The sequence below is a fragment of the Gossypium arboreum genome, chromosome 3 (assembly GCF_025698485.1).
Source record: "Gossypium arboreum isolate Shixiya-1 chromosome 3, ASM2569848v2, whole genome shotgun sequence".
Taxonomy (NCBI): domain Eukaryota; kingdom Viridiplantae; phylum Streptophyta; class Magnoliopsida; order Malvales; family Malvaceae; genus Gossypium; species Gossypium arboreum.
The window spans coordinates 129,600,430-129,744,410 of record NC_069072.1 but is presented as its reverse complement, the minus strand read 5'-3'; the positions used below and the strand labels follow the sequence as shown (position 1 = coordinate 129,744,410).

General features: G+C 33.8%; 1 protein-coding gene and 1 non-coding gene across 2 annotated transcripts; both read right to left on the bottom strand.

The window, feature by feature from the left end:
- Positions 1–24,764: 24,764 nt before the first annotated feature.
- LOC108475934 (uncharacterized) lies at positions 24,765–98,874 on the bottom strand. Its single transcript, XM_017777938.2, has 62 exons — positions 98,494–98,874; positions 97,818–97,899; positions 97,561–97,664; positions 97,274–97,369; positions 97,120–97,167; positions 96,315–96,365; positions 95,863–95,966; positions 95,568–95,685; positions 94,501–94,602; positions 94,161–94,361; positions 93,810–93,970; positions 93,471–93,629; positions 92,381–92,473; positions 91,918–92,269; positions 91,492–91,605; positions 75,821–75,916; positions 75,685–75,752; positions 71,244–71,364; positions 70,942–71,166; positions 70,586–70,813; positions 70,380–70,489; positions 70,128–70,224; positions 69,738–69,836; positions 69,504–69,644; positions 69,300–69,368; positions 68,059–68,520; positions 67,527–67,973; positions 67,306–67,419; positions 66,914–67,098; positions 66,675–66,783; positions 66,457–66,600; positions 66,009–66,284; positions 65,253–65,927; positions 64,837–65,049; positions 59,970–60,073; positions 59,579–59,874; positions 59,416–59,500; positions 58,168–58,872; positions 57,735–58,053; positions 57,340–57,498; positions 57,090–57,253; positions 56,793–56,973; positions 56,423–56,689; positions 56,102–56,308; positions 55,759–55,813; positions 55,224–55,354; positions 54,634–55,137; positions 53,665–54,489; positions 53,484–53,560; positions 52,046–52,496; positions 51,812–51,898; positions 50,681–50,836; positions 50,396–50,580; positions 49,304–49,840; positions 48,477–48,654; positions 48,239–48,381; positions 48,020–48,146; positions 47,370–47,591; positions 25,828–26,184; positions 25,442–25,594; positions 25,013–25,297; positions 24,765–24,866 (listed from the first exon to the last, which is right to left on the bottom strand). Exons 1-62 carry the CDS (start codon positions 98,506–98,508, stop codon positions 24,765–24,767), a joined length of 12,741 nt encoding a protein of 4,246 aa, XP_017633427.1. The 5' UTR covers positions 98,509–98,874.
- Positions 98,875–120,782: 21,908 nt separating this feature from the next.
- Positions 120,783–120,889, bottom strand: LOC128290941 (small nucleolar RNA R71). The gene has a single exon (XR_008280720.1). It is a non-coding gene; the product is annotated as a small nucleolar RNA R71 (small nucleolar RNA).
- Between the last annotated feature and the right edge of the window lie 23,092 nt (positions 120,890–143,981).

Sequence of the window (143,981 nt, the reverse complement as noted above, 5' to 3'; positions counted from 1 at the left end):
AAAAAAAATTGATGACACATCTAAAAGATAAGTTAAAAATGAAGAAGTTAGACACTATTCTTTAAAATAATTTTATTGGAAATTTATACATTTTTTTAGAATTTTTAAAATTGAAAAATTTATATATATATATATAATTATCTTAAATTTAAATAATACATATTTTATGATAATTTTAAATTTAATAAAATATTTAAAATAAATTTTAAATTTAGTTATAAAGAGAAATTTTTAAAAATCTAATGATAACAAATTTAAATATTAAAATAAACAATATTTATCTTAATAATAATTAAATAATATTTATATTTATGATAATATTTTTATCTATATGATAATTTATATATTTTATTTTTTACTATTAGGTAAAATTTTCAAAATTTATTTAACTCTTTCAAATATTACTTAAGATTTTAAATTTTATGTAAATTTTAAACTAATTATTATTATTCAGTGTCAGTTAAGCTATTTATATCAGCTTTGACCTTACATCTTATAATATATATTAATAAAAATATTAAAATGTATAACATTAATATTAATATAATATAATATTTAGATATTTTTATAATTTTATATTAGATATGTATAAAATAATAAAATATTATTGTTTAAAAATAATAAAATAATATATATAAAATAATAAGTAAGTTATCTACATCAACTTTGAGTTTTGACTTGTATCAAGTGGTGATTAAAACTCTTGTCGACACTCGTTTAGCACATATTTAAATCATGTTACCCCATCAACCCTAATATTGTATAAAAAATAATATTAAAATATATAATATATAATCTATAATCTATATATATATATATATATATATATGTATAAGCAAAAGTTTGAATTACTTTTGAACTAATGAAATATTATTTATTTTCCATCATATTATTAATTTCATATTTTAAAAAATATAAAATTTAATTTAGAATTATTAGTGTAATGACTCGATAGTCACAGTGTCAAAAATGTATTTTTGAGACTTCATTTTTGTAAATTAGACTCGTAAATATTTCTAATAAATATTTACAAAGTTAGTTGTGTGGTCAATTAAGTTTTGGTTTGGTGAATTTGCATGAGTTAAGAGTAATTAGGTATAAGGATTAAATTGTATATAAGGTAAAAGTTGAATTATAGATTAAAGAAAATTAAAAGGACCAAAGAAGCAATTATACCATTGTCTTTAATGAGGTGGATGAAAATATTATAAAATTTTAAAGTAAAATATATATTATAATATTATATAATATTAAATCTTAAGTATATATATTATATTATAATAATAAAATAAAAGAAAAAGAAATAGGAAAGAAAGAAAGAACAAACGAAATAGAAGGGAAAAAAAGAAAGAAAAGGGAAGAGATCAAAGTTAAGGGTTTCAAAGTTTTAAGTTCAATTGGTTAGTCAATTTAGTCTATTTTTCTTGTAATTTTTAAATTTTTGGAATTCTAATATTAAATACTACCCGACCCATGTCAAAATTTTAGAAATTATTGAGTTTTAAGTGTTGTCTATGTTGAATAATTTTAATATTAGGGATAAATTGATAGATTTTTAAGCTATAAATGAAAAAGGATTAAATTGTAGAACAAATAGTAAATTTTGCGTAATAGGGACTAAATTGTGAAAATTTTAAAATTTAGGAATTTACGTGAAAATATGGAGTTGAATTTAGTCTAAAGTGGAATTTGTATGAAAACAAAGAATTAAATGTGAAGAATAAAAGTTAGTCTCGGTTTAAGGACTAAATTGGAAATTAGGCAATATTTGAGTAAAAATTGAAATATTCAATATGAAATTGAATTGTGTTGTATTGATGATTTTTAATTGTTTTAATTCCGTAGCTAATGTCTTACTAGAACCCTCGACTAAAAAGGGGAAAGATAAAGTCGACGAGGAATAGCTCGGAATTTTGAGTTTATATTTCTATAATCCGAATTTAGTTGTTAATTGTTATAATTCAATTTAATGTGTATGATAAGTGTTGAGGTGAGAATTATTTTGTTTTGCAATTGAAATGGATTGATTTATTATGTGATGAATTTATTGAATTTATATTGATTGAATTGGTATATATATTGAATATATTGATTATTTAAATTGAAATGAATATTGGTTGTATTTTAAAAGTGAATTGGAACCCTATTAACTGTATCTGGCTGAGTCGGATATAGATGGCATGCCATAGGATTGGAAGAGTTCAAGGATTTCTTCGACTTCAAGTCAATGAGACACTGGGCGTCAATTTACTACTTCGGATTAATTCAATGAGGCATTGGGTGCCACTTTACTTCGGTTTAGCCAATGAAACACTGAGTGTCAAATTATTACTTCAAATTATCCGATGAGGCACTGGGTGCCAAACTGATGTGTTTGGTTGGATCCGTGTATCCGTCCAAGTTCAAGTCGTGTTAATAGGGGTAATTAATTGAAATTGCATTATGATTGATGTTAGATGATATGTGTATTATATTGTGAAAAGCTATTTATATAGCAAGTATGAGAAATGAGATGTGGTGAAATAAATGAAATGTGATATGGTTATTTAATATTTAGATTGTATATTTGTGATTCCATATATTTTGATATTTGGATTGTAACAGCCTATTTTTCAGTGAAATCGGAAAAGTAGTTTCGGGACCACAAATTCGACCCGAAAATAAAGTTTATTTTTATTTTATTATATGGTCCGTATTATGATAGACATGTTGTGTGAAAATTTTCATACGAAAATTTTATTGATTAAGTGTTTAATTACGAGAAGGACTAAATCGCATAAAATGTAAAAGTTAAATTCTAGTAGCTATAAGGATTAAATAACTATGGAATTCAAAGCTAGAGGTCCTTATATGGTAATTAGACCATTAAAGAAAAGTATGTAGATTTTTGGTGACTCATCCATGGAAAAATTAGCAAAGAGTAGGGACTCAATTGGAAATCACAAAAATTAAAAGATGATAATTAATTAAAAAGAAATTATCATCTTATTTTCATGTCTTCTTCCCCAAAATTTCTATGGAAACCCTAGGAGAGAGGAAGAAAACTTTCCAAGCTTAAAAAGGTATGAAATCAAGTCCCGTTTTTAGTAATTTTTATATTTTTGGAATCGAGATAGTCTAATCTATCTATTTGGGGGACTAATTTGAAAAGTTATCAAGGTATGAAATTTGGGTCATGGATGAATATGCTAAAAATTAGAAATTTATGGTAGAAAATGAAAGGTTGTTGATAGATAAACAATTTTTACAAAGTAATTTTTGATGAAAACATGATTCAGGGACTAAAATGTAGGGTTGTGAAGTTTGATGAAAAATTTTGAATTTTTATAAATACATGTACTATAAATTTTGTAATGGGATTTAGGTTAGGCTTGGAATAGGGAATAAATTGCACAAGTTTCATTTTCCGAGTTTAGGGATGAAATTAGAATTTATGGAAAAGTTGGGGCAAAATGGTAATTTTGTCTAGGACGTAAATTGAGTCCAAATGAGTGTGAAATATGAGAAATTGATGATTAAAGCTATTTATATAGATCCGGACAACTCACATTCGAGGTTAGATCGAGGAAAAAAAAGGTTTCGGATTAGTAGATTACTTACGCGAACAAGTGTCGAGGTAAGTTCGTGTAACTTAATCGAGCATGTAAATATGTTCAATTGAATGTTGTGTTGTATGGAATGTGACTTATATCAATGTACATTATTTGAATGTTATAATGAAAAATTTAATACATGCTTGAAATGGTGAAAAGGGGGTTAAATCCCGATTGAATATTGAATTCCGATGAATATATGTGCTTTTTCGAAATGGATGAGGTCCTGCATTTGTTGCTGACGAATTTAGCTCGGACGAGTAATCCTGTTGATCTCATTATAGAAAGGATTTAGCTCAGATGAGTAATCCTGATCTGATACCTCTCGAGTATACGTTATGACTAGGGTTTAGCCTGAATTGGTAATCCTAATTAAGCTCTTCTAAGCATACGTTATATAAAGGATTTAACCTAAACTAGTAATCCTGTTACACGATATGTGGCTAAAGAGTGTGTTCCTTAATTAAGTGCCCTAATGGGTACTCTTGAATAAGAATTGGTGGACTATTGAATCGTACACCTCGAGTGTACTACTTGAGCATCAATCAAAATTTTAATGATTCAACGGACACAACTCTTGACATGATATGAGAATTTTGAGATGAAATGATAATGACTTGAAAGAATATTGCATGATGAGCTCATCTATGTTTACTTGATTGATATGAAGATTTTGGTGACTAACATGTTTAATTGAATGCATGTGTTTAGACAAATTTTGCTAATGGATGGAAAACATGATATTGTATGCTTAGATTTAATAAACGGGATTGGTAAGTTTAGTTTTTGTTATACGAACTTAGTAAGCATGTAATGCTTACTTCGTTTTATTTTCCCTGTTTTATAATGCTCGGAAGCTCGCGAAGGTTGGAGATCAGTGGAGCATCGTCACACTATCAACTAGCTTATTTTGGGTATACATAGTAAAATCATTTTGGTATAATGGCATGTATAGGACAACTGACCATTAGTGGCTTGAAAATGATGTTTGTAATCTAGCCATTGGAATGACTAGTAATGGTTGTTTTGATATACTTGTAATGTCATGCTATGGTAGCTAAATATATGTTAAGTAGTTGATCAAATTATGTCTAACATATGGAATATACCAAGGTAAGATTATAAACATGTATGCAAGCAATGATATGCCTTGTTGAATGATGGAATTTGCTTAATTTAAATGCTTGAATTGGCTGGTATTGGATGTGAGTTTTACGTGCAGGTCTTGGTGTGATTTTGGGTGAGAAATGAAGCTAGAAATGGCTTCATTTTGTCCACACGAGCGTGTGTCTAGACCGAATGTGACACACGGCTGAGTACATGGGCATGTGGTTAGGCTGTGTGTCCCATGTACCTTAAATTTGAGAAACAAAATGCTCAGAATTGAGCACACGGGCAGAGACACAAGCGTGTGTCTCAGCCATGTGTGTTACACGGCTTAGAACACGGGCGTGTGTCTTGGCCTTGTGAAACTTGCACCTAATTTCGAATTGAACTAATTCACCACATAGCTTGGCACACGGGCGTGTGGCAGGGCCGTGTGCACAAGTCAGAGAGTTACAAGGGGTCAAACACGGCCTGCAGCACAGGCGTGTCCCTTGGACCACATGGGCGTGTGAGCCCTGCACATTGGAAATTTTTTGTAATTTCACAAAAAATTCTTAAAGTTTCCGATTAAGTCCCGACCTGATTCTATTGCTCGTATTGGGCCTCGAAGGTCCATTTAAGGGACGTTTTGAAAAAAATCTCTGTTAATTAATAGTAATTTACGTAAATTAATTGTAAATCTTCTGAAAGTTTTGGTAATGCTCCGTAATCCTGTTCCGGCAATGGATACAGGTTAATGGGTGTTACATGGATTATAGAAATACCACTGAGTTTTTACTCAGCGTACGTTTTTGTTTTTCGTGCGCGGGGTAAGTACTTAATTTTGATCGCCAATTCAGATCCAACAACGGTCCCGAACTCAAACGTGGTGATGTTTATCCTTTTGAAATGTGTCGACATATACCTAGGGTGTCTAATTAATAGTTATTTTGTGGATTGATTGTAAATAAGATTATAAGTTAATATTGGTTGGTTATATACATATAAATATGTGTTTATGTTTGAGGTCATATTATGACATGTTTAAGTTAATGTTCGAATGAATATGAATTAGGCAAAATAGACTGAATTTGACATGTTTACAAATTGGATTTGATTGATGTTTTATTGACATGTTTTGAAGATATAATTGTGGTACCAATGAGGGTACATTGGTTAGGTACCTAGGATGATTGTTTTGACATGTTTTGGATGTGATCGTGTTTTGAATTGGTTAAATGAATAATTTTTGAGTTGCTTATTGTCCAAGCTTGCAGGGAATGGTAAAATTATAGATTAAGATGCATTTTGAGTCCACACGGCCAGACACATGGGCGTATGACTGGATCATGTGAGACACACAGCTAGCACACATGTAACACCTCTAACTTACATTTGTCGCTAAAATAGGGTTTCAGAGTATTACCGATCGAACAAACATAATTTCAAACATTTCATATTATATAATATTGAAGTCAAAACCAATCAAACTCATACATTTTTGTTCCTTATTTGAGCCCTCGAGGCCAAAAATACGTGTTAGAAACAAGTCGGGACTAATTCGGAAACTCGGAAATTTTTTCGCGAAATATTAAAAATTTTCAAAGCTGCAGGGTTCACACTGCCTGATCACAGGCTGTGTGACTCACACGGTCAGGAGATAGGCTTGTGTTTCTGGCCGTATGGGTATTTGAAATAGGGATACACGGTCGTGTCCCAGCCCATGTTTATACCTGTGTAACTTTCTGACTTGGGTCACACGGTCAAGCCACACGCCCCGTGTGCCAAACCGTGTACCCTTCCGAAATGGCTTCGCACGCCCGTGTGCTAGCCGTGTGTCTCATACGGTCCAGTTACACTCCCGTGTGTCTGGTCGTGTGGACTCAAAATGAACCTTAAACAACAAGTTTACCATTCCCTGCAACCTTGGACAATAAGCAACTCAAAAATCATTCATTTAACCAATTTAAAACACAATCAAACACATCCAAATTATATCAAAACATACATCTTATGTGCCTAACCAATGTACCTTTATTAGTACCACAATTATATCATCAAATCATATCATCAAAGTATCATTCAAGTCTAATTTGTAAACATGTCAAATTCATTCTATTTTGCCTATTTCATGTTCATTTACACATTAACTTAAACATGCCATAATATGACCTCAACATAAACACATATTTATATGTATATAACCAACCAATATTAACTTATAATCTTATTTACAATCAATCCACAAAATGATTAATAGTTAAACACCCTAGGTACATGCCGATACAAAAGGATAAACATCACTACATTTGAGATCGGGATTGTTGTTGGATGCTGAACCAGCGATCAAAATTAAGTACCTAACCTGCGCACGGAAAACAAACCGTGTGCTGAGTAAAACTCAGTGGTATTTTTATAATTCGAATATTTAAAGATAAAATTTACAATATACAATTGAAATATGAACACATATTAATATTTATTTATTACAACAACCATATCATATTTCATTTGTTTCACAAATATCTCAATTCACATACTTGCTATATAAATAGCTTTTCACAATTTATTTTCAATTCACTATTTCACTTCCATTTCTCATACCATGCCATGTCAATATCAATCATAAAACTTTATTATTCATTTACCCCTATTAACACGACTCATACTTGGACAGAAACACAAATCCAACCAAAATACACCAATTTGGCACTCAGTGCCTCATCGAATAATTTGAAGTAATAATTTGACACCCAGTGTCTCATCGGCTAAACCAAAGTAAATTGGCACCCAGTGCCTCATCGAATTAATCCGAAGTAAATTGACACCTAGTGTCTCATCGACTCGAAGTAGAAGAAATCCTTGAACTCTTCCAATCTTATGGCATGCTATCTATATCCGACTCAGCCCAATACAGTTAATAGAGTTTAATTTCACATTTCAGATATAATCAATATCCAATACTGATTTTTCATATAATCACATAATTACACATATATTCATTTCAATTAAAAAAATCAATCCATTCAATATATATATCTGCTAATTCAATTCATTCAATCAATTATCAAAATATCAATTACTCACCTCAACACTTACCATATACATTAAATAAAAATTACAACAATTAATAACTAGCTTCGAATTATAGAAATACAAACCAGAAATTCTAAGCTATTCCTCATCGACTTTACCTTTTCCCTTTTTAGTTGAGGATTCTAGAATGACGTTAGCCACAGAATTAAAACAATTAAAAAAATCATCAATACAAAATAATTCAATCTCATAATTAATATTTCAATTTTATTCCATATTTGTCTAAATTTCAATTTAAGCGCCTAATTTCATTCAAATTCTACTTTAAACTAAATTTAACTCCCTAATTTCAATTTTTATTCCACATTTTTATTCTATATTTTCATTCAAAATCTACTTTAAACTAAATTTAACTCCCTAATTTCACTTAAATCCATAAATTTCAAATTTTTCACAATTTAGTCCCTATTACTCAAAATTTATAATTTATTCTACAATTCAATCCTTTTCATTTCTAACTTAAAATTTATCAATTTAATCCCTAATAATAAAATTATTCAATATAGACAACACTTAAAAACTAAAAATTTCTAAAATTTTGACATAGGTCGGGTAGTACTTAACATTGGGATTCCAAAAACATAAAAATTACAAGAAAATGGACTAAATTGACTAACCAACTAATCTTAAAACTTTGAAACCTTTAGCTTTGGTCTTTCTCCTTTTCTTTCTTTCTTTTTTCTTTCTTTTTCCCTTCTGTTTCGTTTGTTCTATATTCTTTGTTCTTTATCTTTTCTTTATTTATTTGTTTTTATTATAATATAATATAATATAATATATATTTTAACTTAAAATGTTATAATATTTTCATCTTTATGCCGCCTCATTTAAAGACAAGGGCATAATTGCTTTTTTGGTCTCTTTAATTTTTCTTTAATCTATAATTCAACTTTACCCAATATACAATTTAGTCTTTTTACCTATTTACTCTTAATTCATGTAAATTCACCTAACCAAAACCTAATTAACCACACAACTAACTTCGTAAATATTTCTTTAGAAATATTTAAGAGTCTAATTTATGAAAACGAAGTCCTAGAAATGCATTTTTCGACACCCGTGACTATCAAGTTGTTACAACACGGCGTGAGAGGCCATTTCAAAAGGGCACATTGTTTGGCACACGGTTTGGCACACGGGCGTGTGGCTTGGCCGTGTGACCCAAGTCAGAGAGTTACACGAGCTGGGACACGGCTGTGTGTCCCTATCTCAAATACCCACACAGCCTGAGACACGAGCATGTCTCTTGATCGTGTGAGTCACACGGCCTGACCACATGGCTGTGTGAACCCTGCAGCATTGACAATTTTTTAATTTCGCAAAAAACATTACCTGAGTTTCTGAATTAGACCTGACTTGTTTCTATCATGTATTTTGGGGCTCGAATAAAGGGCAATATGTATGAGTTTGATTGGAATATTATATGATATGAAATCTTTTGAAATTATATCTGTTTGATCAGTAATGCTCCAAAACTCTATTTAAATGACGAATGTGGGTTAAGGGTGTTACAAATTAGTTAAAAATTAAAATAAAATAGAAGTTGTGATAATTATACATTTAAAAATAATTATAATTTAATAGAAATTATGATAATTATACATTAAAAATAATTATAGTTTAATAGAAATTGTGATAATTACACATTTAAAAAATTCAAATTTAAATTACAATTATTAGTTAAAATTTATGCTAACTTTAAAATAAAATTATTACTTGAATAGGACTATAGGCATAAAGTATTGGAAAAAGTTGTGATAAATATAATTATAAATATAATTATTAGTTTAAAATTAAAAAATATTGCGATAATTTTATTGATGTCAAATAAAGTTATTACCTTAATAGAATTATAAGTATCTTGATTATCACTTAATTATACTTATAATTATCACTTAATTAAACGACTCTATCCAGCTCAAAATGGCTTGAGCAATATCCGATGGTAGTTGTAGAGTAAGATCATGGGATGATGTTTTAAATAAAAAATCAACCCTCCCTTTACTAGATTATCATATAGATCTGAGGCGATGTGGTTATAAGATCCACAATGCAAAGAGGTAATTTGAAATTCTTGGAATAATTTTATCTGGAGAAATGCAACCTATCAATTAATGCCAAAAACTAAACTTACCCAAACAGAATTGAAAGAATGGAACAGAAAAAGTTTCGGCAACATCTTAACAAGGAAAAAAGAATTACTCCATGAACTTGAGATAGCATAACAAAGACTTGATGATGAGGGGTCAACTTTGAAAGAAAAGATGTTGCATTTGGAACTCAAAAGTATTCTAGAGAAGGAACATACCCTTTGGATGCAAAAATCAAGGATTAATTGGGTGGCAAAAGGTGAAAGAAATACGAGTTTTTATCATGCAATTGTAAGTAAAAGAAGAAAAAAAATAGAATAGTGTGCATAAAAGATAAAGGAGGAGAGTTTGTGTACATAAAGAGACATAAATGATGCTTTCATTAATACTTTGAAGTTCTTTTCAAGAGAGAGGGGAAGAAATCAAAGAATTCCTTTAGGGACTTGACATTCCAACAATACCAGAGCATTTAAAGAATGAAATGGCAGAACCTGATGTTAAGGAAGTTGTGTTCAGTATTGGACTGCTAAATGCTCCTGGCTCAAATGGTAAACTAACTATCTTCTTCCAGGAAAATTGGAAAACTGTAGGGCCTCATAGTGGAAGCAGTTTGTGAAGTCAATCACTATCAAATATGATCCTATTTTGTCTCATGGTAACCATTAAATATTCCTTCATGAAAAGGCAACCACTTTCAAATAGTGATCAAGTCATCTATTACAAAGATGGATAACCCTTTTATCAACCATGTAATGCCTATGAGAGAATATCATTTACTCATGTCTCGGGCTATGAATTCCACTGTTGTGAATGACGCCACATACTGTAGAAGCCATACACCTAACGTACCAGCTTTCGGTTCCTTATTTATTTGAATTCAGGCTTTTACTTACGTCAAAATGCACGAGTCACGCATACATAGTTCGTTATTCATTTAGGGTTTAGGCATGTCACACTATGAACGTCAAAAGTGAATAATATAAACGGATTTAGGATCTATTCTGCTTGGGTCTTGTTCGATGCATTGTTAGTCCAGTCTGTAACACCCCCTACCTGTATCCGTCATCGGAACAGGGTGTGAGGCATTACCGGAGCTTATCGAATCATTATTAATTAGGGGAAAAAGTAAAACAAAGTAAAACAAAGTAAACATGTAATATTTAATAAATTCGTATAACATGGTAATTAACTTATCGCTTCTCTAAATTCAACATAATTATGCAAAGCATAATTATTAGAATTGATCACAAGCCCTAATACCTATTCTTATCACATTGTTAGTCATATAATTCATATAAATATCAACTTTCATTAAATTTCTCATATGCATATACTTTTACACATCATTTATTCACATAACTTATAACAATCATATCTATGTATTTTAAATACGCTTTCATAACAATTTGTCTTGATTTCAGACTATCTCACATTGGAGCTTTACTCATCAAAACCTTTGAAATACTATTTTTATACAAATAGTACACTTGAGTTACACAATTCTATAATTTTGAACAAACACATTTATAAAATATATTCCATGTTCATATATATCATAGTCTCATGTCTTCATATATCAAATATATAACCATCATTTTCTTGTGTTTCAGATAAATACATATAACCATACATAAGCATGACATTCACTATTTCTTCCTGTCTATCACAATTTCAAATGACAGATTCATGTGAATGAGCTCAATAATAACCATGAAAATACTTACCACATTCTTTCACACATGTTTCACTTATAACATATTTTTTTTATATTTGGCTTGGCATTTACTAAGCAATATCAGATATTCATTTATTAGACAATATCTGTAACGCCCCCACGCCCGAAACCATCACCGGAGTCAAGCTTGAGGTGTTACTAAACTTATCTTACCTTTTAAACAACTCTAAATCACTTATTTTAATTTTCGGAATAAACTATTTTTCTGCGTCATGGTTACTTAAAAATTCATTTCTCGAGTTTCAAAACTCGAAATTAAGATCCGTAAATTTTTCATGAAACTAGACTCATATATATATCTACTAATTTTTTTCTAGAATTTTTGACTCAGCCAATTAGTACAGTTTATTAGTTAAAGTTTCCCCTGTTTCAAAACTCGACTGCACTGACCTCTTCTTACTACGAACCATTTTTTTTCCTGTAAAAAATTCATATGACTAATTCGTTTGTTTCTCTCAAAATTAGATTCAACATGAATTCTAACCATATAAATTATACCTTCTAATTAGTTTTGTACAATTTATGGTGAATTTCCAAAGTTGAAACAGGGGATTCAGAAATCGCTCTGACCCTGTTTCACTAAAACTCAGATATATCATAAAATATAATACTTTTACCTGTTTTGCTTATTCCATAAGAAAATATACATAATAAGCTTTAATTTCATATATTATTCATCTTCAAACTATGTTTCTACAATTTTAGTGATTTTTCAAAGTTACATCATTTCTGTTACTTGAATCTGTTTTTAGGTTACTTTCACATTTTCATAATTTTCATGTGATAATCATCATTCAATCATACATATTAATAAACATGTATATCATCAGCTATTTTCTTAGCTAATCACTAGCAAGTATTTACACATCATTCATTATTCATATTATACCAAAAGTAGCTAAGTTTTTATACATGCCATACCCAAAACAAAACATCTAGTTATACCGAGTTATTTCTTTGATAGTGTGATCGGCCTCTGACATTTCCTTCGATCCCCGAGTGACTAGATAAGTACTATAAGAAGAAGAAAATAAAGAGATTAAGCACTAGGCTTAGTAAGCTTACAAGCAAATAAATCACAACATTCAACATAATGGATAATTATGCATAATATCATCTAACATCATAAATTTCTTTACTTCTCAATTTCTATCTTCTTCTTTATTCCCTTACCTTCTTTCTTACGACCTTTCCTTTTCATAAGTATAATCTACTTTTCCTTTGCTGTTAATTCACTGTAATTTAACTCGTATCCTGACCCGTTGAACCACTCGGAATACTAAGGATACTAGGGTCGTTCTGTCTATCAATATCTCGCCAATGCCATGTCTTTGACATGGACTTACATGAATTATTCTGTCTCCAATGCCATATATAATATGGACTTACATGGCTCAATCCTGTCTCCAAAGCCATATTTCTAATATGGACTTACATGGCTCATTTCGATTCATCTGTCAACCCTAATATCCTAACATTCCTAGGGTTCAACCGGGCTTTCTAACACTTTTCCTCTGTCACTTCACCTTAAATTCGACTTTAAATATTTTCATAACATAAATATATAAATGCTGAAATTTACAATAATAATGTAAAATAAAAGAATATTGCATTTATTTACTGTAAACTTACCTTGATACAAAATGTGACTAAACCTTACAATTTAGTCCTTTACTTTTTCTTTTCCTCGTTCTTCTTTGGATTCTTGATCTATAATATAAAATATTTCTACTCATTAGCATTTATTTGATTTCTATTTCACTTCAAAATTTATGCTGTTCAAAATTCGAAATTGCACTTTTACCCCAAAATTTACAGTTTTTACAATTTAGTCCCTGCTCAATTCACCCATCAATTGAACTAATTTTTTTTCTAAATTAACACTTTTATTTTATCATTATAAACTATTTCACAGCCTTTGATATTCTGAATTTCAACACCAACATCTAATTCACAATTTTGCTCACAATTAGGTCCTAAATACCATTTTCTATCAAAATGACTTAATAAAACAACCTTAATATGAAATTAGAACTTCAATTTCATAATAATTCATCATAAACTACCCTTACTCAGCCAGGGTAACTTCCAATTTCACCCACCAAATCAAAAACTAATGAATTAGATGATTGGACCTAATTGTAAAAGTCACAAAAACATAAAATTACTAAGAAATAGTAAAATTGAACTTACATGGTGCAAAAATATGAAAAACCAGCATAGGAGACCTGCTACGGCATTTACGGCTGAGAAAGATGAAGAAATGTCTAGATTTTCAATTACATCATTTTTTTAACTATTAACTTTTATGCTAATTCCAATTTTGTCCCTTGTTCACATTGTTTTCTTGCTTATTTCATACCCAAACCGTCCAGCCATTAACCTTTGGGTCTAATTGCTCTTTAAATCCATCTTTTTAAATACTTAAGCTATTTACTCACAATTTAACAAATTTTGAGCTATTTTCAGTTTAGTCCTTTTTAATTAATTAGCTATCCAAACATCAAAATTTTCTAACGAAACTTTAATACTAACTCAATGACACTTCATAAATATTTATAAAAATATTTATAGCTCGATTTTCAAATTTGAGGTCTCGATACCTCGTTTTTGACCCGTCTGACCTAATAAATTATTTTAATTCACTAATTTCACCATTTCACAAATTCTTCTAAATTCTTACTTGACTCATAAATATTAAGTTACTATCTTGTTCAATCTTATTTGTCTGATTTAGTGATCTCAAATCACCATTTTTGACACCACTGAAAATTAGGCCGTTACATTCTACCTCGAATTTGTGGTTTCGCAACCACTGTTCCATTTAGGCCCTATTTCGGGATGTTACATTTCTCCCCCCCTTTAGGGATTTTCATCCCGAAAATCTTACCTGTGAAGAGATTTTGGTACTATTTTTGTATAGCCTCTTCGGGTTCCCATGTAGCCTCGTCTACCCCATGTCTATTCCATAGTATTTTCACAAGTGCAATACTTTTGTTCCTTGATTGCTTTACCTCTCGAGCTAGAATCTTTACCGGTTCTTCACCGTAAGTCATGTCTGGTTGAATCTCAACCTTTGTCTAAGAAATCACATGTGACGGATCTGAATGATAACGGCGTAGCATAGACACATGAAATACATTTTGAATCTTCTAACTCAATCGGGAAAGCTAACCAATATGCTAATGGTCCGACTCTCTCAATCACTTCAAACGGTCCAATAAAACATGGACTTAGTTTGCCTTTCTTGCCAAATCTGAGAACTTTCTTCCACGGGGATACTTTCAAAAAAAAACTTTGTCACCAACTTGATATTCGATCTCTTTTCTTTTTAAATCGCATATGACTTACACATTCAAGTCGCTTTTAAACAATTTCGATAACTTTCACTTTTCTTCTTTCTTTAACTAGATCAACCTCGAATCCGGCTTTCTTTAAGCTCATCCAATATAAAGGTGTGCGACATTTACGTCCATACAAAGCTTCATAAGGTGCCATCTTCAAACTCGATTGATAACTATTATTGTAGGCAAACTCTACTAATGGTAAATATTTTTCCCAAGCGCCTTGAAATTCCAAAGACACAACATCTAAGCATATCTTCAAGTACTGAATAACTCTCTCGATCGACCGTCGGTTTGAGGGTGGAAAGTCAGTACTAAAACTCAACTTTGTGCCCAAAGCCTTCGTAATTTCTTCCAAAACCGTGAAGTAAATCTTGGATCTCTGTCTAAAATGATCGATAATGGTACCACTGTGTAGTTTGACTATCTCGACATATACAACTCGCCAACTTGTCAAGTGAATAATCCATCTGAATGGGATAAAATGAGCCGACTTCGTTAACTTATCAATCACAACCTATATGCATCTTTCTTTCTCGTGTAAACGGCAATCTGTCACAAAATCCATAGTAACTCGATCCCATTTCCACTCGGGGACTAGCACAGTCGCAATAAACTGAAGGTACCGATGTTCGCCTTTACTGGCGACAGATCAAACATCTAAAACAAACTCAAATGTCCTTTTCATTCCTACCCACCAAGACATTTTTTTAAATCATTATACATCTTTATACTACCGGATGAATAGACAAAGAACTACTATGTGCTTCTGTAAAATCTTTCGAATAAGCTCATCATTCTTTGGTATGCATACCTGTCTCGGAACATCAAACAACCGCCGAATCGATCTGAAAATCGACTCTACATCCGACTCAAGACCGATCTCTTTTGGTTAACAACTCATTGTCATTTTTTTGAGCTTCACAAATTTCTTCAAGAAACATCGGTTTAGCTCTCAACTCAGCTAAGATAAAACCATCATCGATAAGGCTAGACTAGTGTTCAAAGCTCTTAATGCAAATAAAGATTTCTACTCAAAGCATCAAGAACAACGTTTGCTTTACAGGTGATAATCGATCACTAGCTCATAATCTTTAATCAACTCTAACCATCTTCTTTGCTTCAAATTCAAATCTTTTGAGTCATCAAATATTTCAAACTTTTGTGATCGGTGAATATGTGGCACTTCTCACCGTACAAATGATGTCTCCAAATCTTCAACAAGAAAAACAATGGCGCTAGCTCTAAATCATGTGTCGGATAGTTCTTCTCATGTGGCTTTAGTTGTCTAGAGGCATAAGCAATTACCTTCCTTCTTGCATAAGTACACAACCAAGTCCATTCATGGACGCATCATCAAATCACAAACTCCTTACCGGTTCTAGTTGCACTAAAACAGAGCTTTAGTCAACAATGCTTTTAACTTGTCAAAACTCGTTGACACTTCTCATCCATTCAAACTTGACATCCTTTCGCAGACAATCTTGTCACGGGTAGCTATCATGGAAAATCCTCTATAAATCGCCTATAATATCCGGCAAGACCAAGAAAACTTCTAACTTTTGATACATTTCTAGGAGGCTTCAAATCAACAATGGTTGAAATCTTGCTCGAATCAACCTTAATACCTTCACCTGAAACAATATGTCCAAGAAAACCAACTTCTCGTAACCAGAACTCACTTTTGTTGAACTTGACATACAACTGATTATCTTTCAGAATCTGTAAAACTGTTCTCAAATGCTCTACATGCTCAGTCTCATCATGAGAATAAATTAAGATATCATCAATAAACAAAACTACAAACTTATCCAAGTACGGTCTGAAAATTCGGTTCATTAAGTCCATGAAAATGGCAGGAGCATTAGTCAAGTCAAATGGCATCACAAGGAACTCATAATGACCATACCTAGTCCGGAAGCGATCTTCAAGACATCGACTCTTTAACTCACAACCGATAATATCCGGATCTCAAATCTATCTTGAAAACACAGAGCTCCTTCAATTGATCAAACAGATCATCAATTCTAGGCAATGGATACTTGTTCTTTATGTTACCTTGTTAAGTTGCCGATAATTTAAGCGAATCTCATCGATCCGTCATATTACCTTGTTTCAATTCCAGAATTCCTTTCTCTTCTGGTCAATAAACCTCTGACTGATGTACTTTTTACGAAATTCCTCCTGAAAGAAATCCCAAGTGACCCTCTCCTTTGGTACAACTGATACAAGTGTCTTCCACCAGTAGTAGGCTGAGTCTCTAAGAAGTGATACTACACATTCCATTCATTCCTCGGGTGTACAAGATAACTCATCAAAGATTCTGATAGTATTTTCTAACCAAAATTCTACTCTTTCTGCATCATCATCTTTTCTTGCTCGGAACTCTTCTGCCCCTTGTTTCCTGATTCTATCAGCTGGTGGCTTTTCTCTTATCACTGTACCTGTAATTGGGGGAGCTTGAGCTACATGGGTAGCCTGAGAATCATGAGGGGGTGGAGGTCTAAGCTACGGATTCGCATTTAACGAACTCGGCAAACAAATCATTCAAAGCTTGGAAGAGAGCTTCTCGAGTCACTCCTCCCTGATTAACTGTTACTAGCCTATTCTCAGATGGCGCTACCCCTTCTACAGGAACAGGCGCATTACTTTCTACATCATCATCACCAGCTCACTCGGGATCCATTACAATAAAACAAAATATTTAAAAATCGTCAGGAATCGTCATACTATCAAAATACAAGTATGGCATGTATAGCTAGACTTTTTCTCACACTAGCTGTTCCGAGAACCGACTAAACCTGCTCGATACCAATAAATGTAACGCCTTACGCCTGAAACCATCACCGAGTCAAGCTTGAGGTGTTACTAAACTTATCTTACCTTTTAAACAACTCTAAATCACTTATTTTAATTTTCGGAATAAACTGTTTTTCTGCGTCATGGCTACTTAAAAATTCATTTCTCGAGTTTCAAAACTCAAAATTAAGATCCGTAAATTTTTCATGAAACTAGACTCATATATATATCTACTAATTTTTTTCTAGAATTTTTGACTCAGCCAATTAGTACAGTTTATTAGTTAAAGTTTCCCCTATTTCAAAACTCGACTGCACTGACCTCTTCTTACTACGAACCATTTTCTTTCCTGTAAAAAATTCATATGACTAATTCGTTTGTTTCTATCAAAACTAGATTCAACAAGAATTCTAACCATATAAATTATACCTTCTAATTAGTTTTGTACAATTTATGGTGAATTTCCAAAGTTGAAACAGGGGATCCAGAAATCGCTCTGACCCTGTTTCACTAAAACTCAGATATATCATAAAATATAATACTTTTACCTGTTTTGCTTATTCCATAAGAAAATATACATAATAAGCTTTAATTTCATATATTATTCATCTTCAAACTATGTTTCTACAATTTTTAGTGATTTTCAAAGTTACATCATTTCTGTTACTTGAATCTGTTTTTAGGTTACTTTCACATTTTCATAATTTTCATGTGATAATCATCATTCAATCATACATATTAATAAACATGTATATCATCAGCTATTTTCTTAGCTAATCACTAGCAAGTATTTACACATCATTCATTATTCATATTATACCAAAAGTAGCTAAGTTTTTATACATGCCATACCCAAAACAAAACGTCTAGTTATACCGAGTTATTTCTTTGATAGTGTGATCGGCCTCCGACATTTCCTTCGATCCCGAGTGACTAGATAAGTACTATAAGAAGAAGAAAATAAAGAGATTAAGCACTAGGCTTAGTAAGCTTACAAGCAAATAAATCACAACATTCAACATAATGGATAATTATGCATAATATCATCTAACATCATAAATTTCTTTACTTCTCAATTTCTATCTTCTTCTTTATTCCCTTACCTTCTTTCTTACCCGACCTTTCCTTTTCATAAGTATAATCTACTTTTCCTTTGCTGTTAATTCACTGTAATTTAACTCGTATCCTGACCCGTTGAACCACTCGGAATACTAAGGATACTAGGTCGCTTCTGTCATCAATATCTCGCCAATGCCATGTCTTTGACATGGACTTACATGAATTATTCCTCTCCAATGCCATATATAATATGGACTTACATGGCTCAATCTGTCTCCAAAGCCATATTTCTAATATGGACTTACATGGCTCATTTCGTTCATCTCTGTCAACCCTAATATCCTAACATTCCTAGGGTTCAACCGGGCTTTCTAACACTTTTCCTCTGTCACTTCACCTTAAATTCGACTTTAAATATTTTCATAACATAAATATATAAATGCTGAAATTGACAATAATAATGTAAAATAAAAGAATATTGCATTTATTTACTGTAAACTTACCTTGATACAAAATGTGACTAAACCTTACAATTTAGTCCTTTACTTTTTCTTTTCCTCGTTCTTCTTTGGATTCTTGATCTATAATATAAAATATTTCTACTCATTAGCATTTATTTGATTTCTATTTCACTTCAAAATTTATGCTGTTCAAAATTTGAAATTGCACTTTTACCCCAAAATTTACAGCTTTTACAATTTAGTCCTGCTCAATTCACCCATCAATTGAACTAATTTTTCTAAATTAACACTTTTATTTTATCATTATAAACTATTTCACAGCCTTTGATATTCTGAATTTCAACACCAACATCTAATTCACAATTTTGCTCACAATTAGGTCCTAAATACCATTTTCTATCAAAATGACTTAATAAAAAACCTTAATATGAAATTAGAACTTCAATTTCATAATAATTCATCATAAAATACCCTTACTCAGCCAGGGTAACTTCCAATTTCACCCACCAAATCAAAAACTAATGAATTAGATGATTGGACCTAATTGTAAAAGTCACAAAAACATAAAATTACTAAGAAATAGTAAAAATTGAACTTACATGGTGCAAAAATATGAAAAACCAGCATAGGAGACCTGCTACGGCATTTCGGCTGAGAAAGATGAAGAAATGTCTAGATTTTCAATTACATCATTTTTTAACTATTAACTTTTATGCTAATTCCAATTTTGTCCCTTGTTCACATTGTTTTCTTGCTTATTTCATACCCAAACCGTCCAGCCATTAACCTTTGGGTCTAATTGCTCTTTAAATCCATCTTTTTAAATACTTAAGCTATTTACTCACAATTTAACAAATTTTGAGCTATTTTCAGTTTAGTCCTTTTTAATTAATTAGCTATCCAAACATCAAAATTTTCTAACGAAACTTTAATACTAACTCAATGACACTTCATAAATATTTATAAAAATATTTATAGCTCGATTTTCAAATTTGAGGTCTCGATACCTCATTTTTGACCCGTCTGACCTAATAAATTATTTTAATTCACTAATTTCACCATTTCACAAATTCTTCTAAATTCTTACTTGACTCATAAATATTAAGTTACTATCTTGTTCAATCTTATTTGTCTGATTTAGTGATCTCAAATCACCATTTTTGACACCACTGAAAATTAGGCCGTTACATTCTATCTCGAATTTGTGGTTTCGCAACCACTGTTCCATTTAGGCCCTATTTCGGGATGTTACAATATCAAATATTCAAATTATTCTTTAACATATATAACATTTAATTCAAACATGAATTTATAACATTTTTTATTTTAACAAAGTTTAACATTTACCAAATATAATCGAGCATGTGATCAATTTATGCATAACTCACTCACATATTTTCCTCTTCCTACTCTCCATTCCACATCCTTAATGTATATAATACGCTTATAAGTAACATTATCTATAATTTCACTATTTACTTATATTTATATTCCAAAGCTGTCCATTCGTGTTATAGTCACTAAATTATTTTTAACTTGAGCTATGGAGCTCCAAATTAAGATCTGCTAATTTTTCCTAAAACTAAACTTACATATATTCTTACCATAAAATTTTTAGAATTTTTGGTTTAGCCAATAAGTACAGTTTATTCTTTAAAGTCACGCCTGTTCTACTGTCTGACAGTTCCGACCCTTCTTCACTAAAAATTAATTATCTCCTCGTACGGGATTCGAATAATGTTTTTGTTTGTTTGTATTGAAAATAGACTCATTTAGGATTCTAAAGATATAAATTTAAGCCCATAATTATTTTTTCTCAATTTTTTATGATTTTCCAAAGTCAGAATAAGGGAACCCAAAATCATTCTGACCTTGTCTCACAAAATTTATTATATCTCATAATTTACAATTCCATTGCTTACATCGTTTCTTCTATAAGAAAGTAGTCTCAATAAGCTTTAATTTTATATTTTATTAATCCTATTATTTGATTAATATGATTTTTTGTGATTTTTCAAAGTTAGACTACTGCTGTTATCCAAAACAGTTTTAATGCAAAATGTTGATTTTCATTTTACCCCAAATTTCACAGTTCATACAATTCAATCCTTGCTCAATTAATCCCTCAATTGAGCTAATTTTTCTCAATTAATAATTTAGTCTATCATTTTAAACTACTTCATAATCTCTGAAAATCAGAACTTTAGCACTAGACCCTTAATTCCAAACTCTTTCATAATTAGGTCCTAAAATCAATTTCTATCAATTTTAGTTGATAAAATCATTATATATCAAAATTAAAGCTTCAATTCTATATTTATTCATCATATGATTCCAGAACTCATCCATAGAAACTTTAAAAATTAGCCATGGAATCAAAAACTAATGACATAGTAAGTTGGACCCAATTGTAAAAGTCCAAAATCTTAGAAATTTCAAGAAGAAAGCAAGAATTAAACTTACATGAAGCTAGAGTATGAAAATCAACTTGAACCCTCTTCCATGGCTGTTTTTCAGTTGATGAAAATGAAGAGAATTCTAGATATTCCAATTTGGTCCCATTTTTATTTAGCTAATTTTGGCAATTTTCTAATTTTGCCCTTATTTCACCCATTTCCTGATTTTTCTCAGCTATTGCCACCCAAAATATCTTCTTTGGGCTTATTTGCACTTTAGGTCCTTCCTTATTTGACAATTGAGCTATTTAATCCTTCTAGCAACTTTGACCCCTTTTTAAATTTAGTCCTTTTTATTTAATTAATCACTCAAACGTCAAAATTTTCTAACAAAATTTTAATATACCTTATTAACGCTCTGTCAATATTTATAAAAATATTTATGGCTTGGTTTATAACACCGAGATCTCAATACTTTTTTTCTCAATTTCTTGACCAAATAATTCTTTATAAAACACAATTTACTATTTCAAAAATCTTTTAAAAGCTACATTTGGCTCATAAATATTAAATAATATAATCTACAAGTTCATTTTTTAGATTTGGTGGTCTTGAACCACTATTTCTGACATCGCTGAAATTTGGGCTATTACACAGTCAGTCACATCTCTCTATCTTCTAGGAGTCATCCGCTCCGATGCCCAAGATAAGGTATCTCCCTAATTGGACTTGATAGACGATATATTAGTCTTTCAATTGGTTTGCTCATTTTCGATTAGAATAAGGACATGTTTAGGTTCGTCTACTAATACAAGTTGTCTTTCCGTACTACGATCCAACCACATAATACCGCTCAGTATTAGTTAAACATTTAGATAACCAATGAGCAACATTTGCTTTTATTTGCTTTGTGTTCAAAAACCATGTGAGGGCAATTATACAAATTATATTAATGTAACTAATGAATTTGCTTTATTAACCAATCTGTTCTAAAAAATTACAAGTTTATATTGATGAAAATACTACACTTAGGGCACCAGAAGTTATTAGTAAAGTGTATTGATCCATATGGGATGGTAGTTCTGTGAATTAAGATGTATTGGTTCGAAAAATTGATTCTCTGAAAATTTTTTATATTGGATGGGGACAACCAAATGAAACCTTTCGTGTGTAGGATATGATCAATCATATGATTGGTTGAAGTGGAACTTGACAAATCAAGGTGGTTTTGATAGAAAAGATATTGATTGGAAGACTCTTTTTTCTATTTTATGATGGCTTTTATGGAAGACCGATAACAATTTTATCTTTGCTAGAACACATAGTTCTATGCAAGAAGTTGTTGATACGAAAGTTTTATGGGCAAGAAGTTGTACAAGTTCAAATACTGCTCAGATTTTGGCCGCTTCTACAGTCACGTCTACACATTAGTGTCCACTTGAGATAGGATGGGTCAAACTCAACACAAATGAGGCGAGTTCGATATGTGGTTCAAATGCTTCGGTTGGGGGAGTCTTTAGAGATTCATCCGCGAGTTGGTTATGTGGTTTCTCTATGAGCACTGATAAGAATTCTATTTTCAAAATTGAGTCAATAGCCATTTAAAAGGGACTTTCTATAGCAAGGGAGTCAGGTTTTAGGTAGTTGGATTTAGAATGTGATAACGCCATTTTGGTGGAGACGACTCCTAGTTGGAGGTGCGGCCAGTAGCAGATTGCAAGAATTATGGCTAATTCATCAACTCCTATGTCGTAATTGGAAGGTGCAGATTTGTCATATCCCTTGGTCCCCGAATAAAGTTGTTGATCATATGACAAAGATTGCAAATGACTATAGCAATAATGTGCAAATATTTGAGGATCCTCTGAGTTCGATTCCAGGGTTGCTGTTTGATGATCAAAATAATGATGTCGCTGCTATGCTTTAGTATTTTCATTTTTCTGTAATAGCAATATGTTGTTTCTTTCTACTAAAAAAAAAACCCAATTTCAACATATACAAAACCCAGATCAAAAGCATTAAAGGAGTGAATTGACTAAAATTATGGTGAGGAAAGCTTTAACTTAAGCCCAAATTAATCATACTCCAAACTACATTTTTTTTAAAAATAATGTTATTTTACATTAATTACATAAAGTAACAAATGTATTTTATGTTGAATATATTAAAATATTTTAATTATTATTTGAAAAAATATTATAATGTTTGAATTGATAAATTAATATATTTTTCATTACATTCAATAATTCAAACAAGACATATTAGGTGCAATTAAAACACAAAATTTAAAATAAAAGCTAGTTTTATTTGGGGGGGGGGGGAGGGATAGATGTTGAATAAGACTTAACTAGCGTGGATTTGGGATACTGAAAATTTTATTGTATTTGACGTTCTTCATGAAATTAAGGTTTTCAAAATTAGACAGGCGGTTAAACAGGTTAGGCCACTAATTTGTCGGTCCGAATAATTCAAATGATTCGACTAAATAAATTATTAAAAAATTATAAAAAATAAAAATATTAAAAACGGTTCAATCAGTCTGTACCCCAAACAACTTGTCTAAAGCCTTTCTTCAAATCAATACCCTAACTAATTTCTGATTCAACTAATCAATACAGTCTATTTAGATAACCATGGAATCAAATTCCCTAAATAAGGCTAAAATATCATGAAAATTAAAAAAAGAAAAAAGAAAAGCATCAAACGGATTGACAGATATGAGCCACAATTGTAAATGGTGCATTGACAAGTGATACCATAGAGATGTACAAAAATTGTAAAAAAAAAAAAAAAAACTATACATTTGTTAGTGTTGTTTAAACTTTGGATTGGCATAGAAGATAACTTGGTGGAAGGAAGATGCATATCCATGTTTCTATGGGGCAGTGCAAACTAACCATTTCATTAATTCCTTCAAAACTGCAAAATAAGTGAATCCTTGGTGGAAGATGAAGGCGCATTCGTCTGAAAGCTCATTCAATGCTCGAAAATGGATGCTTCAACTTCGTACCTTAGCTTAAACCATTTTTATCGGCAAAAAGTCTGTTGCCATTGATTCCCAAGTTAGTTGTTGCTGTTGCCAAAAGTTGATAGCATACGCACCACCTATTGAGGACACCAGCTGCTAGCAACTTCTTTAGGGATCATTTCAATGGCAGTGCCATCAGTAACTGGAGAATATGGTTTAGTAGCCTTCTTCAGTAGCTCCTGAATCAAGAAAAGAGTCTTAAATCTTTACACTGATGATCCAAGGTCATGCTGTACTTAAAATGGCATCAAACCATCATCTATGCTTACACGTGAACAAACCGACGATGAACATATATGAAATAAAAAGTGATCCAGAAACTAACCTTTGAAAGGTTTCTTCCATATGTGATCATTGCTCGTTCAACTGAAGAGTAAACTTCAAGGGTCTGATGAGTACCTCGGTTGCATTTTATGACACGAACTTGCTCTTTTGTTTCTGTTGGTTTAGCCTTTAGATGGAGTACGAGCCGCGAAGGTGGAGCTTTATGTAGGTCTTTCTTTCCCCGAGTCAACTCCATTGTTTTCAGATCATCCCACGGAACATCCCACAATACTGAACATGGATCCCTCATAGGATTGAATTTCCTCTGAGTGATAAGAGAAGTTTGCTGAAGAAGAAAAAAAATGCAATGTATCCCTTGAGTTTGACCTCCACGTTCAGAAAAACACAAAAAATGAAGAAAAGAAAAAAAAGAGAAGGTAATGGTCAGCCATAAAATATTTCCACTTTCCAGCAAAGTTGATTGACCTACTTGCAATAATATTATTCTCCGATGGGTAACCATGATAATTTTTCCCTTTGGTAGCATGAAATGATCTTCATATGCATCTGATAGTGCAAACTTTCCACGTACTTTGAATATATCAACAAAGAAAGAACCTGATTGCGCCAATTGCAATATGACCTTCAAGATGAACAGAAAAGCCAGTAGGCTAAAGAGTAGTACTCAAACCACAAGCAGGTGATCACCAAATAAATTTCAAAAAGAAATAAAATAAAACAGACAAGTTGAAAACAGCAAGAGCAAATGGATGACCAAAATTATAATGAAAAAGGGTCTCTTCCAGTTGTCCTACTAATGTATTTAAAGCCAACTACACCAGAGTACTGAGAAGAGGGAATAAAACATAAAAGTACCTGTCCTCGTGCTTTGTACTCATCATACGGCCGAAGCAAACTATCACCAGTAACTGCACGAGGCAGCCTCCTCCGGAGGATCTGTTCATCTGAAGCTATAGCTGATGCTATCTTCAATCTCATAGCATTTGCTCCTTCAGTAGTTTTTGACAAAAGATCCAGAACCCCACTCACAGGCTGTGCGGCCGCTCCTATTATGCCTTTTCCAACACCCTGAACAAAGCCCTCGACACCAGAGCTTTTTGCGCCTTCAAGAGGCTTTGTTAATATGCCTGTAACTCCTCTGAACAACCCTTTTGCTAGTGCTCCACCCCCTTCTCTAATAACATCACCTAAGTCCTCTACACTCTTGCTCTCCTGTCAGAAAAAGATCAAATTGGAAAGAAAATGTGAAAGTTCCGAGATGGTTAACTGCATAGCATCGACACCAAAGAAGAGCCCTATTGGATGTCTATTGGCTTTACTATATAGTATCCTAGTAACAGCAGAATGAGCAGGAGAAAAAGAAAAAGAAACGGTTGACACTCAATTAACTGCACTGCCATATTGTTGAGGTAGGGAGAAAAAGAAAAGAGGCGTTAGAAACTGAAAAGAAAAATTCTGAATTCAGTCTAGTGTGTTTGATGAGAAAAATACGTAGATATTTATTAGGGATTAAAAAAAACCCGATGGGTTCTGACCCTACTTGATCAGTTAGAGTCGGATTCTTTTTAAAAAAAAGTTAGGTCCGGGGTAGATAGGGTCGGGTGAAATTATAAAAACATTTGATCAGGTTTGAATTTGAGGTAAAATCCATCTCGCTCCATCCCAAGATATTTATTAAAATGCCTTTAATATATATACATATATTAAAATTTTTCTTTCAATGAATAAATATATAAATTAAAATAAACAAATTAACATTTAAGTCTAAATTAAAAAATAATTCTTATTTACTTTAAAATAAAAGTTAAAAGAATTAAAAAAGTAATCTCATTTGATTCAAAATAAAAATAAAACAATTAAGTTGAATTCAAATTTAATTAGAGTAAAGTTGGGTCTTTCATTAAATTTCGAGTTTGGGTAGAATTTATTTTTTTAAGATTCAAGATCAGAGCAGGGTCAAAAAATTGGTCAAACTTAGTGTCAGGGTGGGCAAAAAGCCGCCCCAATTTCATCCTTAATATTAATAGTACATATCCTAGGCTAATTATGGAAATAAGTAAATACGTAATCAATAAAATATCTACAAAAATTCTGCTCCTAATCTCTCCTAAAATATGCCCTATATCCAAACCCTTATTACAAGGAATAAAGCAGTGAATAAATCCCTAAATTAAATCCCTACATTCAAGGGATTTGTAGTTATAGATTTCCCGCAATTGCCTTCAAGTTTGTGAATAAATATTCTCCATTCCTAGCTTGAATACAATAGTTTGGAAAATTGAGCTACTAAAGCCGTTGGTAAGCTTTATATATCAATTCACTCTCCAACTTCTCTTCGATAAAGTGTTTGTTAATTTAAATGTGCTTTGTTTGGTCATGTTCTATTGGGTTGTGAGCTATTCTAATTGCAGGTTTGCTGTCCCAATAATTTCATAGGACCATCCCACTTAATTTTCAAATATTTTAAGAATGATCTTCAACCAAAGTAGTTCGCACATACCTTGAGCCATTGCTCAAAATTCAGCCTTTTTACTTTACTGAGCTACTACACTTTATTTTTTCATGTCACTAGACTCCCATCAAAGAAGGTGCAAAATCTTGCGATTGATCTTCTATCAACAATTGATCTAGCATAATCAACATCAATGTATTTGTTACAAGTTGGTTAATTATGCAGCAGCTCGAACACATAATGAATCGCGAAGTGACAAGCTGTGAGATGAACTGTGAAATGACACCGCGAAGTGGCAAAGTGCGAGATGCAGCTGAAGCCTTGGTGCATGCAGGTTTCATCGAGTTGCATGGCAGACTAGTTTAGTTCATTTGGAACTTAGTTTTGTTATGTTTACACTTTACAGCTTAGTTAGTTGATGCATTGAGATAGATTAGTGGGGTTAGTTGAGTATTTGGTGATGTATTCAACTTTAAATGTATTGTTTTCTTGTTGAATGATAGAACTAATAGATACAAGCTCCTTCGCTGCATGTTTTTGCTTCTTGTTCTCTGTTTTTCTTTGACAATATCACCAACAATTGGAATCAAAAGTCTGTCATCTTTGAGGGTTATTGTTTTTGTTTGTATTTTCTTGTCAAGAAAGAAAGAACCAACTTTGTTTCTTTGTTGTAGCTGCTAACATGTCTAGGGAGTTTTTCACCACCACCACCTCCTGTCTTTGTTGGAGAGAACTACTATATTTGGGTAGTCAAGATGAAGACTTACCTCCAGGCTTTTGACTTGTGGGAGGTAATAGATGTTGCTAGGGAGCCACCACCTTTGAGAGCAAATCCATCCATTGCTCAAATGAGGTAATATAGTGAGGAGTGTGCCAAGAAGCATAAAGCAATGTCATGCCTTCAGAATGGTGTATCAGATGTGATCTTTACCAGAATCATGGCCGGTGAAACTCCCAAACAAGCTTGGAATTAGCTGAAAGAGGAGTTCCAAGGCTCAGAAAAGACAAGGCAGCTACAACTCATCAACTTGAGAAGGGATTTCGAGAACTTGAAAATGAAGGAGATTGACACTGTCAAGCAATATTCAGATAGAATTATGACTGTTGTGAACAGCAGAAGGTTGCTGGGAGATCAATTTAGTGACAACAGGATTGTAGAGAAGGTTATAACCACTCTCCCTGAGAGATATGAGTCTAAGATTTCCTCTTTCGAAGACTCAAGAGATCTGTCAACAATTTCTTTATCTAAGTTGATAAATGCTCTCTATGCTCAAGAGACAGTGGAAAGGAGTATACATCAAACAAGTTCAAGAGTTTGAGTGAAAGTAAAGAAAAACAAAGGAGAGACAGTGGAAAGGAGAAGTATCCATCTTGTTCTCATTGCAAGAAGAACACTCACTTGGAGAAATATTGTTGGTTTTGGCCAGATATCCAATGTAGAGCCTGCAAATAGCTTGGTCACATGGAGAGGCTGTGCAAAAACAAAAGGCAATTACAAAAGCATAATGCTCAAGCTTAGGCAGCTGATGGAAACCAAGCTCAGGAGAAGTTGATGTTCATTGCCTCATGTTTTGCAACTAATAGCAACATTAGAAAGCACTGGCTCATTGACAGCAGCTGTACTAATCATATGACTTCAGATGCAAGCTTTTTCAAGAAGATTGACAAAAGTTTCAACTCCAGAATTAGAGTTGGAAGTGGCTAGTACATCAAGGTAGAAGGGAAATCAGATGTTTTAATCAACACTCCATCAAGTACAAAGATTGTTTTAGATGTTCTTTTTGTACCTGAAATTGATTAAAATATGCCAAGTGTTGGTCAACTGCTTGAAAGAGGTTACTCAAATGTGTTTAAAGTTAAAGAATGTTTGATTCTTAATCCATGTGGGTGTGAACTTGTATCAGTTGCTATGTCTGATAGAAGTTTTGTTGTGGACTGGAAATTAGCAACTTTTAAAGCATATGCAAACTCAATAGATGAAACTAAGTTATGAAGTAAGAGAATGGGCATGTTAATAAAATAGTTGAGCATGAGGATTTTTGTAAAGTGTGTCAACTTGGAAAGCAAACAAGACTTCCATTTCCAGTTAACAAAGCTTAGAGAGCCACTGATAAACTACATTTGGTCCATATTGATGTATGTGGACCTATGAAGACATCTTCCTTAAGTGGCAACATGTACTTTGTTTTGTTTATTGATGATTGCACAAGCTTTTGTTGCGTATAATCCTTGAAGTTGAAGTCAGAAGTAGCAGAAGTCTTTTGGAAGTTCAAAATAGCTGTTGAAAATCAAGCTAGCTGCAAATTGAAGATTCTCAGATCAGACAAAGAAATTGAGTATACATCAAACAGGTTCAAGAGTTTGAGAAACAATGTTAGTGTTTGCAGCATGGAGGCTGAGGAGTGTTACAAGTTGGCCAACAATGCATCAGCTCGAACACATAATGAACTGTGAAGTGACAAGCTGCGAGATACTATAGCATTCAATGAGCTACTTTTAGATGAAAAGTCTTCAGATTATTCATAAACTAACTAATAACAATAACTTCATATCCTATACTCAGTTGTGTCTAAGAGAAATGAGTTTTCCAGCTAGTCGTTGAAACAAACAGTACATGACTTCATTAAAATTTATAAAATTTGATTTCTTTTTGTTAGGATATTGTGTTTTGATTTATTTTGAATTCTTGTTAGTTGAGTATTGTTCTATAAATACTCCAATTTCAATAAATGAAAGTATGTTTCATTCTACCTTATTATCAGTCTCTTGATGGTATCAAAGCCTTCAAAGCTCAAATAAGCAAAATTTGATTTTTTCCCTTTCTCTTTGACCTTTTTTTTCTTCCTTCCTACTGCCTCACATAAAAATTATCAATACTACAATTATTAATGTCGATAACACAACTACTACAAATACCATTATCCACTTCAATTATGCTTCTCATCTACCGATAACATAGTCTATTATAGCATCTTCTTTTCTTTCACAAGTTGAATATTAGGATTTATGGGAATAATTGCTAGTTTGCATATTGTTCTGTAACATGCTTCTGTTGAGAGATAAAAAATCTTTTTTTAGAATGAGTGACCTCAATCTTAAAAAATACTTGGAATGTCTTGGTGGATATAATGGTTGCTTTATGCATTTTCTAATTCCCTTCCTACGGGCAATCGGAAGATCTTGGTCATTATGAGATTCAATTTTACCTTTAAATGGACAGTTAGAAATTGTTACCTCATGCAAATGATTTGAGTTGGACTCTTAGACCTGCATAGGTTCATAAACAACATCTTCCTCCGTGTGAATACATTACCAAATCTTACATTTTAGGCACAGGTTCAAGAATGAGTTCAAGTATAACTACAGGATCAAACATGGGTTTAAAGGGACCTTTAGGCACATGGTTGGAACAAGATGAATAAGAAGCTGCAAAATTGGATGTGCGAATAGATGACAAGTTAAGCAAAAAGTAACACAGACCAATTTTCTTTGATGAAGAGTGGTAACACTTACTCTTTTTGAGTTGAGGGATATCCCACAAAAACATATTTTAAAGCCATTGAATTTAATTTCAATTATTTTGATTATGATTATAGAAAAATGACAAATACTCGAAAATTTGGAGGGCAAGCAGGTTTGTAGTGTTAAAATTTGGAAAAAAGAATGTTGAGTGGCTGTAAGAATTCTCTACTGAAGTAATGGGAGACTTATAAAATGGCTTCCTTTGTTTATTGATAAAAACCTCGATTTATAGAAGTAAAGATAGGCAATTACATTTAAAATAAAAATAAGATAAAAAATGATAAACAATAATAAAATTTTTTTTGAATATTTCAAATATTGAAAGCTTTGAAATAAAAAAGCTCTAATATTTTTTAAGGCTATTTTTCCTCTTTGCTACCCCATTTTCTTGTGGGGGTATTCAAACAAGAAGACTCATGTATTGTTACTTTTGAAAATATGGGGTAATAAATAATTTGATTGAAAGAGTCTCTAGCATCCCCAAACCTAAACATTTTGATATCAACCCCAAATTGATTTTTGACCATGGGAGCGCTATATTAACCTTAAACTTAAAGTAAAAAAAAAAATCAAAGTAACATCGGTGCAATCATCAATGGAAGAAAAAAAGGCATCTTACCCTTGAAACATTAGAAATGGTAGATGGACTAAAAATATCCTTCTGATCAAGATGGAAAGGTGTTGGAATTCCTAAGATTAATGACATAAAACTTACCTTATTACTAGGAGTTCTCTTGTAAATAGAAACTAATCTCAGTCACTGATTCTTAGGAAGTTACTGTTTTTTAGGGATTGTTTTCCTTGTTTGTGTGAATTCCTCTCTTTATAGGTGTAAATTAATTAGCAGAATAATATAATCTTTTTCTCTAAGTTTCTTCATGGTATCAAGAGCTTTAGGATTCATTCGATCCTGCTCATTCGTCTCTAATCTCCCTTCCTAAAAATCCCTCCGGTTTAGTCCTCCTCCCATGGGTGACGTCAATGAAACTCTATCTGAAATTGAGACTTCACAAATAACTCAGAATGTCAATCAGGGAATCACTCAAGGTGAACTTAATTCCTCCCTTATAATCACCAATCATCGGCTAAATGGGAAGAACTTCTTACAATGGTCTCAATCAGTTCTTATGGTGATTCGTGGTCATGGCAAATTAGGATACATCAATGGAGAAATTCCACGACCAATCACAGCAGACCCGACTTATGCCACTTGGGAACTCAACAACTTGATTGTAATGGCTTGGCTAATTAATTCGATGGAAGGCCATATAAGCCGCACCTATCTTTTTTTCAAAACTGCAAAAGACATGTGGGATGCAGTCAAAGAAAACTACTCGGATCTTGGAAACGCCTCCCAAGTATTTGAGATCAAGCTTAAGTTAAAGGATATCCGACAAGGGACACTCGAAGTAACTCACTACTACAACAATCTGAAAATTTTGTGGCAGGAACTAGATATGTACTATGAGGCAGATTGGAGTGAAGGATTGGAACACACCAAGTTTATGACTCACCTCAACAATGAACGTCTTTATGAGTTTCTAGCAGGACTGAATCGTGAGTTAGATGAGGTCCGTGGCCGAATTCTGGGCAGATCACCTCTACCAACCATCGATGAAGCATTTGCAGAAGTTAGAAGAAAAGAAAAGCACCGTCTTGTCATGATGGGAGACTCAAAGGAACCTAAACATGTGACAACTCTTGGCAACCGGTCTACTAAGACCTCTGCTGTAACGACCCAAAATCCGTGGGCACCAGAAAAGTGTATTATCGGGCCTCCGTCTTAGTGAAATAAGTTCGAAAATAATTATTAAAAATAATTATGAGTCTAGTAGTGTGTTTAATTAGGTTTTAATTAAGTAAATTTAGCTTAATTTAGAGTAATTAGTAAAAAGGATTAAATTGAATAAGGGTAAAAGTTTAATTATAGATTAAAGAAAATTAGAAGGACTTAAGAGGAAATTAAACCATTTCCTATAGTGAGTCGGTTTAACGTGGAAAATATCAAAGATTTTATTGATTAAAAAATATATATTTATTTAATAATTAAGTATATTATATTATATTATATTATATATAAAAGAGACAAATAAGTTAAAAAAAAAAAATGAAAAGCAAAAGAGAGAAGAAAGCAGGGAGAAAGAAGAAATAAAAGGAAAATAGGGTTTATGAAGCTTGGAGTTAATTGGTAAGCTCAATCAAGTCCTTTTCTCATAATTTTGATATTTTAGAAGTCTTAAAACAAGTTTTTGATGAAATTAATTTGTTAGTTTGGAAGTTCTTAGGTTTTTAAACAAAGTTCATGTTGAATAAAATGATGAAATAAGGGTTTAATTGAATGAAATTCAAGTTAGAATAGATATAAGGATTAAATTGCAAAGTAAGCTATAAGTTTTGTGTTTTAGGGACTAAATTGAGGAAAATTCAGAATTAAGAAAATATGTTGAAAATTTAATAGTTAAATTTGAGTTTAAATGAAATTTGAATAGGAATAAGGTGTGAATTGGTGTTATAAATTTGGTTATTAACATTTTACATCAAAACAGTTTTTGGAAGTAGCAATGGTCTGACTTTGAAAATTTACTAAAAATTTTATAAATTGAACTAGAGGATGAACAAAATATGGAATTAAAGCTTATTGAGTCTAATTTCTTATAGTAGAAACAGTGTAAGCAATTAATTGATGAATCAAGAGATATTTGAAATTTTGTAATACTGGTTCGGGGTGATTTCGAGATGCCCTGTTTTAACTTTGAAAAATTATTAAAAATTGTAAAAAAATTATTATGGAGTGTAATTTATATATGTGAACTCCTTAATGAATCTAGTTTCAAAATAAATAAACAAGAACCTTATTCGAGTTCTGTACAATGAGATAATTTATTTTTAGTAGAGAGAGGTCAGAACTGTCAAATGAAATAACAGGGAGTATTTAACGAATAAACTGTACTAAATGGCTAGACCAAAATTCTGGAAATTTTATGGTTAGAAGATATATGAGTCTAGTTTTAAGAAAAATTTACGGATATTAATTTGGAGTTTCAGTAGCTCAAGATATAAATAATTTAGTAACAATGACTCAAGTAGACAGCTTAATGGTGAAATTATATATATATATACATTAAAAATGGTTAAATTTGCATGTTTAGGCTCATAAATTAAATTGAATCATGTTGTATTGATGATTATAAATTATTATTTTCAGTAGCCAACAAAGAACCTGAAACATCGACATCGAAAGGAAAGGAGAAAGTCATCGAGGACTAAAGCGGAGAATTACGGTGTGTATTACTATAATTCAATTTTAATTATTATTGATTGCTGAAATTTTAATTGTTATGTATGGTAAATAAGACTTGAGGTAAGTATGTGAAATTGAAATTAGAAAAAGTAAAATAATACCCTATTAACTCGCCGGACTAGATTCGATACAAATGGCATGCCATTGGATTTGTGATGTGATGAAGAGATTGTAGTTCGGCTGAGAAGATGTTTCTGTTATTATATACTTGGTTTATCCGAATAGGCATTTAATGCCTTATTGGTGTGTTGGGAGGATATATTATACCGGTGTGTTATGGAGGATTTACAATATTCCGTGTATTTGGGTTGGATATTCGGTGTGTTTGGGTGGAAATTAGTGTATACATCATAGTCCGAGCTTTTTAATAGGGTAAATAATTGAAATGAAATTTTGAAAATGAGATTATTTGTTTTAGCACTATTGAAAAGTACGAGAAAGAATGTATGAGTTAAATTATGAATTGAGTTAGTATGAGAAAAATGAATTATGAATTTAAGATTTTATGAAGTAAAATAATTATATATAAAAGTAGTTTAAATAATTATAAAATTTATGGTTGATGTTTGTAATTTATTAATATTAAATAGTCCTGATTTATAGTAATACCATTGAGTCTATCCATACTCAGTGACGGTTGTTTCATGCATGTGAGTTAGTAGAAGTCAAGTGTCCCGACTCAGCATCCAGAATAATCCCGACTCCAACACAAACTTGGTGATGTATATTTTTCTTTTGGGTAAAGGTGGCATGTACATAGGTGTTGTTTAGTCACTTGAATATGTATATTACTTTGGGTAGTGAAGGATGAATTATAAAATTTAGATGGTTAAATGAAATGGAAAGAAAAGTACATGATATTTTGATACATGAACATTAAGTTGTTAAATGAATGAAGTTTTAATCAATTTTGAATGATGCTATGATAGTAATTAAGTTAAAATTTTGTTAATGATATAAATATTAGTTATATGATTGTGAAATATTAGTGTTGGTTGTTTTGGTTTGAATTTGCGGAGGTTTAGGTAAAAATAAGCGAAATCTTTGAAATTTTATAAAAAATTTGGAATACTCGAACAAGTCCGTTCTACTTTTAATACGTGTTTGAACTTCGAGAGTTCAAGATAGAGACTTAATTATTATATTATACCATGAAAGTTATATTAATTGTAAATTATTAGTAAGTTGTCTGATATGTCCGGTAATGCCTCATAACCTCGTTCCGGTAACGGTTTGGGGTTAGGGGGTATTACAATTATTGGTATCAGAGCTATTAGGTTTAGCCGATTCTCGGGCTAAATTGGGCTCGGAAGTGAGTTTAGAAGTACATGCCACTGTCGAGTCGAAATTAAGTCGGGATTTTTGGATGCTAATGTATTTATTTGATTTTGTTTTATAGATAAAATGTCGGATGAAAGAATGGATAATGTTGAGCGAAATGTATCTTGGAAGTCGAGAATTAGAAGAAGCTGAATCATTACACCGGTGTGAATCAGTTAAATAATCAATCTCCTAACGTAGGAGAGAAAGAAATACCTCACAAGTGTTAAGAGATATAGGCGATGCATTACTGACATATAGTGAAAGCTATACCGCTACTACATCTGTGCATTGTCGAGACAGCCCCAATTAAAGAGTTACGAAAATATGGTGCCACGAAATTTGAGGATTAAAAGCGGTGATTCATCCGTTCTTTGAAAATTGGATAGAAACAACAAAAGAGTTTTGCAACAATTAGACTGCACCCGAGAGAGTCGATATGTCTTTATCATCAACATTACAAGGAGAAACGTATCTCGGTGGGAATCGTGGTTAGACATTTGCGGATGATCAGATAACTTGGGACTTGCTTCAAAAAGAATTTCGGAAGAAGTATATTGGGGAATTGTACATCAAGAGAAAAAGCAAGAGTTTTAGTATTGAAGCAGGGAATATGTCGATCTTGGATTATGGCGAGAGTTCTCTAGATTGAGCGGTATGCTTTAGAATATGTTCCAACCGAGGTGATAGTTGTAAACGATTTCTCTGAGGATCTGCGAGATGAAATCAAGATTCAATTGGTAAATCTAAAATTCTTGAACTTGTTGATCTGGTTGAGCGAGCGAAAATGATAGAACAAATCTTGGTGCGGATAAAAATCGAAATTGGTAAATCGGTTGGGAAGCGTATGGGAACTACTAGTTTTAATCCATTACCGAAGAGATTCAGAGAATCAAGAAGTGATCGAAGATCCGATTTTAGTTCGACGAGAGGTGGTAGAAGCAAAAGTAAGCAGATGACGATATCTACTAGTAGTGTGAGAGGTCCATCCAAGTATAGAAATTCGATCGTGAGCATCTGCGGAAAGAAACATTTAGGTGAATGTTGGAGGATAACTCGACGATGTTTTCGATGTGGGGCTACAGATCATTTCATCCGAGATTGTCCGAAGGTGAAAGTGCCACACCGCAACATCTCAAAGATCGATACCTCTTTCGTGTGAGAGGATCTAGTAGGGGTGGTTCGGGTTACGTGTCAGAGGTGGAGGTGTCGGAAGAAGCAGCGATATAGTTACACAACGATCGAGGCCGAGCGCCCGACCAGAGCGTACATAGTCCGGACCCGAGAGGAGGGCGATGCACATGATGTTGTTACAGGGTTGTCCAGCATACTTGGCATATGTTATTAATTCGATTCGGTTGGGAGTCGGTGCGATCGATTAGGATCAGACGTGAGTTTCAGATGTATTCGAGAAAAATTTCGGGCTTACCACGATGAGAGAGGTTGAATTTGCTATTGAGGTGTATCCAGTGCAGCACCAATTTCTATACTTCCGTATCGAATGTCGCATTTGAGTTAAAAGAGTTGAAGGTGCGATTACAAGGTTTACTAGATCGTGGATTTATTAGACCAAGCATTTCACCACGGGAGCTCGGTATTGTTTGTTAAAAAGAAAGATGGCTCTATGCGACTTTGTATTGATTACAAGCAGTTGAACAAGGTAACAATTAAAAATAAGTACCCGTTGCCTCGCATTGATGATTTATTTGATCGAGTTGAGAGGAGCTTACGTGTTTTCGAAGATTGACTTAAGGTCGGGTTACTATCGGTTGAAGGTAAAAGGAAGTGATGTCTAGAAGACGACTTTTAAATCGAGGTATGGCCATTATGAGTTCTTGGTAATGCCATTTGGGTTAACAAATTCCCAGTGCTTTTATGGATCTCATGAATCGTATCTTTCAGTAGTATTTAGATCGGTTTGTGGTGGTTTTCATTGATGATATATTGGTATATTCAAGACGAGGCGAACATGATCAAGATCTTGAATAGTTCTACAAATTTTGCGAGAGAAACAGTTGTATGGAAAGCTTAGTAATGTGAATTCTGGTTACCAGAAGTTGTATTTTTAGGACATGTAGTATCTATTGACGGGATTAGAGTTGATCCAAAGAAGATCGAAGCAATTGTTCAGTGGAAGGCGCCAAAGAATATATCGGAGGTACGCAGTTTTCTCGGTTTAGCTAGGTATTATAGGAGGTTTGTAAATGGATTCTCGAAGATAGCACTACCAATGACTAAACTACTGTAGAAGAATGTTCCTTTTATTTGGGATGATCAGTGTCAGAAAAGTTTTGAAACATTGAAGCGAATGTTAACCGAGGCACCGGTTTGACATTGCGAATCGGGTAAAGATTTTGTAGTGTATAGTGATGCTTCTTTGAGTGGTTTGGGTTGTGTATTGATGCAGGATGGGAAGGTAATAGCCTATGCATCTCGTCAATTGAAACCACATGAAAGGAATTATCCTACTCATGATCTTGAGTTAGCAGCTGTGATTTTTGCATTGAAGATTTGGAGACATTATCTTTATGGTGAAAAATGTTACATCTATACTGATCATAAGAGTTTGAAGTATCTTCTTTCTCAGAAGGAATTGAATTTGAGACAAAGGCGTTAGATCGAGCTTCTGAAAGATTATGATTGTGTTATAGACTATCATCCGGGAAGAGCTAATGTTGTAGCTGATGCATTAAGCAGAAAAGCTGTAATTGAATTAAAGGCAATGTTTGCACGACTTAGTATCACTGATGATGGGAGTCTTTTGGCTGAATTAAAAGTAAAACCGGTAATGTTTGATCAGATTAGATCAGCTCAGTTGGAAGATAACAAATTATTGAAGAAAAGAGAGATGATACAGAATGGTACAACAAAAAATTTTTTAGTATTGATGATTGTGGATGCTTGAGGTTTCGAAATCAGATTTGTATTCCAAATACTTCTGAGCTTAAAGAGTTAATTCTACGGGAAGCTCATGATAGTTCATTTGCTATGCACCCCGGAGGCACGAAAATGTATCGAGATTTACGAGAATTGTACTGGTGGCCTGGGATGAAAAAAGAGATAGTTGAATATGTCAGTAAATGCTTGGTTTGTCAGCGGGTGAAAGCAGAGCATCAGGTTCCTACTAGATTATTACAGCCGATTACTATTCCAGAATGGAAATGGGATCGTGTTACGATGGATTTCATTATGGGATTGCCATTGTCTGCAAGTAAGAAAAATGCTATATGGGTAATAGTTGATCGACTCACAAAATCGGCTCATTTTATAGCTGTCAGAATGGATTGGTCACTTCAGAAACTTGCAGAGGTCTATATTCGGGAAATTATAAGGTTGCATGGTATACCAGCTTTTATAATTTCTGATCGAGATCCTCGGTTTACATAAAGATTCTGGAAACAGTTACATGAGTCTTTGGGTACTAAACTTAATTTCAGTACAGCATTTCATCCACAGACTGATGGGCAATCTGAGCGAGTAATTCAAATTTTGGAAGATATGCTTCGAGCTTGTGTTATTGAATTTGAATCTAGTTGGGAACGTTACTTGCCGTTAGCTAAATTTGTTTATAATAACAGTTATCAGTCCAGTATTCAGATGGCTCCGTATGAAGCTCTATATGGTAGAAAATGTTGATCACCTATATGTTGGATAGAATTAAATGGAAAGAAGATAATTGAACCTGAATTAATTCGTGAAATAGAAGAAACAATCAAGAAGATTCAACAGAGATTAAAAGCAGCTTTTGACAGACAAAAATCTTATGCTGATCTGAAACGTCGGGACATTGAATACTCAGTCGGGGATAAAGTGTTTCTCAAAGTTTCTCCTTGGAAGAAAGTATTAAAATTTGGCCGAAAAGAAAAGTTAAGTCCTCGGTTTATCGGACCATATGAAGTTATAAAGAGAGTTGGACCAGTTGCTTACTGATTAGCTTTACCCCCGGAATTACAACAAATTCATGATGTTTTTCATGTTTCCATGTTACGAAGGTATCGATCGGATCCATCTCATATTATCTCTACTGAAAATATTGATATTAGACCAGATTTGTCATATGAAGAGGAACCAGTTCAAATACTAGCTCGAGAAGTGAAAGAATTAAGAAACAAACGAGTTCCTCTGGTAAAAGTACTGTGGAGAAGCCATAGTGTAGAAGAAGCAACGTGGGAGCCAGAGGAAACTATGAGATCACAGTATCCTCACTTATTTTCAGGTAAAATTTCGAGGACAAAATTTTTTTAAGGGGGGAGGAAATGTAACGACCCAAAATCCGTGGGCACCAGAAAAGTGTATTATCGGGCCTCCGTCTTAGTGAAATAAGTTCGAAAATAATTATTAAAAATAATTATGAGTCTAGTAGTGTGTTTAATTAGGTTTTAATTAAGTAAATTTAGCTTAATTTAGAGTAATTAGTAAAAATGATTAAATTAAATAAGGGTAAAAGTTTAATTATAGATTAAAGAAAAATTAGAAGGACTTAAGAGGAAATTAAACCATTTCCTATAGTGAAGCGGTTTAACGTGGAAAATATCAAAGATTTTATTGATTAAAAAATATATATTTATTTAATAATTAAGTATATTATATTATATTATATTATATATAAAAGAGACAAATAAGTTAAAAGAAAAGAAAAGAAAACGAAAATAGAGAAGAAAGCAGGGAGAAAGAAGAAATAAAAGGGAAAATAGGGTTTATGAAGTTTGGAGTTAATTGGTAAGCTCAATCAAGTCCTTTTCTCATAATTTTGATATTTTAGAAGTCTTAAAACAAGTTTTTGATGAAATTAAGTTGTTAGTTTGGAAGTTCTTAGGTTTTTAAACAAAGTTCATGTTGAATAAAATGATGAAATAGGGTTTAATTGAATGAAATTCAAGTTAGAATAGATATAAGGATTGAATTGCAAAGTAAGCTATAAGTTTTGTGTTGTAGGGACTAAATTGAGGAAAATTCGGAATTAAGAAAATATGTTGAAAATTTAATAGTTAAATTTGAGTTTAAATGAAATTTGAATAGGAATAAGGTGTAAATTGGTGTTATAAATTTGGTTATTAACATTTTACATCAAAAGCAGTTTTGGGAAGTAGTAATGGTCGACTTTGAAAATTTACTAAAATTTTATAAATTGAACTAGAGGATGAACAAAATATGGAATTAAAGCTTATTGAGTCTAATTTCTTATAGTAGAAACAGTGTAAGCAATTAATTGATGAATCAAGAGATATTTGAAATTTTGTAATACTGGTTCGGGATGATTTCGAGATGCCCTGTTTTAACTTTGGAAAATCATTAAAATTGTAAAAAATTATTATGGAGTGTAATTTATATATGTGAACTCCTTAATGAATCTAGTTTCAAAATAAATAAACAAGAACCTTATTCGAGTTCTGTACAATGAGATAATTTATTTTTAGTAGAGAGAGGTCGAACTGTCAAATGAAATAACAGGGAGTATTTAACGAATAAAGCTGTACTAAATGGCTAGACCAAAATTCGGAAATTTTATGGTTAGAAGATATATGAGTCTAGTTTTAAGGAAAATTTACGGATATTAATTTGGAGTTTCAGTAGCTCAAGATATAAATAATTTAGTAACAATGACTCAAGTAGACAGACTTAATGGTGAAATTATATATATATACATTAAAATGGTTAAATTTGCATGTTTAGGCTCATGAATTAAATTGAATCATGTTGTATTGATGATTATAAATTATTATTTTCAGTAGCCAACAAAGAACACGAAACATCAACATCGAAAGGAAAGGAGAAAGTCATCGAGGACTAAAAGCGGAGAATTACGGTGTGTATTACTATAATTCAATTTTAATTATTATTGATTGCTGAAATTTTAATTGTTATGTATGGTAAATAAGACTTGAGGTAAGTATGTGAAATTGAAATTAGAAAAAGCAAAATAATGCCCTATTAACTCGTCGGACTAGATTCGATACAAATGGCATGCCATTGGATTTGTGATGTGATGAAGAGATTGTAGTTCGGCTGAGAAGATGTTTCTGTTATTATATACTTCGATTTATCCGAATAGGCATTTAATGCCTTATTGGTGTGTTGGGAGGATATATTATACCGGTGTGTTATGGAGGATTTACAATATTCCGGGTGTGTTTGGGTTGGATATTCTGGTGTGTTTGGGTGGAAATTCGTGTATCTGTCATAGTCCGAGCTTTGTTAATAGGGTAAATAATTGAAATGAAATTTTGAAAATGAGATTATTTGTTTTAGCACTATTGAAAAGTACGAGAAAGAATGTATGAGTTAAATTATGAATTGAGTTAGTATGAGAAAAATGAATTATGAATTTAAGATTTTATGAAGTAAAATAATTATATATAAAAGTAGTTTAAATAATTATAAAATTTATGGTTGATGTTTGTAATTTATTAATATTAAATAGTCACGATTTATAGTAATACCTTGAGTATATCCATACTCAACAGACAGTTGTTTCCGTGCTTGTGAGTTAGTAGAAGTCAAGTGTCCCGATTCAAGATCCGAACAATCCCGACTCCAACACAAACTTGGTGATGTATATTTTCTTTTGGGTAAAGGTGGCATGTACATAGGTGTTGTTTAGTCACTTGAATATGTATATTACTTTGGGTAGTGAAGGATGAATTATAAAATTTAGATGGTTAAATGAAATGGAAAGAAAAGTACATGATATTTTGATACATGAACATTAAGTTGTTAAATGAATGAAGTTTTTAACCAATTTTGAATGATGCTATGATAGTAATTAAGTTAAAATTTTGTTAATGATATAAATATTAGTTATATGATTGTGAAATATTGGTGTTGGTTGTTTTGGTTTGAATTTGCGGGAGGTTTAGGTAAAAATAAGCGAAATCTTGAGAATTTTTATAAAAAATTTGGAATACTCGAACAAGTCCCGTTATACTTTTAATACGTGTTTGAACTTCGAGAGTTCAAGATAGAGACTTAATTATTATATTATACCATGAAAGTCATATTAATTGTAAATTATTAGTAAGTTGTCTGATATGTCCGGTAATGCCTTATAATCTCGTTCCGGTAACAGTTTGGGGTTAGGGAGTATTACATCTGCCCTCATCTCCAAAGGTCCACAGCCACAAAAACCACGTGCTGGAAATGATTCTGGATCAACCAGGCCATGGTGTAACCACTGCAACCGTGTTGGTCATACAAAGGAAAAGTGCTTCAAACTCCATGGCTATCCTGAAAAAAAAACAGAAGGATAATAAGACTGCCCTGTTATCCTCCACTGCTGCAGAAGATGTTCTCGATGTTCGCCTAACCAAAACCCAACTTGAGACTCTCCATAAGATACTTGGTACTTCCACTGCTCATGGATCTCTAGCCACCCAAGGTACTGCCCTCAATATTGCCTTTGAATCAAATAATCAATCCTCTTGGATACTCGATTCGGGTGCATCCGATCACATGACGGGTAACTCTACTTTGTTTCACACCTACACCCCTTGTCATGACAAGTCCCGAATCCGCATAGCTGATGGTTCTTACTCACCTGTGGCTGGAGTAGGAGAAGTACAAATAACAGAGAATTTTTCTCTCGATAAAGTCCTATATGTCCCAAACTTGTCCTGCAATTTACTTTCAATCAGTAAACTTACTAAGGATGAAAAACTTCTTGCTGAATTTCTGCAATTGGATGTGTGATACAGGAACAGAAATCGGGGAGGATGATTGACACTGCTAAAGTTGATGATGGACTGTATGTTTGGTATAAAGACAGCACACAAGGAAGATTGGCTCTATCCACTTCAAAAGAGGACACAATTATGTTATGGCACCGTAGGTTAGGGCATCCAAATTTTTTGTATTTGAAAAAACATCTTCCGTTGTTATTTCAAAATAAAAGTATTAATTCCTTGAAGTGTGAAATTTGCCAATTATCCAAACATACCCGTGTGCCATTCCCATTAAAACCATATATCCAGTCCTAACCATTTTCATTAATCCACAGTGACCTATGGGGAGCCAGCCGAGTGAAAAATATTACAGGGGCTAGGTGGTTTATAACATTCATTGATGATCACACTAGAGTATGTTGGGTCTATCTCCTCAAAGAAAAATCTGAAACACCCAAAGTATTCCAAAATTTTCACTCAATGGTTCGAACCCAGTTCAACTCTACCATACATACTCTCCACACTGACAATGGGAGAGAATACTTTAACTCTGTCCTAAGCCCATACCTTTCTGACCAAAGCATTATACACCAAAGCTCTTGTCCTGACACTCCTCAACAAAACGGGATCTCCGAGAGAAAAAATCGTCATCTCTTTGCTGTAGCTCGAGCCATAATGTTCACCATGAATGTTCCAAAATACTTGTAGGAGAGAGGTCCTCCTCCTTGCTGCTATCTCACAAACCGAATGCCATCAAAGGTCCTCAATTTCCAAACACCTCTAAATACCCTTCTAAAGTTCTTTCCTCTATTTCTTGTCTCTAATCTTCCAGCCAAAATATTCGGTTGCAAAGTTTTTGTCCATAACAATCAACCAAATCAATCCAAACTTGATCCTTGAGCCCACACCTGCATCTTCATTGGATATTCCCCCACACAAAAAGGCTATAAGTGTTACTCACCAACCTTGCGCCGAATGTTTGTCTCTCGGGATGTTACCTTTTTTGAAAATGAACCATACTTTGCAGCATCTCATCTTCAGGGGGAGACTTTCAATGAAAATGAGACCCTTAATACTCTCCTCATTATACCTCATGATCCTACAACTACTATCACAAACAAGTCTAACAACCAAGGTGCTATGGTAATCCCAGATTTAGAGATTGTTTCCCCTGTGCAGCAAGAAATTAGCCGGATCCTTCCAAATAACAATACCACCAACGAAGTACAGTCCCCTGAAGTACAGCCCCCTGATCAAGGAAAACATCAAAAACAGGTTCCCAAAATACAGGTTTACTCTCGAAGGAATCGATCTCCTGAAACTGATACAGTAGTGCCAATTGTATCCCCAACCGAGGACTGTTCTGAAATAGAAGTCTCACCTCCGTCACCATCCATCTATATTCTAATTGCAGTTCGAAAGGGCACAAGGAGCTGCACTCAACACCCTATTTCTCGGTTTGTATCCTATAAAAATTTATCTAAGTCTTACAAAACTTTTATGACTAATGTTGATTCTGTAAAAACTCCAAAAAATATAGAAGAGGCTCTTGAATCAGCTGAGTGGAGACAAGCTGTGATGGAAGAAATGAAGGCCCTCAAAAACAATGAAACATGGGAAGTCTCGGATCTACCTAAGGAAAAAAAAACAGTAGGATGCAAATGGATCTTCACTACGAAATTTAAACCCGATGGCCGTATTGACTGATACAAGGCTCGACTTGTGGCTAAGGGCTTCACTCAAACTTATGGTCTTGACTACGACGAGACGTTTGCACCAATTGCCAAGCTAAACACCATTCGAGTCCTCCTATCTCTTGCTGCCAACCTTGATTGGCACTTGACTCAATTGGATGTAAAAAATGCTTTCCTCAACAGAGAATTAAGTGAGGAAGTGTACATGGATTTCCCACCCGGGTTTGAAGAAAGCAAGGGCCAAGTGTGTAAGTTGAAGAAATCCTTGTATGGGCTGAAACAATCTCCACGGGCGTGGTTCAGCCGTTTTGCAAAAGCTATGACCAGCAGAAATTACACTCAAGGGCAGGCAGACCACACCATGTTCTACAAGCACTCGGAAAAGGGAAAATGCTGCATCCTCATCGTTTATATAGACGATATAATATTAACAGGAGATGACTCAAGCGAAATTGTGAGGTTGAAAGAATTCCTTGGTACAGAGTTCGAGCTTAAAGACTTGGGGAATTTTAAATACTTTCTTGGTATGGAGATGGCAAGGTCCCAAGCAGGTATTTCCATCTCCCAAAGGAAATATGTTCTTGATCTATTGTCAGAAGTTGGTTTGATGGGCTGCAAACCAGCCGAAACTCCTATGGAATTTAACCTTAAATTGGGAATTGATGAGGATGGAGAAGAAATCGACAGGGGGAGATATCAACGACTAGTAGGAAGACTCATCTACCTATCTCACACCCGTCCAGACATAGCCTTCAGTGTAAGTGTTATCAGTCAATACATGCATGCCTCGAGGGAGAAGCACCTAGAAGCTGCATATAGAATATTAAGGTATCTGAAAGGGACTCTTGGTAAAGGCCTACATTTCAAGAAAGCGCCAACCGAATGTGGAAGTCTACACCGTCTGATTAGGCGAGGTTACATTAACAATAGGCGCTCTACAAGTGGCTATTGTAGTTATGTTTAGTGTAACCTCGTGGACGTGGAGAAGCAAAAATAGTCTGTTGTAGCAGCGGTCTGAGAGGCGAGTATCGAGCACTATCTCATGGTATATGCGAAGGAGTTTAGATACAAAGACTTATGGGGAACTAAAAGTGCCTTACACTGTGCCTATGAAAATGTCTTTGTGACAACCAGCAAATTGTCAAGCATAGCACATAATCACATGCATCATGATCGCACCAAACATGTGGAAATACATCGCCACTTTATAAAAGAAAAATACACTCGGGAGAAGTGTGCATCACTTACCTACCTACTAGACAACAAGTTGCGAGACATATTAACTAAAAGTTTGAGCGAAACATGTTTGAAGAAGTTATTGGCAAGCTGGGTTTGATAAACATCTACACTCCAACTTGAGGGGGAGTGTTGGAATTCCTAAGATTAAGGACATAAAACTTACCTTATTATTAGGAGTTCTCTTGTAAATAGAAACTAATCTCAGTCACTGATTCTTAGGAAGTTACTATTTTTTAGGGATTGTTTTCCTCGTTTGTGTGAATTCCTCTCTTTATAGGTGTAAACTAATTAGCAGAATAATATAATCTTTTTCTCTAAGTTTCTTTTAAAGGAATAAAATTTCTTTAATAACTAGAACATATGCTTGCTTGCGTTTAGCAAGTTCACACACACCTCACAATGAAAATTTAGAAAGAAAAACAGAGGTGATCATTGCTTCACAAAATACACAGTATTAAGGCCGAAAACAAAGGATAAAAAAGAAAATCCTAAAGCTCTAATACCATGTTGCAAACTAAAAATGACTGTAAGGAAGTGTCAAAAATTGAAAAGAGATTTTGAATTATGAGTGATATCTTTGATGAGAAAAGTATGTAGATATCTTTGATGAGAAAAGTATGTAGATATCTTTGATGAGAAAAGTATGTACATATTTATAGTAAACACCCTAGGCTAAATAGGGAAATAACTCAAGAAATAAAATATCTCCAAAAAATCTACTGCTAACCTCTTCCAAAATCTGCACTAAATCCAAACCCTAATGATAGCAACGAATAAACCAGTGAATTAAATCCCTGCATTCAAGGGATTTGTTAGTTCCATCAATGTTAGACAGGATTCAAGGGTGAGGCAAATAAATCAAAAAAGGAACTTACAGGTGGCATTCTGGGGCAAAAACGGGTTTTATAATCAATCTTTTACATACACTTTCATTTTCAATCGATCATTAAACCATCTAAGATACAGAATGTTAGTAAAGCCAACTTTACAAGAGGGTAAAAATACTACATTCATAATTCACAAATTTATTCTCAACCAACAGCCATCACTCAGGGTTTAGGGCTATTATACACACCATTCAGGCACCAGTAAACAAGGCACATCATAGATTTCTGTAGTTATTTTTGCAATAACTAGTGCAGCATGGACAAATCAAAGAAACTTTGCAATAAGAGTATGTTTAGTAATCTGAATTTTGGTTTGTGACATACCTGTCTCTGTCGGCTTTGAATGAATTTCTTATCCATTGATAAAGCAGCCACTCCTTTACTCATATGTCCAAGAGCACTACTTGCGTTGCTCAATATATCAAGACCAGAGAGCAACCGAAGTGGTTGACCAAGAAGATCATTTTTGATGTTTGAAATAGCATTGTTAATCATCATACTCTGCCTCATGCACAAATTCTCATGAAATCTTTGATTTAGCTTGACCTATTATTCAACACTTGTATTACATGTGCATAATAAATGAAAATAAGGTCACAAAAGTTGGTTTAGCAAAACTTTGATATATACATAGCTCAGAGAGTTGCTTGAGGTACTGCATCCATAGAATAGTACTTAATTAACAGAAAATATATAAGTTCATAGAATGTTTTCAGTCTTATGCTGCCAAACCGTTGTAATTACCAAAACGAAATGAATCTATCAACAAATTTACTGCAATTTTCAGATCTGTATTCGGAGGCCATGAATCTTAGCAGATATTTATGCTACAAAGTTATATAATCTCTCTGCATCTTCTTCTGGCTTACATTTGCTAATGTAAGTGGCTTTTCAGATCCAGGTAGATAATTGAAGATCATAATACAGGAAGAACTATAAACAAGGAAACAAAAGGGATTAAACGTAACACTTACAGTCATATTCTCTGTGTTCCCTAATGCAGTCATTAAGGATGACCAAAAGCCAAGGACTCCCCTAGGGCGTTGGCTAGGCGACATAGCCATTGATACTTTCAGTCTAACTTCTGAGATGTTGAGAATCCTGTATTTCATGTTAAATACAAATCATATGGCTCAAGCAATCAAATTCAGAGCAAAGCTTTGAATATGAAAATAGGAAAGGTTTTCACTTACCCAATATGAATGATAGGATCAAATGACACAGCTGTTGTGTTACTATCAGATAACCTACTGAGATTGACCTGCTGCATCATCTCATGAATGCGCCATATAATAGGTTCATGAATGTTTATTAGAAATGCAGAATTATCGGGCCCCTGGTAATAAGCCAGTCAAAATAAATATGACTATATAAACAACTAAGTTGAAAAAATAAAACTCTGCTCAAGCCTTTAAGAGTTAACATGCTTACATGGAAACCTATATATGGATAGACAGATAGATCCAGTGATCCCTTTGTCTGTAGAGTCACAGAAATTTTCAAAATATAATCAGTTTCCTGCCCAATTTTCTGTGGCCTGAATAAAACTGGTGTTGGGGTTAATGGCAACTGGTTATCCATTTGAATTCCTCTCATTCTTAATTTGAACCTTAAATAACAAAAAGACATAATCAGTAAACAATCATAAACAGTTAGACAAAGAGGAACGAATTCTGGTAATGTGAATCTACTATACTAAACATCTATTCTGTCTGCATAACAAGTTGACAGTTTATCATGTTCTCTGCAAAATAGTGTACCCCAAAGCATAGTTGTGCTAAATCTATAGCGTTCAATTCATAAAGTCAAAAGCCCTCCTTGAGGCTAGAAGGGGAAAATCAAGCAAGTTTAGAGCCTCTTAGTGTTTAACTTGCACATGAAATGAATTTATAGTTAATAAAAACACATGTAATAGTGTGACTTATACATGATGGTAATTGTGTTAAGTGATCCTATGAAGAATGGGTAATGAAAATCCACAATGAATTAGTAGACAGTTTACCACTTGAAACGTAACTGCCAACAAAAGCAGACCACCTGGAACCAGTAATATGTAATGATTTCATGATTCAAGAATAAAACCAAGTTTAGTTTTTTACTGTAAGGCATGCTATGAATGGTTCAAATAAAAAAGAACTCGTGGACATTATTTTTGGTAGAAATGGGTCAATTCTTCTTAGTACAAGCTAATTTGCATTGTGATCATATAAATCTTGCTTTATTACAGCAAGACAAAGTTTATTAGAAACAGAGCATACCTGCTAAGCCCAGAGCCCAAGCCACTTGAATATGCCAAATGAACATTTTGCAATGACAGGTATAATATCTCCTCAGGTGTATGGTCAATAATAGACACTCCAAGCTCAGCAAACTCGACAATAAAATGAAACTCACATTCTGAGGTGGACCGTGGGTGCTGTTGATGAGACTCACTTCTGGAGAGCTCTGATAACGTGGATGGAATCATTTGGCTAATGATTACAGGAGGCTCATTTTCAGGCATCCAGTCACTGATCTTAACAACATTTACTTTTTCTTCTTTCAGGATGGTAATCCGTAAAGCTTGGGCAGGTCCTGCCACATCAATTGGCAGATGATCGAAAATCTCATCTATATTGTACTTGCCTGACCTTGATGGGTCAGCTCCATCTGCAAGGATTTCCAACAAATGCCGTCGACCAAGATCTTCCCATAAGAAAGAAACAGCTGTATTGGGAAGAAGGAAGTGCCATGAATCACTGGTACCATCCACTTGCTGGAAGAGAATTGGTAAGAAAATGGAACGATTTTCAATCCTGTTCCCGGAAGATAATAATATTATAATGAAAGAGAAGATGAAAGAAATGCAGTAAGGAATTCAAGAAAGGGGATACATGCATGTAAAATTGGAAAACCAACCAGAGACGAAGTATCTGTCCACTACACCTACAACCTAACCTGATCCAACCCCATTTGACTTCTAAACTCAGTGACTTAACCTGACTGACCTCAGATAGAAGCAACAGAATGGATTTGAATACTCCAAAACTTAAATTGAGCATAGCTTTTATTGTTTTCTTATTTTGAACCACAACTTAATTAAGAAATAGTACATACTATAATACAAATTATTTAAGGGAATGACCAAAACGTGACTTTATGTGAACCAAAATTGAGCAAGTTGAAATCCTATGCAACACAGAAGCAATATGACTGATACCATAACCCAGCCCCAAATGACTCAATCCAAACTGACCCAACTAGACCCCCAGCCACTCTTATATGCCTGGGACACAGGATAATGCATATAGTAAAAGGAAAAGAGTGTTTAACGAAGTTTTAGAAGTACATGCACTGGTGTAATGTGTAACCTGTAAGGACTTGATGAGGAATTTGGGCGGAAGATAACTTCATAGCGTGAGCTTTTTGTGCCACTTCTAACTTCAATCTTTAAAAATAAGTGATCACTTCCAGTGTCATTTTTCAAAGAAATGCGCATCACACCTTCAGTAGAAACACTAAAAGGTTTACTCCACCTGTATCCATCTACCTGCAACTGAAATAAAAAGAAGTTCAGTTGGCAATTAGTCAAAGCAAATATAAGAATGCATGCAGGAAAATATATTGAATCACTGCTATAACCGATGTACACTCACCTTCAACAACTCAACTTTTGAAGAACTCTGCCACCCAAAGAGCTTTGGGGGATCAGTGGGATGGATCCATTCCACTGTCTCAGAATAACACTGCTGAAGACAAAAACTTAAACCAACCCTATTGACAAACAACATGTATGGCTGAAGATGAATGACCTGAACATCAAATATTGCAAGTAATTACTAAATGACTAAAAAAATCTATACAAAAATTGTCTATAAACTATTTTATATGTTGGACTGCTTCAAAATATAATTTCCATTATTTAGTATAAACATCTAAGTTGAAGCTTTTTAAGCATGTGCCAGGACACAGGGCTTCTTTGTCTTGAACCATTAAAATATCCTTTCCATTTTGATTCAATACTAGTTGCTATCAGGCTGAGTACTGATGGCTTGTAAATGCTATAGGTTACTCACATAATCTACAATCACACTGGTGGGACCGATTTGTGGGGTCAGAAAATACCAACAGTATTTCTCTAAAGAAGATCCCACCTTATCGAATAGATTTCTCAAACTAGATAGCCAAACGCACGTAAGCAATAATGTTCATTAATCTGGTCTACAAGAAATTTCATAAGAAAAAGTTCACGATCTTCAACCTACTGCTACATTATCAATTTGCCCGAGTATGTAGCAGCAAAGTTTTGGCTTTTGTTTACAGGAAGAGGCTATATTAGAACATTGATGGCAATAAGAAGGAAACATAAGAAGGCAGGATTTTCAAAGGGCTAGTGATTAAACTTTATGCAACTATAGCAAGCAAACTAGAACTGGATCGGCAGCTTGTTTTACAGAAATAAGCAGGAAGAGGTAACATATAAGACCAAAAACTGGTTATTGTATCATGGCCGCAATGATCTGAATGCCAACTGACAATTTTATCCTACACAATAAGAGAGGAAAAAGAAAATATTGCACAGGCTATAAAAATCGCAACTAAGGTTTGCATCTAAACCAGGACCAAAATTTACAAGGATGGATAGAGATAACTTCCAAAAGTTCAAACCAATGAGGAAAACAGTGAACATAGATAAAAAGAATAAAACTACTAAAGTTTTATTATGAGAGAATGGAACAAAAGAACGACAATAACATATAAAGCATCAAGAATCTCAAAATTTCCACCTTTGTTCTGTCTGTGGTCATATTAACTAGAGCTGAAAGCTTATAGTAGTACCCCTTTGAACTGAATGCCTTTACATCAAAACGTTCCTGGAATAGTTACAGTTCTGTTAGCATCACAAATGGTTGCAACACCTCCAAAATTTATCAGAACCAGAACCACCCCTTATTTCCACCTAGCCCACAGATCAAACAAGATACATAAGCATGTAGACATCTAGACCACTAACATATTACCTTCTTTTCAAGCTCAAGAAGAGAAATCCCAGGACTGTAGATTTCAGAATCTCGGAGAGCCACAGCAATGCCAATACGTGGGGACACATATGTATCCTTTTGTGCTGTAAACAGTGTAACACCACTACGACCGGCAGAGTCTTGTGGGGAAAGCATACTAGCTATTGGACTGGTGTCCTCAATAGCTTCAAGTACTTGAATGTTTCTCCTTGGACCTGAATGTCTCCTTTCAGTCAAGTACGAAGGGGTCCTCAAAACTGTTCTTGTAGATTTAACTGCTTTAGATGAACGTGAATCCATATCCGCATTATCTGAACCTTCAATTTCTACCACTTGATAAGCTAGAGGCAGAGCTGAATCATTAATGATCCAATATGGAACAAAAAACCTAATTGTCTTTGGTGCAGCACCTGTTCCTCCCATATCACGTTCAACGCTCACACGCAATCTCCTGCAAAAGCACATGAAAGGACTATGGATAACATTAAAAGATGTACTTTTTTAATAAGAAAAAACTAGAATGCAGTAACCTTAAGAGTATTCAAACAGTTACTAATTAACATTTTATCGGGCAACTGTACCCATGTTCTTTATTTTTAGAAAATAAATTCCATCAAAGTTGATCATACGAAGGAACCTACATAATCAAGAATTATATTCATATTCTTTTCACTTATCTTGTGAATCCATTATTGGTAAAAGATATAGAGAATAATGGCATCAAATTTGACACCATTCAATTAGGTTTTTGTACACTTGGAACTGAACATTATAAAGGAGAAACAAACATGAGAGGAAAATGTATCCTTTAGTTCCATTTTCCATCTTAAGAAGTGGCCAACTTTACATGTCAGTGAAGAATGAAGGAGATTATCCAGCAAAAATCAAACAAGGTTCCTACATACTTAGGATCACAAAAGCACATTTAAACCTATTATGAAAAGTATAAGCTAATTTAGGAGGGGAAAATATATAAAAGTACAAAGCATCAAACTCATTTATGCATGCAGAACCTCTGTATCAGTCTGGATCTAGGATTTTTTTTTTTAGGATCTAGAGAGAATTAAAAGCTGAAGTAAATATCAAAACAGTAAATATAATTAAACAGTAGCATACTTTCTAACCCTCTCCCCCCTCTCTTAAAACAGGCAGTGTTTTAAATCTATATTGCCAAAGAATAAGCATTTGTTGTGCGAGAAAAAAATATGGCAACCGAGAATGAAACTTCTGAAGGAAGACAAAGTCCAGTTTATTTTAAAACTTGTTCATTTTGTTTGTACTTGAATCCAAGGGAAATGGACCCAGACATTGCACAGTAAACAGCATAGGAAAAATATGGTAATTCTGCAGTATCCTCCCATGCTTACAAATCACAAGAATGTAGAAACTAAAATTATTAGAGATGACCATCTGTGAACAAGAAAATAGGAGCCACAACCTTTTACTTTGCTGGTGGAGCATCCAGAAAGATGAAATGTGAGCACTGGAAGAAAGATCCAGAATAAGAACCGGGTCCTGCAAATAATAATGCAGTCAGCACAAAGATTTAATACATGATGGCTTACAGATGAGAACAAAAAAAAAAAAAGGCATTGTCCGATTAAAGTTAAACCCATTACCTTTTCCAAAACCCAATCACTCTGCACAAGAAATGAAAGATATATAGGTCTTTGGATGTCCACTGAATATATATGAGCACTCATACGTGAAGATATGATTCCATGCTCTCGCTCAATATAATTTCGGTCTTTTGTTTTTTCCCATATTGTGAATTCAGCTGGACAAGACAGTCGATTTTCCAACTTCAAAGGTGAATTAACAGAGATTCTCCAATCGTAGACAGGATGATTAAACTCAGTATGAAGGGCTGATGCATCTGCACCTACACTGAGCCAAATTTGTCTGCTTTCAACAGTAGGGCTACAACAAAGAAGTATATCCTTTTTTTCAAGTTGATTTAACAGAAGGGCAAAATTGGGCTTTTTGCTTCCTTGTGGTGAAGTACTTTTAATATAACATTGATCTACAAAAGGCTGGTCCTTTCCACTTGCAAAATTAGAAGTGACAGCAACAACAACGGTATGACCCCAAGCATATGGGGGGTGAGGATAATCAGCACTAGGACGAATGCGTAAACACTGATCAGATGCTTTAGAAGTACTTCCCCATGATAAAACAGTAGAACATCCAGGGTTTATGGTAGTAAAGTCGTTCTTTACGCAACATTTTTCTTTCTCAGCAATTAGTTGTTTTGTTCGGATCCAACGCCTTCGACGCACAACATCATGACCAGATTTAATATGCGACTTCGAAGAAGTTGGGGGCCATTGATTTGGATAGTCAGCAGCACAAGCCCAGCCATCTTCATCAACAAATTGGGATTTATCGATAGTCCATGTTGATATCCATTCCCACCCGTTAGGTAGGGAAGGTTCAAAAAATTCCTTCCAAATATAGGTGAAGTAAGAACATACATAATACCAAGAATGCCAAATATATATCTAGAGATAGATAGATAGATAGATAGATGGTCATGCAACAAAAGATATCCAAAAAAGATGGAAACCTTCATATGCAAAATCACTAACCTTCGATGAACACGAGAAGTCTCTGGTGCTCCAGCATGCTGGATCACTACCCTGAAAACCAGGCCACTTATTGCCCCAACCAGATATCGGATGATACCGCTGATTTTCAAAGATCTCTTCTACCACTATGTTAGGAGTGCTTGATCCTGAATCCTGAGTCATTGACACGTGACATACTGAAATATCCAAATTAACATCAGAATCATTTACAACAGTTGCAAGACCCCTGAAAATGGCATGCTTCTTTCCGTTTCTCATAACAACTTCCATTGCAATGAATTCACTTTGGAATGATTTGGGGACTACTGACAACGGAAGCAGTGAACGAACGCTCTCCCATGGACCCTCTGATCCAAGCCTAACCCAGAAACCTATGTCCTTATCAGAAGCATCCCTGCTTTCAGCATCTCTTTGAAAAATTGCAGTTGTATTCCTCTCAAAATAAGATGTGGAAACAAAGATTTTAACATGGCCATGAGTATCTTCAACATTATTGGAATGAACCTGTAAAGAAATGACAGATAAAAAATTCTATTTAAACAAAGAAAGGCCAAGTTATTGGACCAAAGATGCAGAAAAGAGTAAATCACCTTTCTCCTCAATGAATATGATTCAATATTCTGAGTATCATTCCGTGGAGGCAGCATCCTTGATGAAGATAGCTTTTTTAAAATATTGGCACGATGACCAATAGGAAAAGAAAGTGCACCAACAACTTCACCTGCTTTTTTTTAAGTTACAAAATAAAGAGACTAAAGCACACATATAAGTGTTCAAGTTTGAGTTAAGAGGATGACTTGAGCAGAATAAGTGAATATTTGCTGTATATAAATTTAAACAATAAAGAAAAACCTTCTAGCAGAATATCAGTCACTTAGAAGATATCAAGAGATAAAACTAAATAAAAAACTACCAGACAGAACAAATCATGATAGAAATTTCAATGGCCATATATGTACTTATTACCACACAATAAATGAAATTGAATGCAAGGAATGTTAACTCCTTAAAATAAAAGAGTCACAGATTTAGCGTAACAAGCAACAAAAACTAGAAAAACTTCAATATCTAGTTTTTATGTGAATTTCTAATTTAACTCAAGTTGATGCACCAAAAAGAACGTACCTTTACCAGCTTTTGCAGAAAGGTTTGTTACCTCCACCTCCAATTTAGCAACCCCCTGTGACAGAAAATGCAGAAATTCCTTAACACTTTGGGAAACAAAAACTATTGCTTTCCATATCAACATCATAGCTTTCACTTCATTGTGCTTGTCAGAAAGTGGCATTTTACTATGATAGAATTTTTTACTACTCTTGATTAGCTTACTTACCTTACTTTCAGAGCAATATGAATATGTCAGCTATTTGTACTGAAGATCCACAAACTAAGTCGTGCCTACTTTAAACAGCAAAGAAGCACAAACAACAAAAAGAAAAGGAATAAAATTGGTAAACACACAACAGACCTTACGAGGAACTTCAAAAATGAAAAGTTCATTCCACTTTGCAATGCCTTTCTTTGGGTACACCTTGTCTGAAACTAAGGGCTTCACACATTTTGTCCTTGCACTCTGCGGGAAAAGTTTTTGCTGATCTGTTGCTTGACTATCAATGACAAGGCGCAAAGCACAAAAGAAGTTATGGCTATTACCATCATCCACTATAGGTAAATCCTGCAAATTATTAATGAGTCATATTTTTGTTCAGAAGCAATTAAATAACAAATTAAAATATACTTTCAGAAAAAAATGGAATATGTGTTGCAAAAACTTCAATCATTTGAGAACCTTGGCAAAAAGAATCTGAGCAGCAACATAATAGCGTGCTTGCCTAGATTCCTCTGCAACATTTAGCCTGTCTGAAAACCTTGCAGGTGGAACCCAGACTGAAGCAAAGCCACCATGATGAAGTTGGTCAACCACCTCTGAATTCTGTTCAATCCTTTTAATGTACAGATCACTCCCAAGTTGGTTCTCTACTACCAAAGTTTGTAAATCTTCTTCATCCAGGGCAGAAAAGGCCAGATCTTCATTTCCAGAATGAGCACCAGCCTCCTACAAAAGAACATCTAGTTAGATATTTTAAGGTACATACTCAGTATTGTAATCAACTAAACATCTTCAAAAATGACAAATCGTGGTACAGTTTCCAACTTACCTCAATCAGCTTTGTCGCTTTCTGGTCAAGCTCTAACTGTCGTCTCCATGAAAGAATGGTCTCTATTAAAGTATCAAGATTCATTGCACTGACATTTATGTTCACAATGTTGGTAGCAGCAATGTGCATCCTCTTCCCAATTATTGATGATGAATTCACATTGATATCATACGTTTCAAACCTTGAGGAGAAAAAGATTAATAAAGAAGATCAAATTTATTACTAGCTGGTATACTTCCTTGCCACTCTCTCTCATACAAGGCAAATAATAGTAACTAGAATGAGGAAGAAACTAACTTGAATATGCCATCAAATGGCTCCACCAAGGGCTCCCATGCTTCCAAGTGCTTATTAAAGGTTGAAGCAGCAATAGATGAAATGAATACTGCATTCATAGCCTCCAAACGACCATGGGTCACCAACTTGATATTGGCGATAGTCACATCAAATAGCGGTGTCATCTGAAGGTTACAAGTATATCATAAAAGGAAGGCAATATCATGTTAAAAGGTCCAGAGTGTAATGTTTTCTTTTTCAGAAAACATACCATTCCATGTAAGCTGTCTAAAACTGTTAGAGAGAAGAATCTTAGTTTAATCTCAGCAGTTACATTTTCGCGTGTCTTATGCTTCACAGAATCACTAATGGTGTAAGCCAACCGCATTGATGGCATTTTTATATCAGAACGTGCAAGAAAAGTAGAAGCCTACAAGGAGAAAAAGTAAGGCATTCAAAAATGCTATAATCTGTTTTTCTTCCCACTAAAAGTTCAGAGAATGAAGAGTTAAAAGTTTAAGGAAATTTATATCAAATCTGAGCAGGCATAAAAAGCACGCTCTCTTTAATAAACTTTTTTGTTTCACATTTTAAAAAATGAAATTATCTTAGAAAAACCACAAATTAAATGACATTTATGGACTATTGAGTGAGCATTATCTTAACCTGATTTTCAACTTTCCAAATGCTCCAGCAGTGGCTTGCTTTTGAGCTCAAATATCTGGAAATGGGCAATTCAATGATGTTGGTTGGGCTAACAAGATCCATCCTTGGGCAGCAAAGGAAATCCATGCATGGGGCTTCATCAGTTCTAGAAACTATACACCCTAAAGAAGCATAACCAGGGGGAGCTATTGGGTACCAGAAGAAAACTTCATCAAAGCCTTTCCCCGCAATATGGGCAACTTTAGTAAATTGCACAGGCTTCGCAGAGATTTCGGGATCCTCAGACTTTAAAATTATGCCCAAAGCAGGTGGCTCTAATCTGGGAAGGAGAAAAAACATGCCAAATGTTGACAGAAACTCAAAGAGATCAAAAGAATACCTATAATGGTAAGAGAGTTTGACAAAGAAACATTCCAAGATAAAAAGATCTAACCCTTCCGTTATGCAATCACCTAGTATTGCATAACCAGGACATGAAATAGGCCGCCAAATTGACACTGGTCTGCGGAGGCCACCACCCTTGTCCCACCATATTCTCTCAAAGTGAGGGGTTGACATGTAACAACTAGAAGCTTTTGAAATTGACCTGAGAATGTCCCACCCAGATGAACTATCTCCCTGGTTACTTGTTTGTTGACAAGAATGATTATTATCCACAGTATCAGGAATATATTCCTGAAGAGATGCATAGGACCAAACTGAATTCCAGAGTAGAAGATGACTCAGGTCAGAACTATTTCCTTTGGAAGGGTATGCAATTGAAGAATGAGCATAAAATGATCCAAGAACATTGTCCAAACGCCAAATACTAAATCCAGAAGTAAAATGCTGATTTGGTAGTTCATTCAGCAAACATTCTGAATAAGTTGTAGATGTTACAAGGTCAGAGCGCAGGCAATAAACGACATGGTTTGGCGGTGGATGATTTCCTACATTTGTTACACAGCCCATTGAAATATACCCTGGAGGTGAAATTGGCATCCAAAGGGAGCAATCACTGTCAACACCAGTATGGCCATCAACCCCTTCCAATCCTAGGACATGAGAGAGGAAGCCAATATGTTTAAAACCCACTGGCTTCCGTACACGCCCATATGTATTACTTACTGCTAATACTGCCTGTGAAGGAGGAATTGGGCTGGAGAACAATAGAAGGAATTACATATTAATATTCAAAGATAAAAATATTGATAAAAATGTAAATTTTCCCGTTACAAAAAATAATTATATGAAGAAGAATAAGTACACACTTAATGTCCCTATTAAAATAATACTAGAACTATCGAGCAATTTTCATCTTAAATTATCAAAAAGAAGAATAAGTACTCACTTCAAAGGAACCTTCCTAGCTCAGTTCCTGGTCATAGACTCTCTTGGCCAGCAACCATATCCTCAAAAATGACCGAAAATGAAAGACCCAAAGACAGAAGCTCAGCCTAGAAACATACTAAGACACAACCCTTTAAACATCTAATTCATTCTAAGAATAGCTGTAAACATCAATCCTATGAAGATAGGCATCAAGAGCGCAGACCAGGACTCAATATAAATTATAGTTTAATAGATAATTAACCAAAATTACCAACCTAAAGCGAATTATAGTATGAAAGAATACAGAAACAAAGAAGCCTGAACTTCAAAGTCTTTAACCATAACTGGAACGTGGAAAATCATGTTTTACCTAGACGTAACACAATCTCCCAGTATAACATAGTTTGATGGAGCTTGTGGCCTCCAAATGGTGAGATTATTGTGAGACCCATTCTCTATGGACATGGAAAAAAAAAAAGAATTAACAAAAATAGTGACATAAAGCATCACACTACAAATAATTTAAACAAAACCTTTAGGTGACACCCAAATCCTGTCGAAATTGATGCAGGGAGCCAGGGGACTTGCATTTCCAAATTGTAATGCTGCAGCAGCTTGATACTGAAGGTTAAGTAGAAGAGAAATGCCACCTAATGAAAGATGAATACAGATATCAGTTGAAATCAGAGAAATGTTGGTTTTCTCTTTAACGGAAGTATATCCCCCTGAAATATCCAGTGGATCCAGAATGATAAGACCAGAACCAGTCTCAACTGTCAGATCCTTCACCACGGTACGAATCCAGGTATCATTTTCCTTATATGCATACCTGTTCAAAATATAAACAATACACATTTAAATTATTCTCATCAACTGCTTGATTTTCATTAAAATAGCAATAACTAGATCTAGTGCCATTCTTACATGAAATTTAAGTCCATTTTTGCGCGCAAAAGTTTTTCACCATAAGATGAATCATCTAGATAGGACTTAGTACCATCAAAGAATGTGAACTCCAGAGAAACAACCTAACCACATATAAGTAAATTTAATCAGGTGCAGCAAAATGAGGAAAACAAAATGCAAGAAAGTTAAAGATGGATCCTAGTCAGCAAAGTAATATAACCATGTCAAAGAAAAACATCCAATTCAACTGTAAATGCATGATACTATCAGGACAAACCAGGGATAAACACTTGTGAACCTTATCTCAGAACGGCTTGCTAAGACATATGCATGCAAAGTGCAGGAATTACTACAAACCAACGAAACAACAGTTGTGAAACCGTATTTGAGAACTGTTTGATAATTCCCATGCATGCACAGTGCAAGAATTTCCATTCTGAGACATCTAGCAACAGCAAGGACAATAAAGTAAGGTCTCTAAACAAAGCTAAATGTTAAGGCTAGGTACACCAAGAGTTTATGAAAATGGGTACTTTCACAAACACAGAAAAATAGACATATGGTCAACAAAACTCCATACACCATATGAAAAAACAGAAAGGAGCTTTCTATAAGCCATGAATCTGGTAAATCAATTTATACACAATTCTAAAGAAGTTCATTTACAGGATATCTACCATGTATTACAATACTTGGAAGGCAATCCTGGTCAAGGAATCTAGTTCAAGAGGAGCACAGAGTGTTGAAATACATGTTGAAGTCCCATATAATTTGGGATATTTTTAAAGTTATTTAGGTAGATAAATTTTATAATAGTTAATAGAGATTTTTTAGGAATATTTTTTTTGTTTTTTATCTTTTAGTAGTTTACTAGAATAACGAAATTATTTTCCCAGTTATGTTGTGAGTCTTTTTATTATTATTTAAATTCAATTCTTTATTTAATAAAATCAGAACATTTTTATTGAAAATTCTTTTGAAAACTTTCATGATATCAGAGTTAGGTTAAATCTCCAGTAACACCATGCTTAAAATAACTTTCATTGGAAATAAGATATCCAACAACCAAACGAAAGATAGAAAGTTTTGCCATCGGAGAGTGCAATAACTCAAGAGACAGAGGCGTCTCACCTCTCTTCTTAGTTGACATCTCACAAGCTGAATGACAAAAATTACCTTGAATGGTCGCAATCTGTAAAGCTAGCAATTGATGGGCGCGGCAAGCTAGGTCATTTAATTGGAGAACTCAAGCAACCACAAGTGGGCGATCCAATGATGGACACGTGGAGGTCAAAAAATTCTATGATAATTGTGTGGCTTATTAATTCCATGGAAGCATCCATAGGTAAATCTTTTTTTTTTCTCCTGATTGTTAAAGATGTTTGTGACGCTATGGAGGACACCTATTCAGATTTAGAAAACACTTCACAGATCTTTGAGCTAAAAATAAAACTCTAGAAGGCTAGGCAATGGAAAAAAGAGCTCACTTTTTATTATAACGAGATGATGTCTCTTTGGCAAGAACTAGACTAATATTATAATGACGAATGGAAGTGTCCTAGAGATAGTGTAAAAGCTATGAAAAAAAAAGAGAATGAGCGAGCTTATTATTTCTGGCTAGTTTAAATAAAGAATTTGATGAATTGAGATCTCGGATTCTGGGAAAAAAACCGTTTCCAACATTCCGTGAGATTTTTTCTGAGGTTGGAAGAGAGAAGACTAGGAGAAAAGTAATATTAAGGTCAAGATTTAAGCTAACGACGATAATTCTGCTCTTGTGACTGTTAAAAATGATAATGATAGTGAAAAAAGAAAGAAACTTTGATGCGACCACTGTAAAAAAAATATTGGCACACTCAAGAAATGTGTTGGAAGCTCTATGAAAAACCGACGAATAAGAGAAAGAGAGTGGCAATGGTCGTGGTTCACAATCTAGGGATAACAAAGCTTTCCAAACGACTAATGAAAATCATGAGCAGCAAAGTTTTCTAGAAGGGTCTCCATACACTAACGAACAACTAGAGCATGAACAACTAGAGCATCTACACAAGTATTTTCAATCACCACAGTTTCGGATGAATTCTTCTATTCCTAACTCATCCAATAGTCCTTCTTGCTCTTTTGCCCAATTAGGTACTAGTTCTTCTATTTTTTTCAATGTGAAGCCTTGTAAAACAAACACATGGATCGTTGATTCTGGAATTAGTGATCACATGACTAGTAGTCATTTTCTTTTCTCAACTTGCATACCTTGTGCAGGAAACTGATCTACCGTAAGATACATCAAATTAGGCTTTTTAATACACTTGAGGAACTTATTTTCAAGAAATTTAAATGTCCTTTATATGTTTTTATGATTTTTAGTTTTGTTGTTAATAAATTATTTTTATTAGTTTTAAGCCATTTTTAGGCCCAAATTGGCCAATCATGCTATAGAGAACCTAACAAGTTGATTGAGTGGTGTAAGGAGTTAATGGTGGTCTGAACGTGAAGAAAATATCACTCAGAAGGGGGATATCACGATATCAGAGCACAGAAGTCGTGATACCCCTAACAGTGCTGAAATGAAGAGAATCGAGACCAACTACAGTGATATCGTGATACCGAATAATGGTATCGCGATACTGAGACATCCCAGAACCACTCATTTCAAGATTGTTGTGGGTATCGTGATATCCACAATTTTATGTCCAACAAGCTTAAGCCTATTTTTCACTTAAAGGAAAAATAATCATTGTTAGGTTAAATGTTAGTAGGCTATAAATACAACTTTATAAGCCTTTCATTTTAGATTTTGTTGGCTGATAGTTTCCTTTAGTTTTCAATAGTTATAGGGTTAGGTTTTCTTTTCTTTTCTTTTCATTTTTAGAGTAGGTTTTTTCTTTTCTTTTTAGGTTAGATTTTAATTTTGTTGTTTATTTTCTTCCTTATTGTTAAAGATTTTGTAAACAAGGATGGACAAATTCTTGAGCTTCAATGGAAATTCATCAATTAAATGAGCATTTTCTTAAACTCTTTGCTTTTATTTTATACTTACCCAATATGTTTGATAAAATGCTTGTTTGAAATTTGAGTTTGAATGTTTGCTAAATTTGTTGGATGGTTAATTGTTTGATTTTTTGTTAGCTTAATTTGATGTCTATTCTTAATTGATTGGTTATTCTATTATATCAAAATGCTTAATATACTAGAATTGACGCATCTAGCGGAAAACCTAAATAGACGAGATTGAAAGGAGAATTTATCCTTAGATAGTTCGATATAACCGTGCCGAGTAGTGAGACTTAGAGGTTATTTATATGCCTAGGTGAGATAAACAGGTAATCTTAGGTGGTATATTTTAGTCTAGGATGAAACCGAGAGGAGATTCTTAACTAAGAGTAACAAACAATATAATTGGTATAAGTCCATTAGTTAAATTATCACTCAACTAATTAATCGACCATCATTTAATTATTTACATTATCTAAAACATTAGGAAGAAAGTTTAGCTTGATTAGTTTAATTTTAGTTTATAAATAATTTTAATTAGATTTGCACTAATAATTTTCGACTTGATTAGATTAATAATTGTTTAACTTGTAATTAACTTGATAAACACATTTATCCACTTAACAATCCTTTGGGTTCGATCTTTAGGATACTCGAGTGTCCTATTAATACTAAAAATATTACAACTGACACTGTGCGCTTCCAGTTAAAACTGTACTTTAAAATTGTTTGTTTTAGGCGCACACGTAATCAGCGATTAGAAATCTTGTGACTTGGTGAAGCAAAAAAAAAAAGTGTTGTAGCAAGAAGTAGTGTAGAGGCTGAGTTTAAATCAATGACTCAAGAAATTTGTGAAATGATGTGGTTAAATAGAATTATGGAAGAGCTGAGGAAACCAATAACTTCACCAGTGAAGTTGTACTGTAATAGCAAAGCTTTCACTAACATTACTCACAACTCAATCTAGCATGATAGAACTAAACATGTTGAGATTGATAAATACTTCATCTAGGAGAAGATTCAAAAAGGTCAAGTGTGCATGTCGTTTGTTCCTTCAAAATAACAGATTGCTGACATACTCATCAAAGGGCTATCTAAGACAAGCTTTGATTTTCTTCTAAGCAAGTTGGGCATGATTGATATATTTGCACCAACTTGAGGAAGGGTGTTCACATACGTGTTGAAGCCCCATATATTTTGGGATATTTTTTAAGTTATTTTGGTAGATAAATCTTAGAATAATTAATTGAGATTTGTAGGAATATTTTTCATATTTTTAGTAGTTTATTAGAATAAGGGAATTATTTTCCCAATTATGTTGTGAGTCTTTTTTCTATTTAAATTCAGTTCTTTACTTAATAAAATGATAACGGTTTTATTGAAAACTCTCCTGAAAACTTCACAGAGATAGTGCTAAAAGGATACACATATGTTGATTATGCCATTTCGATGGTTGATAGAAGGTCCACCTCAGGTTACTGCATTTTCTTGGCGATAATCTTGTGACTTGAGGAGCAAAGAACAAAATGTGGTGGCAAGGTCTAGTGCTGAAGTAGAATTCTTAGAAATGGCACAAGGAACCTATAAATTGTTGTGGTTAAAGATTATCTTAAAAGACTTGAAGATTAAGTGGTAAGGACCACTGAGGCTTTACTGTTATATTAAGTCTGCAATAGGCATCACAAACAACCCATTGCAAGATGATAGAACAAAAAGCAATGAACTAGACAAACACTTCATAAAGGAGAAACTAGATAGTGCAACTTGAGGATGGTCTCACAAAAGGACTCAACAGTTCAACAATTGAAGCAAACAACTATAAGTTTTTTTTAAAGGTATCGGGTTTAAAGGAATATTTAATGTAGGGAACAACTATTAATGGAATTATACCTACCTGTGCTTCAAAAGTGAAACTCGGTGCAACATTTGGGCCATCTTGTAAACATGAAGTCTTTGGGGTGCTTGTTAACTCCATATTCTCTTCAAGCTTCTCCTCATCATTGGAACTTAAATTATCCATCAACGATATGTCAACATCATCTTCTGGTGACACTGAGTAGCTGCTATCATTGCTCAGGTATGTATACTTTCTCAAAAGAGAACCATTCTGATGAATGAAGAAATTTGGAAAAAGAATAAAAAGTGAAAAAGATAGCATATACAATCATAAAATTTTTAAAAAAAAATTAGATATTCAATCATTAATGTCAAGTTTCTGATCAACACAGACATCAAAGATAAACTTGCTCTTTAAAGAAAGTAGTTGAAAGATTTGACATAGTTAAATACAAAGTGAAGCAGTAGCAATACCTCAATTTTTACATTGACAAATCGCAACCTCTTACCACACCCAATGATCACAATAGGACAAAATTGTGCAGGGTGTGACTCCGTTGCTTCATTCTCGTTACTTAAGACAATAGTCTTTCCACAACCATCGTATGTATACTCATCAATGCCATGGGTATCAGCAACCAACTGTCTACTCCGTGACAAGTGCACAACATCTTCATTCTGTTTATAAATACTACTAGAAAGTATGATGCTATTGTTTTTACTAATTGGATCATTCTTGGGGTTCATTGTTTCTTCCCTTCCAGTTATTGCCCCCAATGATGGCACAAAAAACTCACCTAAAGCAAGAAGAAAGTCCGGTACAACAAGCACTCGAGGTTGCTGAAATCGAAGCACATATGTTTGGGATGACAATCGCCATCTACAATCTGTCAAGAACATTGTAGAAATCGGTACATCCAAGTCAATACCAGCTTCAGAGTTCACTCTGCTAGAGCTGCTCTTGTTTAAGAAGCAAGGAAAGTTTCCAGTGGAAGCTTGTTTGGGCACGTCAGCAGATGATCCAAGCATGAGCCGCATTTCAGGCTTCGTATTGGCACGGATATCAAGAACCGAAAAAGTTGGAATAGTCACATAGAGATCTGTTTCTGACAATGAAGTCATCCGATATGATACCCAGAGACCTTCTAGCTAAAAAAGCAAGAAAGAGTAAGAGTAAGTCAAGGCATACAACACTTAAAACAGTAATAATTAGTAAATATCAATACTCACAGCTATTCGAGCTAAAGGTGATTCCTCATGTATGCCGTTACACAACTCCAATAGTGCATAATTGACTTCAACTGCTAGAATGGTTACACTACGAGATAAAAGCATCTGACTATTCAAGTTGACCTTATCAACCAATAGCCTCATTGTATCTTTAGAACCAGATTTGCTACCACGGAAACTTGGAGGGAGGCTAGGGGCTTCATTCAAATTCATAGTTATGCAATCCCGAATAACATCATATTCTTTATTAGACATTACACCATGCAAAAAACCAATCTGCAAACAACATCAAAAGGACTTAACTGAAGAATTATAAATAACTGCTAAAAAGGAAGGTGCTCTAATAAAGGGGAGCAGCCACTAAAACACACTAAAAAAAAAAAAAAAAAAAAAGAAGAACAAAAGATTTAGTATAGAACAAAAAAATCATTTCAAGTTCAAAGATCACCTTAACTTCCAAAGAAAATGTTGGGACTTTTTTAAAAACATCCCTCAAACTTCGTCGAACATAAACATCAAGTCCTCTGCTTTCACGAATCAATGGTTTACCAATACAACCATCAATTCCCACAAACATGTTTACTCCAAGAAACTGCAAATTTAAGACGGTTATAATCATAGCTCAATGGTTAAATATGTGGTACTATATATTTATAAGCTATGTACCTCAGCATGAAGAATATCAAGACGAACAGCTGAAGGGTCTTTTTCAGGAAATCCATGCCAGCTTATTTTATTTCTGACCTTCAGAAGACCCACATCAAGTTGAACGAACCTGTCATATGGAAATACATTAGTAATGTTCACCCCAAAATATCATAAAATCTTGGAGAGTTTAGTTTCTACTAAAAGGGACCAAAAACAGTTGAGTGTGCAAGTCTAAGATAATGGAGAATTAAACATACTCATTGCTCGTTGAATTCCTAGGAACTATAATTATTGGAGTGTCAAATGTAAGATCCAGCTTCAAAGCAGCAGCCCCATCAATTTCAGATTTCTGAATTAACCACTCAAAATCGCCAACTTTATCAACAAGTTTTATTACTTCTTCTGTATGTGGGGTAGCAAGCTCCATGAAGTAAACTGTTATCTGCCAAACCAAGTTTCTTGAAATTTATAGACCAAATATGAAACATTGTGATAAAAACAAGATAAAGTAGAATAGTGTATGAATAAATGAACACCTAAATTTTGACTATTTGTGAAAGTGAACTTCAATTGTTAAATGTTAAGGTTTAACCATAATAGCATGATGCTAATGCTAAAACTGCACAGTTTAAACTGTATCCCATCATACCTCCTGAACAAACCTATAAAGAAAAACAATTCGAACAGCAGAAAGTCGCCCACACAAGCGGTAATTGTACCCTTCATAATCATCATCTCCAGCACTGAAAGAATTAAATTTAAACTGGAAGAAGGAAAATGTGAAGTAAGCAAGCATGCATGAATACAATAAAAAGTAACCTAAATGACTCAAATGCTAATAAACATATATCAAGGCTCAAAAAAATGTACCTTTATAAGGGATTCAACTCCTGGATTTCGTATATCACATAGCCAACCTAACCAATTATCTGTTCCAAGTGTCATATCCCGGAGTCTCATATTTCCCAATGTGCCTTCAATTGAGAGGGATGCTGGATGGACCTTAAGATCTAACAGGAAACTTTCTTGCACAAATATTGCCAGTTGAGATCCATCCTCCTTGTTAAGAAACACAGTGACACTATCAATATCCATGTTCAAATAAAATACGACACGAGCTTTATCGTATCCCAGCAACCCTTCAATACAACCACTTTCTTCAGCCTTTTCTTTGTCCATCTTGTCCTTTGAAGTTCCATTTGCATCAGTAACACTTGTTTTATTACCGACAGAACCTAGGTCGAAGCCAAAACCAATCAAAGCAACAAGTGTGGGTCTGTTACAAAAAAATTCCAGCTTGGACATGCGAATACTCATCTGAAATGAACAAATTAGCTGCCAAATTAACATAAATTCAATCAATCAAACTGAACTGGATGTCAATGATGCTCATTCTATATACCTTTGAGTCTATACCATCATAAACGGGTGATCCAGAACCCTTCTTTGAGAAGGTAACAGATACAAAGTCCAAATCTTCACCACCTTGAGCATCATAAAATATCTCTCCAGAAAGTCCCTTTCCTTGTGCCAGATCTTGTTCATCAATTAAAACTTCATCAGACTCGAATCTGTAGGCATCCACCATATCCATATAATGTGAAAGAGAATCAGAGTTAGTTGAAGATACAAATTCGGACAGAGCATCTTTAAAAGTATCATCATCATCTTGGTGCACCCCGGACATCTCATCTCCGTTCAGATCACAAGTTTGATTAGATTCAAGTGAACTGTCATATTTCAGCACAGAGCAGGCTAAATAATGTGGATTGCCGGACAGACGACCTTGAAGCTCATCCTTAATTTTCAATGAATGCAACTTTGTCTTAAGCACAAGCTCACTTGTCGAACTAATCATTTTAACCTGTTAAAAGATATTGCTGAATAGGTAATAGCGACATATAGACCAATTTGTAATGTACATGCACAAATATTCTATTTATTCGAGAACATTGAAATATAATTTGTAGAGCAGAAAAAGTACATCAGCATATTTATTGGAGAATGCCGAAAGAAATAACAAACTACCTGCCTATTTGCCATGGCCAAGGTCTATTTTTAGGGCATACAGGAAATTAATGGTATTCAATTTACTTAAAACATCTAGTTAAGGTTATAGTGATTTCTGACCTGATTAACCTTGTATAGAAATCATATGAAAGTATCTTTTTCTGATCCCACGAGTGGAATATGACAATGCATATAAGCACCTTATTAAGGACAATCTTCAACCATTAAGGGGGAAAATAACACTGATATCTAAGTGGGACTGAACCTGCAATCTCAACTTAAACAACTCTATCACAAGGTCTTTCACCTATGATGGGATAAGACAGAATTTGCATTTTTTTTTTTTGGCTTAAATAATATGTGCGACTGATTTATGAAGAAAACTTGTTTTACAAGATACATATCTCTATTCCAGAAGGCCAAAGGAACGGCAAAAAGAGCATATTCCTATTAGAAATTAGTGGAAAAAAGATAGATTGCCCTTTTCAAGTCCTAAAATAAAGGAACAAATTCAAAAAGTTTAAGTTGGACTTGAGTTAAAATGTCTCAGCTCTAGTTTGTAATAACAATTCCACACTGGAGTACTTTATACCGCCATAAAATAGCACCAAATAGCAAAAGAAAGTCACAAACCTTTCCGCCACTAGCAAGAAGCTCAATAATCAGTTGCTCTTCTAGTTTCTCACCAAAACCCTCGCCTGTCTGCAATATGATTGCTCATTCAGTAGCTATAATAACAGTATTACAAAAAGACATTGGCTAATACCTAGAACTTAGTTCTGGTGAGAAGTCACCAATTAACCATCAGAGCATTTAAGAAATTGTACAACCACTAACCTCCCCATAAATGCATAACTTTGTCTCCACAACTGCCCCATTAATAACTAGATCAGCAGCTTTTGAATTTCTTGTTTGAGGATCATCAGATTCACTTATGCCATCAGTTGTTTCTCCAAGTACATCAACCAATGGAGGAGCCTACATGAATAAAAAGTCCAAGAAATAAGCACCTATAAGAAAAAAAAAAAAAAAAGAAGCAAAGAACTAAAAGGAAGACTAATATCATCATACAGAAGCTTGGTACGTGGCTTGTATAAGTCCTCTCAACCAAGTCACCTTCTCTTCCTCCCCTTGGAATTCAATAACCCAGGTACCTGAAGACTCCAAAGCCTGGAAAAAATATTCATATTTTAATAATGAAAGCGAACCAAAAATTTAGTCTATAAAGACATAAGATCCTAAAGCATAGGCATAATAGAATACTTTAACCCAAGTACCTAGGTTTATCAGTCAAAGCAATACACTTTCATACAGGTGTTTTAATTAAAATATTTCAAGAATTAGAATAAACCAGGTACTTTGAGACAACCAAGTACAAATGAGAGATGAGATTTTTCTGGTTCAGTTTAATAAAACATGTAGTGAAAAACCATTTCTTTGCTCACAAGTTCAGTTGCTCACTTTCTGAGTGTCCATCCCTCTTGGGCTCACAGCAATACAAAATGGAGAACCACCAATATTTGTTGATGGAACCTCATGCACCTGCCTTCCAGCCATGCTGTAGGATTCCAAAATGAAAATTCAGATTAAAAGTTGCTAAAAATGCCATAATGCTATCAAATAAAATGGGAAAACCAATTAACTTTAAAAAAGATTGAGAAATAATAACCAACTAGCCAAGGAACAAAAGCAAAGACAAGGAAAGCTACAAACCTCAAGTACCGCAGATGATTCTGGGATTTTTCAGAATCCAAAACATAAAGATAGTATCCAGACAACACAATAAAACAGGGCTGCCATGAAGCAACAGAGTTTCCAATACCCTGAACCAACAAAGTCAATTATAGACAAAATCAGGTGCAAATAGAAGGCAAGTAGGAACCATAGAACTAGGTTTTACAATGGAGTTAATGGCCAACCCGCCAAACTAGGATTTTAGCATCAGTAGCGAGATCTGAAACAGTCCAGGGAGCCACTCCAACTTGGAAATCGACAACACCAGGCTGAACACAGGGATCCATAGCAAAGGACAATATGTTCAACAGTTCCATAAGTCTGCAGTATCTTGCAGGTGAAAAGTGAATGCCAAGATTTGGCACTTGCACAGACACACGTGTTGATGGGAAACTAGGGTGAGGAATCTTAATCTGCAATACGATACACAAGCATAACTTAAATAAGTTCTCATTTTAGAACTTCAATATGAAGCTTATCTAGTGATAGGTGTTGGTGTTACTTGATGCAAAAAAAAAAAAAAAAAAGCACACACACATACTTGATCCACAATTACTGCCATTCCACACCTATCAATAAGAGAATAGAAATTGTCAACCTTCTCCAACCTAGGAGACATCACCATTGATTGAACACTAGAACTTTCTTTCATCAAACTGCAGTCCTGGCAATCAGAACCACAATCTCTGAAAAAGGCAGCAATATCCCTTCCTGATATGTAGAAATGAGAATAGATATCCTGCCTCTGTTCATCAGACTGACTCTCCTGCCATGATGGTTAAATATGTAAGCAAAGAAAAGTAATTAATGGAAATTTGAGAGAAAATTAGCTAATACACATACCATGGTATGCAAAGTAAAATGACCAAAATCCAAAAGAAAATGGCTGTCACATTTGAAAGAGCTACGTGCCCTTAGAGGAATCCTAACTTTTGGAGCATCAAGATCAATGTCCAGAGCAAATCTGAGAAACCAAGCAGAAAAGTAAATAATCTTTAGAAAGTGTCAATGCTTTTCTCTGTACTTAAAACACGGCAAACATTAAAATCCAGTGTTGCAATAGTTACCCAAAGTTATTTAGAAAGGTAACAATCAATACTAACATGTATAAATTTTATGCTCCACATAACATCGACTAAAAATCAAGAAAACACTATTTTTTGCAAACTAATAAAGTATACATTGCTCTGAAACATAAATTTGATAACTTACTCTTCACAACAATAATTGACAAAAATTACGAAAAAGTGTTCCTACGTCTTCATGTTTGAAAGTGTTATAGATTCTTAGGCTTAATTCTAGGATTTTATTTTATTTTCTTCCCTTATTTAGGCTATATAGACTTGTATATAAATATGCTAACTCCAGAGATGAATACAAGTAATCTTTCATTAGTCTACTCTTGTATATGTTCTCTTATTTGGTTCCGTTAACATGGTATCAAAGCTAGCGCACTCGATATTTTGAACTCATGTTTCGTCAGCCTAAAACGCGATACATTTGGGATTCTTTTTGAAGGTCTTGATAGTGGGTATGCACTGCTGGCACACGGAGGAGTGCGGGGTCTCCTTGATGGTTTTAGAAATTTCGGTGACGAGAAGAGTAACGTGTGAAGCACACGCGCCACCACAAAGGTTGCGCTCCAATGTCATGCGCCGGCACATGTGGCACCGCCTGGTCACTAGATTTTGGATCCGACGCCGACTTTTGGTTCCAACCCAATCCTAGTGGTCGAAAGTCTGATTGAGGGTGATTTCGAGGATGTGTTGGGTTTTGAACTGTTTTGGCACTATATGGGTACTGTTCACAGTTGGGAACTATTTGGTTGTTGTTTTGGCACTGTTTCAATACTATTTTGGTACTGTTTTGGCACTGTTTTGGGCTCTTCTTCTCAAATTTTTTTTTTGTGCTGAAATTAGTCAAGAAGATTGATTAATAGTTTGTAATCTTCTTTTTGTGAGATTTGTTGCTTCTCGTCATATCATTAGTCACTTTGCTTCTTTTGTAGATTTAGGTATATCTAATAAATATTTTATTTTTTCTTTATCCAAATGAATCATTAATTCAGGAGCTATAGATCATATGACAGGTAATTCCAACCTTTTTCTCTAGCTTTCAATCACATGATTTACCTTCTCCTATTACTATTACTAATAGATCCACCCATAAAATTGTTGATTTTGGAAGAATTAATCTAACTTCATCTATCATCTTATCATCGGTATTAAATTTACCTAACCTTGCCTTTAATTTAATCTTTTGTCACTAAGGTTGATCTAAAATCCTTAATTGTATTTCTGGAATATTCTTACCTTCAGAAGGGGTATGGGGGTTACAATCCAGACCTCAACAAATATTTGATGTCTATCGATGTTGCATTCTAAGAACAAAAAACATTCTTTTCAGAAGAGACGCCTTCAAATCTTTCGAAATAGGAGGAGGAAGATGATTGTTAATTTACACTATTACTAATCAACGAAGGAATTCTAATTCTCCAGCTCCTGCTTTTGACAAGCCACTGATCACTCAAGTTTATTCCAAACGAAAAGAGACTCATGATATCTTATACCAATGCCTTCATCATCAGATCCAACCCTATACCAGTGTCTTCATCATCTAATTCAACTCCAAGTGACTTTGACCTTCTCATTGCTCGTAAAAGTAAACATCAATGTGTCCATCCTATTTATAATTTTGTTTTATTCAACCATTTTTCTACTTTTTGCTCTTTAATTGCATCCTTAGATTCCATTTCTATTCCTAAGATAGTTCGAGAGGTTGAGTCATCCTAGTTGGCAGGATGCGATGTTGGAGAAAATCCATGCATTAAAACAAAAATGGTACTCAGAACCTAGTGGATTTACCTGTTGATAAACAACTATTGGTTGCAAATAGGTATTTACTTTTAAGGTTAATCCAGATGGCTCAGTGGCTAGACATAAAGCTAGATTAGTTGCAAAAGGATATGCTCAAACTTATGGAGTGGATTATTCAAATACTTTCTCTCCTATGGCAAAACTCACCCCTATTCGTCTATTCATCTCACTAGCCGTTTCTCATTATTGGCCTTTACACCAATTAGATATCAAGAAAGCATGGAGATCTCTAAGAAGAAAACTATATGGAGCAATCACCTGGGTTTTTTACTCGGGGGGTATGGAAAGGACTGTCATCTAAAGAAATTCCTTTACGGATTGAAACAAAGCTCTCGTGCCTGGTTTGGAAAATTTAACGAGGTAGTTCAGTAGTTGTTCAGTAGTTTGGATTGAAGAAAAGTATTTGAAATCATAAGGTGTTTTATAAACGATATGAGGCTAGAGTTATTCTTATTTTAGCATATGTTGATGATATATTATTACAGGAGATGATGTAGGGATCTCTTCTCTAGTCTTTTTTGCCTACCAGGTTCCACACGAGAGACTTGGGTCAATTGAAGAATTTTTGGGGATAGGAATCACAAGAAGCAAGAAGGAAATTTGTCTCAGAGAAAGTATGTTCTTGATCTACTAGCAAAGAATGAAAAGTTGGTTGCTAAACTTTGTAATACTTCAGTGGTTCCCAATGTGCATCTTACAAAAGATAATCCTAAGAGGTATAGGAGGATAGTTGGGAAATTAAACTACTGTACTCGTTTGGATATCGCTTTTGTTGTGAGTATTGTTAGCTAGTTTATGTTTGCACCCATAGTCAAACACTGGATAGCCCTAGAGCAGATTATAAGTTTCGAAGTTACTTGAAAGGAGCTCCTGGATGCGGCATATTATACAACAATCAAGGGCATACCAGTATCGAGTGTTTTGCAAATGTTGATTGGGTCAGATCTAAGATAGATAGAAGGTTTATTATCGGTATTGTGTTTCTGTTGGGGGAAACTTAGGGTTAGTTTTAGCAATGCTTCTAAGAAGCACTTTTAGGACAAAAAGTGCTTTTGATAGAAGATCAAATTTTCTGCTTCTGCGTTTGGCCAATTTTTGGCGTTTGAAAAACGCTTTTTCTCTCAAAAACATTTTTTATCCCAAAAGTGCTTCTTAGAAACATTGCTAAACTAGGCCTTAGTATCATGGAACAAGAAACAAAATGTATCTTGATCTAGTGCAAAATTGGAATACAAGGCTATGGCACAGTCCAAATGTGAAATTATGTGAATACGACATCTATTAATTGAAATTGGGTTGGAGTACTTGTTACCAGTAAAGTTGTTTTGCGATAATCAAACAGCACTTCACATTGCCTCAAATCTAGTTTATCATGAAAGAACTAAATACATCAATGTTGATTGTCACTTTTTCCGAGAGATATTTGGACAATTCAAACTACATGGGTTATGTGAAGATAGGAGAACTTGCTGATTTGTTCACAAAGACAGTAAATGGGAATTGAGTTGACTATCTATGTAACAAGCTATGCATGATCAAATATCTATGTTCCAACTTGAGGGGGAGTGTTAACAGATTCTTAGACTTAATTCTAGGATTTTATTTTATTTTCTTTCCTTATTTAGACTATATAGACTTGTTTATAAAAATGCTAACTCTCGAGATGAAATACAAGTAACTTTTCATCAGTCTACTTGTGTATATGTTCTCTTCTTTGCTTTCGTTAACAGAAAGAAAAATATACCAAAATTTAATCCAAGCCCATCGCAGAGGAAAAACAGCAAAGGTATGCAAAAAAAAAAAAAAAAAACAGGAAAGCAACAGTTTAGCTCTTTTTCATTAGCAGGGCTAGTTTTTACATATTCTTTTTTTTTTTTTTTTTGTGTGTGTGTGTGTCAAGCTGTGAACTTACAGCGACGAGGACATCTTTCCACTTTAAATACCAAAAAATTTTCAGTAGATATAATGCAACATTGCAAAACCTTGCATCAGAGTTGATATTCCCCTCAATCATATGAAATTTACATAACTTCATCTAAACTATGTAATGGACTACAATTTCTATAATAAGGCCAAGCTATCAATAACTTAGCTAATTTCATCTCATTCTGTCTCAATTTATGCCAATCAACAACTGACAGATGCCAACATTTATAGTCTTTCATCTACTACTCATCCACAGTTATGCATTCTTAATAAAAACCATTTCATAGACATGTTTCTTGAATTCAAGCCCTTTGCATCAGGTTGAATTAGTTGCCTTATGCCTATTGTATATCATCAAATTGAAATGTCAAACGAGACAAAAAACATAAACATAATATATCTTAGTAAAAATGCACAAATATTAAAATGATCAAACATATGGAGATGAATTACACAAATAAAAGTAGAAACAAACATTTAACCTGCTTTGCTCCTCAAGCACTGTTTGAAACTGTTCATGTGCTCGACGAGTCACTTTTTCAATTTTCGTCTGCAATTGGTTTTAAATAAAATTAGCATAAAGGATCATAGAGGATATACTCATATTAATGTCATTACCTGCAATTTAGTAGCAGTTTCCAATGTAACAGTTGGACTAACTGCATTACTCCTCTGCACAAACTCAAGAAAGCGATCACAACTTTCCTTCAAAACCTTTAAAGCCATAATAGGCATAATAATTTATTAAACCCTATCTACTTACAGATGATAAAACTAAGTAAAAGAGGATAGAGCAAGTAAACAAAGGCCCCCTTACCAAATGCATTTACAATTATAGTGTAGATAATGCATTATCTCAAAAAGCATCAATTTGCTTAATTACTAGGACGAGACAAATCACCATAAAATAAACATCAAAGGGGGCAAACATAAAATGAAACAAATTTAGCCACCCCAAGCTCATATCTTAAACTAAAAGGAAACAATCTCAATTTTAAAGCGATGAGAACATTTGATTATTTGATAGCATTGAAAAGCAAATCTTTAGATATTACAGTAGATTTTTAGAGATACTAATTAGAACTTTTCTTTTCTTAATTGATTCGATGTACATATTTCTAAGAAATACATACTTTTGAAAGAGTGTTTCCTCGATACATTATAGTATTTATCTCTAATTTCAGCATGGTAACAGTTTTTTTATCCTGTTTTGGAGATTTTCTTTTTATTTTAAAATTTGTTCCAAAAACCCTAGAAACAAAACAATTGATACTTTCCACCCTAGCCTTATTTTTTTCTCACCGCCCTTACCATTGGAGTCAAAATCCACTCGCCGGCGTAACCCTAGACTCTGGTAACTAGAAAACCCGCGTGTGGGCCTCACGCGCCGTGCGTGGACTTCACCTTCTACAGCCGTATTTTTTCTAATGTCGTCGCTATGCTCTCTACTCTCTTCTAATCATTCTTCTCTAAGTGGTGGTGTTTTTTGGCTAAATTTTTTTTGGATCTCTTTTGTGTTCTTTTTTGGTATTTTCTTTCCTCTAATTTTTCAAGCAATTTTTATTTTTTTGGTATTAGTTGTTTTTCCAGTCTTATATCTAAGGACGAAAAGCTCGTGATTCCAACCGATAATCCCTCATTGTAAATTAGCCTTGTGAAGCTTGATGGACATGATTACCTTACTTGGTCAAGGTCCTGCTTGTCGTTTATCAAGGCTCATGGCTTGCAGGGATGCATCACCGATACAACGTTGAAACCCAAACTCACTGATTCAACATTTAGTCAGTGGGATTCAACGAATTCTCTTGTTATGACATGACTTATCAACTCTATGCAACCCAATATTTTCAAAATGCATTTGCTACTTGATACTGCGAAAAAAATTTGGGATACTACAACTCTCACCTACTCTCGTGTTGGGAATGATGTGCAAATTTTTTAGATTTGTAATAAGGTCCATGGTACAAAACAGGGGGAGCTAAAGATTTCTCAATATTTTTCTGAATTAAATGGGTTATGGCAAAAACTTGATTATTATCAAAATTTCCAGGCCTCTTGTACCAATGATACCGAAAAATTTTAGAATATGGTGGAAGAGGAGTGCGTTTTTTATTTCTTGGCTGGATTGAATATTGAGTATTATTAGATTCGAGTTCAAGTTCTTGGCAAAACTTCATTCCCTTCTCTTCATGAGGCATACTCTTATGTACAACAAGAGGAGAGTCGTCGTGTTGTTATGCTCTATAATCCACCTCTTGAGAAAGTTGGTCTCATTGCTAACCAGGATGGTTCATCGGGTGGTAAGTTTGACAAGGATCACTTAACGTGTGACTACTATGGTAAGCCTCAGCACACTAAAGATTCATGCTGGAAGTTGCATGGTTGCCCCACTCGAGGTTGTGGTGGAAAACGAGGGTAATTCTCAGCCTCAGGCACATTTGTCAGACTCTATGACAACAATGGACAAGTCTACTTCTGTTGGGAATTTTACCTCAATTGGACTCTACCTCAATTGTCAAGTCTAATCATGCGAAATCAGGTACTATTTTAAATGCTCCATCTAGTTCGAAATCTTAGATTATTGATTCCGGTGCGAATAGACATATGACAGGGTCAAACAAAAGCTTAGTTAGCTATACTACTTATCCATCTAAAAATAGTGTACAAATAGCCGATGGCTCCCTTACCTCCGTCTCTGGAACAGGTTCTATTGTTTGTACTCCCAATCTCACTTTATCCTCTGCCCTCTATGTTCCTAAATTCCCGGTTAACCTCTTATATGTTATACTATCACTAAAGTCTTAAATTGTAAACTTGAATTCTTTCTCGATCACTATGTCTTTCAAAACCTCCAAACAGGGAAGACGATTGGTAATGGTAGATTGTGTGATGACTTATATCTTCTAAAATGACCGCCTAGTATATCTCAAGCCTTATTTGGAGAAAATAAAGATGTCAATCGTGAGATAATTCAGTGGCATAGGCGGTTAGGACATCCATCATTTACTGTTCTTGCCAAGATGTTTCCTACTTTGTTATCGAGAATTCAGTTAGACTATTTAGTTTGTAATGCCTGTGAGTTTGCTAAGCATACAAGAAACAGTTATCATTTACGTAATAATAGTAATATTCCTTTTGAGATTATTCATTCGAATGTTTGGGGCATTACTCACCTTAATTTGTTATTTGGTAATTGTTGGTTTGTTACATTTATTGACTGTTGCATTTGAATGACATGGGTTTTTTTTTATCAAAGTCCAAAAGTGATGTTTTCTCGTGTTTCTGTTCCTTTCATAAATTGATTGCTACTCAGTTTGATGCTAAGGTTAAAATTTTGCAAACTGATAATGAAACTGAATATAACTTTAATGATTATTTAGAATCATATGAGATTTTGCATCAGACCAATTGTCCAGGTACAAGTGTCATGGGTTGTGTATGGGAGCCCACAACCATGACGACCATTACAAACTTGTACGATCCATCATATTCGAAGGAGACCATTTGACCTAATCGGACTGGTCTGTTGCTTGGAAATATTGAAAGCGCATCTTCGATGCTTGACAAATATGGAAGGTGATCTTCAAAGATATGTGATCCTCGACATTAAATGTAATCTTTAAAAGATACGATTCTGTAATTTTAAAGATTTGATATCTAGATAGCTTTTAATCTTAGCCATTGATGTACTTTGATTTGTACTGTTGATTTTAAGGAGGCTCAGCTATAAATAGAGGTCTCTACCCCTCATTGTAATTCATTCAGTTATTAATAGAATTTTGAAAGTATTTACTCAAACCTTTCTCTCAAATGTTCTTATTTTTCTGTAGCTTTTGTTCATCTTTCAAATTTGTTCTTACTTCGTTCTTCTGTTGTTCTTCGTGGGTGCCTTAGAGGAGTTTTGTTGAATCCTCAATCGTTGCGAGTTAGACTGACTTAAGCGCTTTTGAGCGAAGAAACTGCCTAAGGCTGCACGGATTGCTTGTGAAAACTCTAAGTTCGTGACAATTGGTATCAGAGCTAGCATTCAAAGGCACCGTTGAAAGATGTCAAAAGAAGTTCCTGAGAATGTTGAGGGAATGAAGACCTGTGAGAGGGCTAGAAAAGCTAGTCGTTCGAGGGATATACTGTGGATTTTGGAGGATCGATTCGTCACTCTCGAGGAATCCATAGGAGATACCAAGGGGAGGATTGATGATGTTGATGATAAGCTAATTGATGGGTTGCAATCCATGCAGGAGCAGCTCAAAGAGTATGTATCGGACTATGTTGGAAAGCTGACTGGTAGAGATGATGCCATTGAGGCTATGATGACAGCCTTAAAAGAGGAGATTGCGGAGCTCAAGGGTGAACTCACAATCTACAATACAGCTTTGGGCAATGGAGGGTTCGCTGCTGTCGCACCCAAGCCTGGTGTGGATGTTCCCAAGCCCAATGAGTTTAAGGGAACAAGGTCCCTAAGAGATGTAGACAATTTTCTGTGGGGAGTCGAGCAATACTTCCATGCCAAAGTCATCATAAATGATGCCACTAAGGTAATTACTACTGCTATATATCTTACTGACGTTGCTTTGTTGTGGTGGCGTCATAGGTCCACCGATGTAAGACGTGTCGTTTGGCTAACGACAAAGTAATGTTGATCATATGATCTTTATAAAACATCACAAGAGTGAGATTATTCTCCTTATAGTTTATGTTGATGACATAATTATGATGAGAGATGATAGGGAAGAAATGGCCCAACTTAAGAAGCAATTGGTTCAGGAATTCGAAATTAAAAAATTAGGAAAGTTACACTATTTCCTTGGAATAGAAGTGGCCAAATCAAAAGAGGGAATCTTTATTTCCAAAGAAAGTACGTCTTAGATTTTCTGACAGAAACTGGCATGTTCGGTTGCAAAGCAGCAGAATCGCTTATTGAGAGTAATCATAAATTACAAGTAAGGATTGGTGAAATGGTGGATAAAGGGAGATATCAAAGATTTATCGGACATTGATTTATCTCGCTCATACTCGACCTGATATAGTTTATGCCGTTAGTTTGGTAAGCCAGTTTATACATGACCCTCGCGAAGCTCATATGCTGGCAGTATTGCGAATTTTGTGCTATTTGAAGTCTACATCAGGCAAAGATATTCTCTTCTCCAAAAATAGTCATGTTAAGATAGAAGTATTTACAGATGCAGATTGGGCTAGCTCTCTTGGTGGCAGACGGTCTATAGCAGGTTATTGTACTCTTGTGGGAGGAAACTTAGTCACTTGAAGGAGTAAGAAACAAAGTGTTGTGGCTCGACCAAGTGCAGAGACTGAATATAAGGCCATGACTCAAAGTATTTGTGAGCTTTTATGGCTGTAAAAGGTATTGGAAGAGCTAAGTATTGGAAGAGCTAAAGTTGTTAAATAAAAATGGATCAACCTTGTAATGTGACAACAATGCGGCCATCAGCATAGCTCAAAATCCAGTGCAGCACGATAGAACCAAGCACATCGAAATAGATCGTTATTTTATAAAGAAAAAGTAAGCAGTGGTGCCTTAAGTCTATCTTATCTAGCATTTGAAAAACAGTTGGCTGATGTTTTTACTAAAGGACTCAAATTTAAGACTTGTCATAATCTTCTGTGCAAGCTGGGCATGTGAGACATCTATGCACCAACTTGAGAGGAAGTGTTGATAATCTTTGATTATTTGATAGCATTGAATAACATATCTTTACATATTACAACAGATTTTTAGAGATATTAATTAGAAATCTTCTTTCTTTAATTAATTCAATGCTTCATGAATATATAGTTGTAAATATTTTTAAGAAATACATACTTTTGAAAGAGTGTTTCCTTAATACATTAAAGTATTTATCTCTAATTTCATCATAAAGCTCATATCTTAAATTAAAAGGAAACAAATTAAGTCATTTGTGTTCTAATGCCTCAGAAAAATTCTCTACTGATATGGGAGAGAGATTTCAAAGTCACAGATCACATGACTAGTTCTGTAACACCTCGAATTTTGGGGTTAGAAGTTTTGAGCTTTGTGGTTAGGGTCAGTGAGTAGGTTGTACTATTGTATTTAGTTGCGCATTTAAGTGATAGAATGAGTCTGCTGGTCTGGTGGTTGGTAGTGTACTCGTGTGCCTTTGGGTCCCGGGTTCAAGTCCTCAGAGTGTTTTGAGGGACTATTTTCGTTTTATTTTAAAGGTTTAGATAATTGTTTTCTTTACTTAGTGTTTATTTTATTATTTTTATTATTTCTCTTTTCTTTCTTTCTGGACGTTCTCCTCTTCCCCTTTTTTTTTTGTTCTTTCTTTTTTTTCTTTTTTTAAAACGGTTGTGTTGTGGTTTCCAGAGAGCTTTGGTTTCTTGGTCATCGAGTCAGATTCTAAACATCTCTAATCGCGAATCAGATGTGGGTTCAAACTCTTCAATTTCAATTTGTTTTCTCGATTGGGTGGAACTTGACATGTTCTAAGTGTTTTGGTTAATGTGTGGTAGGTTTCATTCCTAAATTTCGTAAAACTTAGTTTTCTATGGCATATTTCTGATGTATTAGAGTTTAGGGGCGTTTGGTGTATAAATTCACGGTTTGCAGAATGTTTCGAGTTGGTTTCAGGGCCATATGGGCGACCACATGGGCGTGTGTTAATTCACACGGCCGTGTGGAATTGAAGATTAGGGTTTTTGGACGAAAATTCATGCTATACAGCTGTGTGGTTGATTTGGGGAAATTACTCAATTTCACACGGCCGTGTCTCATGGGTAAACAGGCGTGTGTGTTTGGGAATTATGGTTTTAGTGATTTAGTGTCACACAGTCGTGTGGCTAATTTGGGGATTTAGCAATCCCATACGAGCGTGTGTTTTGGACACACGGTCGTGTTTGGTGGGCACATGGGCGTGTGAGTCCCTCACACAGCCGTGTTTGCCCTGTACTCTATTTTAGCACAAATGGACAAAGAGTTACACGACCTGTTCACACGGCCATGTCCCTAGCTCATAAGGGCGTATGCCTCAACCACACGGCCGTGTGCCTCCTCCTACACGGGCGTGTTGACCCTCACACAGCCTAGGCTTTTCCACACGGCCAGAGCACACAGTCGTACGACCCTAAGTCACCAATTTTAGTTCTGTGTATGTTTTTGATCTGAAAATGTGTCTGCGTTTCAATCCTTGACTAGGGTTTAGTGAGGGTAGTTAAGACTTTGATCTGAGCTTCGGCTTATGTGTTATTTGTGACTGTTGTGTGAGATATCTAATTTTGAACTCGGTTAGTTGGGTATGTGCATGTCTATTTCTATCTGACTGTCTGCCGATGTGTTCATTGTTTCTGTGAGGTTGTAAGCATACATGCACTTGCATAAAGTAATTTTTGAGTTGGTTGTGAAGAAAAGGAAGACTGATTCTGACGTGATCTGGCAGTTTAACTGCAACTTATCGGTATAGCGATTTACTGCACTGTACCGCATTTATGTCAGCTTTGCTGCATACTATTATCTGATCTGACAGTTTAAACTGCAACATGTCTGTATAGCGGTTTACCACAATGCACTGTACTGCATATACACCAGCTTTGCTGCGTATTATTATCTGAGTGGCTTAGTCCACATACATGGTGTGTAGGGTTTGATGGGTCCTTCGAGGTCCTTTATGGTGTGTTTGGTTGGTGAGCTTAAACAGCTCTTTTGAGTGTGATCAGGGGATAGAGAGGTGTGTTGTCTAAATGGGCGGGTTTTTACTACTTGACTGCATTCATACGCATCTGATTGAGTGACTGGGTGTAAGTCTGTTTGTCTGTTTTCTATCTCCTTGTCTTAACGTTCGTGATTGTTCTAATTGCGGGTATTAAGGTGTAAGCGTAATTCCGACTTTCTTATCATTGTGTTTGTGATGATAGTGTTTTGGTATCAACCAGTTGATGGGTTTGCCTGTTGTGATTCTGCGTATAGTACCAAGTGTGTTGATTGTTGCGTATGGTCAGGACGTAGGTTCCGAGTTTACCCTCTATTTCTATGCATCTCTGTAAATACACTATGCCATTGAACTGCTATTTGGATTTCTGTTCTATAAAATTTTGTTGTTTGTCACTGAGCTAATGTAGCTAACCCCCTTAGTGTTTTCCCTTTCATGTACATTATTGCTTTCTGAAGCTTAGACTTGGCATGCCAGAGATTTCAGACAGTCATGATAAGGAAACATGTTTAAGAGTCTCCTTTTTTATTGCTATTTTGGTAAATGGTTTTGAAATAAAAACAGTTATAAGAACTGTGGTACGGATTTAATTTGGGCTTTTCGTAAATGGTTTTCTTTGGACAGAATTTTTTTTTGTAATAACGAGACTTTATTTCTGAGTGTTTTTATGGAATTTAAATGCTGTAATATTTTTTTTCAGTTTGTTAAACTAAATTTTCCACGATCACTTCGGTGATCAATGTGACCTCCAGAATCTGACCTAAACTTTTAGGCCGGGTTTTGGGGCGTTACAAGTTCTTTCAAATATTTTTCTTCCTATAACCATTTATCTAGCCATAAAAAAGATTACCATAGCTAATGGATCAGTAACCACCATGACAGACCAAAAAGATATACCTTTAAGCAATTTTCTTATTTTAAAATAAGTCCCCCATGTTCCTAAACTTTATGCAAATCTATTTTCATTCAAAACTAATTAAATACTTTAGAAGTTCAAGTAAATTTTTATCCTTTGCATTGTGTATTTTAAGAACAAGACACGAAAAAGAAGATTAGACATGCTTTCAACACTCTCTAGCAAGCCCACACTTTAGTACCAATATTGCACTTGCCAAATTTCTCTCAACCATTCACAACAGAGTGTGATGCATTATATGAAGTAATGAGTGCCATCCTTATGCGGCTAAACATCTTGTGTCTTATTTTAGTAAGGGTTTTTCTTATTCTAATAGGCAAAAATCTACTTATGATTGAGAAGTACTTGCCTTGATATTATCTTTGCAGAAGTGGAAACATTATTTGCTTGGGAGACATTTTTTTCATTAAAACCAATCACTATACTCTCAATTTTTTGTTGGAACTAGAAGTTACAACTACAGAACATCAGAGACTTTTGATGAAATTAATGGCATTTGATTTTACCATCCTATATAAAGCAAGGAATGAGAATAAAGGGGTTGATGCATTGTCTCGGAGACCACAATATGCTGATTTTGTCACTCTGGCCATTCCTTTTAGTCTTGACTTGTTGGACCTCCAAGAAGCTGCCAAGGTGGATCACTACACCAACGAGAATATGAGGTTATTGGCATCTAATCCTTCCACTTGCCCAGGTTTTTTTGTAGCAGGTCACTAACTTTAGTTTAAAAATTGCTTGGTGATTCCAAAAAACAATCCCTTAAAGCATAGACTTCTTTTTGACTCATAATACTCAGTGGTTACTTGAAAACTTTTCACCAGCTTTCTGCACATTTTTTCTGGCCTCAACTCAAGTAGGATGTACACCATTATATGAAAAATTTGTTTGCAATGTTAATAGAACAAATATCAAAGACTGGCACCAGCATGAATCCTCTAACTACTACCTATTCCAAATAGAATCTGGGAAGATGTTTCCCTTGATTTCATCGTGAGTTTGCCCAAATCACACCACTATGATACCATTTTAGTAGTCATTGATCACCTTAGTAAATAAGCCAATTTTATTCCTTTGTCTCATTTGTTTATTGTCAAAATAGTGTTGAATACTTTTGTAGGGAAATTATCCATCTCCTTGGTATTCCACGCTCTACTATTTCTGATTGAAATCATATTTCTTAGCAAATACTAACAAGTGCTCTTAAAGTCATGCAAAATTTTGTTTAAAACAAGTACAAGCTATCATCCACAAACCAACGGCCAATTAGAAGTGGTTAACTGATGCTTAGAAGCCTACTTACGTTCTTTTGCACAAGAACAACTAAAAGCCTGGAGCACTTAACTTTCTTGGGACAAATACTCTTAAAATTTTAGATTTCATACATCTACGGGTAGCACTCATTTTTCTATTGTATATGGAAGAGAACTATCACCCCTTTACCCTTATGTTCCAAGAGAACCAATGTTAGCTGATCTTGGACAACTACTTCAAAGAGATGACATGTTGCAACTCCTCAAAGACAACTTATTGAAGGCTCAATCCAAGATGAAAGCTCAAGAAGATTCTAAGCGGCGGGACTTTATTTTTGATGTTGGTGACTATTTTTTTGTGAACCCAACCTTATTGCCAAAAGTCATTAGCCAAACAAACATATGAAAAACTTTCCCTTCAATTTTCAGCCCTGTTAAAAATTTTCACCACATTGCCGTAGTAGTATATGAGTTAGAGGTCCCTCCTACTTCTCAGGTTCATCCTATTTTTCATGTCTCCCACATAAGGCCAGCTAAAGGACAATTACCTTCAGCTCCACCTGCTCCTTTAACCATCACAACATATTAGGGAATCCTTCTTTCTCCTGCGAAAGTCCTTTCTCATTGGTGGGTGCAAGAAGCTGGTGTGCCGAACTTGGAGTTACTAATTGCATAGGAAGGAAGACCTCTGGAAGAAGCAACATGGGAGAATTATGATTTACTTGTTGGACAATTTTCGTCTTTTCACCTCGAGGACAAGTCGCATTTCTAGGGGGAAATATTGATAGCATACCACCCTTACGTGTATATTCAAGGAGAAAAACTAGGACATGTGACAGATGAGAAAAGGAAGTTCAGGACCAGCTCAAGCTTTTATTGGGATTGCATGACCCTATTGTCAGTTTAGAAAGAGAAGCCACAATCTTAAGTGGTGGAGAGTTTGAGTGCAAGTAGTGCTCCCTTTTTTTAGCCTTATAATTAAAGGAATTATTGTATTATATAGTCAGGGACTTTTGTTTTTTAGGATAAGATTTATTATTTGATGTTTCAAGTATTAAATTGGATATTTTGTCCTTCTCAAATTGAAATCTTTATTTGAAATAAATATCAACTATTTTTTTTTCTTAGTCTCAGATAAATTATTCCCTTTACCTCTATCATAGAACCAAGCATGTTGAAGTTGATAGACATTTAATCAAGGAAAAACTTGACAATTGATTTCTTTGTACATTGTTTCAACAAAGGGTCATCTATCAGATATGCTAACAAGTTACAGTGGGGCTCCCAAATAATGTATTTCAAGATTTGTAACAAGCTTGGAACAGAGGATATCCATTCATTAGCTTGAGGAGAGTGTCAAACAAAGAAATAATGCGATTGACTATTTGAGCTTGTTGAAAATAATATTTTTTTTTCCTTGTCCATTAAGTTAAGTATTTACATGGATATATATACACAACTATGTTGAACTACAATCTTCACAATAAATAGAGTAAATAAAATCCCATGACTTCAACCTTAAGAAATCAGATCAACCTTGATTATCAAGTCCGTCAATGGTCAACACTCCCCTTCAAGTTGGTGCATAGATATCACACATGTCCAACTTGCAGACCAAATTGTGATAAGTTCTGTTATTGAATCCTTTAGTGAACATATTAGTTAATTGCTCATTCGAGGCTACATGACTTTAATCTAGGATGTCAGTAGTCAACTTTTCTTTGATAAAATATTGATCAATTTCTATGTGCTTTGTTCAATCATGTTGTTTCGGGTTTTGGTATATGCTGATGACGACCTTGTTGTCACAATATAAGGATAGTTTTCCTTTATTCGACAACTTCAATTCCTCCATAGCTTTCAATAACCACAGTAGCTCGCAAACGCCTTGAGCCATAGCTCTATATTTTGCCTCATTACTTGATCGAGCAACCACACTTTGATTCTTGCTTCTCCAAGTGATTAAGTTTCCTCCCACAAGTGTGCAATATCCAAACGTAGACTTCTTGTCATCCAGAGATCCAACCCAATCTACATTTGTAAAAGCTTATATCTACATATGCTATGTCAGGTTTAGTGTGTGTGAGATAAATTAGTCTACCAACCAGTCTTTGATATCTCTCTTTATCCAATGACTCCCCTATTCTAACTTGCAACCTATGATTGCTTTCCATAGGTGATTTTACAAGCTTGCATCTCATCATACTCGTCCCAGTCAAGAGATCTAGGATATATTTTCTCTGAGAGATGAAGATTCCTTTCTTTGATATGGCAACTTCAATCACCAGAAAATATTGAAACTTTCCTAGACTTTGATTTCAAATTCCTGAGTCAAACACTGTTTCAGTGAGCCATTTCTTTCTTATCGTCTCCTATCGTCACTATGTCATCAACATATACAATAAGGAAAATGATCTTACCCTTGTGATCTTCCATAAAAAAAGGGTATGATCAGTATTGCTCTGTTGATAACCAAAAGTGACTATAGCTTTGCGGGTTTTGTTAAACCATGCTTTGGGCGATTGTTTCAGCCCATATAAGACTTTCTTCAATCTACATACTTTCACATGCGTTTTTGTATATCAAATTCAAGAGAAAATTGCATATACACTTCCTCTTCCAGGTCTTCATGTATGAATGCATTCTTCACATCAAACTGTTGTAGGTTCTAGTCAAGGTTGGTTGCACAAGAAAATAGAGGCCTGATGGTGTTCATTTTGGCAACAGGGGCAAACGTCTCTTAATAATCCACTCTATAAATTTGAGTGAAGCCTTTAGCAACCAATTTAGCTTTGAATCTTTCAATCGAACCATCAAACTTGTGTTTCACAGTAAACACCCATTTACAACTCACCAAGTTCTTGTCTACTGGAGGAGTAACCAGCTCCCAAATTTCATTCTTTGCCAATGCTTTCATTTCTTCAACCATGGCTTTTTTCCACTTGGGATCTTCAAATGCTTCATGTCAATCTTGTGGAATAGACACAGAGGACAAAGACAAGGCAAAGGCTCTATAGGGAGGGGACAATGAGTCATAAGAGATAAAGCTAGACATAGGGTGTCTAGTACAAGATCTAACACTTTTTCTTTAGCCATCAGGCTTATCTAAATCATTTGAAAGATAGGAAAGTAACGGCAACTCACCAAAAAAGGAAGATTCTTGGCACATAGTCGGTTGCATGATGGCGTCTTCTATTCTAGTCCTTCTCAATACTTCATTAAATCTGATTTGTCCAAACGCTTAACAATCTCCTTTTGAACAGTAGTCTCTCCCTGAACAGTAGCTCCCTCTTGAATAATGGTGTTGTCTGGAATAAGTTTTTCAATAGTTACTGAGTCAGGTATCACTTCTTCTCTCTCATTATTCTCCCCCTGAAAAGGTGATTGAGTTGTAACATAATAGGGCTTCGTTTCTCTAAATGTAACATTCATACTAACGAAAGTTCATCGTGAAGTAAGATGATAACACTTATATCCTATCTGTGTTGGAGAATATCCAATGAACACACATTTAAGGGCTCATGGATCTAATTTACCTGTTTTCCGATCATGGACATAACAGAGACATCCAAATATCCTTGAAGGAACAGCATAAGTATTGTGTCCTTGTAAAGTTTCCAAGGGACTCATGAAATTAAGAGTTTTGAGTGGCATTCTATTAATAAGGTAGGCTGCTACAAGAATTGCGTCCCCTCAAATTGGTCTAGGAAGGTTCGTGGTAAATAGAAGAGATCTAGTGACTTCTAGCAAATTTTTGTTTTTCCTTTCAGCAACCCCATTCTGTGCACTAGTATCGGGACAAGTTGTCTAATGAATTATCCCATAACACTCCAAATAGGTATCAAAATTGTACTCTGTACCATTGTCAATTCTAAAAATTGTATCTTAGCATCAAATTGAGTAAACACCATTTCATGAAAAGATTGGATGTAAACACATCATTTTTTTTTATTTTAGCAAATACACCGAAGTCATCCTAGTGTAGCAATCAATAAAAATAACAACCCACTGATTACCAAATAAAAAGACATGTCAACTTAGTCCCCAAACATCCAAATGAAGAATCATAAAAGGAGTATTACTTCTATTATATCTTAAAGTATAAGAATTTTTAGCGTGTTTAGCAAATTGACAAGCTTCATAAAACAATGAATCAAACCAAGTCTTTGAAAATAAATTATGATATAACTTTTCCATAACAAAAAATGATGGGTGTTCTAACCGTCTATGCCACTACATTATTTCTTGACTGATAACTTTATTGCCTCCAAAAAAATCTTAAACAGTACCACTACTACCCTCCAACATATATAAGTCATCATGCAATCTACCACTGTCAATCATCCTCCCTATTTGAAGAACTTGGAATACACAATGATTAAGGAAAAATTCAATTTTGCAGTTTAATGTATTTGTGATGGCACTAACAAATAAAACGTTAACTAGAAAATGAGAAACATGTAGTGCAGAGATAGTTTAATATTGGGTGTACAGTTGACAGAACCTTATTCGGTTACAAGAGTAAAAGACCCATCGGCTATCTTGACACTATCTTTTGTTTGATTTGGGGAGTAGTTTAAGAAACTTTGAGGAACTTGTCATGTGTCTATCCACACTAGAATCAATAATCCATGAATCAGTATTATTGTGAGCATTAAAGGCAATACCTGACTTAACAAAATTGGATGTTGGGTTCAAGGAAGAGTCAAGTCAGGACAAGAGACTTCTGAGATGTCGAATTTCATCCAAAGAAAATATTCCAGTGGATGCAGTTTCTATAGATGACTCTGTAGCCTCAGACAAGTTTGCTCAACCCTGATTTGACTTATTTTGTTTTCCTCCACGGCCTTTGGTGGGTTGACTATGTAATTTCCAGCACTTTTCCCTAGTATGTCATGGCTTTCCACAATAATCACATTGTAGATTATCTTTATCAATATTATCATCTTTGTTTGGTTCTTGAGAAGCACTAGCGATCAACCCAGCCTTCTCAGTTGATGTTGTATAAAGCATAACACCTCTTCTACTTTCTTTTTTGCTGGACATTGGAGTATGTTTCCTTAAGAGAAGGAAAAGGAATTTTTCCAAGAACTCGAACCCAAATTTGATCATACTTAGTGTTTAACTCGGCCAAAAAGTTGTAAACCATATCCTTTTCCACAAGCTTCTTAAACTTTATTGCATCTCTAATATAGTCGTCTTGGTAATAATCTAGCACGTGCCATAAACTGCTCAGTTCAAAAAAATACTAAGAAATTGACATCTCACCTTGCTTAGTGTTGTGAACCTTATTGCAGATTTCAAAAATCTGAGCATCATTCCCAACTTGTGAGTAGGTGAGAGCAGTTGCATGCCATATTTTTTCTGCAGAGTTAAGTAACAGGTATGTTCTGGAAATCTGGGGCTATATAGAGTTGATAAGCCAAGACATAACAAGAGAGTTATCAGAGTCCACTGATAGTAAGTAGAATCATTGACATCGGGTTTTTTCGAATCACCAATAATATACCCCTGTAGTCCTTTAGCTTTGATAAACAATAAGCACGATCGTGACCATGCGAGATAATTGTGCCCAACAAGTTTTACTAGATTGATTTGTAACGAAGGGTTATCATAAATAACTTATTTTGTGTCGGCCATTTTTTTCTCTTAAAAGGAAAAAACACCACTAGAGTCAATAACAGTAAGGGATATCAGAGAAACACCAACAAAACCAACAATGGTGGTTGAGAATCAAAGTCGACGGAGGTGGGCTGCACTCATCGGCGTGTGGGCAAGGATGCCAAAGGTATGGGTGGCGTGTGAGGGCCACGTGCAAGGAGTTTGGGCACAGGATTTTGAGATTTCTCTTGAGATTGGACGTGACTTTATTGAAGGGGGCAGTGAAAAAAAAATTGGTCAAAAGAAGAAGAGTACAAAATTGGATTTTCTAGGGTTTGTGAATTTCGGGAAAAAAAAAAAAAGCTCCTAAATCTAGATTCTCAAGCTCTTAATACCATGTTGAAAATAAGAATTCTTTTTCCTTGTCCATTAACTTAAGTATTTACATGGATATATATACACAACTATGTTGAACTACTCAAGGAAATACAATCTTCACAATAAATAGAATAAATAAAATCCCAAAACTTTATCCTTAAGAAATCAGATCAACCTTAATTAACAAGTCTGTCAATAATCAATGGTCAACGGAGCTTAGAGGAATTGTTAGTTAAGTTATAAGTTTCCCTAATTTGATAGAGATTTGAAATGTTTATATAGAAGTCTATAGAATCGTTATTTTATAGGATTGAATTAATTCTAGCGACATCAGTATACACTATCTATTGTTAGAGACACTAAACCCAAGTCAAGATGAGTAGTGCAAGTAAATATATCCATTTCTACGTTGATGTAAACCTTGGAGTCCCCTTTCCCTTCAAGGATTAAAGAAATTACCGTGACATGGCAGGGGGAAATTGTAGCTGACAACCTCCAATCAACATTCTCTCCCACCGGTGAGTGTACAAAATTAGCAGTTAATGCATTCACCTTTTGCTCACTGCAAACACTCTGCAAAAAAGGACAAACATCAGATAATATAGATATATAAATATATGTATATTCAATCTAGTAACACATACCGATTTGAATTTTTTAAATAAACAAATATAACTTTTTGAAGAGAAAAAAAGATGCACATTACAATATGAATTAAAAAAAAAAATAGTTGAAACATGCTAGCTACCAGAAATAAAAACAAAAAACAGGTTGATATGATTATAAGATACTCTCAGGTATTCTTCTTAGTTGGATATCTTTAGTTATCATTAACTAAGGAATTGTGAGAAAGAAACAGCTCAAAAACAAGGTACTCGATTAAACCTGAGCAAGTGAACCTTCAGGGGCAGAGACACCATAGAATCTTAAAGTTACATCGCAATGGGTATTCCGATGTTTAAATTTTGCTGACACATGGAGTTGTTCAAATCGACCACAAACAATCTCCGTCTGGTTTATATTGATGATCCTTGCAGCAGCTCGACTAATAGATACAGTTACAAAAAACCGGATCATGTTCTGCATGTCCTTCCCTGAATGTGACATCAAGTCCTCATTAGGCTGGTAACTGAGTAATTTATTGATTGCTCGCCATTCTTCTTTACTCAACCTTTCCTCCGTTAACTGTGATCCATCAAAAGCATCCCCGTCAGATGCATCTTCAGATTGTGTTCTCCTGAGATTAAGTTGAATAGAATTTGCAAAATGAAGTTAATGTTGAGGGGAATTTTTGGGGGAAAAATCATAGAACTCAATGACAAAGCAATCCTTTTACATTTCTACCTACCATCCCAATGTAAACCAACTTTTCTTATGAAGCCTTCTCTGTTCAGCTGCTTCCTTAGACTTTACAGATTCAAGCTTCGCATGTGCAAGTAACCTGATTGACCCAAGCAGAAATGGAAATGTTGAACATTAGATGGGAGTAAAGATAAAAATTGTTATAACATGTACATTAATATCCTTGATCACTTCTAATAACAGATTCACATATACAAAACCTGGAGCAACCTATTCAACAACTGAATAAAATTTTAATATATAAATGGAACATACATAGATCATGGTAATCCAATAATATCTAATCCTGATGAGTATTTGAACATAAAGACGGATTATGACAAAGGGCCAGACCAAGAGAAAACATTCATAATAGGGTATCTCTCTCTTTTATGGCAAATTCTGTCACTTGACGGGCCATATTTGTCCCATATCTGAATTTATTTTTTTTAACATCTTTCTTTGCATATCTGGAGGCATCTAACACATGTCCACCCACGTCAAATGCATGTCCATATAACATTAGGACAATGTAATGGTAAAGAATGGGTGGAGCTATGGCCATGCTTCATAGTGAAAAAACAAGACTGCTGGTTTCACCGATGACTAATTTCTAAAAATTACTCAGACAAAAATCTTCCCACTTTCAAAGAGATATTGATGCATAAGTACAACTACATGGCAATAACATTTGTGTAACAAGCACAACTTCAGTTGGAGCTTTTACTATGTTTTCTCATAGATAGTGGTCGTGACCACTTACACCATACACCAAATAGAAATAGACGATAAAGGACCTTGAAAACTAATTTACCTAAAAAAGCACTGACAACTTAGTGCAATAATTGCCTAAGCCATCATAATCATGATGGCTCACAGCAAGCTACTCTATCTAATTGCCACTAAAGCCTAAATGACTTTTTTGTAAAAATTACTTAAACAGTATCTTAACTAAACAAAGAACATGGTTTTTCCAGAACTAGTTGAATATTGGGATGTCCAGCATGCATGTATTTGTCCCAGCAAATCAATGACCAAGTTTGACTTCATTTCAGAGAGGGGGAGCGGAGAGTTAAGGCAAAACTAAATCTTGTTACCTCCATAGAAGAATTACTTTTGAATCGAGAGCTTTCTCAACCTCTCTAATTTCTATGTTGACAACACGTGATGACTGCTGTAGCATACTGGCATACAAGTGAATGTAACGTCGACGAAGCTGGCACATATGCCGTATTTGATCCCACGAGAACCGATAGCTGAAATTGTTATGCAGTTTAAGGGGGGGGCAACATTTAATCACAGAGCAGACAGCAAAGAGATGTAAGTGACTTTGAAATTTGTTTAATTTAAGTGTAACTTTTCAGATTAGAAAACAAGAGGTACTCTTATGAGTAATTATCAAATTAAAATATGTACAAAAAGAGCAATGTATGTACCACATTTTCCTTTGATGCAATGCTGCCATAGCAGCATACCGCCACCACAAAACGTAAGACTCCTTCGAAACTGGCACCACAGGTCTTAAATGGGAAATTTCAACATATGCCATATATCTTGAAAAGACTTCTAAAAGTTTTATCCAATCATGATATTGTGCCTGTTAAAGGGCAAAACAGATCATTTCAAGACTTGAATAGAACTAGCCTTTTTCTTTCTCTTTCTCTTTCTCATTCCAATTATTTCTTAGTAGGCAATGTAAAGAAGACTGAATTTAAATCTTTTTATTTCATAGGAAAATTAAAATGGAGAAATTAAAAATATACATGGAAAAGAAAAAGTATAGGAACCTCCGTGATAGTTAAGGCGACATCACTTAAGACAAGAGAAGCCTTCTCAAAAGGAATATCTGGATTTTTTCTTTCTTGATTTCCAAGTCGATGATACTTAAGTACTCCATTGATTGGTGACACCAAGTAATTGCGATTCATAGCCCACATAGACACCACTTCATTGTCAGCAGCAGGTTCATTTATACCATCTTCAAATACCTGGATAAACAAAATTTTATAAAGAATAAGGGTCATTTAAAATTTAGTTTAATGTTTCAGTTAACCTTACACACTACTACAATAAAAATTATGGAACTAAGGAAGTAAATGAGATAATGATTCCACATATGAGCCAAACCTCAATCCATTCTTTGGGACTAAGATCTTCCCATTTCTTATCTATCTTCCAGGGCAAGTTATCTGAATCATGATACATAGCAAGCCTCTCCAATTGCAAAGACTAAACACAAACTTCAAAAGCATTAGCACAATAATTTTTCTTGTCATTCATAAACAAAAGGCAAAAATAGCAATCATGAAAAACAATTTGTAAATACTAAACCTGAAAGGAAACGTAGGAGAAATCTAACATTCAAGAGGAGAATGGGCCCATCATATTTTGTTCATTTAAATTGGACAAGCATTTGTTAAAATTGATCTTCATTCTTCTGTTTTGGCATGAATATAAACTTGTTTAGATTATGCCAGCCACTTTCACATCCTAGGTTGACACTTTGTCCTCTTCAGATATGGAATTATAACCAAATTATAGATCATGTTTCTGAATTGAGTAGCAAGAATTCAATGCAAAGATAATCTTTGTCTAACCCATAATCTACTAATGAAATTCAGTTGCAATGATGGATAATGACAGTCTATACAATTCAAGAAGCCTCATACCAGCATTGATGGAAGCTATACACTATGCCATTGAGTAATCATAAAATTACATTTAACCTCACAAATTCAAGGAGCTCATTTCATGGATTAGTTATTAATATATTCATTCCAAGCCCTCAGAATCTAAGGTAAAGCACTAAGCAAACATACAACAAATAGTTGAAACATCAGAACAGGAACTTTTTACCATTATGACCTAAAAGAAGATTCCCATTTATCAAACTGGAATTTTGTTTATTCAAAGTTCAAACATAAGATTCATCTTTTCTTGAGAAATTCCCTCGGTAAATTATTAGCTTTAAAACAAGGAAAAACAATGCTAACAAACAGAATAATTACACATCACCATTCCCCAAGACTGTAAAGTTTCCTGATGCAACAGTCTATTTTGATTCAATACCCTCTATTTCAAGAAACAACCATAGCTCATAACTATTAATGTGTTTCTGAAATTACTAATACTAGACTCAACTGTTTTAAAGGACGGTAGCATGAGTTTGTATTGCATGGGAAAAAAGAGCGGACCTTACGCAACTTATCCAAAGCACCACTAGTATCAAAGGTCTCATTTCCTTGCTCATCCATAGTAACAGCAGCAAGCTTGGCCAGGGTAACACCGAAAGAAAATGGATGACCAGGATTACTACAAGATTATAGTCCATTAATATCAAAGCAAACTGGTCAGTAAAGAACGACAAAGGAAAATATGTAACTAATCCAGAGATTGGAAGGTAAACCTATTTTAGTTTACAAAGCTTAAGACAAATCACAAATCCAAAAACAGTTATAGAAAACATTAAAAATAGCACACGACCACCACCTGAAGCAATCCTCATATCTGATATGTACATTGCTGATAGTTATCTTCAGATTTCCAATAATTGTAGCAATTAGAGAACCAAGCCACGAATTTCCAGGAGGTGGCTGCACATAAACTCAAACAAGAGGGGGGAAGAAAAGAGCTAGCAATGAGTCACTATAATTTATAAAAAGAGCCATATTTTCTTACATGAGCTTTAATGCACGAACCACAAAGAATTATTGACTTAATAAAACTAACACAAAATGCGTAAAGGTTTACAAGTAAAACAGTTAATGTATGAAGAGCCATTCATCGACATTTTACCAGGAGGAATATAAAAGTGTATTAGCGACAAGTGAAATAGATAGCAGCCTGATAAAAAATTGAATAGAGGTACCTTATTTAATCATAAAAACAAAAGAAAGCAGTATTCTTAGAAAGTAATATGTGCCTAGCATCCAAAGACATACATTTTCCAGCTTTGACCCAGATATCGCCTCAAGAGTTGCTGCTTCTGCCTCCTGCAGGCAATAAAAAATTTTAAAATAATTATGTCCAAATGCATGACTATAGAACAAAATTTCAAAATTCCAGAATTGTTCAACTCTTATTTTATTTCTAAAATTCAAAATTCAAAAAATGTTCCTATATTAAATCTTATTTTGAAAACACAAGGAATAACAATTGTTCAACTCAACAATACAGACAAGTTCATAATGGAACATACAATATTCTCAAAACTATTGCCTGTAAAGTTGATATTAAGAAATACTATATGCACTATATATCTGAGCTCCAATAAGAGATCTTTATACAACAATGTAGAATTGCAGATATTAAACAAGGGAAAACATTTGCAAAGGACTCTGCCTAAGAACAGAAAAATAACCACTAGTCCTCTCCAAAAAGGTCACTACCATTAATTAACAAGTATGAGAAAATCTAGAATAGATGTGAAGAGGGTGTGAAACAGAGGAGAAGAAGAAGAAGCCTCTAATATCCAAGTGTCAACAAAATATTAAAAACTTTAGGCATTAGAACATCAGTAGAATAAGGATTCTTGTTAATAGTCACGAACTTGACATGGGAAAAATGTTACTTCCTTACTGGTAAACTTTGGAACAAGATTATACTTGTATGAAACACAATGATGTCAAGTACACGATGCTATAAGCAATAAAGGTGTTTGAACAAGATTATACTTGGAGGAAACACAATGATATAGTACCATGTCATAAGTAATATAAGTGAGTTTTTATTTAAAAAAGAAATTACCTCAATTTGCTGAATTTTAGCTACAAAAAGTTTTTCCCTGTCCTCCTCCTGTACAATTGAAATAAGATTTCAAATCAAAATAAGAAAAAGATACGGCTTTGGTAATAGGAAACTTGGGAAGAAATTCACTCCACCAAATAAAATATCATCTTACTTTAAGTTTCCGGCCATCAGGAGTTGGGTGAGCAAGAACAAATACACGATCAATGAGAACAATTACAGGTTCATTACCCAAGCTTTTCCATGGAACCTACAATATAAAATTTCAAGAACAATAATAACAAAAATAACTAGAAGTTAGAACATAAAAGTTATGTGCCAAAACATATTTAGAAACTACAATTTAAGGAACAAAAAAAGCGGGATTTATTTCCATGGAAAAAGTTAAAGAACACAAACCTAACAGAAAATAAAGCAAACACTAACGATGAAAATAGCTACCTTCAGAGTTATAGTGCCCACAAAACCAGCTTTGACAGCAACAGGAAGATTTAAAGAGTTCAGGGCCTCTGCCTTCAATTTTAAATCTTTGAGGACAACGTCACCTGTAAGAAGGAAGAAATTTTCTAAAACAAAGCCATCATGTTTCACTTGCCAAATTCCTTTCATAAGAAACCGTCATGTAACAATCATAGCTCAAACAGATGGAGAAAACGATAAGAAAAGTAAGCAAGAACAAACGGTATTTGTGAAGAAACCTTGCCAAACACTGATCCTTAATGTCTCTAATGAGAGATCATTAACATACTCTCCCAAGTATCTTCGAAGCAAATGCAGAACCTACAAATAAAGAAAAATACGCACAAATTCAGAAACACTGAAAAAAGCAACAAACACATTATACTATAAGAAAGTGCTGAATGTTGAAAAGCATAACTATAAGTAATAACATGAAAAAATAAAAATGTAAGCCCACAGGTGCGAATGTTACAATCAAAACTAATAACTTCAGGCACATACGACGCTTGAATGATTAAACACATGAATACGGGTAACAAATGGAAATCAAACAGCAACATATCAATGAAAAACTTGTAAAAGCTTGTGCCTGATTTATTGCTTCGTCACTCTTCTCTTATCATCTACACGGCTCTTATGTACTATATGATGATCACCTCGCAACTCATTTCCTAATCTACTTTACAATGCTTGCAAATTATTTAATTAAAAAGGGATCTTAGATTAGGTTCCTCCAATCTCAATTGTTAAAATATAATTATGAAACAATAACAATTTAATTGTAAAAATAAAAGGTAAAATCAAAATTTTAGAAGCTTTCAAGTTCCAATGACATTCTCGAGCTATTTAAATTCAGTAAGGTACAAGCACTCCCGTTAAAAATGAAAAAAAAAATGAAAAAGGAAATAAGCCTACCTGAGCTTCAAACATGACGATGAATCGCAATGCGGTTCGTCTCCAGCTAAAAACAGGAAGCGAACCTGATTATGGTGTTAGAGTTGTGCAAATTGAGAGTGATCGATGTCCAATGAGAGGCATCTCAGACAATTGATTTTGAAATCGGATGGAATCAGGGTTTTCGTCAAGAGGCGAAACCATTGATTGATCGATTACACTATACACCAAGAGAAGCGGACGGTTTGTTGTAAGGAAGGAATGGAAAATAAACGGAAAAAAAATTGAGAATAAAACTAGGAGCGTTAAATATAACTGCTCTGTTCTGCCGCCATTAACATTACATTACATGTCCCGGTCTTTTGCAAATTAAATGGCATGTTATAATTTGTATTTTCTTTTTTTATCAACTCTCAAAACCATAGCTTTTGCATATATATTGGTGAACTCAACATCAATTCTGTATTAAAATTTAAACATTTAATAAATAATATTTTTGTCTTTCAAATCCTTATGTAAAATTTATAAAAAAAAGCACAATTTAAATTCAAAATAAATATATTAAAATAATGTATTTTCAACTTAAAACATCAAACACATATTATTTGTATGTAGTTTTTTACATGTATTAAATTGTGTAAAACTGGTTTTTTAAGTGATGAGTGGAACACTTCCTACAATGGATTTCGCGGTTGGTGTCAATAGCTCAGGTTTGACTAGTGGTATTGGAAGGGCTACGAAGAAAGTTTGCACTAGACTGAAAGTACAATTAGATTTTGATGACCCAACTGTGGATAATAATGGCCAATGATTCAGTCAGAGATTCCAAAGGCGGCGTACAAATTAACCATTTTAGGAGCTTCATCAGAGAAGAATAATGGTGGTTTTCTGGAAGAGAAGTTTACACTTTTGGATGGCGGTGCTATTACTAAAGTGATTAAAGGTGTTCCGTCAATTACGTTCTCTAACAGAGTGCAGGAGTTTATCCAACAACAAATAGCCAATACAGTTATTATGAAATTACTGGGGGGAAGGATTGGTTTTAATGTTTTGTTGAATAAAATCAATTTACTGTAAATTCCTCAGTGTCAGATCCAACTCATGGATCTCGAGAATGATTTTATTTGGTTCGTTTTTAGGATGAATCTGACTATAATAAGGTATTAGTATGAGGGCTATGGGTAATTTTTGGCAGATACCTGACTGTTTGCCCATGGTCACTAGAGTTTTCAACAAGTCAGAGTGGTATTGAGTGGCAAGTTGTTTGGAACCTGGATTGCCTGAAGGTTATTAATCGAATTGCCTCTTAAGGGTGATTGGTCAGACAATTGGTCCGGTGGTGAAGCTGGATGTTCATACGGGCTGTGCTCGCAGGGGACGATTTGCGTGGCTGACAGTCTGTGTTGATTTGAGGAAGCCGTTGGTGTCGAAGATTCGAATCAATGGTCATCTCTAGCATGTTGAAGATGAAGCTTTACCAAATATCTATTTCCAATATGGTATGTATGGACATGCAGTGGAAGTTTGTCCCCGAATTGTGATGGCTCCACCGGTAGAGGAGTCAAGTTGCACTCGACCGATCATAGAGAAGTCGGGTCTTGAAAAGAATGTAGATGATGAACCCTATGGTTCATGGATGGTAGTGGAGAGAAGGAGAGGGAATAGTCGGGCTTCTAATGAGGGAAAAAATGGCGGTTCTGGGGGTCTTGCTAAGAGATCTCACTTTGCAATGTTAGGGGTTAGTAAGGGAGAGATTTTCATAGTGTTTAATGGCGAGGTTAATAGGAGTGATTAGGTAGTAACTAAGGAAAAGTCTGATGGGGATAGGGATATGGGGTTAGGGTTTCTAGAAAAAGATGTTATTGAGACGAAATGGAAGCAGGCCAAGTTAAAGGCTAAGGGGAAAAAATGGTGATGGGGAATGGGCCAAAGTCGGCCTTGAAGGTTTTGAAGCCCAATAATGGAAATTTGAATATTGGGCAGGGTGTGTAGCACCCCTAACCCGTATCCGATGCTAGAATAGGGTTACGAGGTATTATCGGATAATACACTTTATTCACATACATTTATACATTCATAAACCAAATCCATACAAATCATGCACAATGCCCCTTATAAGGCTCTACGAGACCTTAAAACATGCTTAGAAATGGTTTGGGGCTAAACCGATAACATTTACAAACTTTGGGAAACTTAGAAAATTTTCTTTGATTTAAGGATCACACGCTCGTGTGAACAGGCCGTGTGCCTCACACGGCCACCAGACACGCCCGTGGCATAGGGCATACACACTAACTTGTACCACATGGCTGGAGACACGCCCGTGTGCCATAGTTGTGGGAAAATTAGGTAGGTTATTGATAATGACCTGAAATTTACGGTTATCAGAAATCGTGTTTCTGGCTTACTATTTTAGAAAATCGGGTTCGTAAATATTTATTAGAAATATTACGAAGCTAGCTGAGTGATTAATTAGATTTTAGTTAAGTAAATTAGCTTGAATTAAGGTTAATTTAGTGTAGGGACTAGATTGAATATAGTGCAAAAGTTTAATTATAGACTAAAGAAAATTGAAGGGACTAAATTAGCAAATAACTCATAAAAGGGAATAGTGCCAAATGTATGGAAAATATTATTCCATGTGTATGTATAATATAGATATATTTATACTTAATACTTAAGTATATAATAAAATAATATATTAATATAATAATTTAATAATATAATAAAATAAATAAAATAAAGAAACAATAGAAAAAGAGAACAGGGAAGAAAAGAAATTGGGGAGAAAAATAAAAGAAAAAATTAGGGTTTTGAAGTTTGAAGCTTAATTTGGTAAGTCAATTAAGTCTCTTTCTTTATAATTTTGATGTTTTTGGAGTCCTAAAGACAAATATTACTTGATGTAAGTGAAAACTTTGAAAGTTAGTATATTTTTAGACATGTGTTATGTTGAACAAATTGTTGAATTAGGGATTTAAATGAATAGATTTCAATTTAGAATTGATTAAGGGATTAAATTGTAAAAGAAGCTATAAGTTTTATGTTTGAGGGACTAAATTGAAAGAAATTTGAGATTAGGGTTTTACCATGAATATTTAATGGCTAATGTGAATATGATAGGAGATTGAATAAAGATAAAGTATGAATTAAGTGATAAAAATAAATGAGTTAATTAGGATTAAATTGAAATTGAAATTTGAATTAAATAAAAATTCAATTATTTATTGTGAATTGTTATTTATTAATAGTATAAATTGTTTAATTTCCGTAGCTAACATAGTACCAGAGAAATCGATAAAGAAAGCAAAAGAGAAGGTGAACGAAGAGTAAACCGAGAATTACGGTTTGTATTTCTATAAACCAAAGTTAATAATTACTATTGCATTTATTATATATATATGGTAAGTTGTATGGAGGTAAGTATTGCTATTATTGTATTGAATCGAATTGAGTTGTGAGTATTTGAAATGAAATGTATATTGATTGTTATCTGAAAATTAAAAATGAAATAAATACCCTATTAACAGTGTCGGGCTAGGTTGGATATAATTGACATGCAATAAGATTGGAAATGTACAGGGATACTTCAACCTTGAGTCGATGAGGCACTAATAGTGTCGTATTGTTACTTCCACTTTGTGTCGATGAGGCACTTCGTGTGTCGTACTATTTCTATTACTTCAGTTTAATCCGATTAGGTACTATGTACCGTACTGCTACTGTTTACTTCGGCAAATCCGATGAGACATATTGTGCCGTGCTGGTGTGTTGGTTGGATCAGTGTATCACCAAAGTCCGAATTATGTTAATAGGGGTAAATTACCGTACTGAACAACTGAATTACTGTGCTACTGTATTGGAAATCAATTGTAATTGATTAGTATTGAATTGAACTGAATGTTTTATTGAGAAAGAATTTGAATATAGTTAGTATTATGAGATTTGAAATTAATAGCTTAATTGCATTTTATGTTAATATTTGTTTTAAGTGTTGGTTTATAGAAATATCACTGAGTGAATACTTAGCGAACAATTTGTTTTTGTGTGCAGGTTCGGTACGAAAGTGACTAACAACTCAGCATCCAAGCCAAGCCCGAACTCAAATAGTTGGTGATGTATCTTATTTTAAGAAATAGCATGTACCTAGGTTGTCTTTTGAAGTTATTTTGTGTAAGAATGATAATGGTTAACCCATGAATGCAAAGTTTATGTTTATAATACGATCATTTATATATTTTATTTTGAGTTGATTTAGATGGTACCAAGGTATATTATCTGGAGGTTCTATGTTAAACACTTACTAATACACTCGAGTTAGATCGTAACATTGATGATTTTAATGTGAAACAGATGTATTTAATCATGTTTTGGATTGGTTAAAAGATTGAATTTTTAGTTGCTTGTTATTAAAGTTTGCAGGGTTGGTAAACTTGGACTTTAAGGTTCATTTTGAGTCCACACAGTCTGGCACATGGGCATGTGATCAGACTGCATGAGACACACTGCCCTTACACGGGCATGTGAGCAGGTCGTGTGTCCCCTGCATCTAAAATGTAGTAAACAGAATACTCAGGTATGGCTACAGGAGCAGAGACACGGGTGTGTGTCTCAGCCATGTATAGTACACGGCCTCAGTACACAAGCATGTGCCTGGCAGTGTAAAAACTGCACTAGGTTCGAATTGAAAATAAATCCACACAAGCTAAGCACATGGGCGTGTGTCTTGGCAGTGTAAAACTAGTTTGTTCATAAGCAACAAGTTAGAGAAGTACACGGGTAGAGGACACGGGCATGTCCTAGCCATGTGAGTCACATGGGGTGACAATACGAGCGTGTCTCTAAATCACACGGGCGTGTGGTATTATTCTTTAAGAGAAATCTTGGAAATTTTACAAAAAAATTTATAAGTTTCTGATTGGGTTCTGGTTTGATCTTAACATCTTTTATGGGCCTTGAACATCCATATAAGAGGTTAATAAGATATATTACTGAATTATACAATGTTTAATTTTATTTGATTTTTGTTATAAACCGTAGTGACCGGTAATGCTCTGTAATCCTATTCTGATGTCGGAAAAGGGTTAGGGGGAGTTACATTTAGTGGTATCAGAGCTATTCAGGTTTAGTCAATTCTAGGATCAAATTGGGTACAGAAATGAGTCTAGAGAAAGAGATAATACAGAGATACTCAGAGTGATAGCTGATGCTCTTCAAAGAGCAGTAGGAACTATACCTACTATAACTCCTACCCCTCTAACTCGATGAGCTCCGATTAAAGAATTGCGGAAGTATGGTGCTACCGAATTCCTGGGATCAAAGGAAGTTGACCCGTCTGTAGCTGAAAACTGGATAGAAACTACAAATAGAATCCTGAAACAACATGAATGTACCCCACAGGAATGTTTATTGTATGCTATTTCTTTATTACAAAGAGAGCTTATGTATGGTGGGAATCAGTAACTCAACATGTACCGGAGGAACAGATAAGTTGGGAATTCTTTCTAAAGGAGTTTCAAAAGAAATATTTGGGAGAATTATATATGGAAGACATAAAACATGAGTTCTTGATGTTGAAACAAGGTGAGATGTCCATAGCGATTATGAACGGGAGTTTTTGAGATTGAGCAGATATGCAATTAAATTTGTACCGACTGAAGCTGACAGATGTAAATAATTTTTAAGAGGATTCCGTGATGAATTATGACTACAGTTGGTGTCCCTACGGATTACTGATTTTACGAATTTAATTGAGAGAGCCAAAATGGTTGAGCAAGTGTTGGGGTTAGATAAAAAGCTTGAAACTTCTCATTCACTTGGAAAGCGTTCCGGAACTACAAGCTCTAATCCACAACCTAAGAGATCAAAAGAATTTTGAAGTAGTGGAAGATTTGGTTCTAGATTAGATAGAAGTGACAGAAATCGTGGTAGACAGACGATAGTTTCCACTATTAGCGTTAGAGGGCCATCCAAAAATACTGAAATTTTGGAATGTCAACATTGTGGGAATAAACATTGGGGTGAATGTTAGAGATTAACTAGAGGTTGTTTTCGATGTGGATCCACTGATCATTTTGTAAAAGACTGTCCAAAGATTGATAAAGCAACACCAACAATGTCGCAGAGATCTGAATCTGCTTCCAGAGGTCGAGGATCAGGTAAATGTGGTTCAATCAGTAGAGGAGAAGCTAGAAGGACAAGTGAAGTTGCCACTCAACAATCGGAAGCTAGAGCTCCAGCCCGAGCATATGTTGTAAGAACTCGAGAAAAAAGAGATGCACACGATGTGGTGACAGGTATATTTCTATTACATTCAAAACCCGTTTATGCTTTGATAGATCTGGGATAGTCACATTCTTATGTTAATACAAAACTAGTTGAGATGGGAAAATTAAAACCTAAACTGTCTAGAGTAATAGTAGAAGTGTCTTGTCCTCTAGGGAAAACAATGTTAGTGAATCGAATATGTAGAAGAAGTCTATTAATGTTTCAAGACAGAACTTTTCCTGTTGATCTATTGATTTTGCCATTTGGCGACTTTGACATTATACTGGGTATGGACTGGCTATCAGAACATGGAGTAATATCGGACTGTTATAAAAAGAAGGTTATTGTTCAAAATGAAAATGGAGACCAGGTTGAAGTAAATAGTATTCGAACCAGTGGATTAATTCGTATTATATCGGCAATCAAAACTAGTAAGCTTTTTTATCAGGGTTGTACTACTTTCTTAGCATATGTTATTAATTTGGATTCGGTGGAAAGTAAATGTAGTAAAATCTGAATTGTTTGTGAATTTCCTGATGTATTCCCTGAAGAGTTACCTGGATTACCTCTTGATTGGGAAGTTGAATTTGTGATCAAAGTCTATCCGGGTACAGATCCAGTGTCGATACCTCCATATCGTATGTCACCAACTGAGTTGAAAGAGTTGAAGGTACAGCTGCAAGATTTATTGGATCGAGATTTTATTCGACCTAGTACATCACCATGGGGAGCTCCAGTGTTATTTGTTAAAAAGAAAGATAGTTCGATGCGGTTATGCATTGACTACTGATAGTTGAACAAGGTGACCGTCAAGAATAAATACCCATTACATCATATTGATGATTTGTTTGATCAATTGAAAAGAGCTTTTGTGTTTTCAAAGATTGATTTAAGATCGGGTTATTATCAGTTAAAGGTGAAAGAAAGTGACGTACCAAAGACAGCATTTCGAACACAGTATGGGCATTATGAATTCTTAGTGATGCCATTTGGATTAACAAATGCTCCAGTTGCTTTTATGGATCTTATAAACCAGATTTTTCAGCCTTACTTGGACCAATTCGTAGTAGTCTTTATTGATGACATTTTGGTATATTCAAAGTCTGAATCTAAACATGATCAACATCTTCAAATTGTTTTACAAACATTACGGGAGAAATAATTGTATGGGAAATTGAGCAAATGCGAATTTTGGCTCTCAGAGGTAGTATTTCTTGGTCATGTGGTATCGAAAGATGGAATTAGAGTGGTCCCAAAGAAAATTGAAGCAATTTACAGTGGAAAACTCCTAAAACTATGTCAGAGGTACGTAGTTTTCTCGGATTGGTTGGATATAATCGAAGGTTCGTGAACGGATTTTTGAAAATAGCTTTACCAATGATGAAATTATTGCAAAAGAATGTTCCATTTGTTTGGAATGAGCAGTGTCAGAAAAGTTTTGAAACATTGAAGCAGATGTTAACAGAAGCACCTGTATGACTTTACTGGAGTCGGGAAAAGATTTCATTGTGTACAGTGATTGTAACACCTCTATCCTGTAATCGTTGCTGGAATAGGTAAGGGGCGTTACCAGATAGACAGAACATTTCAGATAAATACAGAATCACAGATATCATATAGTATTATTGCATAAGCAAATCAACAATTCATCCCTTATGGAGGTCTCCAAGACCTAAGACATACTTTTAGAAAAGGTCGGGACTAAATCGAGCACATTTAGAACTTTCAGAACTTAATTTTTTTTTTTTTAATTCTGTTGAGGTCACACGCCCGTGCGACCAGGCTGTGTGCCTTACACGGGCACCAGACACACCCATGTGATCCAATCATGCCAAAACAGAATATATATACTGACTTTTACACACGGCCGTGTGCCATGGCCGTGTAATACTTAGCTAGCTACTGACTTAAGTTCAAGGTCATATGACACGCCTATGTGTCTTAACCGTGTGATCTTAAGAGGTTACTACTTTGCATACAGAGCCACAATTCACGCTCGTGTTCCCTGACTGTGTTTCACAATGTAGGCTTGGTTTAAGCCAACTTGCCACCCTTTTTTAGGTTATTCCTACAAACAATATTAAACAACATTTATACCAAAATTTTCAGCCAATTCCATGCTTAAAACATGCTTCATTATAACTAAATCACCATCATTCAATAACCTATTCAAATTTATGCCAAACACATTAAAAATCTTATTACAACAACATGCCAAAATGTTCATTTCATAGCTCACTTATGGCACCTTCTAACTCATGCTTAAACTTAACATTTCCTCAACTTTCCATATTTCAAAATGATCACCATATAAAAGGGCATATATCCATTACAAGCATACACAATTTGGCATCACAAACCATTTACCAAAACTAAGCACATACATACCATTTGCTAGCCAACTCTTATGGCATAATATATATACATAGCAAAACTTAAATACATAGACATTCTAGCCTATACATGCCATACTTAAAAATTTTACACTTTCAAAAGTACCAAAATGAGTTCGATAGTATGGTGACAATTCCTCGACTATCCCCTAGCCTTCAATAGCTACTATAACTGTATAACAGACAGAAATCACACCGAGTAAGCTACAAAGAGCTTAGTAAGCCAAATACAATTGGTTTAACTATTAAATCATATAAAGTACAAATCAACAGCAAGAATTCATAACCATTTCACAGAACAGTTCATGAGCCTAACCATGCTCATTTTCTTGTATACATGTCATGTTTCATTTCCATGATTTCATACATACTTCGCATTCATTATTTCACAGAAACATAGTCTTTCATATTTAGAAATTTAGTACGATACAAACATACCTGTATAGATTATACATTTTATTTATTCATTCCCATATCTCGTACTCTATCATCAGACGGTTCAGAAACGATTCAGATTCTCATAAAAGGGTACAATGCTGACGTCCCAGACGTGGTCTTACATGTAATTCAGTATCGATGCCTCTATCCCAAACAGGGTCTTACGCGAAATCAGATACGATGCCTATGTCCCAGACATGGTCTTATATGTAAATCTCAAATCGAGGCCTGTGTCACAGACACGGTCTTACACAATATCTCAGACCAAGTCAACGTTCTTTTAAAAACATACAGAGCTTTTCAGATACTAGCATATTATCGAAGTTTACTCGAAATTTAGTCATCAGGATCTCAAGGCCATCCAATACAGATTACAGTTTGTATTCGCAGAATTTAGTCAATTTCACACGTAATTGTTATTTGACTTACCTCGTACGAATTTTGGAGGGAAACGAGTCGACTGTTTGACTATTTTGGACTTCCTTTGATCTAAGTCTAATTTTCTTTGTTATTGATCTAATACAATTCAAATTCAACCATTCAATCATTCATTTCATTCAAAATAATCCATGAACACATATTTAGGGCACTTTGCATTTTAGCCCTTACATTTTCACACTTAGACAATTTAGTCTATTTTTCACAAAATCACAAATATGCAAAATTCACCAAGAGCCGAATATACGTAGCTTTCATACAATCCCAAATAACATATTTAATTCACAATTTAGTCCTTCAAAACCTCATTTTCATAAATTAGCCCAAATAGCTCTATTTCATCAAAAATTTAAGAACAAAGCATGATAATCTCACATATATCTTTTATAATCCATATAAAAACATTACAAAGCTTATATAATCGTCAATGACACATTTCATAATCTTCACAGAAACAGAAATTCAGACATGGGTTTTGAAGAACACGAAGCAACGATTACAGAAATGTAGAAATTATCAAAAATCGAACTCGAATGAACTTACAATTTAAGCATGCAAGTGCCGAATCTAAAAATGCTTCAATGGCTTTCTTTTTATCCTTCATCATCGGCCAAGAGGTAAATTTTGCATGGCCATTTATGTTTTGTTTTTATTAAACAACATATATTAAACCTTTTACTAAAATACCCTTGCATTTAAACATTAATAAACCATGTACTAATGTTCAACAAAGTCATTTAATACATTATATGGTCAAATAACCACATAAGGACCTATTAGTCCAAAGCCATTTCAAATACATACATTAAACATGTAGCATGCTAATTTCACCTTTTATGCGATTAAATCCTTTTTCATAATTAAGCACAGAAACAGACAAATTAAATCACAGAAACTTTGCAGATAAAAATTCACATATCACAAACACAGAAAATAATATTAAAATATATTTTTTTCAGAATCGGTTACGTGGTCTCGAAACCACTGTTCTGACTAGGGTCACAACCGGACTGTTACAGTGATGTTTCTTTAAATGGTCTTGGATGTGTACTAATACAAAGTGGGAAAGTGATTGCTTATGCTTCACGGCAATTGAAACCGCATGAATGTAATTATTTGACTCACGATTTGGAATTAGCAGCTGTGATTTTTGCTCTGAAGATTTGGAGGCATTATTTGTACGGTGAGAAATGCTACATCTACACTGATCATAAAAGTCTCAAGTATCTTCTGTCATAGAAAGAATTGAATTTGAGACAACATCGGTGGATATAAATTTTAAAATATTATGTTTGTGTTATTGACTATCATCCAGGTAAAGCTAACGTGGTAGCTGACGCATTGAGTAGAAAAGCTGCAATCGAATTGCGAGCGATGTTTGCACAGCTCAGTATTAGTGGTGATGGAGGATTATTGGCTAGACTAAGAATTAAACTAGTGATGTTCGAACAAATCAAGTCAGATTAATTAAAAGATGACAAGCTAACGAAGAGAAAAGAAATGGTTCAGAGTGGTGTAGCAGAGAATTTCAGCATTGATGAACATGGTTGTCTGAGATTTCGTAACCGGATTTGTGTCCCGAATGATTCAGAATTGAAAGAGTTGATACTTCAAGAAGCACATGACAGTCCATTCGCATTACATCCTGGAGGAACAAAAATGTACCAAGATTTACGAGAATTGTATTGGTGGCCAAGTATAAAGAGGGATATAGTGGAATTTGTGGTTAAATGTTTGACATGTCAGCGAGTTAAAGCCGAGTATCAGGTTCCAACTGGTTTACTTCAGCCTATTAAGATTCCTGAATGGAAATAGGACTGCATCATAATGGATTTTGTAACAGGGTTACCATTGTCATTGATAAGTCATAATTTATACATATTTTTAACCCATGCTTAGCACATTTTTGGATGAATTATCATTATATTTGTGGAATTCGATGCTCCTAATCTCTTAATTTCATGTTTTATACTTAGGTGAGCATAGGAGAGTAAAAAGAGCGAGAAACGGGCCAAAAACGGAGAAAATGGGTCAACATGGGAAATCAACACGACCTGGATTTCCCCACACGGGTAGACCACACGCTTGTGTCTATTTAGCAAACTCTAACACCGCTTAAACCACCCTACACGGGCGTGTCACATAGGCGTGTCCCTATCGATGTAACACCCCCTACCCGTATCCGTCCCCGGAATAGAGTACGAGGCATTATCGAGGAGTACGAAACACTTACAGATAATTTAAATATATTTTCATAACAACTTGTCTCGGTTTCATACTGTTTCATATTTAAGCTTTACTCACCAAAGTATTTGAAATATCATCTTTATGCAAATAGCACACATGAGGTACATAATTCCATAATTATAAATGAACACATTTGTCAAACATATTCCATATTCATACGTCGTTGCTCAGTGCCACGATTCACAACTCAGTATGGTTTTCCTTATTGAAATACCATACCTACATTTCACAACTCAGTATGGGAAATGCCATACCTACGTTCTTAACTCAGTATGAATTATACCATACCTACGTTTCACAACTCGGTATGGTTAATACCATACCTACTTTCACAACTCAGTATGGATGATACATACCTACGTTTCACAACTCGGTATGGATGATACCATACCTACGTTTCACACTTTGCCACGGATCAACCATTGTCTTTTCCGTCAATTCATCTTGTCACTAAACTGAAGTACTCAATTTGATCATTTATTCAATTTTCATACTTTTACATTATTCACGATTTTATCATCAATACATATGAAATAACACATCATGAAATTCATAAAATTAACAAATGGTCACTAAAATTTAGCTATACAAACTCACAAGTTTATTTTTGTATTATAACGATAATTATAATTTCATAATAAATATTCTAAATAAAATATTATATCATTTCTAATTCAACATTTATCGATTATAATCGGGCATGTGATCAATTTATACACAAGTCATTCACACACACACACACACACACATATATATATTTTTTCCTCCTCCTCTCCATCGACATCCTTGGTATAAATAACACACTTGTAAGTAAGCTTATCCATAATATTCACTAATTACTTATGTGAATATTCAAGCTATCCACTCGTGTCATAGTCACTAAATTATTTTTATTTTGAAATACGGAACTACAAATTTAGATCCGATAATTTTCCCTAAAACTAGACTCATATATCTTCTTACTATAAAATTTTCAGAATTTTTGGTTTAACCAATAAGTATAGTTTATTCTTTAAAGTCACCCCTATTCTGCTGTCTAACAGTTCCGACCATTCTTCACTAAAAACTAATTATCTCCTAGTAAAGAATTTTAATAATGTTCTTGTTTGTTTCTATTGAAAATAGACTCATTCAAGATTCTAGAATTATAAATTTAAGCCCCTAATTATTTTTATTCAATTTTTTATGATTTTTCAAAGTCATAATAGGGGAACCCGAATTCATTCTGACCTTGTCTCACAAAATTCATTATATCTCATGATTTACAAATCCATTGCTTACACCGTTTCTTCTATGAAAAACTAGACTCAAGAAGATTTAATTTCATATTTTTTTATCTTCTAATTCAATTTATAAAATTTATGGTGATTTTACAAAGTTAGTCTACTGCTGCTGTCCAAAATTATTTTAGTGCAAGCTGTTTATTACCATTTTTCCCCTAAGCTTTTAATAAATAACAATTTCGTCCCTACTCAATTAGCCTCTCAGTTGAGCTGATTTTTCTAAATTAACACTTTATTCTATCACTTTAAACTACTTTACAACCTTTGGAGATCATAATTTAGGCACTAGACTTTAATTCCAAACATTTTCACAATTAGGTCCTAAAATCAATTTCCATCAATTTTATTTAATAAAATTATCATATATCCAAATTAAAGCTTCAATTCTATGTTTATTCATCATATTATTCCAGCACTCATCCATAAAAACTTTAAAAATTAACCATGAAATCAAAAACTTATGAAATAGTAAGTTAGACCTAATTTTAAAAGTCCAAAAATATAGAAATTTCTAGGAGAAAGCAAGAATTAAACTTACATGTATCTAGAGAATGAAAACCATCTTGAACCCTCTTCCATGTCGTTTTTCAGCTGATGAAAATAAAGAAAAATGAAGAGAATTCTAGATATTCCAATTTGGTCCCATTTTTATTTAGCTAATTTTGGCAATTTTCTAATTTTGCCTTTATTTCACCCTTTTTCCTGATTTTTCTCAGCAATTACTGCCCAAAATATCTCTTTTGGGCTTATTTGCACTTTAGGTCCTTCCTCATTTGACAATTGAGCTATTTAATCTTTTTTGTAACTTTTACACCTTTTTCAATTTAGTCCTTTTTATTTAATTAACCACTCAAACGTTAAAATTTTCTGACGAAATTTTAATACTACCTCACTAATACTCTATAAATATTTCTAAAAATATTTATAGCTTGGTTTATGAAGTCGAGGTCTCGATACCTCATTCTCGACCCAATTTACCTAATTAATTCTTTTAAATCACTCACTTCACTAATTCAAAAATACTTCTATATTCACAGTTGCCTCGTTGGTATTAATTTATTAAAATTTTAACTCATTCGTCGGATTTAGTGATCTCAAATCACTGTTCTGACACCACTAAAAATTAGGCTATTACAACTCTCCCCCCTTTAGGGATTTTCGTCCCCGAAAATCTTACCAAAAAAGAGGTTAAGGTTTCTGCATAAAACCTCCATCCCGTAATGTTGCCTAAGAACCTTTACTAAGGTTATTCTTTTATATCTTGACTCTTTAATCTTTCACATCAAAAATTTTGATGAGCCTTTCGTTAAGTGACACGTCAGCTAAATCTTGACTTCTATTAGAGAATGAATATACAAAGAAATCTGATTGAAAACCATCACAACATAGATACACAAAACACATTTTAAACTTTTTCTAACTCTAATTGTGAAGTTAGTCAATACATCACTGGTCTTATACTCTCTATAATCTCATACGGCCCGATAAATTATAGACTCAACTTCCCAGTTACCTTAAAACTTCGGAACATAGAAATGGAACATATTTTCAATATTCTGAATCATTTTTTTAAACTGGCCATCATTCTGAAGATGGAATGCAATGTCAATAATACAATCGCTTATTCAGAGCTTTCGGTAGTTTTCTCCAAATTCACAATATAACCCTCAAATTTTTACCTGATTAATAAAGATTAACACTCCTCGTAATCAGATAATCTCTGAAACATATACTCATTCAATCCATTATGGGTCAGTCAATCAATAACAGTCCAGTAATCTCAATCTTTTTCAGAGATAGGGAAAGTCCCGATATGAAGTTTACAATAACTTTATCTCATTTCTACTTCAGTATCATTGCTAGTTGTAGTAATCTTAAAAACATTGTATATTTGGCTTAACCTGTTGACAAATCAGATACCTGAACATGGATTCAGAAATGTCGCATTTCATAACCAACTACCATTACATCTATATCAAATTACCATACATCTCGTTACTTTCTGAATGAACAGACAAATTACCGTAATAAGCTTCGTACAAAAAAAAATTCCCGTATAACTAAGGATTCCTCGGTAAGCAAAATTTTTCTCAGAATGTCAAACAATCATTGGGTTCATTCTTAAACTCTGAGTCAGAAGTCGACTTACATTGTACTCGATTACTTTCAATTTACTAACACATTACTAAATTCGCAAATTCGAAATAAAAGTATCAATTTCAGCCTTCATCTCAACTAGGATCGAACTGTCATTATACAAGATCAATTGAGTAATCGTCGCTCGCAAGGTAAACAAAGACTTCACTACTCAGAGCATACATATTTACATTTACTCCTCTCAAAAGTTATTCGATAGCCACTTGATCGCGTGATTCGTAACAAGTAATAAATATTTATTATGAAGATCAAACCTAAACTAACTATTATCACGACGAAAAGGAAAGCGCACCTATCGAACAATAGTATAGGAATGGCAAGACCGGGATATCGTACTCAAGGGAACCAAAAGTACTAGTAATAACTATCTTTTTATTATTTAACCTAGAAATAAGGAGATATTGTTTATTAAACTAACTAACTAAATTAATTAACTAATTAAACTAAAGCAAAGAGAAAATTTGGAAAAAGACTTGAAGAAAAGTAATTGATAAAGATGACACCCAAGGAGGAATCCACCTAGATTTCACTTGTTATCTTACTCTGAACCAGACGATTTATTCACTTGACTTGATCCGTGAGACTCCCTAACCTATATTATTATCTCTTTCGAGACTAATAACACCTAACCCTCAGTTGAATTAATCGAAATTTCTTTCTTAATTAAAACCCCTAGGAAAGCAGTAAATCGATCTATGGACTCCCATATTAGGTTTCACCCTAATTCGACAAAATCTCGTAACCCTATTTCTAGGCGTTCGATCAACTCCGCTTAATTATGCCAAATCTACTCTTAGACAAGGACTTTGCTCCTCTGTATAAGCACATGAAATCATGAATTAATACCCGGAATATTAACTCAAGCATTAAAACACATAATTAAGAACAAATCAAGTATTTATCATACAGTTCAGATAATAATAACAAGATCCATCATAGGTTTCAACCCCCTTAGGTATCTAAGGGGTTTAGTTCATAATAAAATAAGAGTACATCTCAAAAGTATGAAAATAACAAAACATAAAGAAAACTCTAAAACCCCTAAAGGAATTCTGAGAGAGATCTTCAGTCTTGGAGTAGCTCCGGCTTTTAGGATGGATCGTCTGACTTTCTTCAAGTAATTCCCGGCGTGTGGTTCTGTACTTCAGAAAAGTTCTGGAGAGAGCGGCCCCTTTCTAAGTCATACTTAGGGTGTTTATATAGGCTTTGGATTGACTTTCTTCCTCCATAAATATCCTTTTCCGTGTAAAATACAACTCTTTGAAAAAGGGACACGTTCGTGTGACGTGATTGCCAGGCCGTGTTTGATCCGTTAAATTGCACACGGCTGTGTGGGTCAATGGCTAGGCCATGTGAATCGTGAAAACCTTGGTTGACACCCTCGAAAGACACGGGCGTGTGAACAGCCCATGTGGCAAGGCTTAGGTCATGTCATCTTCTCGATTTGGTCCGTTTTGTCCCCTTTTGGCTTATTTTTGGTTCCTTTTGACTCTTGGTGTTCTCCTGAGTACAAAACTTGAGATAATCAAATTAAGAGTACCAAAATCCACAAATCTAGTAATAAACATCCATAAATATGCTAAGTATTTGGGTTAAAAACATGTATAATTTGGCGTTTATCACCACTCACAATCTTTCAATAGCTTAAATCATCATTGCTGTCTTAAATTCAAATCTTTCTATGATATTCAACACTTTAAACTCTTGGGATCAAGAAGTATTTAGCATTTTTTTCCTCAGACTATCCATCTATTTACCCATGAATACATAAAATTCATTTCCAAACTCGAGGATCGATTTACATGCATATATCTTAATTTACCTTCCAACTGAATAACTTGTTCTGATTAAAACATCTGAGTCAATTTTAACTGTCAAAAAATAATAACCTTTCAAAATAATTTCCTCTTCAAGTTGTTAAAACAACTCAAAACACATAATCTTTCATAATTTTCGTAACATGCTAGTAAAAAAGCTTTACTAACGGCATTATTTCAAACAAAACACCACATCTCGATTTATGTCATTGACCTTAATCAATCTTACCTAAGAAAAGAAAATCAATATAAAAATTTAGCTTGAACAATCGCAATCCACACTTTGTCGATGTCAATCTTCTCAAGAAAACTTGAAGAATTCCTAATAACACATTCTTTAGATATCATACCTGGATAAGTTGATTGTCCTCTTCTTTAACTGTGGCATTGCTTAATTTGAATGATTTTCAGAACAATCTATCATCTCTTTCTGAACTGTTTTTACTTGCTAAACCATTCTTATCTCTGACCACATTATTAATTATTCCACTTCTTAAATTCTTTGGTTTCACACTTGTGAACTTATTCGATATAAATTTCATAAACTTTATTATATAACACCATAATGATAGGGGGTGAAGATTCTAAAGCCTCGACTTTTAACTCTTATATATACACACATCTAACATAGCATTTATCAACAACATAATATCATACAAATACCAAACAACATAAACGCGCCCATCACAAGATAAACTTTTATTTCATTTCCCTTTTCCCATATTTCTCGATTTATGATTATTTCATTTCGTACATCATCACATTTATATCATGAACTCTTTTTCATACCTTTCCAAGTTTCGACTCATCATAAACACATTCTTACTCAAACACCTTAGTTTCACTTTCAACACTTTCTAAAATGACTCGATTGAAAAGTATTTCTATCTATAAGTAAAACAAAAATTAGATCGGATCATACACTTCACACTATCACAGATTTATATGGCATTTATTTCTAAACACTTTACACATCTCATTCTATCTGAGAGTCGGCTAAACCGAAGCTCTGATACCAATAAATGTAACAGCCCCTACCCGTATCCGTTGCCGAAATAGAGTACGAGGCATTATCGAGGAGTACGAAACATTTACAGATAATTTAAATATATTTTTATAACAACTTGTCTCGGTTTCATACTGTTTCATATTTAAGCTTTACTCACCAAAATATTTGAAATATCATCTTTATGCAAATAGCACACATGAGGTACATAATTCCATAATTATAAATGAACACATTTGTCAAACATATTTCATATTCATACGTCGTTGCTCAGTGCCACGATTCACAACTCAATATGGTTTTCCTTATTGAAATACCATACCTACATTTCACAACTCGGTATGGGAAATGCCATACCTACGTTCTTAACTCAGTATGGATAATACCATACCTACGTTTCACAACTCAGTATGGTTAATACCATACCTACTTTCACAACTCGGTATGGATGATACCATACTTACGTTTCACAACTCAGTATGGTTAATACCATACCTACATTTCACAGCTCGGTATGGATGATACCATACCTACGTTTCACACTTTGCCACGGATCAACCATTGTCTTTTCCGTCAATTCATCTTGTCACTGAACTGAAGTGCTCAATTTGATCATTTATTCAATTTTCATACTTTTACATTATTCACGATTTTATCATCAATACATATGAAATAACACATCATGAAATTCATAAAATTAACAAATGGTCACTAAAATTTAGTTATACAAACTCACAAGTTTGATTTTGTATTATAACGATAATTATAATTTCATAATAAATATTCCAAATAAAATATTATATCATTTCTAATTCAACATTTATCGATTATAATCGGGCATGTGATTAATTTATACACAAGTCATTCACACACATACACAGTTGTAAGTAAGCTTATCCATAATTTTCACTAATTACTTATGTGAATATTCAAGCTATCCACTCGTGTCATAGTCACTAAATTATTTATATCTAGAGCTACAAAACTCCATATTAAGATCCACTAATTTTCCATAAAACTAGAGTCACATATCTTCTTACTAAAAAAATTTCAGAATTTTTGGTTTAACCAATAAGTACAATTTATTCTTTAAAACCACCCTTGTTCTGCTATCTGACAGTTCAGACCCTTCTTTACTAAAAATTAATTATCTCCTCGTACAGAATTCTAATTATGTTCCTGTTTGTTTCTTTTGAAAATAGACTCATTCAGGATTCTATACATATAAATTTAAGTCCCTAATTATTTTTATTAAATTTTTTATGATTTTTCAAAGTCAAAACAGGGGAACCCGAATTCATTCTGACCTTGTCTCACAAAATTCATTATATCTCATGATTTACAAATCCATTGCTTACACCGTTTCTTCTATGTGAAACTAGACTCAATAAGATTTAATTTCATATTTTTTTCATCTTATAATTTGATTTATAAAATTTATGGTGATTTTTCAAATTTAGTCTACTGCTGCTGTCCAAAATTGTTTTAGTGCAAGCTATTTATTACCATTTTTCCCCTAAGCTTTTAATAAATAACAATTTCATCCCTTCTCAACTAGCCTCTCAATTGAGCTAATTTTTCTCAATTAACACTTTATTCTATTACTTTAAACTACTTTACAACCTTTGGAAATCAAAATTTCGGCACTAGACTTTAATTCCAAACATTTTCACAATTAGGTCCTAAAATCAATTTCCATCAATTTTACTTGATAAAATTATCATATATCTAAATTAAAGTTTAAATTCTATGTTTATTTATAATATTCTTCCAGAAATAATCCATAAAAACTTTAAAAATTAACCATGAAATCAAAAACTAATGAAATAGTAAGTTGGACCTAATTGTAAAAGTCTAAAAACATAGAAATTTCTAGGAGAAAGCAAGAATTAAACTTACATGTAGCTAGAGAATGAAAACCAGCTTGAACCCTCTTCCATGTCTGTTTTTCAGCTGATAAAAATAAACAAAAATGAAGAGAATTCTAGATATTCCAATTTGGTCCCATTTTTATTTAGCTAATTTTGGCAATTTTTTAATTTTGCCCTTATTTCACCCTTTTTCCTGATTTTTCTCAGCTATTGCCGCCCAAAATATCTCTTTTAGGCTTATTTTCACTTTAGGTCCTTCCTCATTTGACAATTGAGCTATTTAATCTTTTTTGCAACTTTTACACATTTTTCAATTTAGTTCTTTTTATTTTAATTAACCACTCAAATGTTAAAATTTTCTGACGAAATTTTAATACTACCTCATAACACTCCATAAATATTTTTAAAAATATTTATGGCTCGGTTTATGAAGTCGAGGTCTCGATACCTCATTCTCGACCCAATTTATCTAATTAATTCTGTTAAATCACTCACTTCACTAATTGAAAAATACTTCTATATTCACAGTTGCCTCATAGTTATTAATTTATTAAAATTTTGACTCATTCATCGGATTTAGTGATATCAAATCACTGTTCCGACACCACTAAAAATTAGGCTGTTACAGTCTAGCCCAATCTAGTTTTATTCAGAAAAGGCCACTTTTGAGGGTTTGGAAGCATTCTAAAGCCTATATAAACACCCTAGAAGGGAACCTAAAGGACACGCGGAGTAGAAGGCAAGGAATTACTCGAAGAAAGCTGATTGATCCGTCTCAGAAGCCGGATTCTCCTTGAAGACTGAAGATTTTCTTTCAAGACTAAAGATTTCCCTTCAATTTCCTTCATGGGTTTTAGGGTTTTCTTTATGTTTTGTTATCATTATTCTTCTGAGATGTTTTCTTTTACACATATGAACTAAATCCCCTAAATACCTAAGGGGGATGAAACCTAAGATGGATCTTGTTATTATTTTCTGAATTATATGATAAATACTTGATTTGTTCTTAATTATGTGTTCTTAATTTTTGCTTTAATATTCCAGGATATTGATTCAAGTATTGATGTGCTTATTCAGAGGAGCAAAAGCCACTGTCTAAGAATAGATCTAGCATAATTAAGCAGAGTTGATTGCACCCCTAGACATAGGGTGACATAAATCTGACGGATTAGGGTCAAACCTAATAAGAGAATCCATAGATCGAGTTAATGCAACACTAGGGGTTTTAATTAGGAAGAGATTTCAATTAATCAACCAAGGGTTAGACGTTGTTAGTCTCGAGAGAGATAATAATGTAAATTAGGGATTTCTATGGATCAAGTCAAGTGAATAAATCGTCTAATTCAGAGTCAAATAACAAGTGAAGTTTAGGTGGATTCTTCCTTGGGTATTGTCTAAATCAATCAGTTTTCCCAAAAAGTATTTCCCCAATTTACTTCCTATGCATTCTTAGTTTAGTTAATTAGTTTAGATAAAACAAATCCCCTTATTTTTAGGCTAAATAATAAAAAGAAGGTTAATACTAGTACTTTTAGTTCTTGTGGTTTCGACATTCCGGTCTTCTATAAGCTATACTACTGTTCGATAGGTGCACTTGCCTTTATGGTGATAATAGTTAGTTTTCAAGTACGATCAATCATAAATATAAAACTTATCACGCACATCAAGTTTTTGGCACCATTGCCAGGGAACTAAGATATTAGGAACGCTTAATTTTTATTACTTTAGCTATTTATTCTATTACAATTTAAATTTTATTTTTGTTACTAAATTTTCTTTTATTTCTTTCTAACAGGTTTTTATAGTTTATGACTAGAAGAAACACGTCAGGACCTCTACTTTTTGATAGTGAGATCAAAAGCACAGCACGCAGAAATCGAAGAGAGATAAAGCGAAGCCTACGATTCAAAGAGGAAGGGTAAGAGGATGATATTCAAACCACAACCGATGAGATGGCTGATAATCATAATAATAATCCGCTACCTCCTGTGCCTGTTGCGAACCCAGTAAACCAGGATCCTGCTCTTCGTACTATGTATGATTATGCTAAACCTAGTTTAACAGGAGCTGAATCGAGTATAGTTAGACCTGCTATTGTCGCAAATAATTTTGAACTGAAACCTAACATGATTCAAATGATACAACAGTTTGTTCATTTTGATGGTTTACAGGACGAGGATCCAAACAATCAATTGGCAAATTTTCTGGAGTTCTGCGACACTTTTAAGATCAATGGCGTGTCTGACGATGCCATAAGCCTTCGGTTGTTTCCATTTTCGTTGAGAAATAAGGCTAAACAGTGGTTGAACTCGTTACCACGAGGGTCAATCACTACTTGGGAACAAATGACCGAAAAATTCTTACTTAAATATTTTCCACCGGCCAAAACGGCTAAATTGAGGAATGATATCTCTTCTTTTGTGCAGATGGATCTAGAAACTCTTTATGATGCATAGGAGAGATACAAGGACCTATTGAGAAGGTGCCCTCACCATGGGTTACCTTTATGGTTACAGGTTCAGACTTTTTACAACGGTGTGAACCCCTCAACAAGGAAACTTATCGACGCAGCCGCCGATGGAACTTTAAACAACAAAACACCTGAAGAGGCTTATGAATTTATTGAAGAGATGTCACTGAATAACTATTAGTGGCAAGTCATGAGAACAAAGCCAACAAAAGTAGTCGGTATTTTCAACCTCGACGCAGTTACTATGCTATCTAACCAAGTAGAATGTTAAATAAAAAGATTGATGGTTTGTATGGTTCTACTCAAGTACATCCAGTGATGAGGTGCGATTCGAATGAAGGAGGAGTATGCACAGAATATCAATCCTTCAACCCTAGCACCGATGAGGAACAAGTTCAATATATGGGTAATAATAATTCTAGATCTCAAAATAACCCAACAGTAACACTTATAATGCAGGTTGGATGAACCCTCCCAATTTCTCATTGGGTGGCTAGGGAAATCAAAGGCTACAACATCCCCCAGGTTTTCAACAACCGCCTTACCAGCAGGAAAAGAAGCTGAACCTTGAGGAAATGCTAACAAAATTCATCTCGATGTTAGAAACTCGTTTTCAAAATACCAAAACCGCATTTAAGAATCAACAAGCATTGATCCAAGGGCTCAAAACTCAGATAAGCCAGCTTGCTAAATTGATTTCTGAACGACCACAAGGCAGCTTGCTGAGTAACACTAAATCTAACCCAAGAGAATAGCTTAATGCGATTACCGTTCAAAATAAAGAAGGGTTAGTTGAACCTAAACTAGAATCGAGGCAAGAAAATGTAGTGAGTAAAGGTAAGGATGATGTGGACCACAGTGAGCGAAAACTGGTCAGTAAAGAGTACAAACCTCGTGTGCCATACCCCAGAGTGTCAAGGAAAGACCACACGGATGAACAATTTGATAAATTCCTTAAATTATTAAAGAAATTACATATTAACTTACCATTTATTGAAGCTCTTTTGTAGATGCCAACCGCAGTTAAATTTTTAAAGGAGCTTTTAGCAAATAAACGGAAGTTTGATGAGGCGTCCCAGGTGGAGTTAAGCGCAGTTTGCTCAGCCATTCTACAGAATAAGCTGCCCAACAAATTGAAAGATCCAAGGAGTTTTACGATTCCTTGTTTAATTGGTAGCTTAGATGTTAATAATGCATTGGCTGATTTAGGGGCGAGCATTAATGTTATGCCTTATAAAATGTTTAAATAGCTAGGTCTTGGGAAACCCAAACAAACTAGGATGAGCATTCAATTGGCTGATAAAACATTAGATTTTCGAGGGGTATCATTGAAGATGTTCTTTTTAAAATCAATAAACTTTGTTGTTCTAGATATGGAAAAGGATAGTAACATGCCTTTAATTTTAGGAAGACCCTTTTTAGCAACTGCTAGAACTATTATTGATGTTGGTACAGGTGAACTCACACTTCGTGTGGGTGATGAAACAATCACTCTTCAAGCTCGTAATTCGAGTAACACATCAACTATTGAGGGTGGTTGTATAAATCATGCTACTACTACTGATCATCTGTTGCAACCTTCTTTACAGGAAACACGTTCGAAGAGCATACATGAGCCATGTTCAAGTAACAACAAAGGACCCATCTATGAAGAACGAAGACTTCAGATCGAGGAACTAGACGAATGGTGGACACAGAAATCGAGAACATACGATAAACCAAAACCACGCCATGATGGTCTCAATGTTTCACCAAATCAACTTAAGGTTGGAGACAAAGTACTACTAGATGCAGCAGACCCTCGTATCACCACTTTTGACCTAATAGAGCAATCCCTTTTACGGTACTTAACATTTTCCCATACGGTACAGTTGAGATAACTCACTCCAAATTCAGCACATTTAAGGTTAATAGTACTCGTCTAAAACTTTATTTTGATAAAATTGATAGCAGGAATGAGGAGTGTAAACTCTTCGCACCACCATGACCACGCAACAGAGAGGTGAAACGAGCTTAGACTCTAAATAAGTGCTTCCCGGGAGGCAACCCAAGCACTAACAGTGTGATTTCTTTAAATTTTAGTTTTTAACATCTAAATCATTAACTGAGTCCTTGAACACTGGTTTTCCAATTCCACAAGGCCAGGTACACGGGAGTGCTGTAGGCCATGCTCATACCACGGGTGGCGACACGGCCGTGCGATACTATGTACTATGTACAGGGATACTTCGACCTTGTGTCGATGAGGCACTTTGTGTGTCGTACTGTTTCTGTTACTTTAGTTTAATCCAATGAGGTACTATGTACCGTACTGCTACTGTTTACTTCGGTAAAGCCGATGAGGCACATTGTGCCGTACTGGTGTGTTGGTTGGATCTGTGTATCTGCCAAAGTCTAAATTATGTTAAATGGGGTAAATTACCGTACTGAACAACTGAATTACTGTGCTACTGTATTGGAAATCAATTGTAATTGATTAGTATTGAATTGAACTGAATGTTTTATTGAGAAAGAATTTGAATATAGTTAGTATTATGAGATTTGAAATTAATAGCTTAATTGCATTTTATGTTAATATTTGTTTTAAGTGTTGGTTTATAGAAATATCACTGAGTGAATACTTAGCGAACAATTTGTTTTTGTGTGCAGGTTCGGTACGAAAGTGACTAACAACTCAGCATCCAAGCCAAGCCCGAACTCAAATAGTTGGTGATGTATCTTATTTTAAGAAATAGCATGTACCTAGGTTGTCTTTTGAAGTTATTTTGTGTAAGAATGATAATGGTTAACCCATGAATGCAAAGTTTATGTTTATAATACGGTCATTTATATAGTTTTTTTTAATTGATTTAGATGGTACCAAGGTATACTATCTAGAGGTTCTATGTTAAACACTTACTAATACACTCGAGTTAGATCGTAACATTGATGATTTTAATGTAAAACAGACATATTTAATCATGTTTTGGATTGGTTAAAAAATTGAATTTTAGTTGATTGTTATTAAAGTTTGCAGGGTTGGTAAACTTGGACTATAAGGTTCATTTTGAGTCCACACAGCCTGGCACCCTGGCATGTGATCAGACTGTGTGAGGCACACAGCCCTTACACAGGCATGTGAGTTGGTCGTGTGTCCCCTGCATCTAAAATGTAGTAAACAGAATACTCAGGTATGGCCACACGGGTAAAGACACGGGCGTGTGTCTTAGCCGTGTGTAGTACACGGCCTCAATACACGGGCATGTACCTAGCCTTGTGAAAACTGCATAAGGTTCGAATTGAAAATAAATCCACACGGGTTAAGCACACGGGTATGTGTCTTGGCTGTGTAAAACTAGTTTGTTCAAGAGCAACGAGTCAGAGAAGTACACTTCTACATGGGCATGTCCTAGCCGTGTGAGTCATACGAGGTGACAACACGAGCGTGTCTCTAAATCACACGGGCGTGTGGTATTGTTCATTAAGAGAAATCTTGGAAATTTTATGAAAAAGTTTATAAGCTTCTGATTGGGTTCCGATTTGATCTTAACATCTTCTATGGGCCTTGAACATCCATATAAGGGGTCAATAAAATATATTACTGAATTATACAATGTTTAATTTTATTTGATTTGTGTTATAAACAATGTTTAATTTTATTTGATTTGTGTTATAAACCGTAGTGACCGGTAATGCTCTGTAATCCTACTCCAATGTAGGAAAAAGGGTTAGGGGGTGTTACACTTGGGTCACACGGCCGGCCACACGCCCATGTGCCAACTCGTGTGTCTCACACGGCCAGTAGACACACCCGTGTATCTAGGCCATGTCAAAACTGTAGGGTATACTGCTTTAATTTGAAAGGGTACCCTAGGGGACATACGGTCGTGTAACATAACCGTGTGTCACACACGACTGAGACACACTCCCGTGTCTTTGCTCGTGTGGACAAAAATAGGCCATTTGTAAAGCCAATTTGCCACCCTTCTCACAAACACACCTAGCAACCAAAATGATACCATTTCCATACACTTATAGGCAGCCAAAACATACTAATTCACACACATATCATACTATCTAGCATCAACCATTGAACTATTCAATTCCACATTCAAAACCTACCAAATCATTATGAAAATCATCACAACTTGCATAAGTTCCGTATACATTAATTCATCATCTTATCATCTATTTCACATCACAAAACAAATCATTAAACTTTATTAACAACTAAGGCCAACATATCAAATCAAGCCAATATATATAAGGCATTATGCACATCACTTAGGCCAACTTAAATGACCAAATACATACCAACATTTTCAACCAAAAGTAAGCCAAATCGCATGGCTTAATTCATAATTCAAAACATGTCATCAAATCACTAGCCTATACATGCCATATACCATATTTACAAGCATTCAAAAATACCAACAAGTAGTCGATAGTGTGATGATGGTTCCTGATAATCCTCGATGTCCGAGCTAGCTTTTATACTCTATAAAATAAAGACAAATAACACACAATAAGCTCCAGAGCTTAGTAAGTTCATACTAAATATTTACTCAACAGTTCATGATATACAAATTATTAATTAATGAACACTTAGTAAGTCTCATATCATCATTCGATTCTAAACCATGACCATTTATCATATATATACAAATCCATCAAACTTCATACACATAATATCAACTACCACATAGGTATCATACGTACCTGTACTTTCCTGTATTTATTTATTTCATTCTCACCTCTTTGTTCAATACGTTAAATCATTTTGAAATCTCTTAATACTCCAAGAACTCGCACACTTAGTGCAAAAATGATTAGCCGAAGCTATAACAGTATTGCACACTTAGTGCCATCACAATAAACTGAAGCTATCTCGGTATCGCACACTTAGTGCCACATATAGCCAAAGCTATTCCAATTCGCACACTAAGTGCTATATATAGCCGAAGCTATCTCGGAATGCACACTAAGTGCCAAACATAGTTGATTCATCGTCGTACACAACCATCGTCTCTTAAATATGTTTAATGCAATATTAAAGCATTTTAAATATAATTGTAGCAATGTCTATCACGTATGAACTTACCTCGGGAACTAAAACGGTAAATTGAATCGTTTAGTGGATAACTTTAGTTTTCCCCCAATCTAGATCCGAATTCCTCTTTTATTAATCTAGATGTATTAAAACTTAACTTATTCAATCACATATTTATTCAATTTAATCCAAAAACACATATTTGAGCATTTTTGCACTTTAGCCCCTAAAGTTTCACATTTACTCAATTTACTCATTATTTCATAAATACACAAAATTCACAAAATTCAATAAGACCCATGCTTGACAGAATTACCCTTATGCCCTTATTAGCCTATATCTTTCATTTATTCACACATTTAACGACTTATTTTCACATTTTCTAAATTAAATCCCTAATTGACATTCTTGTTAAAAATCACTTTACAAAACATGTATCAAACACCAAGCTTGCGCAATTCATCATCAAACCTCATAAAACTCATGAATTCATCAATGGCATTTCACAAAATCATCAACAATTTTAAAAATTAGGGTACAGGCTAGCTAGTACTCAAAGTAAAGATAAAAAAAACATAAAAATATCAAAAAACGAGCTCAAAACATACCTCAATAAAGCTAAGAGAGTGCCGAATATTAAAACCCTATTTTTAGCTTCTTCTTTGCTTCATTTGGCCATGAAAAGATGATAATGGAACCATTTTTTATTTTGTTTTTACTAAATTATACATTAATACCATTATTACCATTTTAACCTTTGTTTGAAACATCATAAATCATTTAATGAAAGGCTATTCACGTCAATTTCCACTAACCATGGTTTATTCACAACATAAGGACTTCACCATTAATGAATCATAGCAATTAAGCATTTAAACAATTAGAACATCAACTTTGCATTTTATGCGATTAAGTTTGTAATACCGTGAAAATTTTTACAGTAAGATATTATCCTTGGTATAGTAAAATAAGGAAATAAAGTGACAAAAAGGGAAATTTTGAGTTATGTCAATATTGAGAAGTATATTATGATATATTAATTCAAGAAAGGACTAAATTGTAAAAGTGAGAAAAGTTTTGTTGCACAAGAGTAAATATTCATAATTTGAGGGGTTAAAGTGTAAATATGAAAAAGTTGAAGGACCAATAGTGTAAATAATTTAAGAGTGGAATGATCTAGAAACTAAGGAAAATGGATGAATTAGGACCAAATTGAATAGATGAAGAACTATGAGGGACTAAATTACAATTTTACCAAATTAAATGATGACTCAATGATGGAATTTTAAAAGATAATGAAGGGAAAAATGGTCAATTGGAAGAGAGAGAAATCTAGAAAGTAATAATCATGCTAGAGATATTTTGATATTTTATAATTATTTAGTTAGATAAATATTATTTTATTAATACTTTAATAAGATATTTTATTATTATTTTATTAGTATATAAAGAAAGAAAGATGAGAAATTCTCATCCATATTTTCCCATGCACTAACGTGAGAGAAAGAGAGGAAGAAAGAAAGTTTTGCTTTCTTTATAATTTGGTCCTTTTACCAAAAATTCACCATTTTCACCCAAAAATCAAATGAATTTCCATAGCTACCAAGAGACAAAAATGTTAAGGAGAGCATGGGGAGTTAGAATATCAAGTTGGATTCAATAAATAGAAGCTGGAGGAGAGAAAAAATCAAGTTAAAGATTAGTATCAATAAAACAAGGTAAGTATATCAAGATTTCAATATGTTTTTAAGTTTGTTATTATTGACAAAGCATGGAAATAATGTTATAGTAGAGTTTTCTTACATAAGGTCCTATGTTTTTGATATGTTAGTGAAGAGAAAATAAGAGAAAGTGATGAGAAATGGTGCAGAAAAAGAAAATAAGGGTGTTATAACATGGTAATTAATAGCTTGCACAAAAACAGTTTGGACAGCAGTAGTAGACTAACTTTGAAAAATCACCATAAATTTTAGAAATCTAATTAGAAGATGAAAAAAATATGGAATTAAAGCTTATTGAGTATAGTTTCTCATAGAAGAAATAGTGTAAGCAATGGATTTGTAAATTTTGATATATAATGAATTTTGTGAGACAAGGTTAGAATGAATTCGGGTTCCCCTGTTCTGACTTTGAAAAATCATAAAAAATTTAAGAAAAATAATTATGGGCTTAAATTTATATGTATAAAATTCTGAATGAGTCTATTTTTAAAAGAAACAAACAAGAACATCATTTAAATCCTGTATGAGAAGATAATTAGTTTTTGGTGAAGAAGGGTCAGAACTGCCAGACAGCAGAACATGGGTAATTTTAAACAATAAACTGTACTTATTGGCTAAACCAAAAATTCTGAAATTTTTATGCTAAGAATATATATGAGTCTAGATTCAGGTAAAATTATCGGATATTAATTTGGAGTTCTATATATCTAGATATAAATAATTTAGTGACTATGATGCAGATAGACAACTTGAATATTCATAAAAGTAAATATTAAAAATTATGGATAATGTTACTTACAAGTGTGTTATCTACATTAAGGATGTGGAATGGAGAGGAGGAGGAGGAAAAATATGTATGAATATTCATCTAGCATGGCTAATTTGCATATTTTAGGCTCAGGGACTGAATTGAATAAAAGTAAAACTTTATGGGCAATTTTGTAAACATGTCAGAAATGACCAAATTGCATGAAATGAATTATTTTATTATTTAAATTACGAAATTGAATGAAATTATTAATTTAGTTCAAGATCGGGGGAAAAATGTTTTAGGAATTAAATTGAAAAGTGTTGAAATTAAGAAAAATTCTGATATTTTATAGAATTCATGGATTGTTATCAATATATATGAGAATAATAGCTGGAAATAAGGATTAAATTGCAAGAATTTTATTTTCCTGACCCTAAGGATGAAATCGTCATTAATTAAAAGTTTAGGGGTAAAATGGTAATTTTGTCTAGAGCATTAACTAAATGCATTAAATATGAAATGAATGAAAATGATAATCAAATTTATTTATAAAGATCCGGACGACTCAAATATGAGACTTGATCGTGGAAAAGAAAAGATATCAGATTAATGAAATTATAAACACAAACAAGCAATGAGGTAAGTTCGTGTAACTTGAATTATATTCTTAAATGCTTGAGATTGTATGTTATTTATGTGAATATGATTTGAATGTTCATTGTATTAAAATTTAGGAAACATTGATAAATTTGATAAAAGGAGAAGAAATCCCGGTTGAATGAAAGGAAAATTCGATGGATCTCTGAAAAGGAATTGACGGTAAAAGGATCTAGCCGGACGGTGATCCTATCCTGATATAGCCCTCCGAAGAATATGTGTAAAACGGATTTAGCCAGACGGGTAATCCGAATTAGGGTCTGAATTTAGCCTCGGATGGTAATTCAGATCCAAGCTCATTAGAGTAATTGCTGTTGTGGGATTTAGCCTTGACCGGTAATCCCGACAATACTCTATGAGTTTATATTACTGAGGATTTAGCTTGACCGGTAATCCCACTGTAAGGATGAGGTTCGAGGGAGTGTGCTCTCTGATATGAAATGTGTAAGACCATGGTTGAAAGATACCATGACAACCTGTGTGTAAGACCAGACCATGGTTGAAAGATACCATGACAACCTATGTGTAAGACCATGGTTGAAAGATACCATGGCAACCTGTGTGTAAAACCATGGTTGAAAGATACCATGGCAACCTGATATGAAATGTGTAAGACCATGGTTGAAAGATACCATGGCAACCTGTGTGTAAGACCATGGTTGAAAGATACCACGACAACCTATGTGTAAGACCATGGTTGAAAGATACCATGGCAACCTGATATGAAATGTGTAAGACCATGGTTGAAAGATACCATGGCAACCTGTGTGTAAGACCATGGTTGAAAGATACCATGGTAACCTGTGTGTAAGACCATGGTTGAAAGATATTATGGCAACCTGCGTGTAAGACCATGGTTGAAAGATACCATGGCAACCTGATATGAAATGTGTAAGACCATGGTTGAAAGATACCATGGAAACCTAATATGAGATATGTAAGACCATGGTTGAAAGATACCATGGCAATGTGACATGAAAAGAATAAGACCATGGTTGAAAGATACCATGGCAACATGATAGAAAATGAGTAAGACCATAGTTGAAAGACACTATGGCATCACGTCAAAGATAAATAAGACCGTGGATGGGAGACGCTATAACATCTGTTGAACAATTGATATTCAGGTAAAATGTATCAGATGACGAATGGTTATATGAAATGGTTGTGTGAAATGTTTACAAGAACTGGTCATATGGAAATATATGTACAATTGTATGAAATGATTATGAAAATGGATAAACAAAATAAGTATAAGTACATGGAATATAATTTATGTTAAGTTTGATATAAGCTATTACCAGAATAAATATACATAAAATATATGGAAATGATTGAGCATAAAATATTGATATAATGAAATGAATGATATATGCTTGTGAAGAAAGCGGTAAGAGCATGATATGTTTCATGACATGTACATATATGATTATCTTTGATATGTTGATACAAGGAAATCATGTAATTGAGACTATTATTAAACTCAAGTGCGACATGTCGAGAAAATCGATATATCAATGTTGAATTTATATGAGATATGTGCAAGTATACTAACAATGTTGTTGTTTGATGCTTATACAAGTGCCAAACTGTTGATTGAATGGTAATATATTTATTTTATATGATACATGAATCGGTAAGTATTTTAATTTTTTTAAGTGATCTGCAAATGGTAGTAATGCTCCGAAACCCTGTTCTGGCAGCGGATACGGGTTAGGGGTGTTACAAAGTCTTTTTATCAAATTGTGCTATTAAACGTTAAAATTAGTTCACAAAAATTTCACACATATATAGTCACATGCTATAAACACTAAAATAATATTAAAATAATTTTCCAACCTCAAATTTGTGATTTCGAAACTACTATTTTGATTTAGTAAAATCAGGTTATTACAACTCTCCCCCCTTAGCTTCGTCTACCCCGTGTCGACGCCATAATACTTTTACTAACGCTATTCTTTTATTTCTCAACTCTTTGATCTCACGAGCTAGAATTCGGATTGGTTCTTCACTATACGATAAATCTGACTGAATCTTAACTTCGGTTGGAGAAATAACATGTGAAGGATCATATTTGTATCGTCGAAGCATCGATACATGAAACACATTATGAATCTTTTCTAACTCAAATGGCAATGCTAGCCGATAAGCTACTGGTCCAATTCGCTTGGTAATCTCCTACGATCCAATGAATCGCGTACTCAATTTGCTTTTACGACCAAATCAAAGTATTTTCTTCCACGGAGGTACTTTCAAGTACACTTTATCCCCGATTTGAAACTCAATATCTTTATGATTTCTGATGATTTGACGCTGCTTTCAAACTATCACGAATTACTTTCACTTTTTCTTCTGTTTCTCTAATCAGATCAACCTCGTGAATCTTATTCTCACTAAGTTCAGTCCAGTACAATAGTGTTCGACACTTCTGACCGTATAAAGCTTCATATGGTCCATTTTAATACTCGATTGAAAATTGTTGTGTAACACCCCTAACCCGTAACCATCGTCGGAATAGGTTAAGAGGGATTACCGGACTTGTAACTCAATTCAGAATAATCATTTATCAATTATCATCTTATTTCAGTAACTATCATTCAAACACATTCAATATGTACCTACAACGAGCATACGAAGCTTAAAACATGCATTCGGGACTAAATCGGTAACATATTAACATTTTGGAAACTTAGAAAAATTACAACATTTCAAGCATTATACGCCCGCGTGAGCAAGCAGTGTGCTTCACATAGCTGATGGACACGCCCATGTCTTAGACCGTATGGAAACAGGGCATACATACTGACTTGTGTCACGCGATCGAGGACACGCCCTTATGCCATGGCCATGGGAAAACTAAAGAGGTTACTAACTTGGGTCACACGGCTGGCCACATGCCCATGTGCCAGCCCGTATGTTACACACGGTTAGTAGACACGCCTGTGTGTCTAGGCCATGCCAAACCTGTAGGGTATACTGACTTAATTCGAAAGGGTACCCCAAGGGACACATGGCCATACAACATGACCATGTGTTGCAGATGACTAAGACACATGTAACACCCTTTACCCGTATCTGTCGCCGGATAAGAGTTAAGAGGCATTATCAATCATATCACAATTCTGAAAAATATGCATTGCATTTTTCACTTAAAAAAAATAAAATCACATCATTACTCAAATCACTTTCAATTTATCAAATGTTAAATTTTATCATATAATACATAGCATAAACAAAACAAAATCCAGAATATGTCAAAACAATTTATATATATGCAGATCATATAACACATCAATAACATTATTCTTAAATATTAGATCTATTTTTAAATGAGTCATGCGTATACTTGTTACAAGCAATTACACATCATTTCTTTTCATACATATATATATTTTATAATAGCATTTGTTACCTTGTTACTACATTCGCATTTCATAAATAAATAATTATATATACATATATAACATTAAATCAACTAATAAAACTACTCAAATAATTAAACCAAAATTAACAAATAATGTACCATTATGAACCGAACAAAAACCACATTAACCTTTTATTTATTCGGCTGCCCAAAATTTATCTATACATACTTATTGATTTCGGTTAGCTATCAAGCCACATAGCCAAGTATATTTTTATTTTTTATATAATCAGCTCATACCAAAATTCACCTCATACTAATGTCATGTGTTTTATATTTACTAAGGCATTTCATGTTGTAACACAATACACATCCATTTCTACTCTATAACCGAAGCACATGTTCAAACAACATTATATACATATATACCTAGAGGTCATGCACTTGCACATATCATTGCCACGCCATGTACCAAAGCATACCATTATGAGCAAGAACCAAATTACAAGTCAAGTAATTACTTTATCTAAATTTCAGCGCATAACCGAACATACTTAACAACTAAGTTTATTTATTTTTATGCAACTTCACAAGAATGACCCACATTCAAATTATCTATACCTAGTTTGTATACATAGATCAAAATATTCATACCACATCTAAGGTCTTTAATCAACTTCAATGCTCAAAAACACATACCATATTTACATCCCATCCATGGCACATAGCATGATAATCGAATATGAGCTCAAACCATAATTTAAACAAAGCCAAACTCAAACATAACACTTAAGCCATTTTCGCATGGCTAGATTACACACAACCAAAATCTAATATTTCAAAATGAAATCCAGCCTATACATGCCATAATTCGAGTTCAACTATTTAAATGCCGAAACAGTGGATAGTGTGATAAACTTTGCTGACGATCCCCGAGCTCGTAACTTGATCCAAAATCTATAAAACAGAAACACACATATACACAGAGTAAGCTAACTTAGCTTAGTAAGTTATAAGTAATTTAAACAAATTAATGATCTTGATAGATCAATAAAATAAAACCAAATCAAACATATATTTATACTCATAATATACCATAGTTGAATATATACATATATCAATTATAATTGTATTCTCCAATTTTAAAGTCATAATTTCATATATAATCGATTATACATATGCATTCATGTATACATACTCATAAATCGAGCTTTTGAATTTCGTACTTAAACCTATCACAAGACCGAATACACTGCCCATAATTATATACATTTTCAATAGCATCACATAACATTTTTATCACATAACTTTCAGTTAATTTATCTTCATTTCAAATAAGTAAACCACATTCACATACCTGATCACTTTAGCTTATTTAACACCTTTGATTACTTTTACCATTGCTCGCATAAAATTTACTAGGCATAAAGCCTAGTATAATACACCAGCACAGAACCTGCTAGGCAATAGGCCTGACATAATACACCGGCATAAAGCCTATTAGGCAATAAAGCCTGATATAATACACTAACATAAAGCCTGCTAGGCAATAAAGCCCGATATAATACACTAGCATAAAGCGTGCTAGGCAATAAGCCCGATATAATACACTATCATAAAGCATGCTAGGCAATAAAGCCTGAATATCACTGATACAAAGTTGATCTTACACATAATTCATATTTCAGAAATCCTAATCATTACTTAAGGTTCAATCGAAACTTTTTGTACATCATATCTCAATTGAATCGAACTTATTCCCCAATTTCATAAAGATTTATACATTCGGTTAAGCTAATAGAAATTCACACAATAAAATTCAGCATATAAATATCATATAGATTCAAATATCACGACGTTTATTGCTTATAGACTTACCTCGGATATCGATAAACCAGGTAAATCGACTATTTGATTATTTTTGCTTTTCCTCGCTCCAAGTTTGTTTCTTTTGTTCTTGATCTATATAATTTCAAATTAATCTCATTCAAACACCATTTCATTCAATTTAATCCAACAACACATAAATGGGAAAATTACCATTTTACCTCTAATTTTTCTTACTTTTACAATTTAGTCCTAAATGCATAAAACACAAAATACACAAAACTCCATGTAACATGCTTAGGTTCCTCTAGTACATACAAATAAAAAAATTTCATTTATTTCACATTTTAGTCCCTCAAATTATTATTTTTGCAATTTAGCCCTAATGACTCAAATCCATCAAAAATTCCAATACAAAACATATTAATCCAAAACTTATATTTCATAATTCATTATCAAACATCATAAAACACAAATATTCATCAATGGCATAATTCAAAATATTCATCAAAATCAGAAATTCTAGCATGGGTCGAATAGTATTCGAAGCAACGATCTCAAAAACGTAAAAATTATCAAAAACCAAACAAAAACTTACCTTGAATCAAGCTTCCAAAGTGCTGAATGCTTGAAACTTTCTTAAGCTTTATTTTCTTTAAGTTTCAGTCAATAATGAACTAAAATGCATGGTTATTTTATGATTGTTTTATTTAATTTCATTATAAAATGCTAATTACTATTTTAACCTTTAAAATTTAATTAGAAAACCTTATAAAACATGTTTACAACGATCCACTCCTATAACCAATGGCCTATTTACAACATAAGTACTTCCATTTAAAAAGACAACAACAATTCAACCTTTACACATTAAATTATTAAGTTTTGATTTTACACGATTAAGCACGTTTATTAAATCGAACACTCAAACGACAAAAAATAAATTATAAAAATTTCACAAATATAAATTCACAAAAAATAAACACAGAAAATAATTTTTAAATATTTTTTTGACTCGGATTCGTGGTCCCTAAACTACTGTTTAATTAGGGTCTAAATCGGGCTGTTACAACTCTCCCCCTTAGGGATTTTCATCCCCGAAAATCTTACCAGTAAATAGGTCTGGATAGCGTTTTCTCATTGCATCTTCTGGATCCCACGTTGCTTTCTCAACTCCGTGTTTATGCCACAGTACTTTAACCAATGGAATTTTCTTATTTCGCAACTTTCTAATTTCACAAGTTAGAATGCGAATCGGTTCTTCTTCACACGTCATATTGGGCTTAATCTCAATCTCAGACGAACTAATCACATGTGAAAGATCAAATCGATATCTACGAAGCATCGAAACATGGAATACATTGTGGATCTTTTCTAGCTCAGGTGGCAAGAATAGTCTATACGCAACCGGCCCAATCCGCTCTATAACCTCATACGGCCCAACAAATCTCAGACTTAATTCACCTTCACGGCCGAATCTGAGTATTTTCTTCCACAGTGAGACTTTCAAAAACACTCTATCACCGATCTGAAACTTTATATCTTTACGTTTCAAGTCTGCATACGATTTCTGACGATCTGATGCTGCTTTTAGACTTTCACGGATCACTTTCACTTTTTGTTCAGTTTCTTTGATCAAATCAACCCCGTGTATCTTGTTTTCACTGAGTTTAGTCCAATACAATGGTGTACGACATTTACGGCCGTATAAAGCCTCGTAAGGTGCCATTTTGATACTCGATTAAAAGCTATTATTGTACGCAAATTCAATCAGAGATAGGTATCGTTCCCATATACCTTCAAACTTGAGAATGAAACATCTCAACATATCCTCAAGTATCTGAATGATTCGCTCAAATTGACCATCTGTCTGGGGATGAAAAGCAATGCTAAAATGCAGTTTAGTACCTAATGTATTTGTAATACCCTGAAAATTTTTATAGTAAGATATTATCCTTAATATAGTAAAATAAGGAAATAAAGTGACAAAAAGGGAAATTTTGAGTTATGTCAATATTGAGAAGTATATTATGATATATTAATTCAAGAAAGGACTAAATAGTTAAAGTGAGAAAAGTTTTGTTGCACAAGAGTAAATATTCATAATTTGAGGGGTTAAAGTGTAAATATGAAAAAGTTGAAGAACCAATAGTGTAAATAATTTAAGAGTGGAATAATCTAGAAACTAAGGAAAATGGATGAATTAGGACCAAATTGAATAGATGAAGAACTATGAGGGACTAAATTGTAATTTTACCAAATTAAATGATGACTCAATGATGAAATTTTAAAAGATAATGAAGGGCAAAATGGTCAATTGGAATAGAGAGAAATCTAGAAAGTAATAATCATGCTAGAGATATTTTGATATTTTATAATTATTTAATTAGATAAATATTATTTTATTAATACTTTAATAAGATATTTTATTAGTATTTTATTAGTATATAAAGAAAGAAAGATGAGAAATTCTCATCCATATTTTCCCATGCACTAACGTGAGAGAAAGAGAGGAAGAAAGAAAGTTTTGCTTTCTTTACAATTTGGTCATTTTACCAAAAATTCAACATTTTCACCCAAAAATCAAATGAATTTCCATAGCTACCAAGAGACAAAAATGTTAAGGAGAGCATGGGGAGTTAGAATATCAAGTTGGATTCAACAAATAGAAGCTGGAGGAGAGATAAAATCAAGTTAAAGATTAGTATCAATAGAACAAGGTAAGTATATCAAGATTTCAATATGTTTTTAAGTTTGTTATTATTGACAAAGCATGGAAATAATGTTATAGTAGAGTTTTCTTACATAAGGTCCTATGTTTTTGATATGTTAGTGAAGAGAAAATAAGAGAAAGTGATGAGAAATGGTGTAGAAAAAGAAAATAAGGGTGTTATAACATGGTAATTAATAGCTTGCACAAAAACAGTTTGGACAGCAGCAGTAGACTAACTTTGAAAAATCACCATAAATTTTAGAAATCTAATTAGAAGATGAAAAAAATATGGAATTAAAGCTTATTGAGTATAGTTTCTAATAGAAGAAATAGTGTAAGCAATGGATTTGTAAATTTTGATATATAATGAATTTTGTGAGACAAGGTTAGAATGAATTCGGGTTCCCCTGTTCTGACTTTGAAAAATCATAAAAAATTTAAGAAAAATAATTATGGGCTTAAATTTATATGTATAAAATCCTGAATGAGTCTATTTTTAAAAGAAACAAACAAGAACATCATTTAAATCCTGTATGAGAAGATAATTAGTTTTTGGTGAAGAAGGGTCAGAACTGTCAAACAGCAGAACAGGGGTAATTTTAAACAATAAACTGTACTTATTGCTAAACCAAAAATTCTGAAATTTTTATGCTAAGAATATATATGAGTCTAGATTCAAGTAAAATTATCGGATATTAATTTGGAGTTCTATATATCTAGATATAAATAATTTAGTGACTATGATGTAGATAGACAGCTTGAATATTCATAAAAGTAAATAATAAAAATTATGGATAATGTTACTTACAAGTGTGTTATCTACATTAAGGATGTGGAATGGAGAGGAGGAGGAGGAAAAATATGTATGAATATTTATCTAGCATGGCTAATTTGCATATTTTAGGCTCAGGGACTAAATTGAATAAAAGTAAAACTTTATGGGCAATTTTGTAAACATGTCAGAAATGACCAAATTGCATGAAATGAATTATTTTATTATTTAAATTACAAAATTGAATGAAATTATTAATTTAGTTCAAGATCGGGGGAAAAATGTTTTAGGGATTAAATTGAAAAGTGTTGAAATTATGAAAAATTCTGATATTTTATAGAATTCATGGATTGTTATCAATATATATGAGAATAATAGCTGGAAATAAGGATTAAATTGCAAGAATTTTATTTTCCTGACCCTAAGGATGAAATCGTCATTAATTAAAAGTTTAGGGGCAAAATGGTAATTTTGTCTAAAGCATTAATTAAATGCATTAAATATGAAATGAATGAAAATGATAATCAAATTTATTTATAAAGATCCGGACGACTCAAATAAGAGACTTGATCGTGGAAAAGAAAAGATATCAGATTAATGAAATTATAAACACAAACAAGCAATGAGGTAAGTTCGTGTAACTTGAATTATATTCTTAAATGCTTGAGATTGTATGTTATTTATATGAATATGATTTGAATGTTCATTGTATTAAAATTTACGAAACATTGATAAATTTGATAAAAGGAGAAGAAATCCCGGTTGAATGAAAGGAAAATTCGATGGATCTCTGAAAAGGAATTGACGGTAAAAAGGATCTAGCCCGGACGGGTGATCCTATCCTGATATAGCCCTCCCGAAGAATATGTGTAAAACGAATTTAGCCCGGACGGATAATCCAAATTAGGGTCTGAATTTAGCCTGGACTGGTAATTCAAATCCAAGCTCATTAGAGTAATTGTCGTTGTAGGGGATTTAGCCTGGACTGGTAATCCCAACAATACTCTATGAGTTTATATTACAGGGGATTTAGCCTGGACTGGTAATCCCACTGTAAGGATGAGGTTCGCGGGAGTGTGCTCTCTGATATGAAATGTGTAAGACAATGGTTGAAAGATACCATGGCAACCTGTGTGTAAGACCATGGTTGAAAGATACCATGGCAACTCAGTGTAAGACCATGGTTGAAAGATACCATGGCAACTTGATATGAAATGTGTAAGACCATGGTTGAAAGATACCATGGCAACCTGTGTGTAAGACCATGGTTGAAAGATACCATGGCAACCTGTGTGTAAGACCATGGTTGAAAGATACCATGGCAACCTGATATGAAATGTGTAAGACCATGGTTGAAAGATACCATGGCAACCTGATATGAGATGTGTAAGACCATGGTTGAAAGATACCATGGGAACGTGACATGAAAAGAATAAGACCATGGTTGAAAGATACCATGGCAACATGACAGAAAATGAGTAAGACCACAGTTGAAAGACACTATGGCATCACGTCAAAGATAAATAAGACCGTGGATGGGAGACGGTATAACATCTGTTGAACAATTGATATTCAGGTAAAATTTATCAGATGACGAATGGTTATATGAAATGGTTGTGTGAAATGTTTACAAGAACTGGTCATATGGAAATATATGTACAAAAGCGTTGTATGAAATAATTATGAAAATGGATAAACAAAATAAGTATAAGTACATGGGATATAATTTATGTTAAGTTTGATATAAGCTATTACCAGAATAAATATACATAAAATATATGGAAATGATTGAGCATAAAATATTGATATAATGAAATGAATGATATATGCTTGTGAAGAAACGGTAAGAGCATGATATGTTTCTTGACATGTACATATATGATTATCTTTGATATGTTGATACAAGGAAATTATGTAATTGAGACTATTATTAAACTCAAGTGCGACATGTCGAGAAAATAGATATATCAATGTTGAATTTATATGAGATATGTGCAAGTACACTAACAATGTTGTTGTTTGATGCTTATACAAGTGTCAAACTGTTGATTGAATGGTAATATATTTATTTCATATGATGCATTGAATCGGTAAGTATTTTAATTTTTTTAAGTGATCTGCAAATGGTAGTAATGCTCCAAAACCCTGTTCTGGTAGCGGATACGGGTTAGGGGTGTTACATTTAGTGGTATCAGAGTTACGGTTTTGTCGGTTCTCGGACTAAACGTAGTATATGTGAAGTCTAAAAACACATGTCATTATAATATGTGATAGTATGATATCTCCCGACTCTGATGAGATTTGTTTGACTTATAAAATGAGATACTTTCCAACCCAAGATAATTCTGATAATGCTAAAAACGATACTCAGGTATATGAGTACATAGTTGACTAGAATGAATCGGAATTCATAAATGTATGAATAAATACATGTCGATGATGAATGTTATGTGTATTATTAAAAGTAAATTATATTGCTACACGAAATATTGTGCTGATGACTAAATTACAAAATATATAAAAGTGGTATATGAAGTACATGATAAAGATTATTAGTAAATTATGGATGAATAGTGAATTTTGAAAAATATTACATGTATTAAAGGTAGAGAAGACATAAATAAACGGATTATTGGTACAAGGATTAAATTGTAAAGCATGTAAAAGCATTATGTGAAAGGTGTAAAAGTGATATGCGTGCATGAAATAATTTGCCCAAGTAGACAAGATTAGAACTACTAGGAAATTAAGGGACCTCAGCATGCTCTCTGATTACTAGCACATTAGTGCTATCTGATTATTAGCACATTCACCACATTCGTACTCTCTGTATAGCACTTCAGTGTTCTCTGTTTAATAGTGCATAATAACGCACTTCTGTATAAGTCCCGTATATCCGAAGTGTTCTATCTAGTCTACTGGGCCTCTGCTAAGTAAAAAGTAAACAATTTTCGTTATGAGGAAAAGGATTATCTCTGAGTAAAAATGTTAATTATGATGAAGCGAACTCGTAAAAGTACGATAAATGTTTTATAGTACTTGAATGATAAATGTTATATGAGTAAATACATGACAATTAAATTATGAGGCTTTACGATCTATACCCCTTTACTAATACAGTTATATGCAATGAAAGTCATGAGATTTATATTGATTAAGTTCAGAAGCGGAAAGTGAAAAGCTAAATGGTTGAACAATTGATAATGCAGTCGGAACTGAGAATGAGTTAATAAGTAAAGATGGGTTCTGAATAGAGATATCAGATTTTTCTTAAACTAGTTGAGATATACAATATCACTGTTAAAGAAAGAAGTTATTTATGGGAAAATCGATTTATTTAAATATGGTATTTACAAAATAGTTAACTGAAAATTTCTTCCGAATTAGTTTTTTTTGAGTGAAGTAAAGAATGTGAAATTATTGATGACTATACTAGTCAATAGATTGGTGAATAAATTGCAAAAATATTTGAATATAGCCGTTATAACTGGGTATATTATAGTAAAATTTTTTTTGGGATTTTATATGGGTACCTTATATATATACTGATATTTTCAGAGGCATATGGAACTGTTCATGTTTGGATGCTATAATCAATATATGGAAAGGTTGGATAAATATGCTAATAGACAGAAATTATCGCAAGTCTGATTAATTCACAAGTGGTACTACTCTATCTTTCTTTGGTTTTCCAAGCCAATATATGTGATAGAACACTTGATAATAAGATTCATATGATATTATTTTCTATTTACATTGGTAGAAGCTCAAAGGCAAATGTGAAATATTGTATTGAAAATAAATTGTGAAATGAAAGGATAGAGAATGGATATAAATGATAAACTGGGTAAATATGTACAGAAAGAAACTATAGAACTACAGAAGTAATGAAATTCATGATCAAAAGAGAACAACGAAATTTCGAGGACGAAATTTATTTAAGGGGGAGAGAAATGTAATACCCTGAAAATTTTTACAGTAAGATATTATCCTTGATATAGTAAAAAAAGGAAATAAAGTGACAAAAAGGGAAATTTTGAGTTATGTCAATATTGAGAAGTATATTATGATATATTAATTCAAGAAAGGACTAAATTGTAAAAGTGAGAAAAGTTTTGTTGCACAAGAGTAAATATTCATAATTTGAGGGGTTAAAGTGTAAATATGAAAAATTTGAAGGACCAATAGTGTAAATAATTTAAGAGTGGAATGATCTAGAAACTAAGGAAAATGGATGAATTAAGACCAAATTGAATAGATGAAGAACTATGAGGGACTAAATTAAAATTTTACCAAATTAAATGATGACTCAAGGATGGAATTTTAAAAGATAATGAAGGGCAAAATGGTCAATTGGAAGAGAGAGAAATCTAGAAAGTAATAATCATGCTAGAGATATTTTGATATTTTATAATTATTTAATTAGATAAATATTATTTTATTAATACTTTAATAAGATATTTTATTATTATTTTATTAGTATATAAAGAAAGAAAGATGAGAAATTCTCATCCATATTTTCCCATGCACTAACGTGAGAGAAAGAGAGGAAGAAAGAAAGTTTTGCTTTCTTTACAATTTGGTCATTTTACCAAAAATTCAACATTTTCACCCAAAAATCAAATGAATTTCCATAGCTACCAAGAGACAAAAATGTTAAGGAGAGCATGGGGAGTTAGAATATCAAGTTGGATTCAAGAAATAGAAGTTGAAGGAGAGAGAAAATCAAGTTAAAGATTAGTATCAATAGAACAAGGTAAGTATATAGAAGTTTGTTATTATTGACAAAGCATGGAAATAATGTTACAGTAGAGTTTTCTTACATAAGGTCCTATGTTTTTGATATGTTAGTGAAGAGAAAATAAGAGAAAGTGATGAGAAATGGTGTAGAAAAAGAAAATAAGGGTGTTATAACATGGTAATTAATAGCTTGCACAAAAACAGTTTGGACAGCAGGAGTAGACTAACTTTGAAAAATCACCATAAATTGTAGAAATCGAATTAGAAGATGAAAAAAATATGAAATTAAATCTTATTTAGTATAGTTTCTAATAGAAGAAATAGTCTAAGCAATGGATTTGTAAATTTTTAGATATAATGAATTTTGTGAGACAAGGTTAGAATGAATTCGGGTTCCCCTGTTCTGAATTTGAAAAATCATAAAACATTGAAGAAAAATAATTAGGGGCTTAAATTTGTATGTATAAAATCCTTAACGAGTCTATTTTTAATAGAAACAAACAAGAACATCGTTTTAATCTTGTATGAGGAGATAATTAATTTTTTGTGAAGAAGGGTCAGAACTGTCAGACAGCAGAAAAGGGGTAACTTTAAAGAATAAATGTAGTTATCGGCTAAACCAAAAATTCTGAAATTTTTATGGTAAGAATATATATGAGTCTAGATTAAGGTAAAATTATCAGATATTAATTTTGAGTTCTATATATCTAGATATAAATAATTTAGTGACTATGATGTAGATAGATAGCTTGAATATTCATAAAAGTAAATAATAAAAATTATGGATAATGTTACTTACAAGTGTGTTATCTACATTAAGGATGTGGAATGGAGAGGAGGAGGAGGAAAAATATGTATGAATATTCATCTAGCATGGCTAATTTGCATATTTTAGGCTCAGGGACTAAATTGAATAAAAGTAAAACTTTATGGGCAATTTTGTATACATGTCAGAAATGACCAAATTGCATGAAATGGATTATTTTATTATTTAAATTACAAAATTGAATGAAATTATTAATTTAGTTCAAGATCGGGGGAAAAATGTTTTAGGGATTAAATTGAAAAGTGTTGAAATTATGAAAAATTCTGATATTTTATAGAATTCATGGATTGTTATCAATATATATGAGAATAATAGCTAGAAATAAGGATTAAATTGCAAGAATTTTATTTTCCTGACCCTAAGGATGAAATCATCATTAATTAAAAGTTTAGGGGCAAAATGGTAATTTTGTCTAGAGCATTAATTAAATGCATTAAATATGAAATGAATGAAAATGATGATCAAATTTATTTATAAAGATCCAGACGACTCAAATATGAGACTTGATCGTGGAAAAGAAAAGATATCAGATTAATGAAATTATAAACACAAACAAGCAACGAGGTAAGTTCGTGTAACTTGAATTATATTCTTAAATGTTTGAGATTGTATGTTATTTATGTGAATATGATTTGAATGTTCATTGTATGAAAATTTATGAAACATTGATAAATTTGATAAAAGGAGAAGAAATCCCGGTTGAATGAAAGGAAAATTCGATG

Coding starts and splice junctions, on each gene's coding strand:
- LOC108475934 (XM_017777938.2), bottom strand. Junction 92,270..92,380: donor AGTTGGTTTACATTGGGATG/GTAGGTAGAAAT, acceptor ACTTAATCTCAG/GAGAACACAATCTGAAGATG. Junction 71,167..71,243: donor ATTTTACTTTGCATACCATG/GTATGTGTATTA, acceptor CCATCATGGCAG/GAGAGTCAGTCTGATGAACA.